General features: G+C 45.0%; 2 protein-coding genes and 1 non-coding gene across 3 annotated transcripts; 1 reads left to right on the forward strand and 2 right to left on the reverse strand.

Annotated features, from left to right (window-relative positions):
- Positions 1 to 7,826: 7,826 nt before the first annotated feature.
- Positions 7,827 to 42,870, reverse strand: MAGT1 (magnesium transporter 1). The gene is made up of 10 exons (XM_038748484.1): positions 42,792 to 42,870; positions 30,458 to 30,627; positions 29,674 to 29,791; positions 26,140 to 26,280; positions 22,378 to 22,518; positions 20,341 to 20,430; positions 19,703 to 19,766; positions 12,218 to 12,292; positions 11,246 to 11,336; positions 7,827 to 9,042 (listed from the first exon to the last, which is right to left on the reverse strand). Exons 1-10 carry the CDS (start codon positions 42,840 to 42,842, stop codon positions 9,027 to 9,029), a joined length of 957 nt encoding a protein of 318 aa, XP_038604412.1. The 5' UTR covers positions 42,843 to 42,870; the 3' UTR covers positions 7,827 to 9,026.
- A 10,723-nt stretch (positions 42,871 to 53,593) lies between these two features.
- Positions 53,594 to 53,706, reverse strand: TRNAL-CAA. Its single transcript has 2 exons — positions 53,669 to 53,706; positions 53,594 to 53,639 (listed from the first exon to the last, which is right to left on the reverse strand). It is a non-coding gene; the product is annotated as a tRNA-Leu (tRNA).
- A 1,600-nt stretch (positions 53,707 to 55,306) lies between these two features.
- LOC119929859 (cytochrome c oxidase subunit 7B, mitochondrial) lies at positions 55,307 to 68,920 on the forward strand. The gene is made up of 3 exons (XM_038748194.1): positions 55,307 to 55,482; positions 64,514 to 64,638; positions 68,718 to 68,920. The coding sequence occupies exons 1-3, from the start codon at positions 55,443 to 55,445 to the stop codon at positions 68,793 to 68,795; spliced, it is 243 nt and encodes an 80-aa protein (XP_038604122.1). The 5' UTR covers positions 55,307 to 55,442; the 3' UTR covers positions 68,796 to 68,920.
- The last annotated feature ends 34,347 nt before the right edge of the window (positions 68,921 to 103,267 follow it).

Below are 103,267 nucleotides of genomic sequence, written 5' to 3' on the forward strand. Positions count from 1 at the left end.
TGTGCAGAGCACTGTACTAAGCGCTTGGGAAGTCCAAGTTGGCAATATACAGAGACGGTCCCTACCCAACAGTGGGCTCACAGTCTAGAAGGGGGAGACAGAGAACAAAACCAAACATATTAACAAAATAAAATAAATAGAATAGATATGTACAAGTAAAATAAATAGAGTAATAAATACGTACAAACATATATACATAGGAAAAGTGGGGGGGCACAGTCAGGGAAGGCCTCCTGGAGGAGATGTGCCTTCGATAAGGGTTCGGAGGTGAGGAGAGCGGTGGGCTGGGGGATGTGAGGATGGAGGGCGTCCAGGACAGAGGCAGGACGGGGGAGAAATCTGATCTGTGACCTTAGGCAAGTCGCTTTTGCTTCCCCGTGCCTCAGTTTCCTCCTTTGCTAATTGGGGATTCGATACCTGTTCTCCCTCCTACTTAGACTGAGAGGCCCGTGGGGGACCTGATGATCTTCTGTCGACCCCAGCGCTCAGTACAGTGCTTGGCACATAGGAAGCGCTCAGTAGGCCACGCTTATTGAGGAGCGGGCGTAGCCTAGTGGAAAGAGTCCGGGCCCGGGAGTCAGGTCCTGGGTTCTAATCCCGGCTCCACCACGCGTCTGATTTGCCACTGCCCTAAATCCGGACCTAGAATGCCCCAATACTTACAACGCTCTCAGTCACATTCCAATCAATCAACCGGTGGTATTTATTGAGCGCTCACTGTGCGCAAAGCACTGTACTATGTCCATGAATACACTACAATGGAGTGGGCTTCTAGATTGTGAGCCCACTGTTGGGTAGGGACCGTCTCTATATGTTGCCAACTCGTACTTCCCAAGCGCTTAGTACAGTGCTCTGCACACAGTAAGCGCTCAATAAATGATGATGGCATTTGTTAAGCGCTTACCATGTGCAAAGCACTGTTCTAAGCGCTGGGGAGGATACAAGGTGATTAAGTCGTCCCACGTGGGGCTCACAGTCAATCCCCATTTTACAGGTGAGGGAACTGAGGCTCAGAGAAGTGAAGTGACTTGCCCAAGGTCACACAGCAGACATGTGGCGGAGCCGGGATTCAAACCCCTGACCTCTGACTCCAAAGCCCGGGCTCTTTCCACTGAGCCACGCTGCTTCTTGTGGAAATAATTAAATCATTAAATCATGATTTAATGATTTAATAATTAAATCATTCAATCATTCAATCATTAAATCATGATTTAATGATTTAATAATTAAATCATTCAATCATTAAATACGATTGAATGAACGAATGTTTTCACGAGCTTGCCGGTAGGCATTTTTTTCTGCTTTCGCTGGCGGTTAAATACGTGAAGGTAATAGAGACTGAATGTTCAGAACATGAAAAATTAGTAATCTATTCAGGCGGAGACTTTAGGCCACTCAGCTCGGATTACCAGTTGTGCCCCTCTACGGAGGGTGGCCAGTTGCTCAAATGCATGAAGAAAATCACTCGGTTTATTCTTTCATTCATTCAATTGCATTTATTGAGCGCTTACTGGGTGCAGAGCACTGTACTAAGCGCTTGGGAAGTACAAGTTGGCGACATACGGAGACGGTCCCCACCCAACAACGGGCTCACCGTCTAGAAGGGGGAGACAGACAACAAAACACGTGGCCAGGTGTCATCAGAATGAATAGAAGTAAAGCTAGATGCACATTATTAGCAAAATAAATAGGATAGTAAATATGTACAAGTAAAATAAAAGAAAATAGTGGCCAGGTGTCATCAGAATGAATAGAAGTAAAGCTAGATGCACATTATTAGCAAAGTAAATAGAATAGTAAATATGTACAAGTAAAATAAAAGAAAATAGTGGTTAGAATGTACAAGTAAATAAATATGCACAAACATATATACATGTAGGGACTGTCTCTATGTGTTGCCAATTTGTACTTCCCGAGCGCTTAGTACAGTGCTCTGCACATAGTAAGCGCTCAATAAATACGATTGATGATGATGATATATACATATATACAGGTGCTGTGGGGAAGGGAAGGAGGTAAGATGGGGGGGGACGGAGAGGGTTATTGTGTGTGGAGCACTGTACGAAGCCCTTGGGGGAATATAGTACAACAATAAACAGAGAATAAATAATAAACACGTTCCCTGCCCACAACATACTGCCAGTCTAGAGGGACTACGGTCTGTGGTGCAGAGCAGACTGGTTCTGCTTTGTGGTTTTGCATCATTCCACTTCCTCTCGCCTCGCGGGCAGGATTGCCAACGGTCGCCCTGATATTCCCGAAACCTACCTGGCAACCCGAGAGAGGGTGGGAGATGGGATTTCAAAAACCCTCCACCTTTCCCAAGTCACGGGGTCCATTTCGTTCCTCCCCTTCTCCCTCTCCATCCCTTTTGCGGCACCGCCTGGCCTCTCTTGACGTTCTTTCATCTGCAGGCCTCTGCTCCGGCTTTCTAAGCTCCTCTGGGTGCTCGGTTCGGGACGAGACTTCCCCGAGAGCAGAAGTAGCACCTTGTAACCTCCCCGGCGCTTAGAACGGTGCTTTGCACATAGTAAGCGCTTAATGAATGCCATTAAAAAAAAAAAAAGTAGCAAGTCCTTCCAAAATCCTGAACATGGGGTGGCAAATTCAAGTGAGTTGGAAGGGTAAACAAGGAGAGATTACCCCTTGGGGGTTTGCTTAAGCAGATTAAGCAGACTTGTACTTCCCAAGTGCTTAGTACAGTGTTCTGCACATAGTAAGCGCTCAATAAATACGATTGAATGAATGACTCTAGTTTACTTGTACATATTTAGTCTATTTTATTTTGTTACTTTGTTTTGTTGTCTGTCTCCCCCTTCTAGACTGTGAGCCCGCTGTTGGGTAGGGACCGCCTCTATAGGTTGCCAACTTGTACTTCCCAAGCGCTTAGCACAGTGCTCTGCACACAGTAAGCGCTCAATAAATACGATTGAATGATTGAACGAATGAGTGTTTAAACTCTTCTCTCTACTGTGAGATCTGTTTTTTTTTAATCACGACCAGAGGCAGTAGATAATGATGGCATTTATTAAGCGCTTACTATGTTCTAAGCACTGGGGAGGTTACAAGGTGATCAGGTTGTCCCACGGGGGGCTCACAATCTTAACCCCCATTTTACAGATGAGGTAACTGAGGCCCAGAGAAGCGAAGTGACTTGCCCAAAGTCACACAGCTGACAAGTGGCGGAGACGGGATTTGAACCCATGACCTCTGACTCCAAAGCCCGGGCTCTTTCCCCTGAGCCACGCTGCTTCCCCAATAGGCAGTACAAGTATGTAAAATGGGTTCCTCAATGGAAAATGTCCAAATTCACATAAACACTGGGCTCTTTGTGGGACAGAGGAGGAAGAACACAATTTTGTGAGGTGAGTCATAAACTTAACCCCTTTACAATAATAATAATAATAAGGTATTTGTTAAGTACCAGGCACTGTACTAAGCACGGGGGGTGGATACGAGCAAATTGGGTTGGATAGAGTCCCTGTCCCATGTGGGGCTCACAGTCCCAATCCCCATTTTACAGATAACTGAGTCACAGCGAAGGGAAGTGACTTGTTCAAGGTCACACAGCTGACAAGTGGCAGAACTGGGATTAGAACCCGTGACCATCTGACTCCCGATCCTGGGATCTATCCACAACAACAAGCTGCTTATCCTTACAAATCAGTCGCGTTTGTTGAGCCTTGGCTGCGTGCAGAGCCCTGAGCTAAGCGCTTGGGAGAGGACAATAGAAGCCTGGAGTCCAGACAGGCTCTTCCCAGCCAACGGGAATTAGGTGGGAAATTCCGGGCCTGCTACTCTGGTGGGTTTAGAAAATCTACCCGTGATTATTAAAAGCGAAAAGCAAAAACATGGATTTGAAGAAAGGTTAAGTTGACATTCCAACCTCCCACCCTCAGCTCTAAACAGATTAATTGAGAAGCAATTCAGTTTCCTTGAACATTCCTTTCAACGATGCCTTTATGAAAACCATATCCAACCGTAATAAAGTCCTATTACACACGGCAGTGCCAGATTTTGTGGGCAATCGGCCAAAACCTGAAATCGGTATTTCTCTCACGTTGAAACAGACGCCAAGCAGGGGATGGAAATGCAGGTTAATTTTACGATCATCAGATTTGCTTTAAGGTTGTTTTAACGTATTTTACATTACCTTCTCAGAGTGGAAGCTCTCTGGGCGAAAGTGAGTATCTTCTTCCTTGTGCTGGACTTTCGTGTAAACCAATAAACGTTTTACCTCTAAAATAACAATAATAATAGTATTTGTTAAGCGCTTACCATGTGCCAAGCACCGTTCTAATCACTGCAGTAGATACGAGGTAATCAGATCGGATGTAGTCCCTGTCCCCCATGGGCCTCCGTCAAACCAAAGATGAGGTAACTGAGGGACAGAGAAGTGAAGTAACTTGCCCAAGGTCACACAGCAGAGAAGCTGGGATTAGAACCTTCTGAATCCTAGGCCCCTGCTCTATCCATTAGGCCATGCTGCTTCCCAATGCACAGTTTGAGAGACACTGCTATAGAATAAACCCAATTTGCTGGGCAACAGATTATCATAAAATTATTGATATAAATTGATATAAAAAATTATGTTTATAAATCATAAACAGATCATCAAAGGGCTGGTCATCAACACATTTCAACGCCTGGTCGCAAAATTCTCAACAGATTCATCGACGACATCATTCACCGCCCAAATCTAGAACGGTTCACCTGGTCGGGACCGTCCCGGGACTTCAGCTCCGCCTGCCCGGGGTGAGATCGCCAGACTCCGCGGCCTCCTAGGAATATCGGACGTGGGAAATGAGTTTGTGGACAAAATGCAGATAGTCTTGTACTTGTACTTCCCGAGCGCTTAGTACAGTGCTCTGCACACAGTAAGCGCTCAATAAATACGATTGATTGATTGATTAGTCCACACTTAGCCAGAGTCCTTCCGATCCTCTCCCGCTCCCCTATGTCCAAGTTCTAGAAGTTGCAGCCAACCCTGCGAGCATGGGCCTGGAGAGTCGGAAGACCTGGGTTCTAATCATTCATTCAATCGTATTTATTGAGCGCTTACTGTGTGCGCAGCACCGTACTACGCGCTTGGGAAGTACAAGCTGGCAACATATAGAGACGGTCCCTATCCAACAGCGGGCTCACAGTCTAGAAGGGGGAGACAGGCAACAAATTAACAAAATAAAATAGAATAGTAAATATGTACAAGTAAAATAGAGTAATAAATCTGTACAAACATATATACAGGTGCTGTGGGGAGGGGAAGGAGGTACGGCGGAGTGGATGTGGGGGAGAGGAAGGAGGGGGCTCAGTCTGGGAAGGCCTCCTGGAGGAGGTGAGCTCTCAGTAGGGCTTTGAAGGGAGGAAGAGAGCTAGCTTGGCGGATGGGCAGAGGGAGGGCATTCCAGGCCCGGGGGATGACGTGGGCCGGGGGTCGATGGCGGGACAGGCAAGAACGAGGAACGGTGAGGAGATTAGCGGCGGAGGAGCAGAGGGTGTGGGCTGGGCTGCAGAAGGAGAGAAGGGAGGTGAGGCAGGAGGGGGCAAGGTGATAGAGAGCCTTGCGAGAGTACATTATAACAATGACCATATAACAACATAATAACATATAAATAACATATAACAATATAGCAATAAGCCCACATGGCCACCTCCAAATAAATCCCACCTCTGCCCCTTGTCTGCTGATCTGGTCTAGTCCAGTTACTTGCGCATGCCTCAGTTTCCTCACCTGTAAAATGGGAATTCCTTTTATCCCCCCCTCTCACTTACACTGTGACCTCACGTGGGACAGGGACTTTATCCAAGCTGATTATCTTGTACCTATCCCAGCGCTTAGTACAGAGCTTGGCACATAAGGAGCACCACAGTTATTACGATTATTATTAAAACTAGGCAAGTCACTTAACTTCTCTGTGCCTCAGTTACCTCATCTGTAAAACGGGGATTAAGACTGTGAGCTCCACGTAGGACAACCTGATCACCCTGTAGAACAGTACTTTGCACAAAGTGCTTAACAAATGCCATCCTCATCATCACCAGCACCATGACTTTCAAGACTGGAACTGTTCTATGGGGATGATAATAAAAATAATAGTCATAAAAGTAATAATAAAAAATAATAATAAAAGGAATAGTCATAGTAATAACAACGATTGTGGTATTTGTGAGGCGCTTATTTTGCCTCAAGGTCTGGGACAGATACGAGTCACTTGGGTCAGACACACTCCCTTGTCCTATGTGAAGCTCACAGTTGAAGCAGAAAGGAGAACAGGCATTGAATCCCCATTTTACAGTTGAGGAAACTGAAGCACAGAGAAGTGACTTGTTCAAGGTCACACTGCGGGCAAGTGGTGGAGTCAGGTTTGGAACCCAGGTCCCCTGACTCTGTGGCCCAAGCTTTTTTCACTGACGCCACGCTGGTTTACATTTCTAGGATATATCAAGTAATCCCATTATGTTGGAAAAGTAGTTGGGGCACAGCAGAGGGGAGAAGGTGGAGAAGAACTGATTTCCCAGCTGTTTTTTGGGTACGTCTCGACTAGGAAACGGTAGCTTGCAAACCAATATGTTCACTGTAGTTAAATGACGAGCAAGTTACTGATTAGAATTTCAAATTTCAAACCTGGAAAATTCCACAACCTCAAGGCTGAATTTCTCATTGCTGTGTTCTTACTTTAGACCATTTAAAAAAAAAAAAAAACCAACACATTAAGCTTGTGATTCAGATTGAAAAACAGTTTATTGAAAAGTTGTCCAGAAATCAATTATCTCTAGCGCTAGGGTTGGTCACTTGGAACGGTATTATTTTTTTAAAAACCCTCAACAGGTGACATTCAAATCACTACTGGAAAAGTACATTAGTCTAGTTAAGGCACTTCACTTCAAAAGTTGCATAAAAATAACATTCTGTTTTCCAGGTGGCAGGATCTATTTTTCACAGACTGTTCAGCTGAAAGGTTGCCCCTCCTCCATACGAAAGACAGACTTAGAGATGAGGAAACCGAAACGAGAGGGAAAGTTCTCGTCGTCTTACGCTTCACGGCAGAACGTCCCCAGCTGAACAGGTGAAGTGGCGTCGGTTTCGCCCAGCCCGGCTGGCTTCCTACACGATTCACCTTTGGGAATCATGTCCGGAGGCTGAGACGGGAGCCAACGGGGATGAGAAGGAGGCACCCTTACTGACGGCAAAAAGAAAAAATCGGTCGACGTTCCAACTGGGGCCACCAAACCCATCTCCTTCCCCAAGCATTGATTCAGGACGACCCTCCAGTGGGCGGAGGTTAAGGACAGTAGACGGCAGAAGGCAGGACGCGGTAAAAGAGGAGGCACTGTGCTTTTTCTACAAAATCAAGGGGGGGGGGTCTTTTTTTTTTTTTTTTTTACCTTTTTGAACAGGCAAACAGGTTTCTTCTCCCTTGTATAAAACTACCTGCATTTGTGGGCGACTTTCCTCAACCACGGAGAAAGTTAAACTTCCCAGTAAATAGTACGAAAATTAAATCCTCAAGGGGGATCAGAGAGGCCAAAAGAAAAAACTATATATATATATATATATATATATATATATATATATATATATATATATATAGTATAGTGCATATATATACTATATATATAGTATAGTGCATATATATATATATAGTATAGTGTATATATATATACATACATATATATATATATATATAAAACAGAAAGCAATGTCCAAATATATATATATATATATATATATATATATATATATTTGGACATTGCTTTCTGTTTTTTATATATATATATATATATATATATAACAGAAAGCAATGTCCAAATATATATATATATTTGGACATTGCTTTCTTTTAGCATAACTGAATGTGTCAGCTCTGGTTTCTGGCATTTCCACAGCCGAAAAAAATAAAAAGTGAGGACAGGGCAAAAACCCTAGCGCTTTTGACCCTTGCTTCCTAAGTGAGAAAGGAGAGCTGCTAAGCAATAACTTAAATGAACCCCGCATTTTGGGATCCACCTTGTTTCTGGCTGTGTGTTTAAGCCCACCAAGACCCTAACGAGGAGCAATAAAATTGGTCCTGGACCGGTTCAGCTTCCCCTGGGCTACAAAGGGGAGATGGGAATATATCCGGCTGGGGGACTCCTCCAGCCAACCCAAGCCCTCTCACACCTCCTCCTGAGCCGGTCTGGAGAAAACAACCCTCCATTATATTCCCAAACTGTGAATAATGACTTTAAAGAAGCAACCTTCCAACCAAAAACAGTGAGGAGAAAAGGAATGAATCTGGAAGCTCTCTAAATACATATGTGGCCAGTCAAACCCACTTAAGAAAACCATAGTTCTATACCTTGGGAAGCCTTTAGATTCTAGCTACAGAGGAGAATGGCACTGTATTTTTTTGGCCAAGAGGCCTAAGAAGAAAGAGAACCTTGCTCTCTAAATATCCAAAGCGTGCTTTCAGAACCTGAGCTGCAAGACTGACCGTTTCCCGTCTGGTTTTTCCGTTTGAAGCGGAGATGTTCAAGGACATCGACAACCATGAATGGATGGGGAAGCAGACTGGAAATCTAGCAGAAATCCCTGCAGTTTCCTGGGGTGGGGAAAGATAATTCAGCAGGAGAGCCTCTCACCCTGGAGTGGTGAGAGTATTGCTTCGGGGGACCCAAAAGTCAACAGGAGAAAGTTAAAGCATCTCCTAATTGGCTTTAAAGACATAATCTAAGGATATCGGCAATCCGTTTTCTATTCAGATTTTCACTCAGATGAACATTCTGTGTTGCTTACGAGGAGGGGAAGGAGATGGAAAATAGAAGAGGAGGAATGCATCTTAATACTCCATGGATTTCGACTAGAGAGCGGATTGCCGGTTGACATTAAGGCATTACGCATCTTCTTTGGTTCAATGCTTAACTGTCGCCATCCTTTGTGAGAGGGGTTAGGTTGAACCACACAAGTTGGAGCTGTTCTGTTCCGAAACACACACATATTTTCCAAGATGCTGGGCTCCGGGGTCTGGGCGCCTCTGGAATCTGGTTTAACTCATTAGGAAGCTGAAACACAACACACAGACACAGCCACATTAGCCTCTGCGGGTCCTGCGGGAGGTTACTAATGCTCGGGAGCAAATCGAAGAGGGCCCGGGAGCTTGTGGGAATCAATTTCAATCTCCAGAATTCAACAGCAAAAGCTGAGGTCACCGTTGAAGCAATAAGACCGTCTGCTTTGGGAGGGGAAGGTCTCGGCAGAGGGGATGCTACCGAAGAAGGAAGATGGAGAATGAAAGGAGAACGTTAGGAACCAGAAGAGTGGGAGGGACACGCATTTCAAGCCTTCAAAATGTCTCTTTAATCCCGAAAAGCAAATCAATCAGTTGTATTTATTGTACTCGGAGCTTGGAAGAGCAAAGTACAAGAGTTGGTAGACACATTCCCTATCTACAACAAGCTTACAGTCTACAGCAGGCGGCAGACAATATAAATAAATTACGGACGTAAGAGCTGTGGGGAAACGGGCACGGGGTGGGGGGAATAAAAGTCAGAGAAAATGGCTCGATTCCATTTAGTGATGCCGGGTGTTCTGCGGGAATCCAGGCATTCCTGGTTCCAAGAAACCAGGCGGGTGAGCAGCAGGGCCTAGTGGATACAGCACGGATTTGGGAGACTGTGAGCCCACTGCTGGGTAGGGACTGCCTCTATATGTTGCCAACTTGTACTTCCCAAGCGCTTAGTACAGTGCTCTGCACACAGTAAGCGCTCAATAAATACGATTGATGATGAGTCAGGAGGACCCGGGGTCTAATCCCGGCTCCGCCGCTTGTCTGCTGTGTGACCTAGGCTCCTCTCCACCTCAGTTCCCTCGTCTGTAAAGTGGGGATGAAGACTGCGGGCCCCAGAGGGGACCGGCACTGTGTCCTGATTCATTTGTATCTACCGCAGTGCTTGGTATATAGTAAGCATTTTAAATACCATCGTCATTCCAGAATATAATGAATAGGTCGGCACTGGAAAATAAAGCCAGATCTCCCATCCGCAATAACAACAGTTGACGGAGGTGCATGGCTCAGTGGAAAAAGCACAGGCTTGGGAGTCAGAGGTCATAGGTTCAAATCCCAGCTCCGCCAATTATCAGCTGTCAAGTCACTTAACTTCTCTGTGCCTCAGTTACCTCATCTGTAAAATGGGGATTAAGACTGTGAACACCATGTGGGACAACCTGATCACCGTGTATCCTTCCCAGCTCTTAGAACAGTGCTTTGCATATAGTAAGCACGTAACAAATGCCATAATTATTATTATTATTATTATTACCGTTTTACGCCTCGTCAACAACTCCTCCGGAGCACGGGGCATGCACTGCTCATTTTAAATTGGAAGCCACCGGGCAGAATCAGGGAACATTTTGCCGACAATTTCCGACTGCCGGGATGCAGGGTAATGTGGGATTGGAAGACGACGGAACCATGTGTTACTGTGCCACACAGCGAGCACATCAATGTAACGTGGGCTCAACACGGGCTTCATGTTAACATGCTTGAAGAAGCATGGCGGAAGACCAAAATTTTTTATCCTGACACGTCTAATATTTCATTAACAGAGAAGCCGCGTGGCCTCGTGGATAGAGCACGGGCTTGGGAGTCGGAAGGTCCTGGTTTCTAATCCTAATTCTACTACATGTCTGCTAGGAGACCCTGGACAAATCACTTGACTTCTCTGCGCCTCAGTTACCTCATCTGTAAAATGGGAATTAAGACTATGGGAGAGGGACTGTGTCCAACCCTATTATTTTGTATCTACCCTAGTGCTTAGTACAGGGCCTGGCACAAAGTAAGAGCTTAACAAATACTACAATTATCATCATTATTATTATTTTGCAAGAACCCACCCATGTTACAGGTGGGCTGAGTCTACAATGCTTTGGGTAAAATGGAATTACTGTTCACCCACTCCAGAAATTGCAAGTCACTATCCTCTACTGCTTATCTGTTTCTAGATAGAGTGCCTTACAGAGGGGAAAGTCCCAAAGGCTACTCACTCAACAAAAACTACTATTGTGATTAATTTTTGCATGAAGGAAAGAGATCAAATTTCCTGGATCCCACTAATCGAAAAGCGTACCTAAGCGTTGAGTCACGGTAGAAGAATATGGTTCCCGAAATGTGGAATAATCAGTGAAAACCAAATAACACATGAGAACAAGAGTAACTGTTGGAGTCCCTGGGGTTTGGAGCTAAGGATTAATAACCACAAGTCATACCTGTATGGATAGCCATGGTATTTAGATCTGAAGACAGACAGCAACCAACTGAAGAATATGACTACGAGCCCAATACCAACCACGCCCATTACTGTAAAAAAAAAAAATACCAAAAAGTTAGTTCATTCATTCGGTCGTACTGATTGAGCACTTACTGTACTGTACTAAGCGCTTTGGAGAGTACGATATAACAATAAACAGACACACTCCCTGCCCACAGTGAGTTTACAGTTTGTGGGGTGGGGGAGCAGACATTAATATGTGTGAATAAATAAATTGAAGCAAAAGGCAAAGTCAAATATGGTACTATGGAGAAAATCACAAGGTTTTTGAAATTCAAGGCAGTGTTTAATAAGCCTACTAAGTATATGGGCCTCTGACATCGTAAACGCTGTTTAAAAAAACCAAAAAACTAAAAAAAAAAAATTACTTACAGAGATTTCAAAAGAAGTCAAGAACTTGTTCGCCTACCCTCTTGGAGTATGAGCCCATGTGGGACAGGGGATTGACACAATAACCTTTTATCTATCCCAGCGCTTGGTACAGTGCTTGGCACATAGCACTTAAAGACCACAATTATTATTGTCATTACTATAATTAGAGACCTCTTTTATTAATGCCTCCTTTGCTGCAATGGCCATCTTCTCTGGTTGGTTTTTACAACAGTTACAATAGGAACACTTTACGGTATTGTACAACTAAATTCCACTTGGAATCATTGTAGTTTCCCAATTAGTAGGCTCTGAATTCTTGAAGTTTACAGCAAAATTAACTGTGAATCAACAACTGAGACAAAAACCAAGTTCTGTGACGCCCAAGTAACTTCATTTCTTTGCCCTCTGACTATTATGAAAAGATTAAAGCTGTTCCTGAATACATATATGAGCCAAGGCTAAATTCAATCGACAGAAATAGACCATCAATCCAAGGCAAGTCATTTAATTCTGAGAAATGCATTGTTACTCTGCTTACTCTTTCGTTTTCCTATGTCCATAGCAGATGTAGCCGCTTCATGCAGGAATATCATCCCCAAAGTAACACCGACATCTTTGAAAGTTGGTTAAGGAGAGATTCGGAGTGAGGGAATATATACATCTTTACTACCATAAGCAAACCTTGCAAATTAACACAGATAATCAAGCAGTTCATGTGAACTGGGCCAATCTTCCCCAAGCAAGTCTTTGGCTAGTAATAATAATAATGATAATTACAGTATTTGTGAAGCACTTACTATGTACCAAGCACTGTTCTAAGCGCTGGGGTAAATACAAGGTAATCTGTTTGTCCCATGTGGGGCTCACAGTCTTAATCCCCATTTCACAGATAAGGCAACTGAGGCACAAAGAAGTTAAGTGGCTTGCCCAAGGTCACACAGCAGACAAGTGGAGGAGCAGGGATTAAAACTCACGTCCTCTAACTCTCAAACCTGTGTTCTTTCCACTCAGCCACACTCCTTCTCAATACAGTAAGAATACAGTTACTACAATGAGCAATCTTTCCTTCACAGCCAGGCAAGCCATTACTCGCTTCTACAGTAAAAGTGAGAATTAAGATTATGAAATTAAATGTCCATTATACCTTGACCCGATTTGCCCTTGGCTCTCTGCTTACTCCATTCGTGGTTTAAAAATATCCTTCGTAACTCAGGTCCTAAAGAAGGGCAGCCATGAACACGCAGCTCACTGGAAGCAGATTCCTAAAACACTCCACCATTTCCTCCTTAACCCGAGACTTTTCTCCTCCCAAAACGAGGCCATTTCCATTTCAACCTTGATTCTGCCATTTGAACATCCAAGGGTTCCAATTTAGCTCAATTCTACTGGAAATTCCTCCTTCCCAACAAGAAAGGCTGTTGTAAGGATGACTTTTATAAAGAGAATGGTCTGTAGAGTGAACTTTAAACTCAAATCCTGGAGGTAGATAAAATACAGAATAGAATTATTTAGACAGATGGCTCCATTGCAGCACCGTCAGAGTAGCATTAGGAGTACAGAGGAACAATCTAATCTATGGTATTTATCGAGGGCTCACTATGCACTGAGCACTGTACTAAACATTTAATAGAGAACAAGTTGGCAGGTGCGTTCCCTGCCCACAACGAGCTCACCGTCTAGAGAGGGAGACAGACATTAAAATACTATGGATATGTTGGGCTGAAGACAGGGTAAATATCAACCGCTTAAAGGCTACAGATCCTGGGATATCACCCTGACGAAGGAGACAAACATAGAATATTAACACTGGGAGGAGACAAAATAAATTGAGCAGACACATAGGCCTGAGTGCTAAGGACTGCAAATAAGTTCACCCGAGGTAGAGTTGGCTGAAGGGATGATATCCCTCAAGGTGGTGGGAAATTAATCAGTAAAAGTTTGTTGGAGGGGATTTTAGGGAGACTTTGAATGTGGGGTGAGCTGTGGTTCACCTGAGGTGGGGAGGGAGGGCATAGCTCGGATACGAGTACTCCACCAAGGGAAAACAAAGAAGTCAAAAGAATCTTTGCCGGAGGGGCGGGCTTGATATTTGAAAATTGAAAATCAGAATTTGGATACAGAGGTGGCTAGGGTAGAGAACAAAAGGGTAATAACTGAGGCAGGGGAGGAAATCACATGCTGGCTGGAAGCAGGGCAAGAATTTTAAAACGCTTTATAAAATTAACCAACAGCAGAGAGTGTAATTAGGCCGCCAAGGAAATAAGTGACATTTTCGTTTGAAGGGTTTATGGAAGGAGTTAACCCTGTTTTTCTCTAATGAAGCCACACAGTATTCCTGTAAAATACCTGTAAAATATTACTCTATGTATTTATTTATTTTACTTGTACATATCTATTCTATTTATTTTATTTTGTTAGTATGTTTGGTTTTGTTCTCTGTCTCCCCCTTTTAGACTGTGAGCCCACTGTTGGGTAGGGACTGTCTCTATATGTTGCCACCTTGTACTTCCCAAGCGCTTAGTACAGTGCTCTGCACACAGTAAGCGCTCAATAAATACGATTGATGATGATGATGATGATGATGTAAAATGTAAAAGTCAGAACGAGTTCCTATAAAAATAAAAGTCAGAGCATCTACAGCATGGATAGAGCCTGGGCGTCAGAAAGACCTGGATTCTAATCCTGCCTCCGCCACTTGCCTGCTGTGTGACTTTGGGCAAGCCCCAACTTTTCCGGGCCTTCTACCTCATCTGTGAAAAGGGGATTATGACTGCGACGTCCAGGTGGGACAGGGACTGTGTCCAACCTGATTATCTTGCTTGGCACATAGTAAGTGCTCAAATACCACAATTACCACTACCACTATTATAATCACCAGGAATATTTAAGACCCTGAAGTCAAAGGCCATGCTGTGTGAGAAAAGGCCAATTTGCGATTTGGGTCAAGATGATGCTTCTTTGGTCAATGCAGTAATTCTGACTGGCCATAGGGTAAATACATGGCTGAGACAAAACAATACATCTGTTTGGTGAAATTATGCTTAAGGGTCACTGAAAGACAGTCAGGATTACAGTACTCTACGTAAAGTGAAAAAAGTGGCCACAAAGAAATGAAGGAGGGGAAAGTGTGTTGTGGGGCAGGGGTGAATGTGCAGAAAAAAGGTCTGAATTATTTTTAATCAATCCATGGTATTTATTAAAGGCCTACTTGGCACAGAGCACTGCACTAAGGACTTGGGAGAGGACAAAAGAATTAGTAGACATGCTTCCAGCCCTAAAGGAGCTTACAACCGAGTTGGGGAGAGAGGCGGAAAAATAAGTAATAGAATATAAAGAGATGATGGTATTTGTTAAGCGCTTACTATGTGCCAAGCAGTGTACTAAGTGCTGAAATCTATGTAAGGGCTCAGGGGAATGGTGAATCAAGTGCTTAATGTTTTGGGTCACTATAAAGGAAACACGAACCTTCTGACAACAGAAAGCTTATCTTGCTTTGGAGGACCACCCTCCTCACTTCAAAGTCTTATTGAAGGCAAACCTCCTCCAAGAGGCCTTCCCAGACTAAGTCCCCCATTTCCTCTTCTCCCACTCCCTCTGCGTCACCCTGACTTGCTCCCTTTGTTCTTCCCCCCTCCCAGCCCCACACCACTTATGTACATATCTGTCATTTATTTATTTGTATTGATGTCTGTCTCCTCCTGGCCCGCCCCAGACTGTAAGGTCGGTGTGGGCAGGCAATGTTTCTGTTTACTGTTATATTGCATTCATTCAATCGTATTCATTGAGCACTTACTGTGTGCAGAGCACCGTACTAAGCGCTTGGGAAGTACAAGTTGGCAACATATAGAGATGGTCCCTGGCCAACAGTGGGCTCACAGTCTAGAAGGGGGAGACAGACAACAAAACTTAGTACAGTGCTCTGCACACAGTAAGCGCTCAATAAATACAGCTGAACGAATATTTCAGATGAGTGCGGTTCAGCCCACAACCCACCACTTGGTAGCTTCATGGCAGTCACATTGGACAAACCGGATCTAATTCTTTTCCAAGGGCAACAACCACTGTCTTACATCTCCTTTTCCTCACTGTGGGCACTCTACCACTCTGTTGTCTTGTACTAAGAGCTTAGCACAGTGCTCTGAGCACAATCAGCGCTCAGTAAATACCACCGACTGACTGATTACTTGCGCAAAACGATGGGTGACTGCATTCAAACATTTCAGTTTGGATAGAAGGGTGGGTCAAAAAATGGACAAATATCGCAGAAAACACAAACACAAATCACTATAATAACTACTCTGGTGGCCAGCCCCGGCGACTCAGACCGTGAGACCCAGGGGAGTCAGGAACTGTGTCTACTTTTCAAATTAGGTCATTATCCCCGGTTCTTACCAAGGGACTTTGCCCACAGAAGGCACTTAATAAATACCCTCCCCACTACTAACCTGGGTATGCCCCTCTTGGCCTAGCTTGATGTGCTGCCTGAGACTGGAAGACCTGTGAAGGAAGGAAAAATTTGGAGATTTCGGGCCCTGCAGAAGGTACGCACGGAAATGAGAGGGGTAGAGGCCCCCTCCTCATGGCGGCGACAAATGGTGGGACTTTAGAGAAGTGAAGGGGAAGAAATAGAGAAAGGGAGAAAAGGAGAATAGAGAATAAGGAACATAGAAGACAGGAAAGATTGACGGCGAGGGACACAGAAATGGGAGAAGAGATGAAGAACAAAATGAAAATGCAAACCCCGCTTAACTTTTTTTTAAAATGGTATTTGTTAAGAGCTTACTATGTTCCAGGCACTGTACTAAGGTCTGGGGTAGATATATTCTATTTGTTTTATTTATCATCATCATCATCAATCGTATTGATTGAGCGCTTACTATGTGCAGAGCACTGTACTAAGCGCTTGGGAAGTACAAATTGGCAACATATCCAGTCCCTACCCAACAGTGGGCTCACAGTCTAAAAGGGGGAGACGGAGAACAAAACCAAACAGACTAACAAAATAAAATAAATATCTATTTATTCTATTTGTTTTATTTATCTATTCTATTTGTTTTATTTATCTATTCTATTTGCTTTATTTTGTTGGTATGTTTGGTTTTGTTCTCTGTCTCCCCCTTTTAGACTGTGAGCCCAATGTTGGGTAGGGACTGTCTCTATATGCTGCCAATTTGTACTTCCCAAGCACTTAGTACAGTGCTCTGCACGTAGTAAGCGCTCAATAAATACCACTGATGATGATGATAAGATAATCAGGTTGGACATAGCCCACGTCCCAAATGGGGCTCGCAGTCTTAACCCCCATTTTGCAGATGAGGTAAGTGAGGCACAGAGAAGTGAAGTGACTTGCCCAAGGTAACAGAGCAGGCAGAGCCAGAATGAGCGCCCAGGTTCTTCTGATTCCCAGGCCCAGGCTCAATCCACCGCACTATTTCCCTGTTAATGGCCTCTGTTCCTGAAATATTAAACATGTAGGTATAAAAATAATTTTGGTCTTCTTCTGAACTAAAAACTAGTTTGAAGAGACTCAAGTATTATCGGCTTTTTACTAGCCTGGCTCTCAGTTTTAATTCTGTCCCAGTTAAAAGAGATTGACTAGAAAGAGTTGGCGGGAAATAGCCCTCAGTATCCCAGGTGGCACTCAAGGAAAATGAATTCCGGGATCGATAAGCTTGCACTGTCGGGTCTCTTACAGGCTAGAATCAGCATTCAGTCATTCATTCAATCGGATTTATTGATCAATCAATCAATCGGATTTATTGAGCGCTTACTATGTGCAGAGCACTGTACTACGCGCTTGGGATGTACACGTTGGCAACATATACAGTCCCTACCCAACAGTGGGCTCACAGTCTAAAAGGGGGAGGCAGAGAACAAAGCCAAAAAAATAAAATAAATAGGATAGAAATGTACAAGTAAAATAAATAAATAGAGTAATAAATATGTACAACCATATATACATATATACAGGTGCTGTGGGGAAGGGAAGGAGGTAAGATGGGGGGATGGAGCGGGGGACGAGGGGGAGAGGAAGGAAGGGGCTCAGTCTGGGAAGGCCTCCTGGAGGAGGTGAGCTCTCAGCGCTTAGGAAAGTACAATGCAATAATAAACGGTGACATTCTCTGCCCACAATGAGCTGACAATCAATCAATCGTATTTATTGAGCAGTGACATTCTCTGCCCACAATGAGCTGACAATCAATCAATCAATCGTATTTATTGAGCGCTTACTGTGTGCAGAGCACTGTACTAAGCGCTTGGGAAGTCCAAGTTGGCAACATATAGAGACGGCCCCTACCCAGCAGTGGGCTCACAGTCTAGAGAGGCAGCGTGGCTCAGTGGAAAAGAGGATGGGCTTTAGAGTCAGAGGTCATGGGTTCATATCCCGGCTCTGCCAATTGTCAGCTGTGTGACTTTGGGCAAGTCACTTCACTTCTCTGGGCCTCAGTTCCCTCATCTGGAAAATGGGGATGAAGACTGTGAGCCCCCTGCGGGACAACCTGATCACCTTGTAACCTCCCCAGCGCTTAGAACAATGCTTTGCACATAGTAAGTGCTTAATAAGTGTCATTATTATTATTATTATTATTATTAGAAGGGACAGCCTCGAGAAGCAGCATGGCCTAGTAGAGACAGCACAGGCTTGGGAGTCAGGTCATGGGTTCTAATTCCAGCTCTGCCACACGTCTGCTGTGTGACCTTGGGCAAGTCACTTAACTTCTCTGGGCCTCAGTTCCCTCATCTGTAAAATGGGGATTAAGACTGTAAATCCTATGAGGGACATGAACTTTGTCCAACCAGATTATTCTGTATCTACCCCAGTTTAGTATGGTACCCTGCACGGAGAAGACGCTCGATGCCACTGATTGAAAACTGGGAGTCAGTTGCCGCAGGAAGACCGACACGGCGTTCCCGGTGGGTAAAGGAGTTCTGGAGCAGAACTTTGGGCGGGATCGAGCGACGGGGCCAAAGTGCAAAAACGCATCGGGCACCACAAGCTTCGTACATTACTGTGCAGGGGCCAATAATAAAAATAATGATGGTATTTGTTAAGCTCTAGGGAAAAACACGATAAAGAAACACGGACGTGGGGGTCAGAGGACCTGGGTTCTAATCCCGGCTCTGCCACTTGCCTGCTGGGCGGCCTAATGGACGGGCCTGGTTCTAATCCCGACTCCATCTGCTATGTAACCTTGGGCAAGTCACTTTCCTTCTCTGGGCCTCAGTTACCTCGACTGTAAAGTGGGGATTAAGTCCGTGCACTCATGTGGGACGAGGACTGGTTCCAACCTGATTAGCTTGTATCTACCCCAGCACTTAGTACAGCGCCTGGCGCTTAACAAATAGCATAAAAAATATATAATAATAATAATAATGGCATTTATTAAGCGCTTATTATGTGCAAAGCACTGTTCTAAGCGCTGGGGAGGTTACAAGGCAATCAGGTTGTCCCACAGGGGGCTCACAGTCTTAATCCCCATTTTACAGATGAGGTAACTGAGGCACAGAGACTTGCCCAAAGTCACCCAGCTGACAATTAGCAGAGCCGGGATTTGAACCCATGACCTCCGACTCCAAAGCCCAGGCTCTTTCCACTGAGCCACGCTGCTTCTCTAAAACAAAGAGAGGACGGTCCCCTTCAAAACCACAAAAATGACGATCCCCACCCCTGGCTAGGTTCTCAATGGGGCAAAGTTTTTGGGCCAAGCACCTGGTTTTTTCACCGCCCCCATAAAGAGGAACCTTAAAATCATCAGAAGCACCATTTTTCAAGTAAGGACAGTAATACCCAGGGTAAGCTGAACAGCATTCAGCCACTGGAGTGTCAAGCTGACGCAGAACCCCAGAAATCACCCTGCAAAGTTTGTCCACTATATTAGTAGTATTTGGAGCGGGGGGCTGTGGAGGAGGAGATTCCAGTTCAACACAGAGAATTGGCCTTGAAATGTTCAAGTATATCAGCTGGGAGCAATAGGGATGAGGAGGGTGAAAGAATAATATTGGTTCACTCTAGGAAGGATACTGAAGAGCAGAACAATGTGCGTCTCAACTACAAACTGGGCTTGGCTGCTTCCATGGATATAATTCTGAAACACAAAAAGACCAGAAGTTTAATTGTTATTAAAGGGAAAATGACCTTTAAGCACATACACAGCTTGAGAGTCATAACAGAATCAATATTTGGGGTGGGGGGTGGCAATACTGGAAGGACTAACCAAGGAAATAGATGTCTGAGAAGCTGCAAAGCCATTAGAGTGAACTATAAGAGGAAAATGCTATTTAGAAAAACCCCAGGAGCTACAATTGGAAACCCACTGATCATCAGGACTTGTCCGTTGATGCCAAAAAAAAAAAAAAAATACCAGTTTCAAAGAACACATATTTAAATTCTTGTGTATTTGGGGAGCGTTTCATTTTCACAAGGAAGCCACCAAGATATCAGATGGGGCGGTGTGGGAGGGAGAACGACATTTAACCCGCTGTGGCCTGAACTGCACAAGATATTGACACCGAGGGACCTTGGTGGCAATTCTTTCTCTGATGGGAAATGGCAGGAGGATGAATGATTTCTATTTGTGACTGCACGAGGGAAACACTAAATCCGCCAGCAGATCATTTGGGGGGCGATTAATTTTCACCAGAGACCCTGTTTTTCCTTACCACTTGTCCTGTATGGGGATTCTTATGAGCATATGGCGGTCCTCTTATGTGATTCCACATTTGGCCAGACGTCATTACAAACACAAAGCACTAGGAAAAAGGTACAAAGTCAAAGTGAAATATTTATGGCTTAACTCATTCATTCAATCATATTTATTGAGCGCTTAATGTGTGCAGAGCACTGTGGCTCTTTGGAAAGAGCCCAGGTTTGGAAATCAGGTCATGGGTTCTAATCACGGCTCTGCTACATGTCTGCTGTGTGACCTTGGGCAAGTCACTGAACTTCTCTGAGCCTCAGTTACCTCATCTGTAAAATGGGGATGAAGACTGTGAGCCCCATGTGGGACAACCTGACCACCTTGTCTCCCCCCCAGTGCTTACAACAGTGCTTTGCACGTAGTAAGCGCTTAACAAATGCCATTATTATTAGTATTGCTAAGCACTTGGAAAGTACAATTCAGCAACACAGAGACAGTCCCTACCTAACAATGGGCTCACAGTCTAGAAATACAAAATGTCTGCAGGATAAAAATCAATCAATTGTATTTATTGAGCACTTACTGTGTGCAGAGCACTGTACTAAGCACTTGGGAAATACAAGTTGGCAACATATAGAGACAGTCCCTACCCAACAGTGGGCTCACAGTCTAGAAGGGGGAGACAGAGAACAAAACCAAACATATTAACAAAATAAAATAAATAGAATAGATATGTACAAGCAAAATAAATAGAGTAATAAATAATATGTACAAACATATATACATATGTACAGGTGCTGTGGGGAAGGGAAGGAGGTAAGACGGGGAGATGCAGAGGGGGACGAAGGGGAGAGGAAGGAGGGGACTCAGTCTGGGAAGGCCTCCTGGAGGAGGTGAGCTCTCAGTAGGGCCTTGAAGGGAGGAAGAGAGCTAGCTTGGCGGATGGGCGGAAGGAGGGCAAAAATGTCCTTTAGATGTTAAGATCTTTTAGATGGGTCGGGGGGGGGAAGGAATTCTTATTTTTCCCCAAAACGAGATTCTAAATAAAATGAGCGTTCTATCAGTTCACTGTCATTGTACAACCAATGTAGCAGTAACGGAGTACATACATTAAATGTACTCAAAATGGAGTAAAACACCACCAAGTAGGTGCTCTCAGCGTACACCACCTACTTCGTGGAAAAGAGAGGCTTGGGTTTTTGAGGTTCCAGGAAGGATGGCCAATATTTCTGACAATGCAGTACTTGGGTTCGATCAGTGAGATCTCCCTAAAGCATGGCTATTGGCTTCAAGAACTCTCTCTCTCTCTCCCTATTTCCCTCCCAGAGGAATGCTGGACCTGCAGGGCATATTGGGTCAATCAGAGCTAGGACTCCACTCCAAGGTCCATCTGGGAACCAAATTGCACCCCATTAGTGGAATAACCCGCTTGGGGTCTGGAATTATAGGTGACACCAAGGCAGTCTGTGAAGTTCCCAGTTACAAGACAGCTGGGAGCAGTATGGCCCAGTGGAAAGAGCATGGGGTTGGGAGACAGAGGACCTGAGTTCTACTTCCAGCTTCGCCACTTGTCTGCTGGGTGACCTTGGGCCGTTGCTTGACTTCTCTGTGTCCCAGTTAGCTCATCTGCAAAATGGGGATTAAGATAGGGACAGGGACTGTGTATGACCTGATCATCTACCCCAGCGCCAGTACATAGACCTAAGCCTTCCTGGCATATAGGAAGCACTTAAAAAACCACAAATTATTATTACTACTATTAGTGGGACATTCAGGAAGCCATCAAATTTGCTGCAGAAAAATCACCCTGCCTGTGAGGCGCAGTATCACAAAGCCACTGTATTTCTAGGGACTTGAGAGACACACTGTCAAATCCATGACACCGGAAGAACTGAGTGAGAATTTACAGTGCCACACAAATTTAAGGACAGAAAACAAACTATCAATTCCCTGGGGTATGATTTTTTTTTCCCACAGATTTAAAGACGCCTGAGGGTATACCGTTATCAGCTGGTATTCAAAGCAACAAGCAATTAACAAAAAAAAAAAAATCACTTACCAAAGCTAAAAAGGCCCATCCATTTTTGTTCGCGAGAAAATCCAGATTGCTCCTCCGAAGATACACGAGCCCGCCGATGACAATCAAAAGGATGCCCAACATGAGGGGGCCGGCGTAATTTGGAGGCCTAATTACTCTAATCTGAGTGAACAAAAGATTTGAGATATATATATATAAAACACAATATAAAAACATATAAATGATTCTAGCTGAATAGCAGACATTAAAAAAATCATTACAAAACAAAACCAAGAATACTGGGAGCAATTCTCTACACTGTAAGCTTGTTGTGGGCAGGGAATGAGTCTGGTTATTGTCATACTGTACTCTCCCAAGCACATAGTACAATGCTCTGCAAACAGTAAGAGCTCAATAAATTCCATTCGTTGATTTAAATCATTCTAACTACGAAACAATCTCCTCATGGTTTCAGCTCACTTTCTTCAGGAGCCAACAGTGGAGGACTTCCAAAACTATCAGAGCGGCAGAGGGGCAAGATGACCCTCTCCTTCCCCCCTCATCACCAGAGAAGATCTCCTCCACTAGAACCAAAAATCCTCTTTACTTCAGACATCAGAGAGGTTCTGTTGGTTGGAACCAAGGACAGCTGTGCCTCTCGGCCACACAATCTGCCTCTCTTGTTGTTACTAAAATTATTTGCTTTGCTCAATTTTCGACCTCGTTTCTTTTCTGGTGTGTGCGCCTGACCTTTCCCCGCCTTTCAGACTGCAAGACTGAGTCGGAATCAACGTCTTTGGACTTTTCCCTAGCAACTCGTTACGGGTCCTACACATTTTTAGGGCTTAATAGACGCCAACGATAGAAATAAAAGTTAAAGGCTATATACCACAGTGGGAGAGATTTGATGATCAGTGGGCTCACAGTCTAGAAGGGGGAGACAGAGAACAAAACCAAACATATTAACAAAATAAAATAAATAGAATAGATATGTACAAGCAAAATAAATAGAGTAATAAATAATATGTACAAACACATATACATATATACAGGTGCTGTGGGGAAGGGAAGGAGGTAAGACGGGGGGATGCAGAAGGGGACGAAGGGGAGAGGAAGGAGGGGACTCAGTCTGGGAGTTTCAAAATGGGGCTCAGTTCTACAAAGCTTCACAACATCTTTTAGGTTACGAATTTGGCCAGACAATATTAATAGCTTCAATTTTTTTTAAAAAATGGAGAGGCAGTATCGCCTAGTGGAAAAAGCACAGGTCTGAGAGTCAGAGGACCTGGGTTCTAATCCAGGCTCTGCCACCTGTCTCCTGTGTGATCTTGGGCAAGTCAGTTTACTTCTCTGTGCCTCTGCTACCTGTGAAATAGCGAGTCAATCCTACTCCCTCCTACTTAGACTGTGAGCCCCTTGTGGGACAGGGACTGATGAATTTGAATCTACCCCAGTGCTCAGACCAGTGTTCGGCACATAGTAAGCGCCTAACAAGTACCATAATTACCACTGTTAAGTCAGAAATCAGAACAGCCAGTTCTTCCAGAGGCATGTTTTCACTCTGTTAGTTTGGATACACCACCGAGGTCACGTCAGATTACACGGTTGAGTACACACGTCCACGGCAACTGGTCACAGGGCACGTGTTTACATTGTGGGTATTTCTTCATGTGGGATTCTTCAATCCCCCCGGTGTACTAGGATAACTGAGTGTCGTATCCATGTTAAACCTGGAAGTGCTCAACAAGAAATGTCTTTCTTTCCTCTCGGCGGAGAAGTGTGGTTCTGTAACGATGCACGGATTAAAGATATGGCTAGTCTGTATTTGATGATGATAACGACGGTATTTGTTAAGCGCTATGTGTCAAGCACCGTTTTGAGCACTGGGGTAGATACAAGGTAAGCAGGTTGGATGCAGTCCCTGTCCCACAGTCTTAATCCCCATTTTAGAGATGAGGTAGCTGAGGGACAGATAACTTAAGTGACTTGCCTAAGGTCACACAGCAAACAAGTGGCGGAGCCGGGATTAGAATCCAGTTCCTTTGGACTCCCAAACCCAGGCTCTGTCCACTATGTCCATGGGTGACAAATGGCCATCGGTCAGTCATCATCATCATCACCATCAATCGTATTTATTGAGCGCTTACTATGTGCAGAGCACTGTACTAAGCGCTTGGGAAGTACAAGTTGGCAACATATAGGGACAGTCCCTACCCAACAGTGGGCTCACAGTCTAAAAGGGGGAGACAGAGAACAAAACCAAACATATTAACAAAATAAAATAAATAGAATAGATATGTACAAGTAAAATAAATAAATAGAGTAACAAATATGTACAAACATATATACATATATACAGGTGCTGTGGGGAAGGGAAGGAGGTAAGATGGGGGGGTGGAGAGGGGGACGAGGATCATCATATCTATTGAGCGCTTAACGTGTGCAGAGCACTGTTCTAAACACTTGGGAGAGTCCAATACAGCAGAATTAGTAGACATGTTCCTTGCCTACAATGAGTTTACAGTCTAGAGGGGGAAAGACCAGACTCCCAGACTCAAATTACAAGAGTTGAGTTAGCAACCATGGCTCCCCCTTTAATTATTCTGCTCAATCGGCTGGCGAGGCTACCCCAAGAGCCTCGGGAAACTTCGGTACTGTAAGCATCACGGAAGTGTGGCCTAATGGAAAGCGCATAGCCCTGGGCATCAGGGAGCCTGGGGTCCTAATCCCAGCTCCGCCACTTGTGTGCTGGCTGACCTAGGGTGGTAATAATAATAACAATAATAATAATAATGGTATTTTAACAGTGCTTACTATGTGCCAAGCACTGGGGGAGATCATCATCATCATCATCATCAATCGTATTTATTGAGCTCTTACTATGTGCAGAGCACTGTACTACGCGCTTGGGAAGTACAAATTGGCAACATACAGAGACAGTCCCTACCCAACAGAGGTAATCAGGTTGTCCCATGTGGGGCTCACAGTCTTAATCCCCATTTTCCAGATGAGGTAACTGAGGACCAGAGAAGTGAAGTGAATTGCCCAAAGTCACCCTTCTGAGAAGTAATGGAGCCGGGATTAGAACCCACAACCTTTGACTCTCAAGCCCGTTCTCTTTCCACTGAGCTACACTGCTTCCCATAGGCAAGTCACTTCCCTTCTCTGCCCCTCCATTTCCTCATCCATAGAATGGGGATTCAATTCCCGTTCTCCCCCTTGGACTAGGTACTCCGTGAGGCACAGGGGCTGCGTCCGCCCTGATGATCTTATATCCATGTAGTAAATCCTTAACAAGTACGGTCATTATTCAGTCAGTCGATCATCATCATCATCATCAATCGTATTTATTGGTACGCATTTATTTATCGATCGCATTTACTGAGCGCCTACTGTGTGCACAGCACTGAACTAAACGTTTGGGAGGGCATAACGTAACAAAACAGACACATTCCCTTCCCACAACAAGCTTACAGTCTACTGGGGAAGACAGACATTAATGCAAATCAATAAATTACAGCCAAGTTCATAAGTACTGTGGGGCTGGGAGTGGGGGGATGAATAAAGGGATCAAGTCAGGGCGACGCAGAAGGGAGAGGGAGAAGAGGAAAGGAGGGCTTAATCAGGGAAGGCCTCTTGGAGGAGACGTGCCTTCAATAAGGCTTTGAAGCCCTTTGGAGAGAGAGGGATTGTCTGTTGGATACGAGGAGGGAGGCCGTTCCGCGCCAGAGGCAGGATGGGGGCGAAGGATCGGCGGCGAGATATCGTGACGAGCAACTATTATCACTAGAGCGAGCGACTTACGTTGACGTCCGTCCGGTCGGCTATCCAACGGGCCAGCTGCTCCGCGGCAAAGCCTCGCACCTGCAGCTCGTAGGTGTCCCCACGCTTGGGTTTCCCTTTAGCTGGGAAGTTGATGAACGTCGGGGCTGAATTCATGTTTAGCTGCAATGTAGAACAAACAAAAAGACGGACTTAGCACGACGCAGAAAGCATCGGGGAAGAGTATTCAAAATTTCATTCATATTGTTTAACTGCTGAAAACAACAGGTTGAACTTCACTCAATCGTTTATTAAGCGCTTATTATGTGCAGAGCACTGTACTGGATGCTTGGGAGAGTATAATATAACAATATAACAGACACGTTCCCTGCCCACAGATTTACAGTCTAGAGGGGGGGACAGACGTTGATATAAAGAAATAAATTACAGGTATGTACATAAGTGTTGTGGGGCTGGGAGAGGGGATGAATAAAGGGAGCTTGAATCATTCTTTTCTCCCACAAATTATGTAAAGGCTTCAAGACAAACATCCATCAATCAGTGGTACTTAATGGGTGCTTACTATGTGCACGATACCGTACTAAGTGCCTGGGAAAGGATAATACAACAGAGTTGGTAGACACAAACCCTGCCCACCACAAGCTCACAATCTAGAGGGGGAGACAGACATTAATATACACAAATAAGAGAAGCAGCGTGGCTTAGTGGACAGAGCCCGGGCTTGGGAGTCAGAGGTCACGGGTTCTAATCCTGGTTCCGCCACTTGCCAGCTGTGTGACTTTGGGCAAGTCACTCCACTTCTCTGTGCCTCAGTTACCTCATCTGGAGAATGGGGATTAAGACTCTGAGCCCCATGTGGGACAACCTGAATACCCTGCAACCACCCCAGCGCTTAGAACAATGCTTGGCACATAGTAAGCACTTAATAAATTCCATTATTATTATTATTATCCACCCCACAGTTCGCTGGGGGCAGGGAATGTGTCTGTTTAATAATAATAATAATAATTTACTATTTATTGCTTTATTGTTTATTGCTACTGTACTCTCCAAAGTGCTTAGTACAGTGCTCTGCACACAAGTGCTCAATAAATACAATTGAATGAATAAATAAATGAACATGCTTCCCTTCCTCCTTCCTATAGGAGGGAGGTGAGGTAAGTGACATTGCCCTTAGAGTAATTTGCCTGTATCCACCCCAGTGCTTAGTACAGTGCCTAACATATAGTAAGTGCTGAACAAATACCATAATTATTAGAGTGCCAAGGCCCCCATGGAGTGGGCACCTAGGAGCCGTCTAATTAAAAACCGGCTAACGCTCTTTACTAAACTTAAATCAGCCAAGAAGGCAGAGCGATATTGTAATATGTGACCTAAGACCTGGGAAAAACGCAGGGCTTATTTTCCTCCAAATGCTTGGCAGGAGGAGGGCTTAAGCACAAAACAATTCTCAAGCCTCCTATGCCTTTCCCTGGGAGCATCCTGCTGTGCAAATCTTTTGGAGGTGGGAAAAAAAAAGAATACCTTGGAGCTGCAAGGATTTTTAGGCAAAAAACAAGAGTAGTTGAGACCCTTCCTTTTGGGGACTGTATGTCCCCTGCCCCCCAGCAGCTCTTTCATCTGGAATCATCTCTCCCAATTTCCCCATCCCAGGAGTGTGCTGGGCGGCAGAAAAACCAGCTCTACGTGCTATGGTATTTTTAGCCCAGTGAAGGGTACTGGTCAAAAAGAATAAAATGTGGTGACTACCTAGGATAATCTCTCACTTGAACCGCTCAATAAATACGATCGAATGAACTTGAACTCTGAAGGAAGAGGAAAATGGTTCCTGATGAGCTCCAGAAACCACTTCCTTTGATGTCTGATAAAGCCCAAATTGGCTTTCAGGGGACAGCACAAAGATCTCTCCTCCTGCCCCAGGCGTAAGCCTTTGTGGGAGTCTTCTGAGGTGGAAAATGAGCGGGATGTGGCTGTGCCGTGAACTATGAGCAAGTTGCTTATTTTTATTTGGGTGGAATTGAGATCTCTGGCGGCAAATGCACAGTGACCTCAAAACTAATTCTTTCACCTGAAATTCAACTTTTAAACCGAATTGCTTCAGCCATACAGCAATATTTTCACTATGACCTTTGGATAGAATTCAACAGTGGAATTAGGTGATGTTCTTCCACAGGCACGCATCGCTCTGACATCAGACCCAGGGTTATTACTACACTCCGAATTTTCCTCAACACAGGGTAATAATCATGACAATTATGGTATTTGTTAAGCACTTAATATGTGCTAGGCACTGTACTAGGGTGGATAGTGGATACAAGCAAACTGGGTTGGACACAGTCCCTATCCTATGTGAGGTTCAGTCTCGATCCCCATTTTACAGACGAGGTAACTGAGGCCCAGAGAAGTGAGGTGACTTGCCCAAGTGATAGAGCTGGGATTGGAATCCACGATCTTCTCACTCCCAGGCCCGTGCTCTAGCCATATGCCATGCTGCTTCTCACATCGGTATGCAGAAAACTGAGTCCCCTTAGGCAGAGCGTTTGCTTAATGTAGAGGCTAAACTTGTGAGTTCTCAAAGTTTTCTAAACAGTCCCAACCTGGTAATTGAGTAATAAAGTAGAGGCAGCATAGCTAAGTAGATAGAGCACAAGCTTGGGAGTCAGAAGGACCTGGGTTCTAATCCCGGCTCTGCCACATCTCTGCTGTGGGACCTTGGGCAACTCATTTAGCTTCTCTGGGCCTCAGTTACCTCCTCTGTATCATCATCAGTCGCATTTATTGAGCGCTTACTATGTGCAGAGCACTGTACTAAGCGCTTGGGAAGTACAAACTGGCAACATATAGAGACGGTCCCTACCCAACAGTGGGCTCACAGTCTAAAAGGGGGAGACAGAGAACAAAACCAAACATACTAACAAAATAAAATAAATAGAATAGACATGTACAAGTAAAATAGAGTAATAAATATGTACAAACATATATACAGGTGCTGTGGGGAAGGGAAGGAGGTAAGATGGGGGGGATGAAGAGGGGGGATTAAGGGAGAGGGGGATCTGTAAAAGGGGGATTAAGACTGTAAACTCCACATGGGACAACCTAATGACCTTGTATCTACCCCAACGCTTAGAACAGTACTTGGAACATAGTAAGTGCTTAACAAATACCATAATTATTATTATATCCCCAATTCATTTATATTAATGTCCTTCTCCTGCTCTAGACTCTAAGCTTGTTATAGGCAAGGAACGTGTCTGTTATGTTGTACTCTCCCAAGCATTTAGTACAGTTGCCCTGTACCCAATAAACACTCAATAAACACGATGGAGGTTACAGTCTAGAGGGGGAGACAGACACTGATATAAATAAATACGTCATAATAGATAATTTAGAGATACGTACATAAGTTCTGTGGGGGTGAGGTGAATATCAAATGCCCAAATATCACAGATCCAAGTGAAATATGGTTTTTTTGAGTGCTAGCTGCCCCCCCCCCCCGGCCCCCGCGCACCCCACCCGGCCGCCACCGTATGACTTCTCAGTAGGAAAGGATCTTACCATCTGAAATACATCCGACCCTTCATCGAAATCCACCATGGCGAAAAAGATCTTGTTGGTGAATGCGCTGGAAAATCTCCAGGAGTGGGCTAAAATCTGGTACTCCTCATCCGCCTGTCTGGGAAAAGAGAAACACAATTCTGTGAAAACCCAAGCACAAAAATCATTCTTGGAGACACAGGTTCACTTACGGGATGGTTCAAGACATTCAAGGAGAGGGGAGTCATTTTTAAGGGCACACAACATATGTTAAAGGAAGGGACAGCTTTTTGCATTGATAATCAACTTTGCTATTATAAACATAATAGTAATTTTGTTACTAATAATAATAATAATTTTATAATATATATAAAAAAATTGCAGGTGGGTCTTTAGAAGCAGCACAGCATAGTGGATAGCCCACGGCCCTGGGAGTCAGAAGATCATGGGTTCTAATCCTGTCTGTGGTGTGACCTTGGGCATGTTACTTCACTTCTCTGGGCCTCAGTTCCCTCATCTGTAAAAGGGGGATTGAAACTGTGAACACCACCTGGGGCAGGGACAATGTCCAACCTGATTAGCTGGCATCTACCCCAGCACTTAGAACAGTGCTTGGCACACAGTAAGCACCTAATGAAAACCATTATTATTATTTGATCCATGCTCATAAGAGAATATTGTGGTTCTAACAGTCAAGACACCGTGAACTCAAGGCACGAAAGTGATTCTGAAGGAAGTGAAAGGGAGAGCTTGATTCTTCTGAAAAGCTTTTCAAGGCTGTCAGATTGGAGAGAAATATCCATACTTGCACACGACGCATTGTCTGTGAGGCTGAAGAGCAGTGAACATCACGATGACAGAGTAGTTCCTTGGTGGGGCCTTAACAAGACGGCGAAATTTGTCCCCATTCATTCGAATTACAGCCCTTTTGTTGGTCCATTCCATGAGCTGGCTAACTTTTTCCGACAACACCATCTGTGAAACCCAAAGAGATCTTTTTTCATAACAATACCAGCCTGCGACGTAACAGAATCAAATCGAGATGTCAGACGGAGTTGCGGGAACATTATTCAGTCATTCAATTGTATTTACTGAGCTCTTACTGTGTACAGAGCACTGTTCTAAGTGCTTGGGAAAATACAATGCAAAAAAACATTAAGGGACAGCTCAAGTTTTCTTTCAGGAATGAAAGATCGGGAGTGCCTGGGATTCAAAAGGTCATGGGTTCATTCATTCAATCGTATTTATTGAGTGCTTACTGTGTGCAGAGCGCTGTACCAAGCGCTTGGAAAGTACAATTCGGCAATAAAAAGAGACAATCCCTACCCAACAACGAGCTCACAGTCTAGAAGGGAGGGAGACAAAGAACAAAACAAGTAGACAGGCATCAATAGCATCAATATAAATAGGATTATAGCTATATATATATACACATTAAAATGAACAGAATAATTATGTACATATATACGTAAGTGCTATGGGGCGGAGAGGGGGTAGAGCAGAGGGATGAGATGGGGTGATGGGGAGGGGAGGGGGAGCAGAGGAAAAGGGGGGGGCTCAGTTTGGGAAGGCCTCCTGGAGGAGGTGAGTTTTCAGTAAGGTTTTGAAGGGTGGAAACGTGCTAGTTTGGCGGGTGTGAGGAGGGAGGGCGTTCCACGCCAGAGGTAGGACGTGGGCCAGGGGTCGATGGCGGGACAGGCGAGAACGAGACCCAGTGAGAAGGTTAGCGGCAGAGGAGCGGAGTGTGCGGGCTGGGCTGGAGAAGGAGAGAAGGGAGGTGAGGTAGGAAGGGGCGAGGTGATGGAGAGCTTTGAAGCCAACAGTGAGGAGTTTTTGCTTGATATGAAGGTTGACAGGCAACCACTGGAGATTTTTGAGGACAGCATTTCGGCAGAAAGATTACCAGGGCAGCTGATTGAAGCAAAGGGTGAAGTGGGGAGAGACAGGAGGATGGGAGATCAGAAAGGAGGCTGATGCAGTAATCCAGTCAGGATGGGATGAGAGACTGTACTAACAAGTTAGCGGTTTGGATGGAGAGGAAAGGGCAGATCTCAGCCATGTTGTGAAGGTGAGACCGGCAGGTTTTGGAGACGGATTGGATATGTGGGTGATCTGTCTTCTGAAGGACTCCAGACATGAATTCAAAAATAACGTCTTACTCAGACCTAATTCAGCCAGTAAGTTTGAAGAGGAAACCGTCTCTCACTGAGAACCTATTCAAGGAAACTTGTTACTGGATACGTCTATGAGCATTGCCCTTCCCTAGATTCTGCTTTAAGGGCAAAGACTGACCACAAATAGTATCAGGTAAAGGCTAAGTGCTCAACAAATATTGACCTATGGGTAGAAGACTGTGTCTGGTTCCTCTTCCTAAAGAGCTACAGTATTTACTCGCATGATTGCCCATTAACAAAGCTTTAAGAAGAGTTATGAGATTTTTTATTTTTAAAGGACAGATTGCTTAGAGGAACGTGGCTTTTCTAAGTGGCAAGAAAGAGGGAAGGGAAATAGAAAGGCAAGAAAACTTTTCGAAACACTCCTACACTTCAAAAAAGGAACTGTTGAGGCTGAAGGTACACTTTCTGGATGACAAAGTTAAAAAACATTTTCGTCCTGATCACATCACCTGAGCCTGCATTGATGGAAATATGCAGAGGATTCAAAAAATGATCAGCCCTGATCAGCAGCCCGAGAATTCCCCCCACGTAGACTGTAGAGCTCTTGGAAGTCAGGGTTCGTAACTGTTGAACTGTACTTTCCAAAGTGCTTTGTACAGTGCTAAAAATAATGATGGTATTTGTTAAGCACCGGGATTGATTCAGGGTTCGTAACTATTGAATTGTACTTTCCAAAGTGCTTTGTACAGTGCTAAAAATAATGACGGTATTTGTTAAGCACTGGGATAGACTCATGCTAATCAGGTTGGACACAGTCCCTGTCCCACATGGGGCTTGCAGTCTTTACCCCCACTTCACAGCTGAAGTAACTGAGACCCAGAGAAGTGAAGTGACTGGCCCAAGGTCACACAGCAGACATATGGTGGAGCTGGGATTAAAACCCAGATCCTTCTGACCCCCAGCCCTGTGCCCTAATAGGCCACACAGCTACTCGTGCTGTGCACACAGTAAGTGTTCAATAAATACCACTGACAGATGAGTGAAAAATTCTTGGAATGGCAAATTTTCGACCTCCCAGTTATTTTGTTCCCTCCACAAACACTCCACAGACCTGCATTCTTAAGTTCTTCTCCGTTGTTGCAGGACAGAGACAAAAAGTCGGAAGAGACCTCAGGATCATTCAGTTCCATTCTGGCCTCCAGTTAGACGGAAGACTAGTAGTAGCTGTAATAACTATTTATCAAGGGCCTACGTGCTGAACACTGTACTAAGCGGTGGGGGAAAAACACACAGAGGAGAACTGGATGCTTTTTAGCCAGGATGGGTGGTTGTCCATTCTTCTCTTCAGGTAGACAGATATATTATGGCACTTAAGTGCTTACTATGTGTCAAGCACTGTTCTAAGCAGTGGGGTAGAGACAAGTTAATCAGATTATACGTAGTCACTGTCTCACATGGGGCTCACATCTGTAAAATCTCCGTTTTACAGATGAGGGAACTGAGACCCAGAAAAGTGAAGTGACTTGCCCAAGGTCACCCAGCAGGCAGGTGGCAGAGCGGATGTGTGGCAGAGCCGGGATTAGAATCCATGACCCAGGCCCGTGTTCTATCCACGAAAGCCATGCTGCTTAAGAGTTTTCCAGAGCTAAAGATTTCCCAACTTGTCCTACTGGCCTCTTCCAAGGTTTTAATCTCTCTGGGTCCACAGGAGCTTCCTGATGCCCAAAGAATATCTCTGTTTAAACTGACCATTATGTCCAATATGTCCTTCTGTTCAGTCACCTATGAACAGAGACAAAGCAGTCCACATTTCCCCTACTAAAAACCCCTCAAGCTGGCTAAAATGCAGAGATTGCAGTGGAAAGAGCACGAGCTTGTGAGTCAGAAGACGTGGGTTCTTATCCCAGCTCCTCCACTCGTCTGCTGAGTGATCTTGGGCAAGCCGCTTAACTTCTCTGTGCCTCAGTTACCTCATCTGTAAAATGGGGATTACGACTGTGAGCCCCACATGGGACAACCTGATTACCTGTATCTACCCCAGTGCTTGGCACATAGTAAGTACTTAACAAATACCATCGTCACTATTATATTGTACTCTCCCGAGTGCTTAGCACAGTGTTCAGCACACAGTAAGGACTCAATACATACGATTTACTGACAATGCTTAATGATTGGCAAAATCATGTCTAATTTCCTTCCGCTACTTTCTCTAGTCTTAATAATAATAATGGTGGTATTTATTAAGTGCTTGGGAAGCAGTGTGGCACAGTGGACAGAGAGAGCATGGGCCCGGGAGACATAAGGCCATGGGTTCTAATCCCAGCTCTGTCCCTTGTCTGCTGTGTGACCTCAGGCAACTCACTTCACTTCTCTGTGCCTCTGTTATCTCATCTGTAAAATGGGGGTTAAGCCTGTGAGCCCCATGTGGGACAGGGACTGTGTCCAACCCGATTTGCTTGTACCCACCCCAGCGCTTAGTATAGTGCCTGGCACATAGAAAACGCTTAATACCACAGTTATTGTTATTATTATTACTAAGTGCCAGCACTTTATTAAATGCTGGGGTAGATACAAATTTAATCAGTCACTGGCCCTGTCCCACATGGGACTCTCGGTTTGAGTAAGAGGGAGAACAGGTATTAAATCCCCATTTTACAGATGAGGAAACAGAGACAAAGAGAATTCAAGACCAACACGGCAGGCATGTGGCAGAACAGAGTTTAGAACCCAGGTCCTCTGACTCCCAAGGGCGCGTCCATTCCCCTAGGCCATATTGCTTCTCGGCCTAGTCTGATTTTCAAGCCGTTTACTCAAACGAAAGTGCTCCAAACCCAAACATTTTCACATCAGGTAAGTCAGTAGCCCTTTTCACGATGTATATTTAGTTACGGTTAAAACAGGTAGATTGAATGTCCTTTCCTTTTGGGCCGGCTTGTTTCACTCGTCTAACCACAAAGTCTCACCCAAGGGGAAGTCCAAAAATTTCTCAACCTGGAACCCACAAATAACCGAAGAGCCCCGGAGCCTGAAAGTGAATCTGAGACTCACGGAATGGAAGAGAAGTCACCAGCTGGTGTTCAGGAAGTGTAGGTAATAAGAAAAAACCTCACGTGGCTCTAGAAAAGCACCTCAGCTCACAACTGCTTTCCATCGGATTCTTTCCAATATATGCCCACAAAAGGAAAAAAAGCCAGGGTCTGACACCGGGCCTGGGCGTCAGAAGGACCCGGGTTCTAATTCCAGCTTTGCCACTTTGCTGTGTGTGCCCTTGGGTGAGTCATTTTACTTCTCTGGGCCTCACTGAACTCATCCTTAAATAGGGATTAACACTGTGAGCCCTATGTGGGACATGGACTGTGTCCAACCTGATTACTCTGTTATCTACCCCAGAGCTTAGAACAGTCCCTGGCACATAGTAAGCACTTAAATACCATTGGAAAAAAAAAAACTGGATAAAAATCTAGTTAGTGAGGGTATTTTCCAAGTCTAGCTTCGTTGGAAGCCTTTCTGCATAAGTGAAAGGGCTTGGTGTATACTGCAACTGGAAAATGATTTTTATCTAGGTTCACACAACCACTGACTGCAATCTACTGGGTCGATGTGAAAAATGACTCCTACTTTTGATCCTTTTAGCTACCAAACGGTCGAAACAAAAGGATACCTGCTAAAATCCATCTAAACCTCTCTTCCCATCTCTGAGTTCACTGGGCCACTGAGAATGTTGAATGGGAAGAGAACTCACCTTGAAAGCAGAGCGATTCTTTCTCTAGAAAACTAGCTTCTCCCCTTCCTGAATCTTAATCAATCTTATTCGCGTGCTTATTTTGTGCAGAGCACATACTAAGCGCTTGGGATAGAACAATGTAATAATATAACAATTGTAGAAACGATCCCTGGCCTTTGGACAGATCCTTCTGTCTATGAATGCCCTGAATCTCAAATACTAAAACCACTTTCTTCAATTGTAGCTAGCAAGAGACCTTTAGCTCCTGTCCATAACTGATTTTCTGCTTCGGTGCTCCTTGCCTTCTCCCCAACTCCAGAGTATTTGGGGGCACAATGTTCAAAATTATGTCCAAAAAGCAGCATGGCACAGGTCTGGGAGTTACAGGACACGGGTTCTAATCCTGCTTCTGCCACTGGCCTGCTGTTTGACCTTGGGTAAATCACTTAATTTATCTGTGCCTCAGTTACTTCACCTGTAAAATGGTGATTAAGACCGTGAGCCCAAGTGGGGCAGGGGCTGTATACAGCCTAATTGACTTGTATCTACCCCAGCACTTAGCACAGTGCTTGATATGTTGTAAGCCCTTAGATACCATAAAAAATTTTAAAGAGAGAAGCAGTGTGGCTTAATGGAAAGATCTTGGGCCTAGGAGCCAGAGGAGCTGGGTTCTAATCCCAACTGCCACTTGCCTGCTGTGAGACCTGGGACAAGATAATAATAATAATAATTATGATAATAATAATGGCATTTAAGTTACTTAATAGTATTGTTGTGGACAGGGAAGGTGTCTGTTTATTATTGCACTGTACTCTCCCAAGTGTTTAGTACAGTGCTCTGAATACAGTAAGCACTCAATAAATATGACTGAATTAATTTATTGAGCACTTCCTGTATGCAGAGCACTGTACTAAATGCTGGGCGAGTACAATACAATAGAGTTGGGTAAATTTCTTCATCTGTAAAATGGGGATTAAGTACCTGTTCACTCTCTCAGACTGAGAGACCCACGTGGGACAAGGATTGTGGCCCATCTGATTATATTGTACCTGCCCAGTGCTTAGCACACAGTAAGCACTTAAATGCCAATCAATGGTGGTATATCACTACACCACTTCTTATACATATACTGGTATTATTTTTTACAGTTTTAAAAACCTGACAGAGGGAAGGTTAGCTATACCCTAATGGAAAAGCTGCAACCAGGAGCGACTGAACTACACGCCAAGCCATGCCCCGAGTTAAAAAAACTGAGACTTCCCACTTACTGAGGGTAGTCCAATTAATCACCCAGTGGTATTTAATAAGCGCTTACTGTTAGCAGAGCACTGTTGGGAGAATACAATACAACATGGTTGGTAGACATGCTCCCTGCCCACCAGGAGCTTAGTCTAGAAGAATAGACTGCCTCAGGATATCAGAGGACCTGGGTTCTATTCCCCGCTCTCCTGTCTGCTGTGTGACCCTGGGCAAGTCACTTCACTTCTCTTTGCTTCAGTTCCCTCATCTGTAAAATGGGGATTAAGACAGTGAGCATCATATGGGCCAAGGACTGTGTCTGACCTGATTAACCAGTGCTTTGAACAGAGCTTGGCACATAGTAATCGCTTAAATACCATCATTATCAACAAATACCACATTCTTTATCATTATTATTATTATTAACCCCTGTTACTGATTTCCTTCTAGCCATTACAATTCTAGTTTTTAATAACCACAATAATGCCACGGGATAGTTGAATTACAGGACTAGTTTACAGTAGATTTTTCAAGTGAGTCATAGGTCCTGTGTGGTGGAGATTGCAGACCAGGAATTTATGAGGCTTATGCTTTTTTAGGGTTATTTGGAAATATTTCACTGAATAATGGTCAGAATTTCAGCTAACTGCTCCAAGGGGAGGAAACTGAAGCCCTGAGAAGTGAAGTGACTCGCCCAGGGTCACGCAGCAGACAAGCGGAGATTAGAACCCAATCCCTCTCTCTTTACACTGCTTCACACCCTGAGATTGTGAGCTCCACCTGGGTCTGATCTGACTGCACAGTATCTACCCCAACACTCAGTACCAGATGGGGTACGTAGTAAGCATTTAACACCACCATTATCACCTCCCATGTCAAGGTCTGCACTCCTCAGGTGACAGGAGAGCCAAACTCGTCCACCTGAAGCAGAAAGGCAGAAGTCACAACCTCTAAACCTTGGGACAAGGCAGTGAAGATCCTGATTCAGACCCTTTGCCCCTGGGGGTGGGGAGGGGAGGGTCTGAGGGCCTGGTCCTGCCTGGACCTCCACACAATCTAGACTGTAAAGTCGTTTTTGGCAGGGAACATGTAATAATAATAATAATTATAACGGTATTTGTTAAGCACTTATTCATTCATTCATTCAATCGTATTTGTTGAGCGATTACTGTGTGCAGAGCACTGTACAAAGCGCTTGGGAAGTACAAGTTGGCAACATATAGAGACAGTCCCTACCCTAGGTGCCAGGCACTGTACTAAGCACTGGGGAGGATACAAGCTACTCAGGTTGAACACAGGCCCTGTCCCGCAGGGGGCTCAGAGTCTCAATCCCCATTTTACAGATGAGACAACTGAGGCACAGAGCAGTAAAGTGACTTTTCCAAGGTCACACGGCAGACAAGTGGCAAAGCTGGGATTAGAACCCAGGTCCGTCTGACTCTCAGGCCTGTGCTCTATCCACTATGCCGTACTGCTTCCAATGTCTACATTCATTCATTCAATCGTATTTATTGAGCGCTTACTGTGTGCACAGCACTGTACTAAGCACTTGGGAAGTACAAGTTGGCAACATATAGAGACGGTCCCTACCCAACAGCAGGCTCACAGTCTAGAAGGGGGAGACAGACAACAAAACATATTAACAAAATAAAATAAATACGATAGTAAATATGTACAATTCAATATTCAATACACCGCTTCCACAACATGTACTGTAAACTCATTGTGGGCAGGGAATGGATCTGTTTATTGTTGTCCTTTCCCAAGCACCAGTGCGCTGCACACAGTAAATGCTCAATAAATACGACTGAATCAAACAGGATTGAATTATCTGTTGATTGATTGATGGGGATGGAAGCAGATAGAGCCCGGGACTGGGAGTCAGAAGGTCATGGGTTCTAATCCTGACTCCAACTACTTGGCTGCTATGTGACTCTGGGCAAGTCACTTCTCTGGGCCTCGGTGACCTCTTCTGGAAAATGGGGATGGAGACTGTTGAGCCCCACGTGGGAAAGTCCTTACTTGTAAAATATAATAACTGTGGTATGTGTTAATAATAATAATAATAATTATAATAATAATAATGGCATTTATTAAATGCTTACTATGTGCAAAGCACTGTTCTAAGCGCCAGGGAGGTTACAAGGTGATTAGGTTGTCCCACGGGGGCTCACAGTCTTAATCCCCATTTTACAGAGGAGGTAACTGAGGCTCGGAGAAGTTAAGTGACTTGCCCAAGGCCATACAGCAGAAATGTGGCAGAGCAGGATTCGAACCCATGACCTCTGCCTCCAAAGCCCGGGCTCTTTCCACTGAGCCATGTTAAGCACCTACTATATGCCAAGTGCTGTACTACGCACTGGGATGGATACAAGCAAATCGGGTTGGACACAGTCCCTGTCCCACTTGGAGCTCACAGTCTTAATCCCCATTTTACAGATGAGGTAACTGAGGCATAGAGAACTGAAGTGACTTAACCAAGACCACCCAACAGATAAGTGATGGAGCCATGATTAGAACCCATGACTCCCAGCCCTGTGCTCTATCCATTATGCCTTGCCTCTTCTTGTATCCACCCCAACGCTCAGTACAGTGCCTGTCACATAGTATACACTTAACAAGTAACATTATCATCATTAACAATAGACTATGAGCTCATAGTGGAAACCCTTGATTGTTGTACTTGCCCAAGAGCTTAGTAATAATAAAAACAATCAAGGTATTTGTTAAGCACTTACTATGTGCCAGGCCCTGTACTAAGCACTGGGATGGATACAAGCAAATTGGGTTGGATGCGGTCCCTGTCCCAGGTGGGGCTCCAGGTTTAATCCCCATTTCCTAGATGAGGTAACTGAGGCCCAGAGAAGAGAAGTGACTTGCCCAGGGACACACAGCAGACAAGTGGGGGGGGGGGGGGGGGGGGGGGGGCAGTACAGCCTATAGTAAGCACTTAATACATACAATTGAATGGATGAATTGTGATTGATTATGATTGTTAAGGGAGCCGTGGGCCATGCACCCGAAGATCGACCTCCTGAGGACTGACCCCCCCCAACCCCCGAGGACTGAGAACTGACTCCCCCTGAGGACTGACCCCTGAAAATTGACACCCCTGAGGACTGATCCCCCTAAATACTGACCCTCTGAGGACTGACTCCCCCCTAAAAATTGACCCCCTGAGGGCTGACCCCTGAAAATTGACCCCTGAGGACTGACCCCCCCTGAAAATTGATCCCCCTGAGAATTGACCCCCTGAAAATTGACCCCTGAGGACTGACCCCCTGAAAATTGACCCCTGAGGACTGACCCCCTGAAAATTGATCCCCCTGAGGATTGACCCCCTGAAAATTGACCGGAGGACTAACCCCCTGAAAATTGACACCCCTAAGGACTGACCCCCCCAATAATTGACCCCCTGAGGACTAACCCCTTGAAAATTGACACCCCTGAGGACTGACCCCTGAAAATTGACACCCCTAAGGACTGACCCCCCTAAAAATTGACCCCCTGAGGACTGACTCCCCCCTAAAAATTGACCCCCTGAGGACTGACTCCCCCGTAAAAACTGACCCCCTGAGGACTGACCCCTGAGGACTGACCCCCCTAAAAATTGACCCCCCCGAGGGCTGACCCCTGAAAATTGACCCCCGACTGACTCCCTATAAATTGACCCCTGAGGACTGACCCCCCCAAAAGTTGACCCCCCCAAGGGCTGACCCCTGAAAATTGACACCCCTGAGGACTGCCCCCCCCTAAAAATTGATCCCTGAGGACTGACCCCTGAAAACTGACCCCTGAGGACTGACCCCCTGAAAACTGACCCTCCTGAGGATTGACCCTTGAAAATTGACACCCCTGAGGCCTGACCCCCCTAAAAATTGATCCCTGAGGACTGACCCCCTAAAAATTGACCCCCCCGAGGACTGACCCCCTGAAAATTAACCCCCCTGAGGACTGACCTCCCTAAAAATTGACCCCCTAAGGACTGACCTCTGACAATTGACCCCTGAGGACTGACCCCCGTAAAAATTGACCCCCTGAGGACTGACCCCTGAAAATTGACACCCCTAAGGACTGACCCCCCAAAAATTGACCACCCCGAGGACTGACCCCTGAAAACTGACCCCTGAGGACTGATCCCCTGAAAAGTGACACCCCTGAGGACTGACCCTTGAAAATTGACACCCCTGAGGCCTGACCCCCCTAAAAATTGATCCCTGAGGACTGACCCCCAGAAAATCGACCCCAGAGGACTGACTCCCCCTAAAAATTGACCCCAAGGACTGACCCCAAAAATTGACCCCCTGAGGACTGACCCCTAAAAATTGACCCCCCTGAGGAATGACTCCTGAAACTTGACCCCCCTGAGGACTGACCTCTGAAAATTGACCCCTGAGGACTGACCCCTAAAAATTGACCCCCCTGAGGACTGACCACTGAAAATTGACCCCGCTGAGGACTGACCCCCCCAAAAAATTGACCCCCCCGAAGACTGACCCCTGAGGACTGACCCCCTGAAAATTGAAACCCTGAGGACTGACCCTTGAAAATTGACACCCCTAAGGCCTGACCCCCCCTAAAAATTGATCCCTGAGGACTGACCCCTGAAAATTGACACCCCTGAGGACTGACTCCCCAAAAAATTGACCCCCACAAGGATTGACCCCTGAAATCTAGCCCCTGAGGACTGACCCCCTGAAAACTGACACCCCTGAGGACTGTCCCCTGAAAATTGACCCCTGAGGACTGACCCCCTGAAAACTGACACCCCTGAGGACTGATTCCTGAAGATTGACACCCCTGAGGACTGACCCCCCTAAAAATTGACCCCCCTGAGGACTGACCCCCTGAAAACTGACCCCTGAGGACTGACCCCCTGAAAATTGACCCCTGAGGACTGACCCCTGAAAATTGACACCCCTAAGGACTAACCCCCAAAAAACTGACCCCCCCGAGGATTGACCCCTGAAAACTGACCCCTGAGGACTGACCCCCTGAAAATTGACACCCCTGAGGACTGTCCCCTGAAAATTGACCCCTGAGGACTGACCCCCTGAAAATTGACACCCCTGAGGACTGATTCCTGAAGACTGACACCCCTGAGGACTGACCCCCCTAAAAATTGACCCCCCTGAGGACTGACCCCCTGAAAACTGACCCCTGAGGACTGACCCCCCTGAAAATTGACCCCCTGAGGACTGACCCCTGAAAATTGACACCCCTGAGGACTGACCCCCCAAAAACTGACCCCCCCCGAGGATTGACCCCTGAAAACTGACCCCTGAGGACTGACCCCCTGAAAATTGACACCCCTGAGGACTGACTCCCTGAAAATTGACACCCCTGAGGACTGATTCCTGAAGATTGACACCCCTGAGGACTGACCCCCCTAAAAACTGACCCCCCTGAGGACTGACCCCCTGAAAACTGACCCCTGAGGACTGACCCCCTGAAAATTGACTCCCTGAGGACTGACCGCTGAAAATTGACACCCCTAAGGACTGACCCCCAAAAAACTGACCCCCCCGAGGATTGGCCCCTGAAAACTGACCCCTGAGGACTGACCCCCTGAAAATTGACACCCCTGAGGACTGTCCCCTGAAAAATGACCCCTGAGGGCTGACCCCCTGAAAATCGACACCCCTGACTGCCCCTTGAAAATTGCCACCCCTGCGGCCTGACCCCCCCTAAAACTTGACCCCTGAGGACTGACCCCCAGAAAACCGACCCCCCGAGGACTGACCCCTGAAAACTGACCCCAGAGGACTGACCCCCCCTAAAAATTGACCCCCTGAGGACTGACCCCTAAAAATTGACCCCCTGAGGACTGACCCCCTGAAGACTGACCTCCCTAAAAATTGACCCCCTGAGGACTGACCTCTGAAAATTGACCCCTGAGGACTGACCCCCTGAAAATTGACACCCCCTTGAGGACTAACCCCCCCTAAAAATTGACCCCTGAGGACTGACCCCTGAAAAGTGACTCCCTGAGGACTGACCCCCTGAAAATTGACCCCCTGACAATTGACCCCGAGTCTCCCCTTCCCCCTCTTCCTCACCTCCTTCTTGCGCTGGGCCCCAATGGGCCCCGACCCCCAAAACACCACCATCAGCAGCAGGCAGGTCCCCAGCCCCCTCAGGCCCCATGGCGCCGCCATGTCTGCCCCTCCCCCTCCCTCCCCCTCGCCTCACAGCCAAACTTTCACCCGGGCCGGAAGTGGAGGGCGGGGCGCGAGGACGGGCGCGAGGACCGGCCCCCCCCATCCCGCTCATTGGTCCGCCCGGCGCTCCGGGCTTCTCATTGGTCGGCCTCGGCCTCGCGGGGGCCAATCAGAGGACGGCGATCTGGTGCCTCCTCATTGGTCAGTTGGCAGCGAAGGGCGGGACCGCGCCCCGCTTGAGGAGAATCCTCGCGCCCTTCGGGGTGTGGGCACGTGGACGTCGGGGCTTATTATTATTAATAATAATTTATTGTTATTAATATTGATGGCGATGACGGTGTTTTTTAAGCGCTTACTACGTGCCAAGCGCTGTTCTAAGCGTTGGGGGGAGACAAGGTGATGGGGTTGTCCCACATGGGGCTCACAGTCTTCATCCCCATTTTACAGGTGAGGGCACTGAGGCCCTGAGAATAATAATAATAATAATAATAACAATAATAGTAATAATAATAACGGTATTTGTTAAGTGCTTACTATGTGCAAAGGACTGTTCTAAGCGTTGGGGGGATACAAGGTGATCGGGTTGTCCCACATGGGGCTCACAGTCTTCACCCCCATTTTACAGATGAGGTCACTGAGGCCCAGAGAACAATAATAATAATAATAATGGTATTTGTTAAGTGCTTACTATGTGCAAAGCACTGCTCTAAGTGTTGGGGGGATACAAGGTGATCGGGTTGTCCCACGTGGGGCTCACAGTCTTCATCCCCATTTTACAGGTGAGGTCACTGAGGCCCAAAGAATAATAATAATAATAATGGCATTTTTTAAGTGCTTACTATGTGCAAAGCACTGTGCTAAGCATTGGGGGGATACAAGGTGATGGGGTTGTCCCACATGGGGCTCACGGTCTTCACCCCCATTTTACAGATGAGGTCACTGAGGCCCTGAGAATAATAATAACAATGATGGCATTTGTTAAGTGCTTACTATGTGCAAAGCACTGTTCTAAGCGTTGGGGGGATACAAGGTGATCGGGTTGTACCACGTGGGGCTCACAGTCTTCATCCCCATTTTACAGATGAGGTCATTGAGGCCCTGAGAAGAATAATAATAATGATGGCATTTGTTAAGTGCTTACTATGTGCCAAGCACTGTTCTAAGTGTTGGGGGGATACAAGGTGATCGGGTTGTCCCACATGGGGATCACAGTCTTCACCCCCATTTTACAGATGAGGTCACTGAGGCCCTGAGAAGAATGATAATAATGATGGCATTTGTTAAGTGCTTACTATGTGCAAAGCACTGTTCTAAGCACTGGGGGGATACAAGGTGATTGGGTTGTTCCACATGGGGCTCACAGTCGTCATCCCCATTTTACAGATGAGGTCACTGAGGCCCTGAGAATAATAATAATAATGGTATTTGTTAAGCGCTTACTATGTGCACAACACTGTTCTAAGAACTGGGGAGGATACAAGGTGATCAGGTTGTCCAGGGCTCACAGTCTTAATCCCCATTTTACAGATGAGGTCACTGAGGCCCAGAGAAGTGAAGTGACTTGCCCAAGGTCACACAGCTGACAATTGGCAGAGCTTGGATTGGAACCCACGACCTCCGCTCCCAAGCCCGTGCTCTTTCCATTGAGCCACGCTGCTTCTCTAATCAATAGATTGCCACCCACCTGATCCTCTTCACCTCCGATGATGGTATTAAGCGCTCACTATGTGCCAGGCACTGTACTAGGTGCCGGGGTGGACACCAGCAAATTTCCTCGGACTCGGTCCCTGTCCCGTCTGGAGTTTACAGCCTCAATCCCTGTTTTACAGACGAGGTAAGTGAAGTGACTTGTCCAAGGTCACACAGGAGAGAAATGGTGGATGAGGTAACTGAGGCACGGAGAAGTGAAGTGACTTGCCCAAAGTCACACAGCTGAGAAGTGGCGGAGTCGGGATTCGAACCCCCGACCCTTGACTCCCAAGCCCGGGCTCTTTCCACTAAGCTACACTGCTTGATGCTGATGATGATGGTATTTGTTAAGTGCTTACAATGTGCCAAGCCCTGTTCTAAGCGCTGGGGGAGATACAAGGTAATCAGGTTGTCCCACGTGGGGCTCACAGTCTTCATCCCCATTTTACAGGTGAGGGAATTGAGGCCCAGAGAAGTGAAGTGACTCGCCCAAAGTCACACAGCTGAGAAGTGGCGGAGCGGAATTTGAACCCACGACCCTTGACTCCCGAGCCCGGGCTCTTTCCACTAAGCTACACTGCTTGATGCTGATGATGATGGTATTTGTTAAGTGCTTACAATGTGCCAAGCACTGTTCTAAGCGCTGGGGGAGATACAAGGTAATCAGGTTGTCCCACGTGGGGCTCACAGTCTTCATCCCCATTTTACAGATGAGGTCACTGAGGCCCTGAGAATAATAATAATAATAATGATGATGGCATTTGTTAAGTGCTTACAATGTGCCAAGCACTGTTCTAAGCGCTGAGGGAGATACAAGGTAATCAGGTTGTCCCACGTGGGGCTCACAGTCTTCATCCCCATTTTACAGATGAGGTCACTGAGGCCCAGAGAATAATAATAATAATAATGGCATTTGTTAAGTGCTTACTATGTGCAAAGCACTGTTCTAAGCACTGGGGAGGATACAAGGTGATCAGGTTGTCCCACCTAGGGCTCACAGTCTTAATCCCCATTTTACAGATGAGGGAACTGAGGCCCAGAGAAGTGAAGTGAGTTGCCCAAAGTCACACAGCTGAGAAGTGGTGGAGTTGGGATTCGAACCCATGACCCTTTACTCCCAAGCCCAGGCTCTTTCCACTAAGCTACGCTGCTTGATGCTGATGATGATGGTATTTGTTAAGTGCTTACTCTGTGCCGAGCACTGTTCTAAGCACTGAGGGAGATACAAGGTAATCAGGTTGTCCCACGTGGGGCTCACAGTCTTCATCCCCATTTTACAGATGAGGTCACTGAGGTTCTAAGCGCTGAGGGAGATACAAGGTAATCAGGTTGTCCCACGTGGGGCTCACAGTCTTCATCCCCATTTTACAGATGAGGGAACTGAGGCCCAGAGAATAATAATAATAATAATGATGATGGCATTTATTAAGTGCTTACTATGTGCAAAGCACTGTTCTAAGCACTGGGGAGGATACAAGGTGATCAGATTGTCCCACATAGAGCTCCCAGTCTTAATCGCCATTTTACAGATGAGGTCACTGAGGCCCAGAGAATAATAATAATAATAATAATGATGATGGCATTTGTAAGTGCTTACTATGTGCAAAACACTGTTCTAAGCACCGGGGAGGATACAAGGTGATCAGGTTGTCCCACGTAGGGCTCCCAGTCTTAATCCCCATTTTACAGATGAGGGAACTGAGGCCCAGAGAAGTGAAGTGAGTTGCCCAAAGTCACACAGCTGAGAAGTGGTGGAGTTGGGATTCGAACCCACGACCCTTTACTCCCAAGCCCGGGCTCTTTCCACTAAGCTACGCTGCTTGATGCTGATGATGATGGTATTTGTTAAGTGCTTACTGTGTGCCGAGCACTGTTCTAAGCGCTGAGGGAGATACAAGATAATCAGGTTGTCCCACGTGGGGCTCACAGTCTTCATCCCCATTTTACAGATGAGGTCACTGAGGTTCTAAGCGCTGAGGGAGATACAAGGTAATCAGGTTGTCCCACGTGGGGCTCACAGTCTTCATCCCCATTTTACAGATGAGGGAACTGAGGCCCAGAGAATAATAATAATAATAATGATGATGGCATTTATTAAGTGCTTACTATGTGCAAAGCACTGTTCTAAGCACTGGGGAGGATACAAGGTGATCAGATTGTCCCACATAGAGCTCACAGTCTTAATCGCCATTTTACAGATGAGGTCACTGAGGCCCAGAGAATAATAATAATAATAATAATAATAATGATGGCATTTGTAAGTGCTTACTATGTGCAAAGCACTGTTCTAAGCACTGGGGAGGATACAAGGTGATCAGGTTGTCCCACCTAGGGCTCACAGTCTTAATCCCCATTTTACAGATGAGGGAACTGAGGCCCAGAGAAGTGAAGTGAGTTGCCCAAAGTCACACAGCTGAGAAGTGGTGGAGTTGGGATTCGAACCCATGACCCTTTACTCCCAAGCCCAGGCTCTTTCCACTAAGCTACGCTGCTTGATGCTGATGATGATGGTATTTGTTAAGTGCTTACTCTGTGCCGAGCACTGTTCTAAGCACTGAGGGAGATACAAGGTAATCAGGTTGTCCCACGTGGGGCTCACAGTCTTCATCCCCATTTTACAGATGAGGGAACTGAGGCCCAGAGAATAATAATAATAATAATAATGATGATGGCATTTATTAAGTGCTTACTATGTGCAAAGCACTGTTCTAAGCACTGGGGAGGATACAAGGTGATCAGATTGTCCCACATAGAGCTCACAGTCTTAATCACCATTTTACAGATGAGGTCACTGAGGCCCAGAGAATAATAATAATAATAATAATAATAATAATGATGATGGCATTTGTAAGTGCTTACTATGTGCAAAGCACTGTTCTAAGCACTGGGGGGGATACAAGGTGATCAGGTTGTCCCACATAGAGCTCACAGTCTTAATCCCCATTTTACAGATGGGGGAACTGAGGCACAGAAGTGAAGTGACTTGCCCAAAGTCACACAGCTAAGAAGTGGCAGAGTCGGGATTTGAACCCACAACCCTTGACTCCCAAGCCCAGGCTCTTTCCAGTAAGCTACGCTGCTTGATGCTGATGATGATGGCGTTTGTTAAGTGCTTACAATGTGCCAAGCACTGTTCTAAGCGCTGGGGGAGATACAAGGTAATCAGGTTGTCCCACGTGGGGCTCACAGTCTTCATCCCCATTTTACAGATGAGGTCACTGAGGCCCAGAGAATAATAATAATGATGATGATGGCATTTGTTAAGTGCTTACTATGTGGAAAGCACTGGGGAGGATACAAGGCGATCAGGTTGTCCCACATAGGGCTCACAGTCTTCATCCCCATTTTACAGTTGAGGGAACTGAGGCCCAGAGAAGTGAAGTGAGTTGCCCAAGGTCATACAGCAGACAAGTGGCGGAGCCGGGATTAGAACCCATGACCTCTGACTCCCAAGCCCGGGCTCTTTCCACTGAGCCATGCTGCTTGATACTGCTGATGGTATTTGTGAAGCGCTTTCTATGTGCCAAATAATAATAATAACAATAATAATAATAATAATGGCATTTGTTCGGCACTTGTATATACATTTGTACAGATTTATTACTCTATTTTCCTTGTACATATTTACTATTCTATTTTGTTAATGATGTGCATATAACTAATTCTATTTGTTCTGACGATTTTGACACCTGTCTACATGTTTTGTTTTGTTGTCTGTCTCCCCCTTCTAGACTGTGAGCCCGCTGTTGGGTAGGGACCGTCTCTATATGTTGCCAACTTGGACTTCCCAAGCGCTTAGTACAGTGCCCTACACACAGTAAGCGCTCAATTAATACGGTTGAATGAATGAATGAATGCTCTGCACCCAGTAAGTGCTCAATAAGTACGGTTGAATGAATGCTCTGCACCCAGTAAGCGCTCAATAAATACGATTGAATGAATGAATGCTCTGCACCCAGTAAGCGCTCAATAAATACGATTGAATGAATGAATGAATGCTCAGCACCCAGTAAGCGCTCAATAAATACGATTGAATGAACGAATGATTGCACCCAATAAGCGCTCAATAAATACGATTGAATGAATGAATAAATTCTCTGCACCCAGTAAGCGCTCAATAAATACGATTGAATGAATGAATGCTCTGCACCCAGTAAGCGCTCAATAAATGTGACTGAATGAATGAATGCTCAGCACCCAGCAAGTGCTCAATAAATATGATTGAATGAATGAATGCTCTGCACCCAAGAGCTCAATAAATACGATTGAATGAATGAATGATCTGCACCCAACAAGTGCTCAATAAATACGATTGAATGAATGAATGAATGCTCTGCACCCAGTAAGTGCTCAATAAATACGATTGAATGAATGAGTGAATGCTCTGCTCCCAGTAAGCGCTCAATAAATATGAATGAATGAATGCTCAGCACCCAGTAAGCGCTCAATAAATACGATTGAATGAATTAATGAATGCTCTGCACCCAGTAAGCGCTCAATAAATACGATTGAATGAATGAATGAATGCTCAGCAACCAGTAAGCGCTCAATAAATACGAATGAATGAATGCTCAGCACCCAGTAAGCGCTCAATAAATACGATTGAATGAATGAATGAATGCTCTGCACCCAGTAAGCGCTCAATAAGTACGATTGAATGAATGAATGAATGCTCTGCACCCAGTAAGCGCTCAATAAATACGATTGAATGCATGATAGAGAAGCAGCGTGGCTCAGTGGAAAGAGCCAGGGCTTTGGAGTCAGAGGTCATGGGTTCAAATCCCCGCTCTGCCAAATGTCAGCTGTGTGACTTTGGGCAAGTCACTTAACTTCTCTGGGCCTCAGGTACCTCATTTGGAAAATGGGGATGAAGACTGTGAGCCTGTAACCTCCCCAGCACTTAGAACAGTGCTTTGCACATAATAAGCGCTTAATAAATGCCATAATTATTATCTTTTAGACTGTGAGCCCCCTCTCCATCCCCCATCTTACCTCCTTCCCTTCCCCACATCACCTGTATATATGCATATATGTTTGTACATATTTATTACTCTGTTTGTTTATTTTACTTGTGCATATCTATTCTATTTATTTTATTTTGTTAGTATGTTTGGTTTTGTTCTCTGTCTCCCCCTTTTAGACTGTGAGCCCGCTGTTGGGTAGGGACTGTCTCTATATGTTGCCAACTTGGACTACCCAAGTGCTTAGTGCAGTGCTCTGCACACAGTAAGCGCTCAATGAATACGATTGATTGATTGAATCACCTGTCTATATGTATATATGTTTGTACATATTTATTACTCTATTTATTTTACATGTACATATCTATTCTATTTATTTTATTTTGTTAGTATGTTTGGTTTTATTACTCTATTTATTTATTTATTTTACTTGTGCATATCTATTCTATTTATTTTATTTTGTTAGTATGTTTGGTTTTCTTCTCTGTCTCCCCCTTTTCGACTGTGAGCCCACTGTTGGGTAGAGACCGTCTCTAGATGTTGCCATTTTGTACTTCCCAAGCGCTTAGTACAGTGCTCTGCACACAGTAAGCCCTCAATAAATACGATTGATTGAATCACCTGTATATATGTTTGTACATATTTATTACTCTATTTATTTATTTTACTTGTACATATCTATTCTATTTATTTTATTCGAAGGCGAAGCTAATGGCGGCTTGTCGAGCTCCCGCCGGGCCACCTGTTGCTTTTGTCTGTTTGCCTTTTTATGGTATTTGTTGAGCGCCTACTCTGTGACTGGCGTTGGTCTAAACGCTGGGGTAGATAATAATAATAATAATGGCATTTATTAAGCGCTTACTATGTGCCAAGCACTGTTCTAAGCGCTGGGGTAGATACAAGGTGATCAGGTTGTCCTACGTGGGGCTCACAGTCTTCATCCCCATTTTACAGATGAGGGAACTGAGGCCCAGAGAATAATAATAATAATAATAATGGCATTTATTAAGCGCTTACTATGTGCAAAGCACTGTTCTACAGCACCACAGCACCTGTATATGTGTATATATGTTTGTACATATTTATTACTCTATTTACTTGTACATATCTATTCTATTTATTTTATTTTGTTAGTATGTTTGGTTTTATTACTCTATTTATTTTACTTGTACATATGTATTCTATTTATTTAATTTTGTTAGTATGTTTGGTTTTGTTCTCTGTCTTCCCCTTCTAGACTGTGAGCCCACTGCTGGGTAGGGACCGTCTCTATATGTTGCCAACTTGTACTTCCCAAGCGCTTAGTACAGTGCTCTGCACCCAGTAAGTGCTCAATAAATACGATTGATTGATTGATGTTGGGTAGGGACTGTCTATATGTTGCCAACTTGGACTTCCCAAGCGCTTAGTACAGTGCTCTGCACACAGTAAGCGCTCAATAAATACGATTGATTGAATCACCTGTATATATGTATATATGTTTGTACATATTTATTACTCTATTTATTTATTTATTTTACTTGTACATATCTATTCTATTTATTTTATTTTGTTAGTATGTTTGGTTTTATTACTCTGTTTATTTATTTTACTTGTACATATCTTAGTACAGTGCTTGGCACATAGTAAGCGCTTAACAAATGCCATCATCATTATTTCTTTATTTAGTCCAGTGCTCTGCACACAGTAAGCGCCCAATAAATACGATTGATTGAATGAATGAATGCTCTGCACCCACTAAGCGCTCAATAAATACGATTGAATGAAAGGAAGGAGGGTAAATGGAAAAAAAGACTGACTGATTGAATGAATGAATGCTCTGCACCCAGTAAGTGCTCAGTAAATACGATTGAATGAAAGAGGGAAAATGGAAAAAAAGACTGATTGATTGAATGAATGAATGCTCTGCACCCAGTAAGCGCTCAATAAATACGATTGAATGGAAAGGAAGAAGGGTAAATGGAAAAAAAGACTGATTGATTGAATGAATGAATGCTCCGCCCCCAGGAAGCGCTCAATAAATACGATTGAATGAAAGGAAGGAGGGTAAATGGAAAAAAAGACTGATTGATTGAATGAATGAATGCTCTGCCCCCAGGAAGCGCTCAATAAATACGATTGAATGAAAGGAAGGAGGGTAAATGGAAAAAAAGACTGATTGAATGAATGAATGAATGCTCTGCACCCAGTAAGCGCTCAATAAATACGATTGATGATGATGTTGGGTAGGGACCGTCTCTATATGTTGCCAACGTGGACTTCCCAAGCGCTTAGTACAGTGCTCTGCACACAGTAAGCGCTCAATAAATACGATTGATTGAATCACCTGTATATGTGTATATATGTTTGTACATATTTATTACTCTATTTTACTTGTACATATCTATTCTATTTATTTTATTTTGTTAGTATGTTTGGTTTTATTACTCTATTTTACTTGTACATATCTTAGTACAGTGCTTGGCACATAGTAAGCGCTTAACAAATGCCATCATAATTATTTATTTATTTAGTCCAGTGCTCTGCACACAGTAAGTGCCCAATAAATACTATTGATTGAATGAATGAATGCTCTGCCCCCAGTAAGCGCTCAATAAATACGATTGAATGAAAGGAAGGAGGGTAAATGGAAAAAAAGACTGATAGATTGAATGAATGAATGCTCTGCACCCAATAAGCGCTCAATAAATACGATTGATGATGATGTTGGGTAGGGACCGTCTCTATATGTTGCCAACGTGGACTTCCCAAGCGCTTAGTACAGTGCTCTGCACACAGTAAGCGCTCAATAAATACGATTGATTGAATCACCTGTATATGTGTATATATGTTTGTACATATTTATTACTCTATTTTACTTGTACATATCTATTCTATTGATTTTATTTTGTTAGTATGTTTGGTTTTATTACTCTATTTATTTTACTTGTACATATCTTAGTACAGTGCTTGGCACATAGTAAGCGCTTAACAAATGCCATCATCATTATTTATTTATTTAGTCCAGTGCTCTGCACACAGTAAGCGCCCAATAAATACGATTGATTGAATGAATGAATGCTCTGCACCCACTAAGCGCTCAATAAATACGATTGAATGAAAGGAAGGAGGGTAAATGGAAAAAATGATTGATTGATTGAATGAATGAATGCTCTGCACCCAGGAAGCGCTCAATAAATACGATTGAATGAAAGGAAGGAGGGTAAATGGAAAAAAGGATTGATTGATTGAATGAATGAATGTTCTGCACCCAATAAGCGCTCAATAAATACGATTGATGATGATGTTGGGTAGGGACCGTCTCTATATGTTGCCAACTTGGACTTTCCAAGCGCTTAGTACAGTGCTCTGCACACAGTAAGCGCTCAATAAATAGGATTGATTGAATCACCTGTATATATGTACATATGTTTGTACATATTTATTACTCTATTTTACTTGTACACATCTATTCTATTTATTTTATTTTGTTAGTATGTTTGGTTTTATTACTCTATTTATTTTACTTGTACATATCTTAGTACAGTGTTTGGCACATAGTAAGCGCTTAACAAATGCCATCATCATTATTTATTTAGTCCAGTGCTCTGCACACAGTAAGCGCCCAATCAATACGATCGATTGATTGAATGAATGAATGCTCTGCACCCAGTAAGCGCTCAATAAATACGATTGAATGAAAGGAAGATAAATGGAAAAAAAGACTGATTGAATGCTCTGCCCCCAGTAAGCGCTCAATAAATACGATTGAATGAAAGGAAGGAGGGTAAATGGAAAAAAAGATTGATTGATTGAATGAATGAATGCTCTGCACCCAGTAAGTGCTCAATAAATACGATTGAATGAAAGAGGGAAAATGGAAAAAAAGACTGATTGATTGAATGAATGAATGCTCTGCACCCAGTAAGCGCTCAATAAATACGATTGAATGGAAAGGAAGGAGGGTAAAAGGAAAAAAAGACTGATTGATTGAATGCTCTGCACCCAGTAAGCGTTCAATAAATACGATTGAATGAAAGGAAGGTAAAGGGGAAAAAAAAAAAAAAATTGTGTCAGAAGTGGGATTCGAACCCACGCCTCCATGCGGAGACCAGAACGCCCGTCGGGGGAAGGGACTCTCGCCGCCTTGAGTCTGGCGCCTTAGACCACTCGGCCATCCTGACACTTCTGCTGCGCCCTTTTCCAGCACCCTACTCAAACCAACAGTTGGTAAGGTCATGCTCCCCGCCATTTGCACACCCTAAAATCAACTTTGTCCCCCAAACCCGAAAATGTTACCAATCCTGCACCCCCAAAAAACCCCCAGACCCTCTTCAAAGGACTCTGTTAAGCGCTCTTCCAGCACCAGGGACTACATTTCCCAGCGGCCCGGGGGACGTCCTCTCGCGAGACTGCTCGTCCGGATGCGCATGCGCAGCCCCATCTCCAAGGGACTCCTCTCGTACTACATCTCCCAGCGGCCCGGGGGACGTCCTCTCGCGAGACTGCTCGCCCGGCCGCGCATGCGCAGCCCCCTCTCCAAGGGACTCCTCTCGTACTACATCTCCCAGCGGCCCGGGGAACGCCCTCTCGCGAGACTGCTCGCCCGGCCGCGCATGCGCAGCCCCCTCTCCAAGGGACTTCTCCTCATCATCAATCGTATTTATTGAGCGCTTACTATGTGCATCATCGTCAATCGTATTTATTGAGCGCTTACTGTGTGCAGAGCACTGTACTAAGCGCTTGGGAAGTACAAATTGGCAACATCTCGAGACAGTCCCTACCCAACAGGGGGCTCACAGTCTAAAAGGGGGAGACAGAGAGCAAAACCAAACATACTAACAAAATAGGATAGATATGTAATCTATCATCATCATCATCAATCGTATCATCAATCGTATTTATTGAGCAGTTACTATGTGCAGAGCACTGTACTAAGCGCTTGGGAAGTACAAATTGACAACGTATAGAGACAGTCCCTACCCAACAGTGGGCTCACAGTCTAAAAGGGGGAGACAGAGAACAAAACCATCATCATCATCATCATCATCATCAATCGTATTTATTGAGCGCTTACTATGTGCAGAGCACTGTACTAAGCGCTTGGGAAGTCCAAATTGGCAACATCTAGAGACAGTCCCTACCCAACAGTGGGCTCACAGTCTGAAACGGGGAGACAGAGAACAAAACCATCATCATCAATCGTATTTATTGAGCGCTTACTATGTGCAGAGCACTGTACTAAGCGCTTGGGAAGTACATATTGGCAACATATAGGGACAATCCCTACCTAACAGTGGGCTAACAGTCTAAAAGGGGGAGACAGAGAACCAAACCAAACATACTAACAAAATAAAATAAATAGGATAGATATGTACAAGTAAAACAGAGTAATAAATATGTACAAACATATATACATATATACAGGTGCTGTGGGGAAGGGAAGGAGGTAAGATGAGAGGGGGCAAGGGGGAGAAGAAGGAAGGGGCTCAGTCTGGGAAGGCCACCTGGAGGAGGTGAGCTCTCAGCAGGGCCTTGAAGGGAGGAAGAGAGCTAGCTGGGCGGATGGGCAAAGGGAGGCCATTCCAGGCCCGGGGGATGACGTGAGACAGGCGAGAACGAGGTATGGTACGAGGTGCGACTCCTCTCGAACTACAACTCCCAGCGGCCCGGAGAGCGCCCTTCCGCGCATGCGTAGTGAGCGCCCTCCGCCCGCCACAGGTACTACATTTCCCAGCGGCCCTTGCGGCCGGGACTACACCGCCCCCGCTCGGATCTCGCGAGATCTGGTCGTCCTTTCGTTGATGGAGAGTGGGCCTCCCTCCCCCCGCCATTTTGTTTTTGAGGGAGCCTCCCAAGGGGAAGGGAAGGGGTCGTCCATTGAAAGCCGTCAGTTTCCGTCTTTTGGGGCCTTGCTGCGATGTTTCCCGTGGTCAGGAGCGCCCTGAGCCGCCTCACGGGTAAGTTAGACCTGGGGGGGACTTTTCCTCTCAGAGAAAAGGAAGGATGGACAACTTTTCCCCCATTTCCCATAGTCCTCCTTGCCTCACAGGACCAGTCACCTTGGCAACTTCCGCTTCTCTCCTAATAATGGTGATGGGCCTTAGTAGGCCCTTTCTATATGCCAACCACTGTATTAATAGCAGCCAAAATAGTAATAATAGTGGTATTTGTGAAGCACTGTTCCAAAAACTGGGGGAGATAGAAGGTAATCAGGTTGTAGGCCCTTAGCATGTGCCAACCACTGTATTAATAGCAGCCAAAATAATAATAATAGTGGTATTTGTGAAGCACTGTTCCAAAAACTAGGGAAGATACAAGGTAATCAGGTTGTAGGCCCTTACTATGTGCCAACCACTGTGTTAATAGCAGCCAAAATGATAATAACAATGGTATTTGTTAAGCTCAATAAATACAAGAGAGATACAAGGTAATCAGGTTGTAGGCGCTTACTATGTGCCAAGCACTGTGTTAATAGCAGCCAAAATGATAATAATAATGGTATTTATTAAGCACTGTTCCAAAAACTGCGGGAGATACAAGGTAGTCAGGATGTAGGCGCTTACTATGTGCCAAGCACTGTATTAATAGCAGCAAAAGTGATAATATTAATGGTCTTTGTTAAGTACTGTTCCAAAAACTGGGGGAGATGCAAGGTAATCAGGTTGTAGGCGCTGACTGTGTGCCAAGCACTGTGTTAATAGCAGCAAAAATGATAATAATGATGGTATTTATTAAGCAGTTATTATGTGCCAAGCACTGTTTCAAAAACTGGGGGAGATACAAGGTAATCAGGATGTAGGCGCTTACTATGTGCCAAGCACTGTATTAATAGTAGCAAAAATGATAATAATAATGCTATTTGTGAAGCACTGTTCCCAAAACTGGGGGAGATACAAGGTAATCAGGTTGTAGGCGCTGACTATGTGCCAAGCACTGTGTTAATAGCAGCAAAAGTGATAATAATAATGGTATTTGTGAAGCACTGTTCCAAAAACTGGGGGAGATGCAAGGTAATCAGGTTGTAGGCGCTTACTATTTACCAAGCACTGTGTTAATAGCAGCAAAAATGATAATAATAATGGTATTAAGCACTTAAGCACTGTCCTATAAACTGGGGGAGATACAAGGTAATCAGGATGTAGGTGCTTACTGTGTGCCAAGCCCTGTATTAATAGTAGCAAAAATGGTAATAATGGTGTTTGTGAAGCAGTGTTCCAAAAACTGGGGGAGATACAAGGTAATTGGGTTGTAGGCGCTTACTGTGTGCCAAGCACTGTATTAATAGCAGCAAAAATGATAATAATAATGGTATTTGTGAAGCAGTGTTCCCAAAACTGGGGGAGATACAAGGTAATCAGGATGTAGGCGCTTACTATGTGCCAAGCACTGTGTTAATAGCAGCAAAAATGATAATAATAATGGTATTTGTGAAGCAGTGTTCCAAAAACTGGGGGAGATACAAGGTAATCAGGTTGTAGGCGCTGACCGTTTGTGAAGCAGTGTTCCAAAAACTGGGGAAGATACAAGGTAATCAGGTTGTAGGCACTTACTATGTGCCAACCACTGTATTAATAGCAGCAAAAATGATAATAATAATGGTATTTGTGAAGCACTGTTCCAAAAACTGGGGGAGATACAAGGTAATCAGGTTGTAGGTGCTTACTGTGTGCCAAGCACTGTGTTAGCAGCAAAAATGATAATAATAACGGTATTTGTGAAGCCCTGTTCCAAAAACTGGGGGAGATACAAGGTAATCAGGATGTAGGCGCTGACTATGTGCCAAGCACTGTGTTAATAGCAGCAAAAATGATGATAATAATGGTATTTGTGAAGCACTGTTCCAGAAACTGGGGGAGATACAAGGTAATCAGGTTGTAGGCGCTTACTGTGTGTCAAGCACTGTGTTAATAGCAGCAAAAATGATAATAATAATGGTATTTGTTAAGCACTTAAGCACTGTCCTAAAAACTGGGGGAGATACAAGGTAATCAGGATGTAGGCGCTTACTATGTGCCAAGCACTGTTTTAATAGCAGCAAAAATGATAATAATAATGGTATTTGTTAAGCATTTAAGCACTGTCCTAAAAACTGAGGGAGATGCAAGGTAATCAGGTTGTAGGCGATTACTGTGTGCCAAGCACTGTATTAATAGCAGCAAAAATGATAATAATAATGGTATTAAGCACTTACTATGTGCCAAGCACTGTCCTAAAAACTGGGGGAGATACAAGGTAATCAGGTTGTAGGTGCTTACTGTGTGCCACGCACTGTATTAATAGCAGCAAAAATGATAATAATAATGGTATTTGTTTGGCACTTACTATGTGCCAAGCACTGTCCTCAAAACTGGGGGAGATACAAGGTAATCAGGTTGTAGGCGCTTACTATGTGCCAAGCACTGTATTAATAGCAGCAAAAGTGATAATAATAATGGTGTTTGTTAAGCACTTACTGTGTGCCAAGCACTGTTCCAAAAATTGGGGGAGATACAAGGTAATCAGGTTGTAGGCGCTTACTATGTGCCAAGCACTGTATTAATAGCAGCAAAAATGATAATAATGGTGTTTGTTAAGCACTTATTATGTGCCAAGCACTGTTCTAAAAGCTGGGGGACATACAAGGTAATCAGGTTGTCCCACATGGGGCTCACAGTCTTAATCCCCATTTTACAGATGAGGGAACTGAGGCACGGAGAAGCGAAGTGACTTGCCCAAGGTCACACAGCGGACAAGTGGCAGAGTCGGTATTAGAACCTATATTCCTCTGGCTTTTTCCACTGTCACGTTACGTCCCATTATAATAATAATGGTACTTTTTAAGCGCTTACTATGTGCCAAGCACTGTACTAACTGCAAGGGCACATACAAGTTAATCAGGTTGGACACAGTCCCTGTCCCACGTGGGGCTCACAGTCTTAATCCCCATTTTACAGATGAGGGAACTGAGGCACAGAGAAGTGAAGTGACTTGCCCAAGGTCACACAGCGGGCAAGTGGCGGAGTCGGCATTAGAACCTATGACCTCTGACTCCCAAGCCCGGGCTTTTTCCACTAAGCCACGCTGCTTCCCATTATAATAATACTGGTACTTATTAAGCGCTTACTATGTGCCAAGCACTGCACTAAGCGCTGGGGTAGATACGAGTTAATCAGGTTGGGCACTGTCCCACGTGGGGCTCCCAGTCTTCATCCCCATTTTACAGATGAGGGAACGGAGGCACAGAGAAGTGAAGTGACTTGCTCAAGGTCACACAGCAGACGTGGCAGAACCCATAATAATGATAGCATTTATTAAGTGCTTACTGTGTGCCAAGCACTGTTCTAAGCGCTAAACCCATGACCTTCCGAGTCCCAGAGCCGGGTTCGAGCCTGTACGCCATGCTGCTTCCCTTAAGGGTCATGAGGTCCCATCTGGGCCTCACGGTCTATAATAATAATAATAATGATGGCATTTATTAAGCGCTTACTATGTGCAAAGCACTGTTCTAAGCGCCGGGGTGGTTACAAGGTGATGAGGTTGTCCCACGGGGGGCTCACAGTCTTCACCCCCATTTTCCAGATGAGGGAACTGAGGCCCAGAGAAGAGAAGTGACTTGCCCAAAGTCACACAGCCAACAGTCGGAGGAGCCGGGATTTGAACCCATGACCTCCGACTCCAAAGCCCGGGCTCTTTCCACTGAGCCACGCCGCTTCTCCGGGTCTAGGTAGGAGGGAGAACGGATACCGAAACCCCGTTTTGCAAATGAGGAAACAGACCCAGGAAAATGAAAAGACTTGCCGAGAAGCAGCGTGGCTCAGTGGAAAGAGCCCGGGCTTTGGGGTCAGAGGTCATGGGTTCAAATCCCGGCTCCGCCACTTAGCTGTGTGACATTGGGCAAGTCACTTCACTTCTCTGTGCCTCTGTGACCTCCTCTGTCAAATGGGGATTAAGACTGTGAGCCCCCCATGGGCCAACCCGATCACCTTGTAACCTCCCCAGCGCTTAGAACACTGCTTTACACGTAATAAGCGCTTAATAAATGCCATCATTATTATTATTATATCTGTAATTTATCTTAATATCTGCCTCCCCCTCTAGACTGCGAGGTCCTTGCGGGCAGGGAACGTGTCCACCAACTCCGTTATTCTGTCCTCTCCCAGGCGCTTAGTACAGTGCTCTGTACTAATGATGATGGTATTTGTTAAGCGCTTATTACATGTCGAGGACTGTTTTAAGCACTGGGGTAGATACAAGCTAATCAGGTTGGGGTCTCAGGTGGGGACCGCAGTCGTAATTCCCATTTTACACTACCATCCAAATCCAGAAGCATATCCTTACCTCATTTCTGTTGGGTAGGGACCGTCTCTATATGTTGCCAACTTGTACTTCCCAAGCGCTTAGTACAGTGCTCTGCACACCGTAAGCGCTCAATAAATGCGATCGATTGATTAAACGTACTATTAAGCCCTCAATAAATAACGATTGCTTGATTGACGGTGTCAGCCAGAGGTCAGCCACAAAATAGACGAGGTCACGGTGCAGTGCGACTAGTTCTGTTTCAGTAGTTCAGTGGGTTAATTGTTTCCCAGGCACTTAGTACAGTGCTCTGCACGGTGGGAGCTCAGTAAATGCCCCTGATTGATCCAGAGTTCCTCAGAAGGAGTTGCTGCTATTAGTAAACACCCCTTAAAAAAAAATGGGTAGTCAAAAGAGATCATTATTCCCCTTCGTTCAGCAAAGTTTGTTGCTTGCCCCAAGTGAATGGCAGTTTCAAAGCTAGGGAATATATAGTATGTCAGCTGCAGAAATCAATCGGGGGCATTTATTGAGTGGTACTCTGTGCAGAGCACTGTACTAAGCGCTTGGGAGAGGACAAGAGGTGGTGGACGTACGTGTTCCCCGCCGTGGAGGGGCTTGCAAGCTAAATCAGCAGAGCACTGTACTAAGCGCTTGGGAGAGGACAAGAGGTGGTGGACGTACGTGTTCCCCGCCATGGAGGGGCTTGCACGCTAAATCAGCAGAGCACTGTACTAAGCGCTTGGGAGAGGACAAGAGGTGGTGGACGTACGTGTTCCCCGCCGTGGAGGGGCTTGCAAGCTAAATCATCAGTGGCTTAATCGCCCTCCCCTGCTTCTCAGAAATGGGGGGGAAAGCAGGAATTCTGGAAAATTATCATCAGTATTTTTTACTGAGTGCAGAGCAGTGCACTAAACACCTGCGAGTGTCCAGAAGAGTCAGTAGATGGGACTTCCGCCCTCAAGGCGCTTGCGGTCTAATCACAATCAATCAATCAGTCGTATTTATTAAGCGCTTACTGTGTGCAGAGCACTGTACTAAGCGCTTGGGAAGTCCAAGTTGGCAACATATAGGGACGGTCCCTACCCAACAGTGGGCTCACAGGCACAAACACCAGGCTTCCCATATCCTTAGCGATCATCATCATCATCAATCGTATTTATTGAGCGCTTACTATGTGCAGAGCACTGTACTAAGCGCTTGGGAAGTACAAACTGGCAACACATAGGGACAGTCCCTACCCAGCAGTGGGCTCACAGTCTGAAAGGGGGAGACAGAGAACAAAACCAAACATACCAACAAAATAAAATAAATAGGATAGATATGTACAAGTAAAATAGAGTAATGAATATGTACAACCATATATACAGGTGCTGTGGGGAAGGGAAGGAGGTAAGATGCGGGGATGGAGAGGGGGACGAGGGGGAGAGGAAGGAAGGGGCTCAGTCTGGGAAGGCCTCCTGGAGGAGGTGAGCTCTCAGCAGGGCCTTGAAGGGAGGAAGAGAGCTAGCTTGGCGGATGATTTTCCTTCTCCCTCCTCAAAGTGGGGTTCCTGCCCACTTAGTTTAAAGGGGCGACCTCAAAATCAAACCTTATTCATAATAATAATGGTGGCATTTGTTGAGCACTTACCGTGTGCCAGGCACTGTACTGAGCGCCGGGGTGGACCCGGGAAAATCCAATTGGATACAGTCCCTGCCCCACACGAGGCTCATCATCTCAATCCCAGTTTTACAGATGAAGTCACTGAGGCCCAGAGAAGTGAAGTGGCTTGCTCACAGCAGACAAGGGACGGAACCAGGATTAGAACCCAGGTCCTTCTGACTCTCAGTCCCCGGCTCTATCCACTAGACCATGCTGCTTCTTGATGGTCTCCCCCTCTCAGGTCAGTAGCGATGAGGGCCACATCGCTTCCTCTTGTAACACTTCCAATGTGGGAAGAGGAACGGGATGGGGAGGAGCCGTGGACCGGGGTTCCGGAGAAGCCGGAGACGGAAAACTCTGCACCCGGATTCATCAGCGGCCTAATGGCTAGAGCACTGGCCGGGGAAGCCAAAAGATGTGGGTTCTAATCCCGACTCCCCCACTTAACTGGTGTGTGACCTTGGATCAGTCAGTTCACTTCTCTGTGCCTCCATTGTCTCATCTGTAAAATGGGGATTACGACCGTGAGCCCCACCTGAGCCCCCAGCCTGATTAGCTTGTATCTGCCCCAGTGCTTAGAGCAGTACTCGGCACGTAGTAAGCGCTTAACAAATACCATCATCGTCCTTCTGAGGAAAAGATCGCATCTTCCCACGTGAGACTCCAACCTGATTAGCTTGTATCTGCCCCAGTGCTTAGAACAGTAGTCGACACGTAGTAAGCGCTTAACAAGTACCATCATCATCCTTCTGAGATTAAGATCGCATCTTGTCTCATTCGTCATCATCATCATCATCAATCATATTTATTGAGCGCTTACTATGTGCAGAGCACTGTACTAAGCGCTTGGGAAGTACAAATTGGCAACATATAGAGACAGTCCCTACCCAACAGTGGGCTCACAGTCTAAAAGGGGGAGACAGAGAACAAAACCAAGCATACTAACAAAATAAAATAAATAGGATAGGTATGTACAAGTAAAATAAATAAATAAATAGAGTAATGAATATGTACAACCATATATACATATATACAGGTATATATATATATAAACCTGTATATATCATTCCCTTTCAACCTCCCACCCTCCATCTGTCTGTTTGGACGATGCCGTAAGGAAAGCCATCTGTAATTCCGTGAGTCCGTGATAGAGGATGTACACACCAAAGGGAAAGCTCCTCCTTCCCCTGACCTGGTCTCCTGGATCTCATATCATCATCATCATCATCATCAATCGTATTTATTGAGCGCTTACTGTGTGCAGAGCACTGTACTAAGCACTTGGGAAGTACAAGTTGGCAACATATAGAGACAGTCCCTACCCAACAGTGGGCTCACAGTCTAAAAGGGGGAGACAGAGAACAAAACCAAACATACTAACAAAATAAAATAGCACAGATATGTACAAGTAAAATAAATAGAGTAATAAATATGTACAAACATATATACAGGTAATTCTCGTAATTCTGCAGAGATGTTTTACAGATTAGAATAGTTTTAAGCGTTGTCATTTTTTATGCAGTTGCATTAGAATGAAACTAGAAAGGTTAAAGCAGAGTCATTTGGGGACTAATTACATTTCTGAAGACCTCTGTGATTTCAAGGTTGGTCACACCCTAGTTTATTGTCCTGAAATTCTGCATCTTGATCTGAATTTTAGTCCCTACAGCTGGTAATTTGACTAATACCAGCATTTTCTCTTTGGAGGTCCCTAAAGGTGCTGCGAAGGTGACAACAGGTATTCCTATTTCGCAAGCACAAATTGAAAATGCAGTTTTGTCCCTTCACTCCCGTCAAACCACGTTTTCCTGGTAAAAATGGGTTTAAAAAACTGGTAAATGGAGATAAAACAGTACCTTGAGCACCTTCAGTAAGAACACCCTCGAAGCCCTGGATTTTTAGTTGTCATTCTCATGAATAGCACAATAATTCCCTAGGTGAAATCTCCCTGGACTAAGACCATTCCCAAAAGAGGACTAGAACTCAGTCAGTCATATTTATTGAGCACTTACTGTGTGCAAAGCACTGTACTAAGCGCTTGGGAGAGTCTTGTCTCCGTCATCTCTGACCCATAGCAACGCCATGGACACATCTCTCCCAGAACGGTCCACCTCTGTCTGCAATCATTCTGGGAGTATATCCATAGAGTTTTCTTGGTCAAAATAACAGAAGTGGTGAAATATAACAATAAACAGCCCCTTCCCACGATGAGTTTTCAGACTAGAAGGGGAGACAGGCATTAATATGAATAAATAAATGAGCAAATTACACGTAAATTATGATTATGCACCTAAGTGCTGTGGGGCTGGGAGGGAGGATGAATAAAGGGAACAAGTCAGGGTGATGCAGAAGGGAGAGGGAGAAGAGGAAAGGAGGGCTTAGTCAGGGAAGGCCTCTTGGAGGAGATGGGCTTTCGATAAGGATAGCACTTGTAAAATGCTAGGTTAAGGTCTTTTTTTGCCTGTGGAATAAAATCTCTAAATGAAGACAAAACAGGAGTCTGTGGGAGGGAATAAATCCTTCAGTTTCCTTTTAACTCTTGTGAATTCTGCCCTAGTTGGGGAAAAAAAAAAAATAATTCCTTTGGGACTTCAGCTAAGGGGCTGAAGAGAAGCAGCGTGGCTCAGTGGAAAGAGCGCACGGGCTTTAGAGTCCGAGGTCGTGGGTTCAAGTCCCGGCTCCACCAATTGTCAGCTGTGCGACTTTGAGCAAGTCACTTCTCTGTGCCTCAGTTCCCTCATCTGTAAAATGGGGATTAAGACTGTGAGCCCCCTGTGGGACAACCTGATCCCCTTGTAACCGCCCCAGCGCTTAGAACAGTGCTTTGCACAGAGTATGCGCTTAATAAATGCCAGCATTATTATTATTAGTAGTAGAAATTCATCCCACCCTACGTTAGATTGCAAGATCTCTTTAAAATGAACTGAACTTCAGTGCCTGGTACATGAACGTCAAGCGTGTCCTAAATTTAATGTGCATTTTCACATTAAAATTCACATTTTCACATTAGAGTTCACCAGAGACTTGTGTTTTTTTTTTTTGTTTTCTCTGGGGATTATTTTCTTTTAGCGCGCAGCGTTCAGCAGACGGCCGCAAGGCAGATCCACCGGAAACGTGAACCGGATTTTCATGATAAATACGGTACTGCTATCTTGCTTGGAGGAGCGATATTCTGTGCTGCTGCATGGACATATGTAAGTAACGTTGATTGCAACTACCGTCGTTTTCACAGCGTGTTGTTGGTCGGCATACGCCACTTGTCCATGAGGTTGTACGATTTTCACAGCTCTCTGCTTCCCAGGCTTGTTTATTTTATTGGGTTGGAAGGGTCAGATTCAGTGGGATTTTTAATAAGAGTAAAACAAGTCAGTTGATTTTCCGTGTATGCGTCCCAGCCTTTCCTTCTGCATGGCATCGCATTCCGTCCTGCTCATCGTCAGAAGAGCATTCCCTAATCCCGTCAGCATTCCCTAATCCCAAATGGCGGTGAAAGCATGCGTTCAGAAGAGCCGAATGGAATGCAATTCCAACATCAGCTGTGTTGCTAAGCAAGAAGTGAAATCACATGTACTGGTTGGTCTTTCATGATGATGATGTTAATGGCGTTTGTTAAGCGCTCACTATGTGCAGAGCACTGTTCTAAGTGCTAGAGGGGGGGTTACAAGGTGATCAGGTTGTCCCACGTGGGGCTCACAGCCTTAATCCCCATTTTATAGGTGAGGTAACTGAGGCTCAGAGAAGTTAAGTGACTTGCCCAAGGTCACACAGCAGACATGTGGGGGAGTTGGGATTCGAACCCATGACCTCTGACTCCAAAGCCCGGGCTCTTTCCACTGAGCCACGCTGCTCCTCCAGATGGGATGTCCTAAGAAATCTACAGTTCGAAGTGATTGCCGAGGGCAATTGGGAAGGGAAAATAGCCCCTTCTTAATTAACTGCCAATTATTTTCACCTTAAACTTAACCCTCTTCGGGATAACGCTGTCGGGCTCGACTTTAATTTAAAGCCATAACAACCAGCAGGGGAGTGAAACCTTAGCTGGACTTTTTTGGTAATAATAATAATAATGGCATTTATTAAGTGCTTACTATGTGCAAAGCGCTGTTCTAAGCACTGGGGAGGTTACAAGGTGATCAGGTTGTTCCACAGGGGGCTCACAGTCTTCGCCCCCATTTTACAGATGAGGGAACTGAGGCCCAGAGAAGTGAAGTGACCTGCCCAAAGTCACCCAGCTGGCAAGTGGGGGGAGCTGGGATTTGAACCCATGACCTCTGACTCCAAAGCCCGGGCTCTTTCCACTGAGCCACACTTGTCTCCTGTGTGACCTAGGCCAAGTCACTTCCGTGGGCCTCCATCTTCTCAACTGTAAAACGGGGATTAAGACGCTGAGCCCCATGATGAGAAGCAGCGTGGCTCAGTGGGAAGAACGCGGGCTTTGGAGTCAGAGGTCACGGGTTCAAATCCCGGCCCTGCCGCTTGTCAGCTGTGCGACTTTGGGCAAGTCACTTCACTTCTCTGGGCCTCAGTGACCTCATCTGTAAAATGGGGGTGAAGACTGTGAGCCTCCCGTGGGACATCGTGATCACCTTGTAACCTCCCCAGCGCTTAGAACAGTACTTTGCACATAGTAAGCGCTTAATAAATGCCATCATTATTATTATTATGTGGGACAAGGGACCGTGTCCAACCCGATTTGCTCGTCTCCACCTCGGCGCTCTGTACAGCGCCTGGTACGTAATAAGCGCGCAACAAGTACCACAATTAAATTACGGGGCCCAGCTGTGGGACAGCCGACTTTCACCGGGATTGTATCGCAGCGCTTTGTACAGTGCCTGGTACGTAATAAGCGTGCAACAAGTACCACAATTAAATTATGGGGCCCGGCTGAGTGACAGCCTACTTTCACCGGGATTGTACCGCAGCGCTTTGTACAGCGCCTGGTACGTAATAAGTGTGTAACAAGTACCACAATTAAATTACGGGGTCCGGCTGAGGGACAACTGACTTTCACCGGGATTGTACCGCAGCGCTTTGTACAGCGCCTGGTACGTAATAAGCGTGTAACAAGTACCGCGATTAAATTACGGGGCCCGGCTGAGGGACAGCTGGCTTTCACCGGGATTGTATCGCAGCGCTTTGTACAGCGCCTGACACGTAATAAATGCGCAACAAGTACCACAATTAAATTATGGGGCCTGGCTGAGGGAGAGCTGACTTTCACCGGGATTATATCGCAGCACTTTGTACAGCGCCTGGTATGTAATAAGCGTGCAACAAGTACCGCGATTAAATTACGGGGCCCGGCTGAGGGACAGCCAGCTTTCACCGGGATTGTACCGCAGCGCTTTGTACAGTGCCTGAAACATAATAAGCGTGTAACAAGTACCGCAATTAAATTATGGGGCCCAGCTGAGGGCCAGCTGACTTCCACCGGGATTTTACCGCAGCGTTTTGTACAGCGCCTGGTACGTAATAAGCGCGTAACAAGTACCACAATTAAATCACGGGGCCCGGCTGAGGGACAGCTGACTTTCACCGGGATTGTACCGCAGCGCTTTGTACAGCACCTGGTACGTAATAAGCGTCTAACAAGTACCGCAATTAAATTACGGGGCCCGGCTGAGGGAGAGCTGACTTTCACCGGGATTATATCGCAGCGCTTTGTACAGCGCCTGGCATGTAATAAGCGTGCAACAAGTACCGCGATTAAATTACGGGGCCCGGCTGAGGGACAGCTGGCTTTCACCGGGATTGTACCGCAGCGCTTTGTACAGCGCCTGGTACGTAATAAGTGTGTAACAAGTACTGCGATTAAATCACGGGGCCCGGCTGAGGGACAGCTGACTTTCACCAGGATTGTACCGCAGCGCTTTGTACAGTGCCTGGCATGTAATAAGCGCGCAACAAGTACCGCGATTAAATTACGGGGCCCGGCTGAGGGACAGCTGACTTCCACCGGGATTGTACCGCAGCGCTTTGTACAGCGCCTGGTACATAATAAGCGCGCAACAAGTACCGCAATTAAATTACGGGGCCCGGCTGAGGGACAGCCGACTTTCACCGGGATTGTACCGGAGCGCTTTGTACAGCGCCTGGCATGTAATAAGCATGTAACAAGTACCACGATTAAATTACGGGGCCCGGCTGAGGGACAGCTGACTTTCACCGGGATTGTACCGCAGCGCTTTGTACAGCACCTGGTACGTAATAAGTGTGTAACAAGTACCACAATTAAATTACGGGGTCCGGCTGAGGGACAACTGACTTTCAACGGGATTGTACCGCAGCGCTGTGTACAGCGCCTGGTACGTAATAAGCGCGCAACAAGTACCGCAATTAAATTACGGGGCCCGGCTGAGGGACAGCCGACTTTCACCGGGATTGTACCGCAGCGCTTTGTACAGCGCCTGGTACGTGATAAGCGTGTAACAAGTACCGCAATTAAATCACGGGGCCCGGCTGAGGGACAGCCAGCTTTCACCGGGATTGTACCGCAGCGCTTTGTACAGCGCCTGGCACATAATAAGCGCGTAACAAGTACCACAATTAAATCACGGGGCCCGGCTGAGGGACAGCCGACTTTCACCGGGATTGTACCGCAGCGCTTTGTACAGTGCCTGACACGTAATAAGCGCGCAACAAGTACCGCGATTAAATTACGGGGCCCGGCTGGGGGACAGCTGACTTTCACCGGGATTGTACCGCAGCGCTTTGCACAGCGCCTGGCACGTAATAAGCATGCAACAAGTACCGCAGTTAAATTACGGGGCCCGGCTGAGGGACAGCTGACTTTCACCGGGATTGTACCGCAGCGCTTTGTACAGCGCCTGGCATGTAATAAGCGTGCAACAAGTACCGCGATTAAATTACGGGGCCCGGCTGAGGGACAGCTGACTTTCACCGGGATTGTACCGCAGCGCTTTGTACAGCGCCTGGCATGTAATAAGTGTGCAACAAGAACTGCAAAAGTTGGGCTTTAATCCCGCCTGCTGAAAGACCCCAGGGCCGCTTATTCCAGGCTTCCAAAGCCCTACACCCCAGAAGTTTGGGGGCCCCCACAAAAGACCAGTGAGCCCACTGTTGGGTAGGGGCCGTCTCTATATGTTGCCAACTTGTACTTCCCAAGCGCTTAGTACAGCGCTCTGCACACAGTAAGCGCTCAATAAATATGACTGATGACCTCATATGAGCTCACTTTAGGGAGGGCACAGTCCGGAAGCAAGGTGGGCCCGGTGGTGTTCTGCTTTAACGGGCGACGTTTTTCTTTTTACAGACCGTGACACAAATCGGCATCGAATGGAACCTGTCCCCTGTTGGCAGGGTCACCCCCAAGGAATGGAGAAACCAGTGAAGGATTCCCCTTCACCACCGACGACAGCTTGGAACTGCTTTGAACGCTTAACGCCGAGGGAAGGCCCGTCGTCGCCGTTTGTCGGGATGGTGTTCCCGATGTAATAAAGTACACTGGAATCCTTCCGAGTGGCTCCTCTTTATTGAATTATGAGAAGAGCGGTCTAAAGTTTTCAGCGCTGCGTTCCCATTTCCAAAAGAGCTTTCGGACCCGCTTACCCTCTAAGTCCAAAATGAGTTAAGTAGGAAATTGTCCTAAACAATTGCTAACAATGCTCGGTAAAGCTCTGGATACCGTGGAAACCCAGACATTTTCACTTTTAATTTTTTTGTCGAGGGAAAGTAAAGATATCATTCCTTAGTTCTGTTCGAGTGCCTACTGTGGTCGATAATAATCATAGTAATGGCATTTATTCAGTGCTTACTGTGTGCAAGGCATCAATAATAATAATAATGGCATTTATTAAGTGCTTACTGTGTGCAAAGCATCAATAATAATAGTAATGGCATTTATTAAGTGCTTACTGTGTGCAAAGCATCAATAATAATTAGTAATGGCATTTATTAAGTGCTTACTATGTGCAAAGCATCAATAGTAATAGTAATGGCATTTATTAAGTGCTTACTATGTGCAAAGCATCAATAGTAATGGCATTTATTAAGTGCTTACTATGTGCAAGGCATCAATAATAATAATAGTAATGGCATTTAAGTGCTTACTGTGTGCAAAGCATCGATAATAATAATAGTAATGGCATTTATTAAGTGCTTACTATGTGCAAGCAACAATAATAATAATAGTAATGGCATTTATTAAGTGCTTACTATGTGCAGAGCATCAATAATAATAATAGTAATGGCATTTATTAAGTGCTTACTATGTGCAAAGCATCAATAATAATAATAGTAATGGCATTTATTAAGTGCTTACTATGTGCAAAGCATCAATAGTAATAATAGTAATGGCATTTATTAAGCGCTTACTATGTGCAAAGCATCAATAATAATAATAATAGTAATGGCATTTATTAAGTGCTTACTATGTGCAAAGCATCAATAATAATAGTAATGGCATTTATTAAGTGCTTACTATGTGCAGAGCATCAATAATAATAATAGTAATGGCATTTATTAAGTGCTTACTATGTGCAAAGCATCAATAATAATAGCAGTAATGGCATTTATTAAGTGCTTACTATGTGCAAAGCATCAATAATAATAGCAGTAATGGCATTTATTAAGTGCTTACTATGTGCAAAGCATCAATAATAATAATAGTAATGGCATTTATTAAGTGCTTACTATGTGCAGAGCATCAATAATAATAATAGTAATGGCATTTATTAAGTGCTTACTATGTGCAAAGCATCAATAATAATAGCAGTAATGGCATTTATTAAGTGCTTACTATGTGCAAAGCATCAATAATAATAGCAGTAATGGCATTTATTAAGTGCTTACTATGTGCAAAGCATCAATAATAATAATAGTAATGGCATTTATTAAGTGCTTACTATGTGCAGAGCATCAATAATAATAATAGTAATGGCATTTATTAAGTGCTTACTATGTGCAAAGCAATAATAATAGCAGTAATGGCATTTATTAAGTGCTTACTATGTGCAAAGCATCAATAATAATAATAGTAATGGCATTTATTAAGTGCTTACTATGTGCAAAGCATCAATAATAATAATAGTAATGGCATTTAAGTGCTTACTATGTGCAAAGCACTGTTCTAAGCGCTGGGGAGGTTACAAAGTGATCAGGTTGTCCCACGGTGGGCTCTCAGTCTTCATCTCCATTTTACAGATGAGGTAACTGAGGCCCAGAGAAGTTAAGTGACTTGCCCAAAGTCACACAGCTGACAAGAGGCAGAGTCAGGATTCGAACCCATGGCCTCTGACTCCAAAGTCCGTGCTCTTTCCACTGAGCCACGCTGCTTCTCTATTATTATTATTATTATGATTATTATTATTATTATTATTGTATCTCCCCCAGGACTTGGCACATAGTAAGTGCTTAACAAATGCCATTATTATGATTATTGATGGATTGATTGACAGTAGACTGTAAGCCCCTTCTCTACCGACTCTGTTATTCTGTATTCTCCCAGGTGCTTAGTACAGTGCCCTGCACACAGTAAGCGCTCAGCAAATAGGATTGAATAATTGCTTGATTTCTTGATTGACTGAAAGCAGACTATAAACCTCTTGTCTACCAACTCTGTTACTCTGCACTTTCCCAAGCGTGTAGTACGGTGCTCTGCACAGAGTAAGTGATCAGCAAATAGGATTGATTGATTTAATTGATTCCTTGATTGATTGCTCGATCAGCAAATAGGATTGATTGATTAATTGATTGCTTGATTGACCCCTCGTCTCACGACTCCGTGATTTTGTACGCTCCCGCTGAGAAGCAGCGAGGCTTAGTGAAAACAGCTCGGGCTTGGGGATCAGAGGCCGTGGGTTCTAATCCTGCTCCGCCACATCAGCTGTGTGACTTTGGGCAAGTCACTTCTAAGCGCTTAGTACAGCGCTCTGCAGACAGCGCTCAATAAATATGATTGATTGATTCTCTGCCTCAGTGGCCTCATCTGTAAAATAGGGATTAAGACTGTGAGCCCCACGTGGGACAACTTGATGACCTTGTATCTCCCCCAGTGCTTAGAACAGTGCTTGGCACATAGTAAGTGCTTAACAAATGCCATTATTATTATTATTACCAACTCTGTCATTCTGTACTTTCTGTCATTCTGTGCATATAGTAAGTGCCCAGCAAATAGGATTGATTGCTTGATATGTTGCCAACTTGTACTTCCCAAGCGCTTAGTACAGTGCTCTGCACACAGTAAGCGCTCAATAAATACGATTGATGATGATGATTCCCACCTTCTAGACTGTGAGCCCACTGTTGGGTAGGGACTGTCTCTATATGTTGCCAATTTGTACTTCCCAAGCGCTTAGTACAGTGCTCTGCACATAGTAAGCGCTCAATAAATACGATTGATGATGATGATGATGATATACATAAATAAATTACAGAGAAGCAGTGTGGCTCAGTGGAAAGAGCCCAGGCTTTGGAGTCAGAGGTCATGGGTTCAAATCCCAGCTCTGCCAACTGTCAGCTGTGTGACTTTGGGCCAGTCACTTCACTTCTCTGTGCCTCAGTTCCCTCATCTGTAAAACGGGGATGAAGACTGTGAGCCCCATGTGGGACAACCTGATCACCTTGTATCCTCCCCAGTGCTTAGAACTGTGCTCGGCACATAGTAAGCGCTTAAGAAATACCAACATTATAAGCGTTTAGTACAGTGCTGTGCACACTGTAAGCGCTCAATAAATACGATTGATTGATTGATGGACAGACAGTAGACTGTAAACCCCTTGTCTACCAACTTTGTTATCCTGTAATAATAATGGTTTTCATTAAGCGCTTACTGTGTGCCACTGCTCCAAGCTGTACTCGTCCAAGTGCTTAGCACAGTGCTCTGCCCACAGGAAGCGTTCAGCAAATACGCTTGATTGAGCGCTTGATTCCGTGATTGATTGATTGACTGACTTGATTGATTCCCGGCCGGCGGGAGAGCGGGGTCCAGGGTTTGGCCGTCAGAGAGAGGGGATTACGCTATTGATGCCTGTCTACTTGTTTTGTTGTCTGCCTCTCCCCTTCTAGTCAATCAATCAATCAGTCAATCGTATTTATTGAGCACTTACTGTGTGCAGAGCACTGTACTAAGCGCTTGGGAAGTACAAGTCGGCAACATCTAGCGACAGTCCCTACCCAACAGTGGGCTCACACTCTGAAAGGGGGAGACAGAGAACAAAACCAAACATACTAACAAAATAAAATAAATAGAATAGATATGCACAAGTAAAATAAATAAATAGAGCAATAAATATGTACCAACATATATACAGGTGTATACAAATGTATACAAATATATATATTTGATGATGGGGATTAAGACTGTGAGCCCCACGTGGGACAACTTGATCACATTGTATCCCCCCCAGCGCTTAGAACAGTGCTATGCACATAGCGCTTAACAAATGCCACCATTACTACTATTATTATTCATCATCATCAATCGTATTTATTGAGCGCTTACTATGTGCAGAGCACTGTACTAAGCGCTTGGGAAGTACAAATTGGCAACATACAGAGACGGTCCCTACCCTACAGTGGGCTCGCAGTCTAAAAGGGGGAGACGGAGAACAAAACCAAACATACTAACAAAATAAAATAAATAGAATAGATATGTACAAGTAAAACAAATAAATGGAGTAATAAATATGTACAAACATATATACATATATACAGGTGCTGTGGGGAAGGGAAGGAGGCAAGATGGGGGGATGGAGAGGGGGACAAGAGGGAGAGGAAGGAGGGGGCTCAATCGGGGAAGGCCTCCTGGAGGAGGTGAGCTCCCAGTAGGGCCCTGAAGGGAGGCAGAGAGCTATAGAGGGAGGGCATTCCAGGCCAGGGGGATGAGACAAATGGCAGCAAACCTTGTGACTCCCTGGTCCGTGCCCTAACCCTATGCAACAGACAAATGGTAGCAAACCTTGTGACTCCCTGGTCCATGTCCTAACCCTATGCAGCAGACAAATGGCAGCAAACCTTCAGACTCCCAGGCCCGTGCCCTAACCCTATGCAATCAATCAATCGTATTTATTGAGCGCTTACTGTGTGCAGAGCACTGTACTAAGCGCTTGGGATATACCCATTGGCAACATATAGAGACAGTCCCTATCCAACAGTGAGCTCACAGTCTAGAAGGGGTAGACAGAGAACAAAACCAAACATATTAACAAAATACAATAAATAGAATAGATATGTACAAGTAAAATAAATAGAGTAATAAATATGTACAAAAATATATACATGCATACAGGTGCTGTGGGGAAGGGAAGGAGGCAAGACGGGGGAATGGAGGGGGGAGGAGGGGGAGAGGAAGGAGGGGGCTCCGTCTGGGAAGGCCTCCTGGAGGAGGTGAGCTCTCAGTAGGGCCCCGATGGGAGGAAGAGAGCTAGCTTGGTGGATGGGCAAAGGGAGGGCATTCCAGGCCAGGGGGATGAGACAAATGGCAGCAAACCTGGTGACTCCCTGGCCCGTGCCCTAACCCTATGCAACAGACAAATGGTAGCAAACCTTGTGACTCCCAGGCCCATGCCCTAACCCTATGCAGCAGACAAATGGCAGCAAACCTTGTGACTCCCAGGCCCGTGCCCTACCCCTATGCAATCAATCAATCAATCGTATCTATTGAGCGCTTACTGTGTGCCGAGCACTGTACTAAGCGCTTGGGAAGTACAAGTTGGTAACATATAGAGACAGTCCCTACCCAACAGTGGGCTCACAGTCTAGAAGGGGTAGACAGAGAACAAAACCAAACATATTAACAAAATACAATAAATAGAATAGATATGTACAAGTAAAATAAATAGAGTAATAAATATGTACAAAAATATACACATGTATACAGGTGCTGTGGGGAAGGGAAGGAGGCAAGACGGGGGAATGGAGGGGGGAGGAGGGGGAGAGGAAGGAGGCGGCTCCGTCTGGGAAGGCCTCCTGGAGGAGGTGAGCTCTCAGTAGGGCCCCGATGGGAGGAAGAGAGCTAGCTTCGTGGATGGGCAAAGGGAGGGCATTCCAGGCCAGGGGGATGAGACAAATGGCAGCAAACCTTGTGACTCCCTGGCCCATGCCCTAACCCTATGCAGCAGACAAATGGCAGCAAACCTTGTGACTCCCAGGCCCGTGCCCTACCCCTATGCAATCAATCAATCAATTGATCGTATTTATTGAGTGCTTACTGTGTGCCGACCACTGTACTAAGCGCTTGGGAAGTACAAGTTGGCAACATATAGAGACAGTCCCTACCCAACAGTGGGCTCACAGTCTAGAAGGGGTAGACAGAGAACAAAACCAAACATATTAACAAAATAAAATAAATAGAATAGATATGTGCAAGTAAAATAGAGTTATAAATATGTACAAACATATATACATATATACAGGTGCTGTGGGGAAGGGAAGGAGGCAAGATGGGGGGATGGAGAGGGGGACGAGGGGGAGAGGAAGGAGGGGGCTCCGTCTGGGAAGGCCTCCTGGAGGAGGTGAGCTCCCAGTAGGGCCCCGAAGGGAGGAAGAGAGCTAGCTTGGTGGATGGGCAGAGGGAGGGCATTCCAGGCCAGGGGGATGAGACAAATGGCAGCAAACCTTGTGACTCCCTGGCCCGTGCCCTAACCCTATGCAGCAGACAAATGGCAGCAAACCTTGTGACTCCCAGGCCCGTGCCCCAACCCTATGCAATCAGTCAATCAAAGCATATTTATTGAGCGCTTACTGTGTGCAGAGCACTGTACTAAGTGCTTGGGAAGTACAAGTTGGCAACATATACAGACCGTCCCTACCCAACAGTGGGCTCACAGTCTAGAAGGGGTAGACAGAGAACAAAACCAAACATATTAACAAAATAAAATAAATAGAATAGATATGTACAAGTAAAATAGAGTAATAAATATGTACAAACATATACACATATATACAGTTGCTGTGGGGAAGGGATGAAAGCAAGACGGGGGGGATGGAAAGGGGGACGAGGGGGAGAGGAAGGAGGGGGCTCAATCTGGGAAGGCCTCCTGGAGGAGGTGAGCTCTCAGTAGGGCCCTGAAGGGAGGAAGAGAGCTAGCTTGGTGGATGGGCAGAGGGAGGGCATTCCAGGCCAGGGGGATGAGACAAATGGCAGCAAACCTTGTGACTCCCTGGCCCGTGCCCTAACCCTATGCAGCAGACAAATGGTAGCAAACCTTGTGACTCCCTGGCCCATGCCCTAACCCTATGCAGCAGACAAATGGCAGCAAACCTTCAGACTCCCAAGCCCGTGCCCTAACCCTATGCAATCAATCAATCAATCAATCGTATTTATTGATCGCTTACTGTGTGCAGAGCACTGTACTAAGCGCTTGGGATGTACACGTTGGCAACATATAGAGACAGTCCCTATCCAACAGTGGGCTCACAGTCTAGAAGGGGTAGACAGAGAACAAAACCATACATATTAATAAAATAAAATAAATAGAATAGATATGTACAAGTAAAATAAATAGAGTAATAAATATGTACAAACATATACACATATATACAGGTGCTGTGGGGAAGGGACGGAGGCAAGACGGGGGGATGGAGAGCGGGACGAGGGGGAGAGGAAGGAGGGGGCTCAATCTGGGAAGGCCTCCTGGAGGAGGTGAGCTCTCAGTAGGGCCCCGATGGGAGGAAGAGAGCTAGCTTCGTGGATGGGCAAAGGGAGGGCATTCCAGGCCAGGGGGATGAGACAAATGGCAGCAAACCTTGTGACTCCCTGGCCCGTGCCCTAACCCTATGCAACAGACAAATGGTAGCAAACCTTGTGACTCCCTGGTCCATGTCCTAACCCTATGCAGCAGACAAATGGCAGCAAACCTTGTGACTCCCAGGCCCGTGCCCTACCCCTATGCAATCAATCAATCAATCGTATTTATTGAGCGCTTACTGTGTGCAGAGCACTGTACTAAGCACTTGGGAAGTACAAGTTGGCAACATATAGAGACAGTCCCTACCCAACAGTGGGCTCACAGTCTAAAAGGGGGAGACAGAGAACAAAACCAAACATACTAACAAAATAAAATAAATAGAATAGATATGTACAAGTAAAATAAATAAATAAAGTAATAAATATGTACAAACATATACACAGGTGCTGTGGGGAAGGGAAGGAGGTAAGATGGGGGGATGGAGAGGGAGAATCAATCAATCGATAAATAAATAGAGTAATAAATATGTACAAACCTATATACATATATACAGGTGTATGCAAATGTATACAAATATATATATATTTGATGATGGGGATTAAGACTGTGAGCCCCACGTGGGACAACTTGATCACATTGTATCCCCCCCAGCGCTTAAAACGGTGCTGTGCACATAGTAAGCGCTTAATCAATCAATCAATCAATCAATCGTATTTATTGAGCACTTACTGTGTGCAGAGCACTGTACTAAGCGCTTGGGAAGTCCAAGTTGGGAACATCTAGAGACAGTCCCTACCCAACAGTGGGCTCACAGTCTGAAAGGGGGAGACAGAGAACAAAACCAAACATACCAACAAAATAAAATACATAGAATAGATACGTACAAGTAAAACAAATAAATAAATAAAGTAATAAATATGTACAAACATATATACAGGTACTGTGGGGAAGGGAAGGAGGTAAGATGGGGGGATGCGCTTAGTACAGTGCTCTGCACATAGTAAGCGCTCAGTAAATACGATTGATTGATTGATTGATTGACGGAGAGGGGGAATCAATCAATCAATCGATAAATAAATAAATAGAGTAATAAATATGTACAAACCTATATACATATATACAGGTGTATGCAAATGTATACAATTATATATATTTGATGATGGGGATTAAGACTGTGAGCCCCACGTGGGACAACTTGATCACATTGTAACCCCCCCCAGCGCTTAGAGCGGTGCTATGCACATAGTAAGCGCTTAACAAATGCCATTTTATTATTATTATTATTATTATTATTATTATTATTATTATTATTATTGTTGTTGTTAGGCAGGAGGAGCAGTCGGGTGGCGTTTCTCCGGCCGAGCCACTAGGGGGCGGCGGAGGCCGGGGCTGGGGGGGGCGGGGGGGTCACGTGACTCCTCCCGCCCTCCGCGCGCGAGAGGCCCCGCCCCCTTCACGTGACCCCGGGGCGCGAGCGGACCACTTCCGGCGCGGAGGAGGGCGTGGTCGGAAGTGGGCGTGGCTGGCGCCTTCTTAGGGGGCGCACGCGCGGGGGCGCCGCCGCTCAGTCGCGGGAGCGCCCCCCTACCGTCACCGTCGGTACTGTCGCCGCTGTCGTTGGTCGCTCCGGGCCCGGGTGAGTCCATCAATCAATCAATCAACCAATCAATCGTATTTATTGAGCGCTTACTGTGTGCAGAGCACTGTACTAAGCGCTTGGGAAGTCCAAATTGGCAACAGATAGAGACAGTCCCTACCCAACAGTGGGATCTCCTCCTCCCCTCCCCTTAATAATCATAATCATGTGATTGGGCGGGCGCTTACTACGTGCCAGGGACTGTACTAAGCGCTGCGGTGGTTACAAGCTAATCGGGTTGGACACAGTCCCTGTCCTATGTGGAGCTCACAGCTTCATCCCCATTTACAGAGGAGGGAATTGTAATAATAATGATGATTCTGAGGTTTGTTAGGCGCTTACTATGTGTCAGGCACTGTACTAAGCGCTGGGGTGGATACAAGCTGATCGGGTTGGACACAGGCCCTATCCTATGTGGGGCTCACAGGCTTCATCCCCATTTACAAAGGAGGGAATCGTAGTAATAATAATGATTCTGAGGTTTGTTAGGCGCTTACTATGTTCCAGGCACTGTACTAAGCAGCTGGGGTGGATACAAGCTGATCGGGTTGAACACAGTCCCTGTCCTATGTGGAGCTCACAGGCTTCATCCCCGGTTACAGAGGTGGGAGTCGTAGTAATAATAATGATTCTGAGGTTTGTTAAGCGCTTACTATGTGTCAGGCACTGTACTAAGCGCTGGGGTGGATACAAGGTAATTGGGTTGGACACAGTCCGTGTCCTATGTGGGGTTCACAGTTTCCATCCCCATTTACAGAGGAGGGAATCGTAGTAACAATAATCATTCTGAGGCTTGTTAAGCGCTTACTGTGTGTCAGGCACTGTACTAAGCGCTGCGGTGGTTACAAGCTAATTGGGTTGGGCACAGTCCCTATCCCATGGGGGGCTCACAGGCTCCATCCCCATTTACAGACGAGGGAATCGTAGTAATAATAATGATTCTGAGTTTAAGCGCTTACTATGTGTCAGGCACTGTACTAAGCGCTGGGGTGGATACAAGGTAATCGGGTTGGACATAGTCCCTGTCCCATGTGGGGATCACAGTCTCCATCCCCATTTACAGAGGAGGGAATCGTAGTAATAATAATGGTTCTGAGTTTGTTAAGCGCTTACTATGTGTCAGGCACTGTACTAAGTGCTGCGGTGGATACAAGCTAATCGGGTTGGACATAGGCCCTGTCCCATGTGGGGCTCACAGGCTTCATCCCCGTTTACAGAGGAGGGAATCGTAGTAATAATAATGATTCTTAGGTTTGTTAAGCGCTTACTATGTGTCAGGCACTGTACTAAGCGCTGGGGTGGTGACAAACTAATCGGGTTGGACACAGTCCCTAAACTATGTGGGACTCACAGGCTTCATCCCCATTTACAGAGGAGGGAATCGTAGTAATAATAATGATTCTGAGGTTTGTTAAGCGCTTACTATGTGTCAGGCACTGTACTAAGCGCTGGGGTGGATGCAAGGTAATCGGGTTGGACACAGTCCCTGTCCTATGTGGGGCTCACAGCCTCAGTCCCCATTTACGGATGAGGGAATCGTAGTAATAATAATGATTCTGGGGTCTGTTAAGCGCTTACTATGTGTCAGGCACTGTACTAAGCGCTGGGGTGGATACAAGGTAATCGGGTTGGACATAGGCCCTGTCCCATGTGGGGCTCACAGGCTTCATCCCCATTTACAGAGGAGGGAATGGTAGTAATAATAATGATTCTGAGGTTTGTTAGGCGCTTACTATGTTCCAGGCCACTGTACTAAGCAGCTGGGGTGGATGCAAGCTAATCGGGTTGGACACAGTCCCTGTCCCATGGGGGGCCCACAGGCTTCATCTCCATTTACAGAGGAGGGAATCGTAGTAACAATAATCATTCTGAGGCTTGTTAAGCGTTTACTATGTTCCAGGCACTGTACTAAACAGCTGCAGTGGGTACAAGCTAATCGGGTTGGACATAGTCCCTGTCCTATGTGGGGCTCACAGGCTTCATCCCCGTTTACAAAGGAGGGAATCATAGTAATAATAATGATTCTTAGGTTTGTTAAGCGCTTACTATGTGTCAGGCACTGTACTAAACAGCTGCGATGGATACAAGCTAATCGGGTTGGACACAGTCCCTGCCCTATGTGGGGCTCACAGGCTTCATCCCCATTTATAGAGGAGGGAATCGTAGTAATAATAATGATTCTGAGGTTTGTTAAGCGTTTACTACGTGTCAGGCACTGTACTAAGCAGCTGGGGTGGATACAAGGTAATCGGGTTGGACACAGTCCCTGTCCCGTGTGGGGATCACAGTCTCCATCCCCATTTACAGAGGAGGGAATCGTAATAATAATAATGATTCTGAGGTTTGTTAAGCGCTTACTATGTGTCAGGCACTGTACTAAGCGCTGGGGCGGTTACAAACTAATCGGGTGGGACACAGTCCCTAAACTATGTGGGGCTCACAGGCTTCAGCCCCATTTACAGATGAGGGAATCGTAGTAATAATAATGATTCTGAGGTTTGTTAGGCGCTTACTATGTTCCAGGCACTGTACTAAGCAGCTGGGGTGGATACAAGCTAATCGGGTTGGGCACAGTCCCTGTCCCATGTAGGGCTCACAGGCCCCATCCCCATTTACAGACAAGGGAATCGTGGTAATAATAATGGTTCTGAGGTTTGTTAAGCGCTTACTATGTGTCAGGCACTGTACTAAGCGCTGGGGTGGATACAAGCTAATCGGGTTGGACACAGTCCCTGTCCTATGTGGGGCTCACAGGCTTCATCCCCATTTACAGAGGAGGGAATCATAGTAATAATAATGGTTCTGAGGTTTGTTAAGCGCTTACTATGTGTCAGGCACTGTACTAAGCAGCTGGGGTGGATGCAAGCTAATCGGGTTGGGCACAGTCCCTGTCCCATGGGGGGCTCACAGACTTCATCCCCATTTACAAGGAGGGAATCGTAATAATAATAATGATTCTGAGGTTTGTTAAGAGCTTACTATGTGTCAGGCACTGTACTAAGCGCTGGGGTGGTGACAAACTAATCGGGTTGGACACAGTCCCTAAACTATGTGGGGCTCACAGGCTTCAGCCCCATTTACAGAGGAGGGAATCGTAGTAATAATAATGATTCTGAGGTTTGTTAAGCGCTTACTATGTGTCAGGCACTGTACTAAGCGCTGGGGTGGATGCAAGCTAATTGGGTTGGACATAGTCCTTGTCCTATGTGGGGCTCACAGGCTTCATCCCCATTTACAGAGGAGGGAATCGTAGTAATAATAATGATTCTGAGGTTTGTTAAGCGCTTACTATGTGTCAGACACTGTACTAAGCGCTGGGGTGGATACAAGCTGATCGGGTTGGACACAGGCCCTGTCCTATGTGGGGCACACAGGCTTCATCCCCGTTTACAGAGGAGGGAATCGTAGTAATAATAATGATTCTGAGGTTTGTTAAGCGCTTACTATGTGTCAGGCACTGTACTAAGCGCTGGGGTGGTGACAAACTAATCGGGTTGGACACAGTCCCTAAACTATGTGGGGCTCACAGGCTTCAGCCCCATTTACAGAGGAGGGAATCGTAATAATAATAATGATTCTGAGGTTTGTTAAAGCGTTTACTATGTGTCAGGCACTGTACTAAGCGCTGGGGTGGATGCAAGCTAATCGGGTTGGACATAGTCCCTGTCCTATGTGGGGCTCACAGGCTTCATCCCCGTTTACAGAGGAGGGAATTGTAGTAACAATAATCATTCTGAGGCTTGTTAAGCGCTTACTATGTGTCAGGCACTGTACTAAGCGCAGCGGTGGTTACAAGCTAATCGGGTTGGACACAGTCCGTGTCCTATGTGGGGTTCACAGTTTCCATCCCCATTTACAGAGGAGGGAATCGTAGTAACCATAATCATTCTAAGGCTTGTTAAGCGCTTACTATGTGTCAGGCACTGTACTAAGCAGCTAGGGTGGATGCAAGCTAATTGGGTTGGACATAGTCCCTGTCCTATGTGGGGCCCACAGGCTTCATCCCCGTTTACAGAGGAGGGAATCGTAATAATAATAATGATTCTGAGGTTTGTTAAGTGCTTACTATGTGTCAGGCACTGTACTAAGCGCTGGGGTGGATGCAAGCTAATCGGGTTGGACATAGGCCCTGTCCTATGTGGGGCCCACAGGCTTCATCCCCGTTTACAGAGGGGGAATCGTAATAATAATAATGATTCTGAGGTTTGTTAAGTGCTTACTATGTGTCAGGCACTGTACTAAGCGCTGGGGTGGATGCAAGCTAATCGGGTTGGACATAGGCCCTGTCCTATGTGGGGCTCACAGGCTTCATCCCCGTTTACAGAGGAGGGAATCGTAATAATAATAATGATTCTGAGGTTTGTTAAGCGCTTACTATGTGTCAGGCACTGTACTAAGCGCTGGGGTGGATGCAAGCTAATCGGGTTGGACATAGGCCCTGTCCTATGTGGGGCTCACAGGCTTCATCCCCGTTTACAGAGGAGGGAATCGTAGTAATAATAATGGTTCTGAGTTTGTTAAGCGCTTACTATGTGTCAGACACTGTACTAAGCGCTGGGGTGGATACAAGCTGATCGGGTTGGACACAGTCCCTGTCCTATGTGGGGCCCACAGGCTTCATCCCCATTTACAGAGGAGGGAATCGTAGTAATAATAATGATTCTGAGTTTTGTTAAGCGCTTACTATGTGTCAGGCACTGTACTAAGCGCTGGGGTGGATGCAAGGTAATCGGGTTGGACACAGTCCCTATCCTATGTGGGGCTCACAGCCTCAGTCCCCATTTACGGATGAGGGAATCGTAGTAATAATAATGATTCTGGGGTCTGTAAGCGCTTACTATGTGTCAGGCACTGTACTAAGCGCTGGGGTGGATGCAAGCTAATTGGGTTGGACATAGTCCTTGTCCTATGTGGGGCTCACAGGCTTCATCCCCATTTACAGAGGAGGGAATGGTAGTAATAATAATGATTCTGAGGTTTGTTAAGCGCTTACTATGTGTCAGACACTGTACTAAGCGCTGGGGTGGATACAAGCTGATCGGGTTGGACACAGGCCCTGTCCTATGTGGGGCCCACAGGCTTCATCCCCATTTACAGATGAGGGAATCGTAGTAATAATAATGATTCTGAGGTTTGTTAAGCGCTTACTATGTGTCAGGCACTGTACTAAGCGCTGGGGTGGTTACAAGCTAATCGGGTTGGGCACAGTCCCTGTCCTATGTGGGGCTCACAGGCTTCATCCCCATTTACAGAGGAGGGAATTGTAGTAATAATAATGGTTCAGAGGTTTGTTAAGCGCTTACTATGTTCCAGGCACTGTACTAAGCGCTGGGGTGGATACAAGCTAATCGGGTTGGACACAGTCCCTAACCTATGTGGGGCCCACAGGCTTCATCCCCGTTTACAGAGGAGGGAATCGTAGTAATAATAATGATTCTGAGGTTTGTTAAGCGCTTACCATGTGTCAGGCACTGTACTAAGCGCTGGGGTGGATACAAGGTAATCGGGTTGGACACAGTCCCTGTCCTATGTGGGGCTTACAGTCTCCATCCCCATTTGCAGATGAGGGAGTCATAATAATTCCGGGGTCTGTTAAGCGCTTACTATGTGCCAGGCACTGTACTAAGCGCTGGGGTGGTTACAAACTAATCGGGTTGGACATAGGCCCTAAACTATGTGGGGCTCACAGGCTTCACCCCCATCTTACAGATGAGGGAATAATAATAATTATTATTATATTAATTATAATGTAATAATTATTAATAATAATATACAATAGTATAATAATATAATTATTATTATAATTATTAATTATTCTGAGGTTTGTCTCCCCCCGTGGCTCCAGGAGAGGGAACTGCCCAAGGTGTGGCGTTATGGATCGAACCATTCATTCATTCACTCATTCGATCGTATTTATTGAGCGCCTACTGTGTGCAGAGCACTGTACTAAGCGCTTGGGAAGTCCAAGTTGGCAACATACAGAGACGGTCCCTACCCAACAGCGGGCTCGCAGGCCAGAAACCAGGCAGGAGGTAGATAGGACTAATTGTACTTTCCAAGCGCTTAGTACAGTGCTCTGCACATAGTAAGCGCTCAATAAATACGATTGAATGAATGAGTGACTAATTGGATCAATCAGTGGTAGTGAGCTCTCACTGTACTGACTGCACGGTATTTGCCAATTTGTACTTCCCAAGCACTTAGTACAGTGCTCTGCACATAGTAAGCGCTCAATAAATACGATTGATGATGATGTTGCACGGGAGAGTTCATTCATTCAGTCGTATTTATTGAGCGCTTACTGTGCGCAAAGCACTGTACTAAGCGCTTAGCACTGCCCTGAAGGCTGGTAAATGTGCTCTTACTTCCTTTCATTCATTCACTCGTATTTATTGAGCGCTTACTATGGGCAGAGCAGACTGTGAGCCCACTGTTGGGTAGGGACTGTCTCTATGTGTTGCCAACTTGGACTTCCCAAGCGCTTAGTACAGTGCTCTGCACACAGTAAGCGCTCAATAAATACGATTGATTGATTGGGAAGTACAAGTTGGCAACATATAGAGAAGCAGCGCGGCGCAGTGGATAGAGCCCGGGCTTTGGAGTCAGAGGTCATGGGTTCAAATCCCGGCTCCACCAATTGTCAGCTGTGTGACTTTGGGGAAGTCTCTTCACTTCTCTGGGCCTCAGTTCCCTCATCTGGAAAATGGGGATTAAGACTGTGAGCCCCCCCATGGAACAACCTGATCACCTTGTAACCGCCTCAGCGGTTAGTACAGTGCTTTGCACATAGTAAGCGCTTAATAAATGCCATTATTATTATTATTATTATTATTATTATTATTATTATATAGAGACGGTCCCTACCCAACAGTGGGCTCACAGTCTAGAAGTCACTTCCTTACCGCCTTACCTCCTTCCCCTCCCCACAGCATCTGTATATATATATATGTGTGTATATATATATATGTTTGTACATGTTTATATATATTTATTACTCTATTGTACTTGTGCATATTTATTCTATTTATTTTATTTTATTTTTATTTATTTATTTTTATTTTATTTTATTTTATTTTGTCAATACGTTTTGTTTCGTCGTCTGTCTCCCCCTTCTAGACTGTGAACCCGCTGTCGGGTAGGGACCGTCTCTATATGTCGCCAACTTGGACTTCCCAAGCGCTTACTACAGTGCTCTGCACACAGTAAGCGCTCAATAAATACTATTGAATGAATGAATGGTCACAGCTGGTAGACGTGATCCCTGCCCATAAAGGGTTTGCAGTCTTTATGGGGAGATGGACATGTTAAGTAAAGGAGTCGTGGAAATAGTAGAGTATAAGGATCTACGCATAGACCACCCAGTACTTAATAATAATAATGGTATTTGTTAAGCGCTTAGTATAGTGCTCTGCACACAGTAAGCGCTCAATAAATACGATTGAATGAATGGTCACAGCTGGTAGACGTGATCCCTGCCCATAAAGCGTTTGCAGTCTATACGGGGAGATGGACGTGTTAAGTAAAGGAGTCGTGGAAATAGTAGAGTATAAGGATCTATGCATAGACCACCCAGTACTTAATAATAATAATAATGGTATTTGTTAAGCGCTTAGTATAGTGCTCTGCACACAGTAAGCGCTCAATAAATACGATTGAATGAATGAATGGTCACAGCTGGTAGACGTGATCCCTGCCCATAAAGCGTTTGCAGTCTATACGGGGAGATGGACGTGTTAAGTAAAGGAGTCGTGGAAATAGTAGAGTATAAGGATCTACGCATAGACCACCCAGTACTTAATAATAATAATAATGGTATTTGTTAAGCGCTTAGTATAGTGCTCTGCACACAGTAAGCGCTCAATAAATGCGATTGAATGAGTGGTCACAGCTGGTAGACGTGATCCCTGCCCATAAAGAGTTTGCAGTCTATACGGGGAGATGGACGTGCTAAGTAAAGGAGTCGTGGAAATAGTAGAGTATAAGGATCAACGCATAGACCACCCAGTACTTAATAATAATAATAATGGTATTTGTTAAGTGCTTAGTATAGTGCTCTGCACACAGTAAGCGCTCAATAAATACGATTGAATGAATGAATGAGTGGTCACAGCTGGTAGACGTGATCCCTGCCCATAAAGCGTTTGCAGTCTATACGGGGAGATGGACGTGTTAAGTAAAGGAGTCGTGGAAATAGTAGAGTATAAGGATCAACGCATAGACCACCCAGTACTTAATAATAATAATAATGGTATTTGTTAAGCGCTTAGTATAGTGCTCTGCACACAGTAAGCGCTCAATAAATACAATTGAATGAATGGTCACAGCTGGTAGACGTGATCCCTGCCCATAAAGAGTTTGCAGTCTATACGGGGCGATGGACGTGTTAAGTAAAGGAGTCGTGGAAATAGTAGAGTATAAGGATCAACGCATAGACCACCCAGTACTTAATAATAATAATAATGGTATTTGTTAAGCGCTTAGTATAGTGCTCTGCACACAGTAAGCGCTCAATAAATACGATTGAATGAATGAATGAGTGGTCACAGCTGGTAGACGTGATCCCTGCCCATAAAGCGTTTGCAGTCTATACGGGGAGATGGACGTGTTAAGTAAAGGAGTCGTGGAAATAGTAGAGTATAAGGATCAACGCATAGACCACCCAGTACTTAATAATAATAATAATGGTATTTGTTAAGCGCTTAGTATAGTGCTCTGCACACAGTAAGCGCTCAATAAATACGATTGAATGAATGAATGGTCACAGCTGGTAGACGTGATCCCTGCCCATAAAGAGTTTGCAGTCTTTACGGGGAGATGGACGTGTTAAGTAAAGGAGTCGTGGAAATAGTAGAGTATAAGGATCTACGCATAGACCACCCAGTACTTAATAATAATAATAATGGTATTTGTTAAGCGCTTAGTATAGTGCTCTGCACACAGTAAGCGCTCAATAAATGCAATTGAATGAATGGTCACAGCTGGTAGACGTGATCCCTGCCCATAAAGCGTTTGCAGTCTATACGGGGAGATGGACGTGCTAAGTAAAGGAGTCGTGGAAATAGTAGAGTATAAGGATCTATGCATAGACCACCCAGTACTTAATAATAATGGTATTTGTTAAGCGCTTAGTATAGTGCTCTGCACACAGTAAGTGCTCAATAAATACGATTGAATGAATGAATGAGTGGTCACAGCTGGTAGACGTGATCCCTGCCCATAAAGAGTTTGCAGTCTTTACGGGGAAATGGACATGTTATGTAAAGGAGCCGTGGAAATAGTAGAGTATAAGGATCAACGCATAGACCACCCAGTACTTAATAATAATAATAATGGTATTTGTTAAGCGCTTAGTATAGTGCTCTGCACACAGTAAGCGCTCAATAAATGCGATTGAATGAATGGTCACAGCTGGTAGACGTGATCCCTGCCCATAAAGCGTTTGCAGTCTATACGGGGAGATGGACTCAGGATAGTTAATTTGTCAATCGATCAGTGGTATTTATTGAGTGCTCGCCGTGTGCAGAGCACTGTGTTAAGCACTTGGGGAAAATGCACTGTAACAGAGTTAGACATGTTCCTTCCCCCTGTAGACTGTGAGCTCGTTGTGGGCAGACATGCGCCTATCTGGTTATAATGTACCCTCCCAAGCGCTTAGTACAATCAATCAATCAATCGTATTTATTGAGCGCTTACTGTGTGCGGAGCACTGTACTAAGCGCTTGGGAAGGACAAGTTGGCAAAATAGTACAGTGCTTTGCGCTCTGTAAATACGACCGAATGACGTTCCCTGCCCGCAACGAGTTGACGGTCTAGTGGGGGGAGGCAGGCCCTCTGTAATTGAATAAATTGTAATCATTAATTGATTAAATCAACTACAGATATGCATTCATTCAATCGTATTTATTGAGCGCTTACTGTGTGCAGAGCACTGTACTGATCGCTTGGAAAGTACAACTTGGCAACAGATAATGTGCTTAAGTGCTCTGGGCGTGAGGGGGGAGTGAATACCAAGTGCTCAAAGCGTATTCAGTCGTATTTACTGAGCGCTCACTGCGTGCTGAGCACTGTCCTAAGCGCTTGGGATAAACAGACACATTCCCCGCCCACAACGAACTGACAGTCTAGAGGATGACACAAGGGAAAGGAAGTCCGAGGGAAGAGGGTGTAATTGGGGAAGGCCTCCTGGAGGAGATGTGACCTTAGTACGGTGCTCTGCACACGGTAAGTGCTCAATAAATACGATTGAATGAGCGAATGAATGGTGTCAGCGTTTGACAATGATGAGGAATTACTTTACCTCAATTAATCAGTCAATTAAGGGTACTTATTGACTGCTTACTATGTGCAGAGCCACTGTACTACTCTGCACACAGGAAGCGCTATTGAATGAATGAATGAATGAATGAATGATGTCAAACTTTCCGCGGCTTGGCCATCAGGGTGTAATTCTCATTGCTTCACCCATTGCAAGGATAAGATCAATGCCAATTTGTACTTCCCAAGCGCTTAGTACAGTGCTCTGCACATAGTAAGCGCTCAATAAATACGATTGATTGATTGATTGATTAAAAGACCCAACTCAAATCAGGTGGCATCTCCCAGGTTTGGGGCGGAGGCAAGGGAGTGGTATCTGGGAATGAGCCAAGCTCCGGCTGATGTGGTGGCTTGTTTTCTGTCATTAAAACCCGGCTATCTAATCGCCAGGGGTCAAATTCGGATCTTAGAGGCATTTTTCCCTTTCTCCGCATCCGCAGTTGGAACGTGATGGGAAGAAATTCTTGCCTTTGCTTGACGTATAGTTCCAGGAGTATGAACGGTGTCGGTTGTCCATTGCTTGACGTGTAACAAATTCTTGCCTTTGCTTGACGTGTAGTTCCAGGAGTATGAAAGGTGTCGGTTGTCCGTTGCTTGACGTGTAACAAATTCTTGCCTTTGCTTGACGTGTAGTTCCAGGAGTATGAAAGGTGTCGGTTGTCCATTGCTTGACGTGTAACAAATTCTTGCCTTTGCTTGACGTGTAGTTCCAGGAGTATGAAAGGTGTCGGTTGTCCTTTGCTTGACGTGTAACAAATTCTTGCCTTTGCTTGACGTGTAGTTCCAGGAGTGTGAAAGGTGTCGGTTGTCCTTTGCTTGACGTGTAGTTCCGAGAGTACAAAAGGCGTCGGTTGTCTCAAGAACTCCCAGCTTCTCATGAATGAGAAAAGAAATGGCAGGCAAGTGTTATTTTTCAGGTGGCCCCTCACTGAGTTGTCCTGTTTCATAATAATAATAATAATAATGGCATTTATTAAGCGCTTACTATGTGCAAAGCACCGTTCTAAGCGCTGGGGAGGTTACAAGGCGGTCAGGTTGTCCCACGGGGGGCTCACAGTCTTATTTAGTCAGTCAGTCATATTTATTGAGAACTTACTGTGTGCAGAACGCTGCTAAGCGCTGGAGAGACCAGTGCTTTGAACAGTGCTTCACACGTAGGAAGCGCTTAACAAATACCATCATTATTATTACAGTATAACAGACACATTCCCCCCTTTCAGACTGTGAGCCCACTGTTTTGAACAGTGCTTCACACGTAGTAAGCCCTCAACAAATACCATCATCATTATTACAGTATAACAGACGCATTCCCCCCTTTCAGAATGTGAGCCCACTGTTGGGTAGGGACCGTCTCTATATGTTGCCAACTTGGACTTCCCAAGCGCTTAGTACAGTGCTCTGCACAATACGATTGATGATGATGATGATGAATAAATATGATTGATTGATTGCCCACAATGAGGTGTTGAGAGAGAGGCGTCTTGGCATAGGAAATATAATACATGGAGGGAGAAGTTGAAGAATGGTAGAGTTTTAGGGTTTGTCGGGTTGGTTTCATCAAGAACCTGGGCAGATGAGGTTCACCTCCTCCCGTGTTCATTCAGTCGTATTTATTGAGCATCATCATCATCATCAATCGTATTTATTGAGCGCTTACTGTGTGCAGAGCACTGTACTAAGCGCTTGGGAAGTCCAAGTTGGCAACATATAGAGACGGTCCCTCCCCGACAGTGGGCTCACAGTCTAGATCACAGACTGTCAGCTTGTTGTGAGCAGGAAATGTGTCTGTTGTTGTTTTTGTACTCTCCCAAGCGCTTAGTACAGTGCTCTGCACACAGCAAGTGCTCAATAAATATGATTAAATGAATGAAATACGATTGAATGAATGAGAGGCTCAGCCCGACCCACGTTCACTGGGCCGCAGACTGTAAACTCACTGTGGGCAGGGAATGTGTCTGTGACATTGTTCTGTCGAACTCTCCCAAGCGCTTAGTACAGTGCTGTGCACACTAAGTGCTCAGTACATACAATTGAATGAATATACTGAAAAAGTTGACCGAAACGTTCTCTGCCCATAACTCTGTTAGAAATTGCTGGGGTCTGTCTTTGAGAAATCGTTTTTCCCTTCCCTTGATTTGGGCAGGGAATGTCTGCTAATGTCTAATGTCTGCTATTACTCTATTAATTTATCATTACTCTATTAATTTATTATTACTCTATTAATTTATTATTACTGTATTTATTATTACTCTATTATTACTCTATTTATTATTACTCTATTTACTATTACTCTATTTACTATTACTCTATTTACTATTACTCTATTTATTATTACTCTGTTTATTTATTATTACTCTATTTATTTATTTATTTTACTTGTACATATCTATTCTATTTATTTTGTTAGTATGTTTGGTTTTGTTCTCTGTCTCCCCCTTCTAGACTGTGAGCCCACTGTTGGGTAGGGACCGCCTCTGTATGTTGCCAACTTGTACTTCCCAAGCGCTTAGTCCAGTGCTCTGCACACAGTAAGCGCTCAATAAATACGATTGATGATGATGATGCTAATTTTCTTGCATTGTACTCTCCTAAGCGCTTAGTACAGTGGCTCTGCCCATAGTAAGCATTCAGTAAGTACCATTAATTGATTGACCCTCCTCACCCCCCCGAGTTTGTTGTCTTAACCAGCCTCCTATTTTTTATCTTTAACAGAATGAGGGTGCTTTGAGGGTGGAAGCTGGAAAAAATTGTCATTTTAACCCACATGGAGACCATTCATTCAGTCATACTTATTGAGCGCCTGCTGTGTGCAGAGCACTGTACTAAGCGCCTGGGAAAGTACAATACAAGAATAAAAAGACACGTTCCCTGCCCGGAACAACCTTCCAGGTTGTGCTCATTGTAGAGCGGACTTTTAGGACTTTTTTAGGACCTCATTTAGGACTTTTCCTTCCTTTCGCACCAAAGGTGACTAAAAAGACAAACTCCAGGGTAGATTCTGATCTATAGTGAAACCCAAGATCCTTTTGAGAAGAGTCAAGCTACACCTAAGCAAACAGGAACAATATAGTAAGATTCTGAACTAATCAGTAATTGGGATTTACAAACCAAGCTCCAGTCCACCCGCTTAAGATGAGATGAATCCTTTTCCCTCCGATTTGATCTGGACAGTCCTTTTTCCTTGGCTAAATTGTGGCTTCCCCAGTTGGTTCATTTCAGGGAACCACCGTGGGCCTTAATGACATTTATACTCCGATTCAAAGCAGGGATTTGGGTATTAATAAAAATGAGGGCGAGAGCTGAGGTTGATCAGGTTTTAATTTACCGAAGCAGCGTGGCTTGGTGGATAGAGCACGGGCCTTGGAGGAAGAAGGGCCTGGGTTCTAATTCTGACCCCGCCACTCGTCTGCTGTGTGACCTCGGGCAAGTCACTTCAGCTTTCGGGGCTGTAGTTCCCTCATCTGTAAAATGGGGATTGAGACTATGAGCCCCGTGTGGGACAGGGACTGTCCCCAACCCGATTTGCTTGTAATAATAATAATAATAATGATAGCATTTATTAAGCGCTTACTATGTGCAAAGCACTGTTCTAAGCGCCGGGGAGGTTAACAGGGTGATCAGGTGGTCCCACGGGGGGCTCACAGTCTTCATCCCCATTTTACAGATGAGGTAACTGAGGCCCAGAGAAGTTAAGTGACCTGCCCAAAGTCACACAGCTGACAACTGACAGAGCTGGGATTTGAACCCATGACCTCCGACTCCAAAGCCCAGGCGGTTAGTCAATTATTATTATTATTATTACTACCGCCTTGGGGTGGGGGTGGCTAAGGTGAAAAGTGCGCTGGGGTTTATCTGCGGCTGGCGGATTTCGAACCCAGGGCTGGAGCGGGGGCCGTGCCAGGGCCACGACGGGTCTCAGTTGTTCAACCTTTTGTAAGCAGAGGTTGTGGAAGGGGAACTGAGGCAGATGAGCCAAGTGTGGTGTTATAGTACTCTTTTAGACTGTGAGCCCACTGCTGGGTAGGGACTGTCTCTATATGTTACCAACTTGTACTTCCCAGGCGCTTAGTACAGTGCTCTGCACACAGTAAGCGCTCAATAAATATGATTGATGATGATGATGATGATGAATAAATACGATTGATTGATTGATTGCCCACAATGAGGTGTTGAGAGAGAGGCGTCTTGGCAGTGGAAATATAATACATGGTGGGAGAAGTTGAAGAACGGTAGAGTTTTAGGGTTTGTCGGGTTGGTCTCATCAAGAACCTGGGCAGATGAGGTTCACCTCCTCCCGTGTTCATTCAGTCGTATTTATTGAGCATCATCATCAATCGTATCTATTGAGCGCTTACTGTGTGCAGAGCACCGTACTAAGCCCTTGAGAAGTCCAAGTTGGCAACATATAGAGACGGTCCCTCCCCAACAGCGGGCTCACAGTCTAGATCACAGACTGTCAATCAATCAATCAATCAATCGTATTTATTGAGCGCTTACTATGTGCAGAGCACTGTACTAAGCGCTTGGGAAGTACAAATTGGCATCACATAGAGACAGTCCCTACCCAACAGTGGGCTCACAGTCTAAAAGGGGGAGACAGAGAACAGAACCAAACATACCAACAAAATAAAATAAGTAGGATAGAAATGTACAAGTAAAATAAATAAATAGAGTAATAAATATGTACAACCATATATACATATATACAGGTGCTGTGGGGAAGGGAAGGAGGTAAGACGGGGGGATGGAGAGGGGGAGAGGAAAGAAGGTCAGCTTGTTGTGAGCAGGAAGTGTGTCTGTTGTTTTTGTACTCTCCCAAGCGCTTAGTACAGTGCTCTGCACACAGTAAGCGCTCAATAAATACGATTGATCGATGTTAACTTTCAGAATCAGTCTAGGCACGGCGTGGAGATGGCACAGCTGGACCCATTCGGACCGTGCAGTCGGTCCACGGAAATCCATTCCCTCCAAGGAGCGGGGAGCTGAGCGCTTTGGGATCAGGCTATCCGAGGAAGGGCGGTGAGACTTGGACCGCCGCTAATCGGCTCTTTGGGTTGTCATTTGGGAACCGTGGGGAAAATATGTAGGAAGGCCCACTTTTCCGCTAGATTCCAAGCTCCTTGAGGGCAGGGATCATAATCACGGCTACCAATTCTATCGTACAGGACTCTCCCAGACTGTGAGGCCGTTTTTGGGTAGGGACCATCTCTATATGTTGCCAACTTGGACTTCCACAGTGCTCCGCACACAGTAAGCACTCAATAAATACGATTGAATGAATGCTCTACATACTGTAAGCACTCATTAAATAACATTGATCGATGGATTCTTTTTTAAAAAAAAAATCAATAGAGAGTCAAAAGAATCAATAGAGATTTTATAGATGTATAAAAGCATATAGAAGCATTGAGAAGCAGTGTGGCTCAGTGGAAAGAGCCTGGGTTTTAGATTTTTAGACTTTTTGACTGTGAGCCCACTGTTGGGTAGGGACTGTCTCTATAAGTTGCCAATTTGTACTTCCCAAGCGCTTGGTACAGTGCTCTGCACATAGTAAGCGCTCAATAAATACGATTGATGATGATGATGGGTTTAGGAGTCAGAGGTTGTGGGTTCTAATCCCGCCTCCACCGCTTAGCTGTGTGACTGTGGGCAAGTCACTTCCCTTCTCTGTGCCTCAGTTCCCTCTTGTAAAATGGGGATTGAGACTGTGAGCCCCATGTGGGTCAACCTGATTAACCTGTATCTACCCCAGCACTTAGAACGGTGCTCAGCGCATAGTAAGCACTTAATAAATGCCATCATTTCCATTATATGTATATATTTAAAAATCTCTCCTATTGATATACTATAGTATATTGTACTAGTATGTGTGTGTGTATATATAGTAAATCTTTTAGGAAGCAGCAAATCCCAAATTTATAATGGACAGGATAGCAAATTACCCTCTTCAAGTTCAAACCTGGGCAGTTAATAATAATAATAATAATATATATAATAATTATACATAATTATTATATATATAATATAATTATATATAATTATTATTATTATGGTGCAAGAGCAAATTACCCTCTTCAAGTTCAAACCTGAGCAGTTAATAATAATAATAATAATAATAATAATATAATTATTACATGTTATATATAATAATTATTATTATATATTATTATTATGGTATTTGTTAAGCACTTACTGTGTGCCAAGCACTGTTCTAAGCACTGGGGGAGATACAAGGTCATCAGCTTGTCCCACGTGGGGCTCGCAGCCTTCATCCCCATTTTACAGATGAGGGAACGGAGGCCCAGAGAATTGAAGTGACTTCCCCAAGGTCACACAGCAGACAAGTGGCGGAGCCAGGATTAGAACCCATGACCTCCGACTCCCAAGCCCATGGTCTTGCCACCGAGCCATGCTGCTTCTAATAGTTGCCATTAATAACATGGTGGAGGTAATTATAGTGGCCATTTTTGTTTTCACTGGTTATATTAAAATGTAAGCAGGCTTAAATTTATTCTCACACCTCTTCTGTGGGAGCATACACACCCCTCATTAAGTGGGGGCGAGTGCTTAGTACAGTGCTCTGCACACAGTAAGCGCTCAAATAAATATGACTGATTGGGTATGTTATAATTCAGGCAAATTCTAGGCTCTCAAAGGCCTACCCACCTAGTATAGTGCACAGTGGTCACTCAATAAATAATAATAGTGGTATTTAAGAGCTTGCTATATGCCAGACACTGTACTAAACACTGGGGTAGATACAAGGTAACTGGGGGTCGAACACAGTCCCTGTCCCACATAGGGCTCCCAGTCTTAATCCCCGTTTTCCAGATGAGGCCCAGAGAAGTGAAGCAACTTGCCCAAGGTCACACAGTAGACCCGTGGCGGAGCCAGGATTAGAATCCAGGTCCTCACTTCCAGGACAGTGCTTTATCCAGTAAGCCACGCCGCTTCTCCAGACATATCGATGATGTTATCCACTAAATGCATATTCAGTCCCTTTTGAGGCTTTCTGTTTCGACCCTGTTTTTAAACAGTGCTTTGCACATAGTAAGCGCTTAAGAAAATGGGGAGGAAGTTCAGGGTGTGAGAAGAGGGAGAGGATAGCTCAAAACCTTGTGAAGGGCAGGGAAGAGAAACAGATGGGATGCTGTTTTGTCAAATTTTAATTCTCTCCCCGTCTAAGACAATAGAACCCAACTATCCTGACTTTCAAACTCCCTCAAATTCTATCTCCTCTTCCTCCCTTCAAAGCCCTACTGAAAGATCACCTCCTCCAGGAGGCCTTCCCAGACTGAGCCCCCCTTTTTCCTCTCCTCCTCCCCCCCACGCCCTTCCCCTCCCCACTGCACTTGTATATATTTGTGCATATTTATTACTCTATTTTATTTGTACATATTTATTACTCTATTTTATTAGTGATGTGTATATAGCTATAATTCTACTTATTCTATTATTTATAAATTCTATTTATCTATTTATAAATTCTATTTATAAATTATATTCTATTATTTATAAATTCTATTTATTCTGATGGTATTGACACCTGTCCACTTGTTTTGTTTTGTTGTCTGTCTCCCCTTCTAGACTGTGAGCCCATTGTTGGGTAGGGACCGTCTCTATATGTTGCTGATTTGTACTTTCCATATTTATTACTCTATTTTATTAGTGATGTGTATATAGCTATAATTCTGTTTATTCTATTATTTACAAATTCTATTTATTTATCTATTTTATCTATAAATTCTATTTATAAATTCTATTCTATTATTTATAAATTCTATTTATTCTGATGGTATTGACACCTGTCCACTTGTTTTGTTTTGTTGTCCGTCTCCCCTTCTAGGCTGTGAGCCCATTGTTGGGTAGGGACCGTCTCTATATGTTGCTGATTTGTACTTTCCATATTTATTACTCTATTTTATTAGTTATGTGTATATAGCTATAATTCTATTTATTCTATTATTGATAAATTCTATTTATTTATTTATCGATTTTATCTATTTATAAATTCTATTTATAAATTCTATTCTATTATTTATAAATTCTATTTATTCTGATGGTATTGACACCTGTCCACTTGTTTTGTTTTGTTGTCCGTCTCCCCTTCTAGACTGTGAGCCCACTGTTGGGTAGGGACCATCTCTATATGTTGCTGATTTGTACTTTCCATATTTATTACTCTATTTTATTAGTTATGTGTATATAGCTATAATTCTATTTATCCTGATGGTATTGACACCTGTCCACTTGTTTTTGTTTTGTTGTCTGACTCCCCTTCTAGACTGTGAGCCCATTGTTGGGTAGGGACCGTCTCTATATGTTGCTGATTTGTACTTTCCATATTTATTACTCTATTTTATTAGTTATGTGTATATAGCTATAATTCTATTTATCCTGATGGTATTGACACCTGTCCACTTGTTTTGTTTTGTTGTCTGACTCCCCTTCTAGACTGTGAGCCCATTGTTGGGTAGGGACCGTCTCTATATGTTGCTGATTTGTACTTTCCATATTTATTACTCTATCTTATTAGTTATGTGTATATAGCTATAATTCTATTTATTCTGATGGTATTGACACCTGTCCACTTGTTTTTGTTTTGTTGTCTGTCTCCCCTTCTAGACTGTGAGCCCACTGTTGGGTAGGGACCGTCTCTATATGTTGCTGATTTGTACTTTCCGTATTTATTACTCTATCTTATTAGTTATGTGTATATAGCTATAATTCTATTTATTCTGATGGTATTGACACCTGTCCACTTGTTTTTGTTTTGTTGTCCGTCTCCCCTTCTAGACTGTGAGCCCACTGTTGGGTAGGGACCGTCTCTATATGTTGCTGATTTGTACTTTCCATATTTATTACTCTATTTTATTAGTTAGGTGTATATAGCTATAATTCTATTTATTCTGATGGTATTGACACCTGTCCACTTGTTTTTGTTCTGTTGTCTGTCTCCCCTTCTAGACTGTGAGCCCACTGTTGGGTAGGGACCGTCTCTATATGTTGCTGATTTGTACTTCCCAAGTGCTTATCACACAGTAAGCGCTCAATAAATACGATTAAATGAATGAATGAATGAACCCTCCCGTTGCTGCTGTTACCGGTTAGAGAAGGATCGTTTTTGTGGATTTCTACGTGCAAAACTGCTCCTTGGAAGGAGGGAGGGAAGTCTCTCTGGAGGAATACACAACATTCCAGTGGCCACAACCCAAAGTCCATCCTGAGACCTGTACATTTGATTCCCCTCCTCAGCGTCTTTGCATAGCTGGATAAACCGAGTGGACAAGTTAATATGTGAAGAAATAAAAATGTGTTGTACCAGATATGAAAGGTCTCTGGTAATCTGCATTTTTTATTTCTTCCTATACTGGACTGGTACAATCAGTTTATCCAGCTAGTCATTCAGTCGTACTCATTGAGCGCTTACTGTGTGCAAAGCAGAGTACTAAGCTATGATAGTCTAATAGAATTATCCTACTTCATCATCATCATCAATCGTATTTATTGAGCGCTTACTATGTGCAGAGCACTGTACTAGGCGCTTGGGAAGTACAAATTGGCGTACTTCATACGCCATGCTATGAAGCAGCCTGGCGTAGTGGCCATAGAGCCCGGGCCTGGGGCTCAGAAGGTCATGGGTTCTAATCCCGGCTCTGCCACGTCTGCTGTGTGACCTTGTGCAAGTCGCATCGCTTCTCTGGGCCTCGGTTACCTCATCTGGAAAATGGGGATTGAGGCTGTGAGCCCCACATGGGACAGGCCTGATTTGTTTGTATCCACCCCAGCGCCTGGCACAGAGTAAGCGCTTAACAAATACTATTATTGTTATTATTCTCTATTCTTCCTTGGGCTTTCACTGTCTGTAAATCATTTTTGTCTCTCCCCCCCAACCCCTTCGTTGGATTGGAAACTCCTTGATGTACAGGAAAGTTGTCTCTTGATATCGTTGTATCCTCCCATACGCGTACTTCAGTGCTTAGCAATCAATAGATGCTCAATAAACCCTACTGATTGATAAGGGATGGGGAAAATGAGTCATCTTAAGCACAGTCTTTGGGCATTTAATAATAATAATAATAATGATGGTATTTGTTAAGCACTTACTATGTGCAAAGCACTGTTCTAAGCACTGGGGAGGTTACAAGGTGATCAGGTTGTCCCACTGGGGGCTCACAGTCTTAATCCCCATTTTACAGGTAAGGGAACTGAGGCCCAGAGAAGTTAAGTGACTTGCCCAGAGTCACACAGCCAGTAAGTGGCGGAGTCGGGATTTGAACCCATGACCTCTGCCTCCAAAGCCCACGGAAGGGGGAGAATTTGTGAGATAAATAGCTAAGCGGTGTGGGCTGGGGAGACGCACAGTGCTTGCAATCTCTTCTTCATTCCCCCCTTCCCACTTTCTTTTTGTTTTTTCTTTTAATCGGAATCCCTCGTCCTCACATTTCCTCCGATAAAGCCATTGTAGTGTACTAAAGGAACATCCGCTCTGTCATATGTTTATATCCTGGGAGCTCTTTGGACTTTATCCTCTTCTCTGTCCTGATAAGGCTAACCTTAAAGATCATCAAGGGGGAAATAAATGATTGATAACCAAGGGAGAGTGCTCCTAGAATGGAATTGTCCTTGCTCTCCAGGAAAAGTGAGTCTAGAGGCCCCAGAATCTGTGGCCTGACCTTTTTCCCTTCTCCTGGGTGTATATCCATCCTCTAACCTGATTTACAACAACTAGACTTTTGAGGGCCTGTGATCACCTCCTGCTTCCTAGTTTTATCCTAGCTTTTTGGAGTGGCCGAGAAAACTTTTGGGATTAAGTTGGTCATTTAACGTGAACGTAATCGATGGCATTTATCAGTTCCTACAGGTGTGGGTAGAACATTTGGCAGGGTGACACCCTCGAGAGACTCCAGTCCCTACCCTCTAGCAGCTTTTCGTCTAATGAGGACGGACAGACCCAAATTGCCAAACATGCTGTAGGGAAAAGATTACGTGCCTAGGCTCAAGAGCAAAAGCTGCCGTAATATTTATTCAAACGTATTTATTGAGCTCTTACTGTGTGCAGAGTACTGTACTGTGCGCTTGGGAAGTACAAACGGCAACACATAGAGACAACAGCGAGCTCACAGTCTAGAAGGGGGAGACAGACAACAAAACAAGTAAACAGGTGTCAGTACCATCAGAATAAATAGAATTATAGCTATCTATGCAATAATCATGCAGTACATAAATATGCAGATGTTTCTCATGAGTGTTCAGATGACTAACAGGATGACGTTCCCAGACTGAGCCCCTTCCTTCCTCTCCCCCTCATCCCCCTCTCCATCCCCCCATCTTACCTCCTTCCCTTCCCCACAGCACCTGTATATATGTATATATGTTTGTACATATTTATTACTCTATTTATTTATTTTACTTGTACATATCTATTCTATTTATTTTATTTTGTTAGTATGTTTGGTTTTGTTCTCTGTCTCCCCCTTTTAGACTGTGAGCCCACTGCTGGGTAGGGACTGTCTCTATATGTTACCGACTTGTACTTCCCAAGCGCTTAGTACAGTGCTCTGCACACAGTAAGCGCTCAATAAATACGATTGATGATGATGATGATGATGACATGACAGGGAGGATGAGGGTTAATCAGGGAGGTGTGTTTGTGTGTCCATCCAAGAAATTGTGTAGCTATAGCTGTATTCAAGCATAGCATGAAGATTGTGAGCCCCATGTGGGACGGGGACTGTGTCCAGCCTGATTATCTTATGTCTACCCCAGTGCTTTATACAGTGCCTGGCACATAGTAAGTGCTTAATCAATGCCATAAAAACAAAACATAAACACACACAACCGAGTGGGTTTTTTTTTTTTAATCTTCATCTATTCCCCTTCCCAATTTCCATGGACAGTCCTCTCAAACGCATCTACTCAATCTTCTTTTTTTTTCTTTTTCTTTTTGCTTTCCTTCCCCAGTCTGATTAGTACCTTCAGTCTCCTCCTCCTTTATCTCCCTTAATCTATTCCCTCCCTTTCTGGTCTCCTATTGTGTCTGTGGGGATAGGTTCAGATGGAAGGAGGGCAAGTCCAGTCAAATTCCGGCCTTATCACTGCCATTTCCAGATTAAAAGGACCAAAGCACAACCATAAAATTAAGAACCATTACATTTGGAGGGTTGCATAAGCCCCGGAGCCCTGCATCTTTCTCATGACCAATAAAAGCACCCCAGTGTTTTCCCTTTTTTGAAGGCAGAGCGTGCTAATTTTCCGTAATTAAAGCCTGTCTCCTGTCAATCAGTGGTATTTGACGATTATTCTATTTATGGTATTTGTTCCCCGCTTACTTTGTGTCAAGCTTTGTTCTAAGCGCTGGGATGGAGGCACGTTATCGGTTTGGGCGCAGTCGCTGTCCCACATGGGGTTCCCAGTTGAAGTAGGCGAGAGAACAGGATGTGAATTCCTGTGTTACAGTTGAAGAAACTGAGGCACAGAGAGGTGAAGTGACTTGCCCAAGGTCACACAACACGCAAGTGGCAGGGTCAGGATTAGAAGCCAGGCCCTGTGACTCTCAGGCTTTACACTAGGCAATGCAACTTCTCTATTTAGTATTTGAGTCCTTATTGGGTTAAGATCACTGGACTGAAGCGTGGGTGGGTACAGTGATGTTGATAGACATGATGCCTGCCCACAAAGAGTTTACAATCTAGAGGGCTATAAGCTCATTGCCGAAATAAAAGTTCTTATGCCTTGGGAAACCCCTAAGCTATCAGGAAGTCATTCATTCAGTCATATTTATTGAGCACTTATTGTGTGCAGAGCGCTGTACTAAGCATTTGGGAGAGTACAGTGTAATAATGATGATGGTATTTGCTAAGTGCTTACTAGCGAAGCAGAGTGGCTCAATGGAAAGAGCACCGGCTTGGGGGTCAGAAGTCATGGGTTCTAATCCCGGCTTTGCCACTTCATCATCAGTCATATTTATTGAGCAATTACTACGTGCAGAGCACTGTACTAAGCGCTTGAGAAGTACAAATTGGTAACAGTTGTCAGCTGTGTGCCTGTGGGCAAGTCACTTCACTTCTCTGTGCCTCAGTTCCCTCATCTGGAAAGTGGGGATGAAGACTGTGAGCCCCACGTGGGACAACCTGATCACCTTGTATCCCCCCAGTGCTTAGAACAGTGCTTTGCACATAGTAAGCGCTTAACAAATACCATTATTATTTATTATTATTATTATGTGCTAAGCGCTGTTCTAAGCACTGGGATAGATACAAGGTGATCAGGGTGTCCCATGTGGGGCTCACAATCTCAATCCACATTTTCCAGATGAGGTAACTGAGGCACAGAGAAATGACTGTGAGCCCACTGTTGGGTAGGGACTGTCTCTGTATGTTGCCAATTTGTACTTCCCAAGCGCTTAGTACAGTGCTCTGCACATAGTAAGCACTCAATAAATACGATTGATGATGATGATGATGATGAAGTGACTTGCTCAAAGTCACACAGCTGACAAGTGGCGGAGCCAGGATCGGAAGCCATGACGTCTGACTCCCAAGCCCGCGGTCTTTCCACTGAGCCACACTGCTTCAATAAACAGACACGTTCCCTGCTCACAATGAGTTTACATCCTAGAGGGGAAGTCAGATATTAAATAAGTCAATTACAGATGTGTACATAAGTGCTGTGGGACTTGCGGGGGGGGGGGGATGAATAAAAGTCAGGCTGATACAGAAGGGAGGGGAAGATGAGGAAAGGGGGGGCTTAGTCTGGGAAGGCCTCTTGGAGGAGATGGACCTTCAGTAAGGCTTTGAATGGGGGGAGAGCAGTGGGAAGCCTGGAGACTCTTACAGTATTACTCCCACCAATTCAGGGGAAAGAAAGTTTGGCTGCCTGGCGTCAGGTCGAATCCCCCCTTATAGTTCTAGTTCAGCATTTCCTTCCTCTAAATCTGGACACGCTCTAAACCGCTAACACAACCAGGCAGAGCTGCCCCATGGAGATTCTCAACACCAATTTCTTGAAATCAGCAATGATCGAGTGATCATGAAACTGTACTTTCTACTTGAACTCAAATTCCTTTTTAGCCATGCTAGCCACAGGAGGATTCAGCTGAACCGTTGGCTCTTTGAAATGAGCTGATATGTTTTTCCAGCTCCTTCAGCACCATGTTAACGAACTAAATTCCACTGTTTCAAGTGGAAACTAGCAACAGCATACTGTTTGATATGGGGAGCGATTCAGATTTCCTCAAAATAGTATTTTGCATTCTTTTGCAATACTTTTAGCCATGCACACACACATACACACACTCTCCTATCTCTCTTTCTCTCCCTCTCCTTCTCCCTTTCTCCTTCTCCCTTTCTCCTTCTCCCTTTCTCCCTCTCCCTTTCTCCCTCTCCCTTTCTCCCTCTCCCTTTCTCCCTCTCCCTTTCTCCCTCTCCCTTTCTCCCTCTCCCTTTCTCCCTCTCCCTTTCTCCCTCTCCCTTTCTCCCTCTCCCTTTCTCCCTCTCCCTTTCTCCCTCTCCCTTTCTCTCTCTCTCCCCCTCTCCCTTTCTCCCTCTCCCTTTCTCTCTCCCCCTCTCTCCCTATCCCTTTCTCCCTCTCCCTTTCTCTCTCCCCCTCTCCCTCTCCCCCTCTCCCTTTCCCCCTTTCTCCCTTTCTCCCTTTCTCCCTTTCTCCCTTTCTCCCTCTCTCCCTCTCTCCCTTTCTCCCTTTCTCCCTCTCTCCCTCTCTCCCTCTCTCCCTCTCTCCCTCTCTCCCTCTCTCCCTCTCTCCCTCTCTCCCTCTCTCCCTCTCTCCCTCTCTCCCTCTCTCCCTCTCTCCCTCTCTCCCTCTCCTTCTCTCTTTCATCAATTGCAGTTTTCCTTGATGTTGTAATTACTACCTGCATAGGTAGTGGAAATTATGAGTTCAACACAAGTTCAGAGAAGCATTGTCACCTGTCACCACAGAATCCCTTCTTCGGGAGTGTAAGGGAAGGTGGGCGCTCACTCCGCTGACATCTCGCAATCAATCGTATTTGCTGAGCACTTACTGTGTGCAGAGCACTGTACTAAGCGCTTGGGAGAATGCATTATAAGAATATAACAGGCGCATTCCCTGCCCTCAATGAGATTACAATCTAGAGGTGTAAAGTGTTGTTTTTGTCCGCCTTCTCCCTCTGGTCAGAGAAGCATCACGGCCTAGTAGATAGAGCACGATCCTGGGAGTCAGAAGGACCTGGTTTCTAATCCTGGC

Source organism: Tachyglossus aculeatus, chromosome 6 (genome assembly GCF_015852505.1).
Source record: "Tachyglossus aculeatus isolate mTacAcu1 chromosome 6, mTacAcu1.pri, whole genome shotgun sequence".
Taxonomy (NCBI): domain Eukaryota; kingdom Metazoa; phylum Chordata; class Mammalia; order Monotremata; family Tachyglossidae; genus Tachyglossus; species Tachyglossus aculeatus.

Bases quoted from the DNA above. Each gene is read 5' to 3' on its own strand.
- LOC119929859 (XM_038748194.1), top strand. From the start codon at position 55,443: ATGTTTCCCGTGGTCAGGAGCGCCCTGAGCCGCCTCACGG. The intron at 55,483-64,513 runs GTAAGTTAGACC...ATTTTCTTTTAG, and splicing joins CGCCCTGAGCCGCCTCACGG to CGCGCAGCGTTCAGCAGACG. The intron at 64,639-68,717 runs GTAAGTAACGTT...TTCTTTTTACAG, and splicing joins GTGCTGCTGCATGGACATAT to ACCGTGACACAAATCGGCAT.
- MAGT1 (XM_038748484.1), bottom strand. From the start codon at position 42,842: ATGGTGGTGTTTTGGGGGTCGGGGCCCATTGGGGCCCAGCGCAAGAAG. The intron at 22,519-26,139 runs GTAAGTCGCTCG...TTGTTCACTCAG, and splicing joins CCGACCGGACGGACGTCAAC to ATTAGAGTAATTAGGCCTCC. The intron at 20,431-22,377 runs GTAAGTGATTTT...CCTTTTTCCTAG, and splicing joins GATGGGCCTTTTTAGCTTTG to TGCTTTGTGTTTGTAATGAC.